The sequence below is a fragment of the Xiphias gladius genome, chromosome 14 (assembly GCF_016859285.1).
Source record: "Xiphias gladius isolate SHS-SW01 ecotype Sanya breed wild chromosome 14, ASM1685928v1, whole genome shotgun sequence".
NCBI lineage: Eukaryota > Metazoa > Chordata > Actinopteri > Istiophoriformes > Xiphiidae > Xiphias > Xiphias gladius.
The window spans coordinates 16,431,072-16,552,639 of NC_053413.1; the positions used below are offsets into that span (position 1 = coordinate 16,431,072).

The 121,568-nt window shown below is 39.9% G+C and overlaps 1 protein-coding gene across 1 annotated transcript; it reads right to left on the reverse strand.

Moving 5' to 3' along the window:
- Nucleotides 1–58,105: 58,105 nt before the first annotated feature.
- On the reverse strand, nucleotides 58,106–119,514 carry LOC120798961. The gene is made up of 5 exons (XM_040143759.1): nucleotides 119,429–119,514; nucleotides 118,175–118,337; nucleotides 111,104–111,341; nucleotides 58,418–58,541; nucleotides 58,106–58,241 (listed from the first exon to the last, which is right to left on the reverse strand). The coding sequence occupies exons 1-5, from the start codon at nucleotides 119,464–119,466 to the stop codon at nucleotides 58,106–58,108; spliced, it is 699 nt and encodes a 232-aa protein (XP_039999693.1). The 5' UTR covers nucleotides 119,467–119,514.
- Between the last annotated feature and the right edge of the window lie 2,054 nt (nucleotides 119,515–121,568).

Consider the following 121,568-nt stretch of genomic DNA (forward strand, 5'->3'; position numbering starts at 1 on the left):
TAAAGATGTAAAAATAATAATAATAATAATAATAATAATAATAATAATAATAATAATAATAATAATAATAAGTACAATTAAAAAAGAAAAACAAGTTTACAAAAAGAGGCTACAGAACACACTGTGCAGAAACCGGTTGAAAAGCAGATTATAACTGGTACTTTTGTCACTGGGAGTGAACTGATACTGTAATTAGCAACGAGCCCATAGTTTGCTACGTGGTGCCCGGGGGCCTTCATCCGTCCCGAGGGGTCCCACAGCAAAATAGGTACAAATTTAATTTCACTTCCATTTCCCCTGTTTAGAGGAAGGAGTGGGACGACTAAGGGGTTGCTATTTTTGCTTTTACAGTTGTGCCCCCACCTATAAGGTACCGACAGTTATGGCAGCTATTTCAACAACAACAACAAGCCTAATTAGATGTTCCATGCGGGCTAACTCTTCAAAACAGGGGCTTCTGTGTGGGGCCCCTTAACACGAAGACGTTTTGGGGACCCCTGTTTAAGCCTGTATAGAGGCTTTGCTCTACTTTTTTTTTTCCCCTGAAACGTTCCGCCACATTCCTGAAAATGCACAACTTCCCTCACTGCTTTGGGTCAAATAGCAAAGACAAAAGCGTCTGTGGTGGCCACGTCTTTAATATTCAACAAATCCAAACCACGTCTCCGATTTGGATTCGTTACCTCGTGGGTTTTAAAAGGGCACATAAAATTATTTTCAAGGAACTTAGTCTTCTTTTGAGGTTATTTTGTCGCCGGTCGCTTCGCCTGATACATGATTTAAGATGAAGCAAGTAAGACGTTATTATTGGGGGGGGGGGTCCAAACCATCTAAACCTGTTGTACAACAAATATTCTGAATTTGATCTGATACCCTCGAGTGCCAGGAGGCGAGCTGTACTGTGTTTTAGCCGGTGTGCTGGAAAAAAGAAATGCACATAAAAAGAAACCACTGCTCCCCAGCAGCTTATTATTATTTTAAGATGCATGGATACAATGTCGACTCAGTTACAAAATAATGTCACGAAATGTACAATAAATGGCGACTGACGAGCAGAGAACAGTTTTAAACTTCACCCTGCAACCCTCAGTTTTGACACTATAAATATTATTACCTTGATAGGCGTGACTATCCAAAGGGCAAATGAGTGTTAACAGGAATTACACTTAAATTATTGATAACTTCTGCTTTATTTATTTGATTGAAGTTAAATAAACTTGCGCCGTTGTATCTCAGCGCAGCGAGGACTAGACGGGATGGAGTTTTCCTTAAAGTACTTCTCTCTGGTGCTTTTACGGCCGCAGGGATACTTAGAGAGCACCGAGTCCATAGGGTACAATGCTTGCCACTTTCTGGTGATCTGGGAGCCGGTGATTATCCGGTCCTTGCTGGCCGTAAAGGGCGCCAGCCAGGCGTAAAATGCAAAGCAACTGGGCCAAAAGCTTTTTTTTTCCCCAGAAGCAATCTCCGGCGAGGCTGCCTGCAAACGGAGCTGTGACGCGCTCGCTGCAGCTCATCCTATGCTCGGTTCAGTTTCAAAGGGGGAGGGCAGCGAGAGAGGGAGTAGAAGCCCCGAGGTCTCGCTGAGCCCCCGCAGACTCGTGTGCACCTGTGTGGCTGAGTGACCGGCTCAGCTCAGCTATACGGAAAACGCTGAGTTCTGTAGCCCCTGCGTTGCGGCGCACCGGGCCCGGGCTCTAAAACGCCATCTGCTTCCAATTACGAGTCCGCGGACGAAAAAACTCTGTCTGCTCTGCGGCCAAACGAGCGAAAGGTTGGAGGGCCACCACTTGTCTCTCAGAAGGAAAAAACAACCGCCGCACGCAGCCTCTCACCCCACACGTCTCATTTTAAAGACAAATGATAATTGTCAAAGAAATGATTCACGCGGCTTCGTCAAAACAGGCGCGGCGACCGAGGCGCAAACAAGGGCTTCTGGATTAAACAATGACCTTGAAATCACGCTTGCATCCTCAGGGCAAAAAGGGGTGAACTCACGCAGACCCCGAGAGCGCTGGGGTGGTGGGATAATGGGGTACTGTGAATTCAGACCGGGGGAGGGGGGGGCGACCTGCGAATAACCCGACAGCCTTGGCGAGATACCTCCGAAACGAACAGAGTTGCCTTCAGGTTGCACAAAACCCGCTTTTCTGCAGTTCGGCCCTGCGGTTTCTAATTATAGCGCCTTTTTACGCACCGAGCACTTGAATGTCCCAATTATGCCGGCGTGACACACAGTAATTTACTGTGAAGTAGTTTAATTTTATGAATATATTTTTGAAGGTCTCATAGGCCTACCTGTAGACTTTACAACCTTCTTTTTAATCTGAACGGCCGGTTAGGAATAACGCGTCATTCTATCACAGGTGTGGGTCATAAAAGTCCATTCTTACATTTCTGTATTTGCTTATTCAATCCATTTTTGTTTTTAATTTTTCGAACATTCGAATATATAGAATCCCAACAATTATACACGTAAGGGAACGTGGTGTTTATTTTTAAAGTGTTAGGTATGTAGATATGTAAAATGGTTTCCCTACCCTTCAATGGATTTAATGCCCTCAGCATTATTTTATTTTTTTTTACGTTTGTAAAACACACGATGTCTTGAGCTCATAGTAAAAAAATGTGACGCAACATTAAAAACATAAGTAGATCAGAACAGAATAAAATAGTTCAATTGAAAGATATAATAGGCTAGTGCAGTGTTTTCCTTTTGTTTTGTTTTTTTTTTCTTTGCCCTATCGATTAAAAATTCTGGCCCTGCCTCATGATATAAGTACTTACTGCGTATTACAACTCACATGAAAATAGGTAGCAAGCACACGGGGCTAAACACAGCAGACCTACATATATGCATTCAAATACAGAACAGGTTCAGTTCTGGTGGGCCGCTGACAGCAAACTCCCAGTCTCAACAAACTTGAACTCTGTCACTTGTGCCATGAGAGGGCCGTTGTCAGAGCTGCCCAGCTACTGCTATTTGAGCCACAGTAGCAGTTGTCAGTGTCTTTCGTGGGTCTCATATCATTTTATGGTGCAAGGCCGCCACTGAGCTATGAAAACATCAACAGCAGACTTAGAATGCGAGACTGACACAAAAGCTGTCGCTTCTTTTAATGTGAAGAAATGTTTTACAGAAAATTAAAAAAAAAAAAAAATTGCAGCCAGGCCCCAACATCTTCTGGTTCGAAAATGTGAAGAAATATGTACAAACATTAGTTTCAATATTATAGAAAAATGAATATTTTAAATTAGAATAGGGTTATAAAATGCAAAGGCATTAGGTTTTTCCTTTATGCTGAAATTTTGTTCCTTGTAAAAAAAAAAAAAACGCTACTAAAAATAAGCAATACAAATTAAAAGTGAAAAATAAAAGCAACATAAATAAATAGAGACACTAACCTAATTGCTGACAATTATAACATAAATTCTCAGCAATTTTTTGAGGATTTTGAAGACCTCCCTTTTCATTAAATTCACTGCTACTATTACTCCTCAGCCATCAGAACCTGAGGCAAAATCAGAAAACTTTTGTTCAGGACAAGAAATTCATAAGAATATACAATTATTGAGACATAAATAAGGACATAATCTCACAATTAACACAAATTCATTTTCAAAGAATGAATTTGCCTCTGTTCGTTCTAAGTCCCACTACAAGGGCATCTATGCATATGCACATACATGCCGTCGTCATCAGTTTTTCCCCAGACTCTCCCCTGATCCTCACATCTTTTAAGCTCAGGGAGGCTGGTGGGTGTTATGTGCACCAAAAGAGGAGGAGACAGTGCTGGAAATGACCCATCTTAGCTTTGAGCCCTGAAGTCCCTCCGTGGAGGAGAAGAGAGAGTGTCATACCATCCAGAGGAAGAAACAGTGATGAATTGGGTTTCAGAGTAAATGTCATCTTCCCCTAAAATAGAAGGAAAAGTGGCTTCACACAGGAGGTGGATCACTGAGGAAAACAAGCTTGAAATTTGATTTTAATAGCAGGGTGATGGTGTTTCCCTATGTGTGTGTGTGTGTGTGTGTGTGTGTGTGTGTGTGTGTGTGCATGTGTAGAGATGAAGCCATCTAAAGTCTTAAAGAAACCCATTAATTCCTGGCAGACTCAGTGTAGTGCTCCACTGTGCCGTATTGAGAGATTATGAAATCATGTGTGTGTATTAGGGTTGTTTTTTTTTTAATGTGCGTGACCACCAAAACTGTCTGCAGCAGATTTCCTCTTGAATTATTTCCCACTAATTGCTTTGTCACATTTCCCCTCTCCTGCCCTCACTTTTATTTTGAAGTTCAGATGGCAGCAGTGATTGTGTAATCACAGCTCTGTGCTCTCCGGGACACTGAGACTGTACTAATCCAATGTAATGCACTTGATTTATTAAAAACAGATTCATATATATATATATATATATATATATATATTAGATCCATCAGAGATGAAGATATCTGATCACATATTAGCTCTGTCAATCACAAGAGGAGGTCTTCAGGTCATGAATTATCTGATGAAAAAGTTATGAAAATTCAGAGCTACTACAAAAAATCAAAATGTCAACAATGACACATCCAATTAGGAAAATGTTGTGTCATTCTTTCCTCTTCTTTCTCCTCAGTCTCTGCTTTTATAATATTGTTGACAGATTTTATAAGTGATGTTTAGGTGAATGTGGTTCAGAAAAATCATCTTATTTATTTCATTTGCTGAATGAACTGCCTGCACAGGCTATTTCAATCATACATTTCTATTATTTATGTAATGGCACTTATTGTGGTGATTAAACATTACTTCAAGCTTGAAACATGAGCAAAAATGAAAAATGTCTTGATCTTAATCAGCAGTTATACATCAGTTTCCTTGCAGGTCAGTTAGAGCATGACTGATTGGCGTTGCCATGGTCTCAGCTTTATTCACAACACCGTGCTTCTGAAAGACTGACAATGACAAGGTGTGTGTGTGTGTGTGTGTGTGTGCATGTGTAGAGATGAAGCCATCTAAAGTCTTAAAGAAACCCATTAATTCCTGGCAGACTCAGTGTAGTGCTCCACTGTGCCGTATTGAGAGATTATGAAATCATGTGTGTGTATTAGGGTTGTTTTTTTTTTAATGTGCGTGACCACCAAAACTGTCTGCAGCAGATTTCCTCTTGAATTATTTCCCACTAATTGCTTTGTCACATTTCCCCTCTCCTGCCCTCACTTTTATTTTGAAGTTCAGATGGCAGCAGTGATTGTGTAATCACAGCTCTGTGCTCTCCGGGACACTGAGACTGTACTAATCCAATGTAATGCACTTGATTTATTAAAACAGATTCATATATATATATATATATATATATATATTTTAGATCCATCAGAGATGAAGATATCTGATCACATATTAGCTCTGTCAATCACGAGAGGAGGTCTTCAGGTCATGAATTATCTGATGAAAAAGTTATGAAAATTCAGAGCTACTACAAAAAATCAAAATGTCAACAATGACACATCCAATTAGGAAAATGTTGTGTCATTCTTTCCTCTTCTTTCTCCTCAGTCTCTGCTTTTATAATATTGTTGACAGATTTTATAAGTGATGTTTAGGTGAATGTGGTTCAGAAAAATCATCTTATTTATTTCATTTGCTGAATGAACTGCCTGCACAGGCTATTTCAATCATACATTTCTATTATTTATGTAATGGCACTTATTGTGGTGATTAAACATTACTTCAAGCTTGAAACATGAGCAAAAATGAAAAATGTCTTGATCTTAATCAGCAGTTATACATCAGTTTCCTTGCAGGTCAGTTAGAGCATGACTGATTGACGTTGCCATGGTCTCAGCTTTATTCACAACACCGTGCTTCTGAAAGACTGACAATGACAAGGTGTGTGTATGTGTGTGTGTGTGTGTGTGTGTGTGTGTGTGAGAGAGAGAGAGAGGTAGAGAGGGTGCACCCAAAGGCGTAGCTGTGTTCGACTGACAGTCTTGCAATCATGCATGCGGCTGTGTTTCACTTAGATTGTGATCAGTCTCTGCAACCAAAGTAGCAGGAAGCAGGGATTTACCTGCAACCCCTCTCCACCTCAACTACTACCACACACGCACACACACACACACACACACACACACACACACACACACACACACACACACACACACACACACACACACAGACATAAATAACATGCTGTGATGGGGAATTACTGTACTATGCAAGATGGCGTGAGAGGTGAAACACAGGCCAGAAAAGGAAAAACAAAAAATTTAAAACATTAACATTAACCTAAGCCACAACTTTGACAAATTTTCACAGTTTCCGAGGAGACGTATAAATTAATTAAAAATAGAACTTGTGTGAAGATGGGGCATCCCATAATCACCACATGGATCCTAGTGGCAGCATTAAACTTGAATGGACATGTTTCCAGTGACCTGAAACAGCATCAACATGCAGTATAAGACCGTTGAAGTAACAACAAAAAACAAACAAAGCTAAAAAATTATGGCAAAAAGTAGAGAAAAAGATATTCTTCCAAAAATGTAATATAATATACTCATGTAGAGGAAATACAACAATCCTACTTATTAAAAAAAAAAAACATGGCTCTTTGTAGTGATCCAAAATGTAACTCAAATGTCATCTGTCAGACACAGCATCAGTGGACAAACTGCCCTCTGGCCTCTGAGAGGAAAACCCTTCCTCCCAACAGTCTTTTTCAGCGGCCCATTGTTTACTCTTCAGCCAGTTAACTCGTTTTCTTTGAGTCGTCCTTTCTCCATTTTCATGCTTGGTTGCACTGGAAAGAGCATTCAAAAATCAAACTCAGGGGTGAAGAAAATCAAGGATGAGAGTCTATGGAGCACACAAAAAAGGGAAAAAGAATGTAAGATTACAAACAAACTGAGTTAGTAGAATTTGATCTGTAGACACCAAAAGAGAGAATTAGTAAAAGAAAAGGTCAGAGAGGAGGGGGTGACAGTTCTTAGTGCGTTGGTTAATAGTTTAAAATATAAACCTGTGGCAATTATTGCCTTTTTAAACTTCTCTCCACTGTTTTCACCTTGACTTTGGAAGCAATTAACAAACCCAAAGAAAAAGGGGAAACGTTACACTCATGGCATTACCGACGGCTTGGAAAAAATTCATGTAATATCAGCGGTTCATTCGTGTATTTCTGCGAGGTGTGCAGGTGTGAGGTCCTCTCCGTCTGGTGAGAGGCATCCAGATGGTGTTTGTGTGTGATGGCGAACAGCAGCGATACAGCGGTGGTTCCTTTCACAGATCAGCACTCATATCTCTGTTTCATCTCCAGGCTCTCTGCTCACATAAACATCCCCAGTCCAGGGGCCTCTGATGTTTCTGCCATTGTGTTTACAGTGAGAAGTCAGGCAAATACGTGAACTTTAAGACAAAGAGAACGAGGATGAACAATGGACGGAGGGGCTAAGAGCTTGAATTAGTTGTGGTAACAAATCATACTTGTATTAAAATGCAAGGAGGAGATTTTTTGGATATAGCATTTAGAAATTTATCAAAACAAAGAATATGTTAGTAGGTAAAGTGGTGAAATGTTCTTTTTTTTTTAACCAAACATTTAAAGACATGAGAGTCAATCTTCTTCCACTGCACATTAGAATTATGTCCCTCTATATTATATCCTCAGATCTTCCAATTGGATTAAACAAAACTGTGGAGGTTTTCAGACACACACTGCACCCTTTGGTCTGTACACCATCCTCTACACACAGTAGGAAACAAGTTCAATTACACTGATTCAGCATGGACATGGGCGGACTCAGAAAAAAGAAAGCACGTTTCAGCGCTCAGCGCCTGTGGCAACCAAAATGAAGAGTTCAGGAAAAGTGGAATGTAACACACATCGGCACACACACACATATGCTCACTTACAGTTCTTACTTTTTCTGCCAAAGTCTTAAATTGTCTTTGCAATAAAGCAAATGAGATGTAGCATTCACTTTTGAAAATGGAGCTTTGTCTGAAAATAACTTCACAAAAAATAATCATGCACATTTCCAATCAAACCAAACCCCATGCAATGCTATGACTCCAACATCAAAGCGCCCTCAAAGCGACTGTCTCCCCCTGCTCCTTTTAAACTGCCTGTTTTTCAAATGTAGAAAGAAGAAAAATCCCCTGAACTTCAAAGAGGGAGACAGAGAAAGTAATTTAGCCTTATCTTAATTGAGCTGCAATTTTAATAATGATCTTACACATTGGGACCGAGGAGGAGAGAATTAGCTGCAGGCCGCAGGACAAGAGGCTGGCTTCCCTGCTCTGTGCTCCACTGCTCTACTCTGGTTGTCTACTCTCAGCTCCAGACACGTCATTGGCCAGTGATTTATGATGACCTAATGTTTTGTTTACTTCATGCTCATAACAGGAGGGGGGATTGCATAGGGCATGCTGTATGGGGAAACATGAAAGGGCTGGGACTGCTTGCAGGGCTGCAGTCCCCGGCAGTTCACTGAAATAAACAGCTTTGTGCTTCAACCACCTGGCACAGCACCTCCTTCAAATTGAGGGCCATGGCTGCCGGCCACTCCGAAGTTTACAAAAATTCCCAGGCTGTGTTTCATTGGCTGTCATAAGGCAACCATCAATCTTCAATGTGGAGGTTACACACTTGATTTAAACTCTGGAAAAACACATTGACCCCTCTGTTCATGCACTTTCTCAATAATTGACTTGCCTTTGCCATATGAGAGGACAAACATATGGGGTCTGACAACTGCTTGACAGATAGGTCAAGAGTCCAGTAAGTCAGTCCACTTTTATTTGTCTTGTATGCAGCTTCTGTTGGTGCTTTTCTGGTATTTAGTGAAGCAATTGAGAGGGACCCCAATAGTCCTGGTTGCATACAGGAAAACCTGTTACTGCTCAGGAAAATAAACACAAAAGTAGCTTGTGTGAGTGATTTCAATGATAAGATAATGCAAGGGTGTCATGGCAGTTTCCTTCATTGGTAAGGAGTGTATGACTATTACAAAATTTGCAAAGGTTTCATGTGTACAGATGCTTAGACCTTGTGTTTCTTCCACAAACCTCACCCTTTATATCTTATCTGGGCATAGTGACTCAAATGTCTTTTCTCTGAAACTAATGAGCAATATTTGTGGTGTGATGCATGTTAGTGGACAGAAAGGGCAGGGAGACTGAGGGAACCAGAGGCCACCTCAGCCAATATCTCCACCCGCTGTGGGAGTATACACAGGTTTCTCCTTTCTGATGCAGGCAATAAAAAGGTGATGGCACCACATGTCTTCTTCCAATTTCTTTACAGTTGACAGCTCACCATAAAATCTTTGAATAGCAGCCTCAAATTTACTTTTTCAAAGCAATAATGTAACAAATTAGTTTTGTGTGGTTTGAGTGTTTTAATCTCAAATGTGTCCAGTATCTTGGAAAAGAGTTTGTGATTTGAATCCCACTTCCCCAGTCCCCTTACAGATTTAGTCAATCTTACTCTGCCCACAAGCACTCAGTCATTTGTTTTTATGTTGACTAATATTTCTGCCATGCTGGAGCTGACCTAGAATGGGTCCGAAGTCAATGTTTTCATGACAAACAGTCCTTCTACGTGCATTACACTGCTAAATTTAAAAGTAGGTTACATTTCATTTGGATAGTCCTAGAGTGATATTAAAAAGTATGCAGATATTAACAGACTGGTTAATTTAAATTAAGGGTTGGGATTATGGTTATAATTTTGTAAAGGTTAGGGTCAGGTGTATGGATTATGGTCACATAATATGCCGCAAATATGGCAACATGGATGGTAAAAGGTTTAGGTCTAACTTATTTTATGTAGTCTAATATCAAAGAAAACTTTTAAAAAAAATAATCAAATTTGTTTTGACAACATCCACTGTTTTCAGCACACGTCAAGACTTACTATAATGCATTCTATAAATCAAATGAGTTAAAAAAAAATCCAGAGATAAGTGAGAGATATACTAATATGGCAATTACATCAACAAATTGCCTTTGGCCAAATCTCACCAATCTTGTAAACTTCAGCTGTTTAATTTGATGTGTTTCTGTTGTTTATAACACTGCCCAGAGGCCATGCCTACAACTCCCAGAGATGGAGATGTCAATAGTGTAAATATTTTTCTCCTTCCCTGTCTGGCCATTCAAAATCCAATTTGAAAACCCCATCAGATAGGCATTTCCTCCTTCTGCACCAGCAACCAGAGCAGGCGACTGCTACATTCTTATCTTATCAGTAGCAACAATCTTGCATCTCGTCGTGCCCAAACAGGGAGAAACAGAATCATAATAAAAGTGGTATTTTAGCTCCCACTTCTGCCACAAATAATGCACACATTGAAACTAATATGCAGCTTCTTCAGTCATCGACTCAGATTGGATATTGGTTTCTTGGCAAGCGAAAGAGCATAAAGGAAAAACCCTCTTCTTGCTCTTAATACTCCCCCAGCTTCCCTTTCTTTTTCTTCTCTCCTGGCATGGTGACATGCATGATAAGAGCAGTGAAGCAAACTCTGAGCTCTGTCTGGGTCTGTACAGGAAGCACAAGGGAATCAGTGGCGTTGTCCATCAACGACAGCTCTGCTGCCGTCAGAGCCTAGAACAATAGCCACAGACTCCTCTGGCATTGGGAAAACTTAGTCAGCCTGCAATCTCACTAAAACTGACAGAGGAGATAAAGTTAATAGGAAAATTAGAGAAAGTAATCCAAAAATTACACTTACTCACATGCACGTGGACACGCAGGCAGATTTAAAATCACCTCTAATGTTTCTGTATTTTAAAAATAATGAATATCTCAATCAAGATTACAAGCCTCTAAGATGGGAGTCATGAAAGTGGGTTGGAAAGTCCACTCACTGAGTCAAGCTACAATTAACCCTTTAATACCTGGGGGCCTTTGGATGAACACTGAGAAAACATCAATAAATTCTACAGCAATTTCCCAGAATTTAGAACTCACAAATATATCACCATACTTTGTATGAAAAAGACAGCAGATGTACGGCTTAAAATTTGTAGTCATTTTTCATAGCTGGTGACTAACAGCTAAAATAACAACTGTTGGCAATAGATTTTATTAGCTTTACTTAGCTAGCCAATTTAGCTAATTTTAGCTCCACAATTATATGCGCTGTCTGCCACTGAATTTTCTAGAATCTAGATTTAGACTAAAGCTAAAGCTGTATGATATGTCCCGGCCAAAAACTTGGCATCCTCAGCGGCTTATGATCTATAACGTTAAACAAAAACACCGTTGTTCTTGTATTGCAGTGTAGACCTAGTACTATAAAAAAAATATGTAAGACTGTTATTTCCTTCTAACTCCTGTGTGCTGTTAAGATGGCATACTTTTAATAAATTTGTATTGTTTGCTGTGGTGTAAACTTCCCCGTATCCAGTGGGCCAGACAGAGCCGCTAATGTCAGCCCAAATTTTGGTAGCATTTAGGACCAGCTTTAAACATAGAGTGGAAATACTACACAGTGGATGTGCTAGCCATTAATGTTTTGTTTTTTTTAATATAACAGCAAAATAATGTTATCGTTATGACATGTTAATTTAATGTAGTTAGTTAATGATGTGTTCCTTGGCCTTGGAAGTAACTTATTACCTACTACCATATATATTACGTTAGTTAGCCAGACATGCTAACATTTGTAGCTTAGGTTACAGCAGATAAACACACTGTTTTGCTTTTTATTTTTTTTGAAGATAACTTTTTTTTTCTTTAGATACCCAGTATTTCTCTTATTAGAGCTCCATGCACATTGTTCAGTATGTGGAGAAACCCAAACTTGGACAGGCCTGCTTGCGTCTATGGCTACAGTTGCTACGCAATGATGAATCCACGGACAATCACTGTTCAGGGGAAAGGTAAATTCCCACATTGAGAAGATATTGAGAAGATATAGAAAGAACGTTTTAAGTGTCAAATACACATCTTGGTTAGAAAGCAGTGACATTCCTACCGTGGCTTTCTTTACACAGCGGGAAACCTAACCCAATTGGTTGAAAAGTAAAGGCTAGATATACCATGAAAACAATCAATCACTGACAACATAAATACATTCCAGCCTCACGTTGCACATACTGCGGATGAAATATAATCAATAATGCAGTAACTACTGTAAATAATGGACCTCTGCGCAGCTGTAATGATGATAGATCTAATTGCTTCTGTGCAGAAACGTGATCGGGCTTCTGAAACTTGAAAAGGGGGAAACATTGGTTACTGATGACTAAAATCCCCCAAAATATTTTTTACAGTGATGGAAAGTATGGAAAATACAAAACCATCTATATACCCCTCTTACACACACACACAAGCCATCTGTCCTGGACAGGACACAGCGAGTGCATCCTTCAGCGCACACTTACTGGAGGGGAAGTCGGGCCTTGAGGCTGTTATATGACATCAGCACAGCAAAAGCGACACCATTTATCACCGACCACTGAACATGGAGACATTCATAACATCCTGACAGGAAAATCTTGTGGAAAATAATCACTTGGGCTTTGATAACAACTTGGCTCCTTCTGTTGCTCCTCCTTTGGACACTGTCCTGTTCTGGTTTTCTTATTTTTCATCTGCAACTTTTATTAATTTATCATGCATTAAATCAGCAATCGTATTAATCAATGGTTTAATGGTTTTAAATTTTTAAAAAAGTAAGATCTACACCTGAAATCAATGTTTTTCCTCTGATTTGGGGTACTTGCTATTTAATGATACTTTTAAGTTACTGAAAAAACCTATCTGTCAGATTGGGCTGGTCAGGACAAAAAGTCATTATGCACTTTATTTAAAGGTAATCATATACTATCATCCATGGAAAGACATTTATCAGTGTGATATCCATATTATGGCAAACTCACAAAAGAAGAAAGAGGAGATGACCAACATCTTTCCAGAACACACTCATTCAGGTCCAAAGGTTAGTCAGCCCTTTCCCGTTTAAGCAAAGCACTGAGTCTGTAGCAGTTCTTTGTAAACGACCTGCTCTCACTTTAGGTCTCGCTTTTGTGAGAGTGGAGCTTTTGTCATATGTCAGAGGAGCATGGACAGCAGCCAAGCCTGTCCGTGGGTCTTCCTATTTTGACACCCTCAAGCACCTGCCCTCACTGAAGCATGGCAGGGAACGTCACAGAGAGAACAATAGAGAAAGGGCCTCTTTCCAGCCACTCCTTGCCGGCTGATCCAGCACTGACTGTCTGTCAGTCAGATTCATTAAAGGTCACTGTAGCTTGCTACCCCCCCAACCCTCAGGAGGACACGCCCTAATGGACTCTGCCAGTTTTACATTCACTTTTTCCTTTCCACCATCTCTCCTTTCCCCCTCAGAGGTCACAAGAGGGGGATATCCCAGAAGGAAATGCCTTTGCTCTGAAGGAGGTGCCTTTGCTCTCTGTATCTTTTTTTCTCCCCCATTTCTTTTACCGTAGTCCTGGGTGTTATCGCACTTATGTAATGGAGTGCGGGGTGCTGATAACAAGATGTCAGAAGAAAATACATCCATCCTGAACTACATAACTCCTCTTTTGGTTTTTCTTTTCTTGGTAAAAACACATTTACTCAAATTAGGTTAGTGAAAGACAGATAGTAAAGAGTTTATTATGTTACAGTGAGACTTTTTGACATCTGAAAATGGAGAAACTCTGCTTGTGCATCCCACTGATACGTGTTATCAATGGAGTTGTTGTAAATATTTAAAAAACATTGTTGCTGTCAACTATTTGTGTTATTATTGAACTTTATCAGTCAAAATAGGCAGAAATATCAGCTGGACTGTTGTTGTGCAGTTAATTTGATAAAATCCATTATTATTGTTACCTATCCAGATGTGTTGCTTTATATAGTAGTACTTAGTCAAATTTCATACTTCTCTTTCCACTTGTTGTTTTACCATTGTTAGGGTATAATTTAGAAAAAACAAAAGTATTTATCCTCTTTATATATATATCCTCTTTGCGCTTGTTTGTTTTGAATCTGTTTACATGACATGTGTATCACTATGGGTGCGTCTCTACACTTAAATGCCTCACTTCAAACAGTAAACCTGTAATTCAAGTCAGATGATAATTCAGATTAAGTTACATTTAAGGTGATGATGGGTTCATTCAGGGTGGTAAATGACGGCTGGCAGTAACCCTTTGTCAAAGCAAAAATTCCCTCACTTCTTTACTTACTAATTAGTATCCAAAGGTGAACATTTGTGGAATGGCGTTCAGACTGTTTTTACTTTAAATCAAACTGCCATTCAAAAAAGGTGCCTGAAATAACCCCACACATTTACAACTATAAATGGATGGCCGCCTTACCTTAGTTACCTGGAATCATCTCTCATGTCCTTTAGACCACACTGAAGAGAGAACGTGAGCAGCAAAGAGAAATGCTGCACCTCAGCAGAGGCTTGCACACTAGCAAGCATGCACACTCAAGCACGGGTGTGTTCAGCCATATCAGCCCTAGCATTCCAACCCCTAGCTTTGGGTGCAAGAAATGATTTAGGTCTCTTCCTCTTGATAAATGGGTACCTTCACTGTAGTAAACTGAGGGAGTGCAGGGAGGGAAGTATGAGGCACCTGAAGCAGTGAAACTAAGGAGACAGGTCATTGTGGTGATACTTCATAGAGCACCTCGTTCATCTCTGGCATTGTGAAGACAGATAAATGCCTTTTTTTATGGCAACTCCATCATCAAGTGCAGGAGATAGGGTGCTGCTGCCATGGTGATGTCGACTCACCCCTATTGCTGCACCACACAGACCTGAAGTATATGGAGTTATGTTTGAATGCCTGCCCTCCGTATCCGTCAAGACCAGATATGAAAGGGCTTTGTGTGATAAAAAATATCACCTTTTTGGCTGTAATGGAATGTTACCCTGTGTGCGACAGATGAAACATGTAAATAAACACATTCAACAAAAAGCGCAAATGTGCATAAGTAATCAGGCATCAAATAACAATGAATTATTCAGAAAAAGAATTAAGATTGAATTACATTCCTCATTATAAAAAACTATATATATCACACAAGGGGAGAGCGAAAAAACTCCCAGTTGTGGAAAGTAAGAATATGACAACCTATAAAAAGCATGCTACACAATTTGTAGACTTGCAAAACCTTGAGAACAAAAAGTGCAGCCACATAGTAAATGTCCCTAGAGGATGTCTAGAGGATTACACATCCAATGAAGGTGGAATAAATGGCTAACCTCAGCAGCTATCTTATTTTCCCTGTTTAACAGCTGAATCACATCAATACCCCCCCACCCCCGACAAGGACAGTAGAGGATGTGAAGGGAAAAGTAACTCCTCCAATGATCTACTAATGGCCCCAGGCAAGCTTCAACCACAAGGCTGTCCATCATCAAGCTACAGTTCCTGCCTCTGGGTTAATAGTGAACGTGCAGATAATGTCCGTCAGTTTGTCTGCTGCTGTGACAGCTTTACTGGGCCTGTTTGGTTCTAGCTTTTGCTGGCACCTTCAGAAATTTGGGGATTTAGAATATGTCTTTGTCTAGCCCATGTTTTTAAGAGGTATAATGTTAAAAATAAAGTTAAGAGCAAAACAATAAAAAAATAAAATGGTATTTTTTTCTTGTAATTTCAGAAGATGCAAAATAGAAATGTGGGTAAAAAAGGGCTGTGTTATTTTATCATTAAATCTAACCGATACAAAAATTCCACTCAACACAGATGTTTGCATTTTTCAGTTTTTTCTTCTTCTTCCAGATCAGATTGCTTTTGAACTTGCTGGTGTACAAGAAGTTGAAGAAAAGGGAGCCCATAAGCTCGAATAAATATATGCTATGTGAAAATAATATGAAGAAGTTTGCTCAAGATGCCAAGATAATGTCAAGATAAACTACTTTAACAGGTAAAATCATAAATGTCCCAATAAATTAGCTCATAAATACGTACCATATCAAAACACATTCAATCAGCTCATCTGAGGATACTGAAGCCATTTTATTGCTGATACACAGGCTGAATATTTTATCTCTGAACAGATATAATCATTATGTCCTGATATTTTAGCTCTTCTTGTTTTTAGATGTAAACACAATCTCAAAACATTTTAAGAAGAACTTTGTGATAACAAAACAGCAGAAAACCTGGAACAAATAAATAAATTGCACAAATTTGAAAGTAGCTGAGCAAAACAGAGCTCATACGAAACCTTTGAGTAGAGTCGTAAACCATGTGAGCAAAGGAGATGATAGCAGGTCGCCTGCCTCATCAATGGCAGCTGTCTGCCTTGGCTCGTGGTTCCCTTCTCTGGGTCAGAGGTCATCCAGCTGTGCCCCCCCCCTCGTCCCCACCCCTCCCTCTTCTTCTCCCCTTGACGCAGCAGATGTGGTCGGACCACCATGGCGAGGGCCTGACCACATCTGGCTCTGATTACAGCCAGACAATCCAGCTTTATCAGCTCCATCCACTTTGCTGAGCTCTGCTACAGTCATTCTCCCAGAGGTGATGTGTGACACATTCTCAACTCACCAATACCGGCTTTACAGGGTGATTTATACAGTATTTAAGTAACCAAAACTGGGTTATGTGCTTTTGAAGTTCTATTTTAGTTTGAATATAACACATGCATATAATATATGACTTATAAAACTTATAAATGACTACAACTAACTACAGTTTTCTTATCTACCTGTGTAATAAACATTTATGTTCTCTTGCCCCTTATTGTCTCTAACCTTCCTCTTCAAGGAAAAGTGATAATTCTCTGCTTGTCAAACAAAACTAATTACAAATAACTTAATGATATACTTCTGCCTCTGAAGACTGCTGAACCTCCATCAGTTTTCTGACTGTTAGTGAGTCTGTGTTGAAGTATTTGCCTGCACTTGAACATGTCAGTTCAATCAACAAATCACGTGATAGTGCTTTCACAATGTGCAATGCATTTTGCTCCTCACTTGTCTGCATACATACCACCTTTATTCTGATCAGTCATGTGATCTGGATGAGAAATATGTCACACTTGCAGATAGCAATCCCAACATCCATAAACAAGGGAGTTTGAGAAAGGATTGTATTGCATACAGGGATCACTGCCTGCAGTTTATTTTCCCAGGGTGCCTTTCCCATCATTCCCCACCCTTTTGCCAATGAAATCTCCACAGCTCTTAGTTCCTGTGGTTACACTGGGATATCTCAAATCACTTCAAACAAACAGTTGACAGATGAGATGGAATTCCACAAATACGAAAATATGAACCTGAAATCGAGTCTACCAGGAAAATTCATGAATACTAAGTGGGGGGAGGCAGGGAGGTTAATGCTTGTTTTAACCATTATGTTACTGCTCCATTGCAGCAACAGTAGTGCTTGTCATCTCCTACATCCAAAGTGCTTCATAAAGTCTTAGCCTGCTTGCTTGATTTTTAACACGTGTATCTACACTTCATGCCATGTCACATTAATGCCATGTCCTCTGTGGCCTGCTGTCCTCATCATATCCAAGGTTACCAGGAGAAGTTGATGGGGTGGTTATCACAACCCTTTAAACCCTCTCCTATCCTCATATCCTTCCAACCATCATCACCCACTTTATCCCCACTCAACCCTAACAGCAGCCGAGAGCTGGGCCACTCTCTGCATGCTTCCACATGTCAGGGGTCCCTATGCAGTCCAGTCGCAGGGACACAGGCATGTGCGCTAAACCTGTCACCGCCTTCTACTACTGCCAGTGCTGGAGGTTATCTTCCACACAGAAGTCCCAACTGGCCGGCTGTGGCTGTTTGATCTTTAATACTATGAATGACTTTTGTTTCCCCCACTTCTAACTGTCTTTGAACTGAGATTTGCGAAGGGTCCGGCAGGTATCTTTATTCATGACCCAAAAGCATCCATCATTTTAAAGGTTAATGTTTGATGCACTTTGAAAAAATCCTGCACGTACAACCAACAAAAATTATTGGTTGCAGTGTAACTCTATTTCTTGTCATGCTAGTAGGCCAGACTGCTGTTGAGACTCTGGGTTTATGGATCCTATCAGCAACAGGAGGAAATGGGTGAAGTTTGTTGTTCTTGAATGGTGAGAACAAAATAAACAGAATGCTAATTAGAGAAGTTCAGTTGTAAATGGCCCCCCACTGATGTTGAAAACTATCAATCAATGAGGAAAGAGCTTCAACTCTTTATTACCGGTTAGGTGATAATAGCCCAAAAGGCACTTCAAATTTGGTGTAGTAACTTGCATACAAGTTTCCTTTTCAGATTTTTTTTTCAACTTCACAGAAAAGTAGGTGCATGACATCACCTACCAGCACCTCTAAAGCTCACTAATTAACACGTTATATTTTTTTTGCTTAATCTGTGCAAAACCAAAGTGTAAAAATGACAATTTGCATTTTTACTGCGGGTACTGCGTCAAACTAATTCTTGGCTGGGAGCAGTAACTTCCAGGAGGTTCTGCTAGTGTCCTGGCCACTGGTTCCGGCAAAGAAATAGCCTAAAACATTACCCCTCATAAAACCACAATGTGTTGTTTTCACACTTTGGTTTTTCTGTGCATTAAACAACTGAGATATAATGTAACTAGTGAGCTTTAGAGGTGCTGGTATGTGGATTTTGTTACCTTTTGGAAAGAGCCAGGCTAGCTGTGTCCCCCTGTTTACAGTGTTTATGTTAAACTAAGCTTAGCTAAGTTAACCTGCCGCTGGCTGTAGCTTTATATTTACCATACAGTTCTGATGGTTGTATTGATCTTCTCATTTAACTCTGCACCAGAAAGCAAATAGGTGCATTTTACAAAATGTTGACCTCTCCCTTAAAAAGATTAGATAAGACAATGGAAGCTTTTGCTGCATCTTCCACACATATTATTTGTCATTTTCACACATCACTCCAAGATCATTTGAAAGCGACAAACACCCAAGATGAGATAAACGTATGCAGATGAAAGTGCAGGTCTGCAAATCATTCACTCAAAGGGCACAGCTACAGTGTGAAAGCCAACTAGCACCAAATTGTTAATCTGGGTTTACTAACACTGAACTCTTTCTCTCTTTTAAAGTGGAAAATCATTCAAATCAGACATGCTGCCAACTGGGTGAGGAGGTTGCTACTTTTTAGGTGTCATCAAAGTGACCCACTTGGTTAAACCTCCAACATGTGTGAGAGTGTTTTCTTTTGGGGGAGGAGTGAAGGTCTAAGGGACTGCAGGGAGCTAATTAGAGGCTATTCTCTAACTCAGGGCCAAATGGAGCAATTATCTGGCCGAGTGAGTAGATAATTCCCTCCCATTCATCTCCCACTGTCAGGGTCCCACTACCCACCAACCTGCACTGAGCACTGGATGCCGGGGCCTGTTGACACCTAACCTCTTTCTCCTAGTTCCTGCATCCCTCCCTTGTAAGTAACTCAACGCTGTCTCTTGGCAATGGCCAACATGGTGGATCACCAAGCTGATAATTTCTCCCATGGTTGTCACATACCATTGCCAACCCCCGACAGGATTTATGACTACCATGTCTCAGGATCAGCTAATGAGTCTGTTGGACACTGGTGGGAGGGCTCGCTTAAAGGGATGATTAATGCAATCGCCTGATAGGCCCCATGCTTGAAAGTGAAAAAAAGGTGCAACATATGGACTTGCTGATTGAATTACAATTAAACATGGGGTTGGCAAAAGGACAAAAAGAAAACCCGATTACCTGGGAAAACAAAACTTTAGCTGAAGTGCTATATTCTGTGAGCGCACTTTTGCCCTATGCATGACTTACAACAGGTGATAACTTTGTTTTCATTCAAGTTCAGTATTTTGGAACGTTATGTGAGAATTGTAAGCTAATATTTTCTGCACATGGGGAGTTGCAGACCTCTGTCCAAAGTTTAACGTTTCACTGCACATCCAAGGTTGGCAAGAAAGTTCATGCTGCTGACAGGAGTTGCCATTTATTACCGCGAGTATCTCACTTATAACCAATACAAAGAAGGCATCCTTTCAACACGTTTCCTGTACTGAAAAGAAGTGTTGAGAAAGCAGGGCTAAAAGACTTCACTCATGCAGAACTTAAGTATGTGAGTCTTGAGCAACATGTGAAAATACAGTTGTTAGATTGGGTCCCAAAAATAAAAAAGGATGAGAGAAGGGGAATTAAGTAGCCATTAATTGCACATGTTAAAAATTAATGAATTTGCCATTTTCATGATCTTAGTCTTTCACAGACGCTTTCATTTGCAATGTAGGGACAGTAATTAGTTTGATTTTTATGCCCAAGTCTTATAATGTAAACCTGTCAAGTGTTCAAACAGAATGCTAAGTGGATTTTAGAGCTGTATTGATTGCAAAGTCAATGAAAAGGCCGAAGTGGTTAAAAACAGGTGAAGCTGCATCCACACAAGTTGAATTTAAGTTAAATATTTGCACTTATCCTGAGGCTACAGAGGCAATAGGAAAAATAGAGAAATTGGAAGAAAATAACATAAATAAATTGTGTTGCTGGTAAGTTTTTAGATCCATAAAAATCTGTGTTCTTACACAAAAATAGGCCTTCTCTGCACATACACTACCGATCACTACTCACATTGTTAGCTATACAACTGGCTAAAATCTGTACAACTGTGAACGTTACGCTGGCACTGATGAAACAAAATTCACATCAATCCAAGTATTTAGTTTGTGAGCAATGAAGAACTTTGGTAATATCTTTTCCTGATGTTATTATGAAAGTCTTTCTCTCTTGATGCTTTATGTTTATTGTTTGTGCAATATTCTGTGTGAATCACAAGATTTGTACAAGATAACTTTTATACCGTCTTATATTTGATACAATCATAGAACTGATATGGCTTGTTTTCTGTTTTCCTCTCACATCTGCAAAAGGATGACAGGTTTTGGTCAAGCCTCTGTGTCTCCAGCGGAATCAAATTAATAGAGGCCAGGTCTCTCGCCTTCGCCAACTGAGACGGGTCACTGAGGAGGGAGATTTAGAAATGTCTGGCACTGTTCTGAGCGCCACTAATGAATTATTTAATCACTGAAGATGGACAGAGCACAGAAAACAGCATCATGCCTTTCCTGTCCTCCCACCTCCAGAAATACATGCCCCATCATACCTCAGTAATTTGGGCTCTCAGATCTGTTGAGGGATGAGGGAACTTCTCACTTCACAGCCAAACGCCTTTGTGACAGAGCTACTTTTGAAAGCCTCATGTTCTCTCTCCTCCTCTACAGTCCCCCCCCCACACACACACACACTTCTTCTCCCTCCCCTTGCAGCTGAGGTAAGCAGACAGGGTGAGAGGAAAGGGGCCGAGGCATCCACATGACCTTGGAATTAGTAGAACTCCTGGGACAGAGCTTGCTGGGTGGGACTTCATTGGCAGCTGCTGGATTTTTTTCCTCCCTGGTGTACAAGATTAATGCATGCATTGGGTTCTTGGCGGTGCTGAGGCAGTGGGGGGCTTGTGTAGTTGGAGCAGGAGTGATTTGGGACAGGTCTGCATACTGTGAGGGACTCATAGGACAGGAACTATGATGTTAGTTTTGTAAGGTGTGTAATGGATCATAATGGAAAGACTGATGCAGTTCTGCCCATTTATATCTCCTGGTCTAGATACTATCTTTTTAAAAAAGGTCAGCAGTGGATATTAGGTACATTTTGGACTGTCTGACCCTTGCATCATACTACTACACAGGATCTGTGTACTGCTTCCTGTGAGGCCACACACACACACACACACACACACACACACACACACACACACACACACACACACACACACACCAAACACTCTGGAGACAGAGAAATTTCCCTTTTTCGCCTCTTGTGTATTATTTTCCTGGACGCAGAATAGTGATCCATTCACAACCCTTTCATGCTCTCAGAATCATAACAGTGATTTAGCATGTTCTACCCATTTACTACAAAAGCTACAAATCAAATCATGAATTTTTCTAAGTATTGTGCAAACTATGCTGTAATGTTTCTCACTGTTTCATGAACTTTTCCTCATTCATTGTCTTTGTTTTAGACTCATTTCCATATAAAAACCAATTAGCCGATGCTTGAAACCTTGCGTAATCGTGCAATTAAAATTAATAAAGACTTTACGTAATGGTTAGTCTAGCTTTAGAAAGTTTTACGAATCTCCTAATACCTTACAGAAATGACTGGAAACCAATGCCTGACCTGTACAGTAGGAAAAAAAATTTGAAACTCTACAGCATGCTTTTGTAAATTATCAGCAGTATTATAAAGTGATTTGTACTTAGAGAATTAAAACTTGCAAGAACTGTGAATCCAAACATTGTATGTTTGATCTAACAAAAGAAAATGTGGTACTTATGAATCGTGCTTCAAATATTGCACGCACCCAGGAGCTACGTAGGATGGCCATGTGTTGGCTGATGCCCCCAGTAACAAATCCTGAGCGGCCATTTTCCCAGAGCTCAGCACCCCAGGAGGCACCTTTACATTCAAGTCCACTACAGCAGCAATTTCAATGGAGCTTCCAGACCTCAGCGTAGCTCAGCTGCTCAGGCAATCAGTTCTCTTTTTTTATTTAGGGGGTGACTGTGGCTGTGCACCCACGTGTGTTTATTTGCGTAGCGTGTGGTGTGTGAACGTGATGTAGCGTGATTCATACAGTATATCATATTAGTGCGACATAAAACCTACGGCCTCACGTCCTAAGTGTCACATACATGGGCAAATAAATACTGGATATAAAGGTGCAGACTGACTGACGTGTCATCCGCTGTTTGACTTCTGTATGTGTACTCAGGCCACATACATTATACCTATTTATCCAACTGTATTTTGATTAGGTGAACAAATGTAGAAAGATAAATGCTGAAACGGTTAGGTCTGTCGCATAAGATGTATATTTATCCTGGCGCTGTGAAGTACTTTATAACACTAATCCTGGGGAGTTTTCATGTGTAAACAGTATCTGAGATTATGTAAAAACATTTTAGGATTATGTAAAGGAGCAATTAGTCAGCAAAGCAGCCGGCTCCACAGCATGTACAGACACAGCTCAGAGTGAGTGTACTCAACAAGCCCTTTCATCTGGTATTAATTGAGACATTTCATTTAAGTTTTTCTCTTCTCACATGGAAGTTTGTCTTTCTGACAGGTGTTGAAACAGGAAAGCTACTACACGTTCTAACAAAGCGATCATGTTTGCTGTAGTCCCTTCACTCCTTTTATTCCACGATTTCTATCTTTATTTGAATTCCCACTGACCTCATGACGTAGCGTGGAATCAGGGTATTAATCGGGACTTAGGCCCAGCCTGTTCCTGGCCTCTCATCTTGGGAGTGCCTACAAAGGTGCCCGAGCAGACCAAATCCTGGCTTCAGTTCTCCATATGAACTCATTTCCTCGTGGTGGTTCTTGAGTTCATGGTAATGTAACCTGAGGAGAGCATGGACTGAGGGCCTCCAGGGGATGAAAGCATCCAAAAGCCTGAGAATTAACCCCTTGGGTCAACTGCATTATCCACCTCTATTTATAGTTAAACTTTAATTTTTAGCGGGTGAAAAAAGGCAAAAAAACAGGATTACAGGGGTCACGGCAAGAGATTTGCAGTTAATTAAATCATTCGTAGCTATTGACAAAATCTGTAGCTTTTTCCCTTCAATATTCTATCCACTTAGTGACATCTTAATTAGATTACATGACTAAATTTCACTATCAAGTTTTGTGAGAGTGCCAAGGATAATTTTTTTTACTTTTTTCATTCCCAGATCTGCCTGAAAAAGCCCATGTTTAAAATACTTATACTATTAATCTTTTTCAATTAAAGAATAGTTAATAACACAACACACACTATAATTAGTAAATTAAATGTATATGAGGTACATTATTTTAGTTTATTATTCAGTTATTTTCCCATTCACTGTCTCTTAAAAGCCTCTAATCTGTAATCCAATGTTTTTCAGTTGCCCCTTCACATCCGCTCCCATATTTTCAGATCAGTTATAAGGTAAAAACAGTATCCTTGATTCTCACCAGGCCATCTACACAGGACAGAAGAGTCCTTTTGCACTGCAGTGGGGCTTTTTTCCAAGTTTTCTTCCTGTCCCAATAAATCTAGACACATTAAAAGCAGATGTTGTCTAGTTTATTGCTGGAGCCACAAATATGATCAGAAAAAAATGTTCCATGAATTGGCTATCAATGATCAAAAAACTACTGATGGAAGCCTTTCTGCAGAAGAGCATTAATATTTGAACTCTGACAGTGTAAACTATAAACAGCCACATCGGAGGAAATTCAGTGAAATAGCTTGACAGCTATTCCGGAATAATAAACACATTTTAAAATATTCAGCTTTAAACTGTTCCTCTAAATCTTTTTGAACTCCCACTCAGCTCCCATTGGGAGGAAGTGGAGCAGTCTGGCCAGTTATATTTACTCAAATCTCAGAATGGAGTCAGTTACAGTGATAGTAATATCCTAATTTAGTTACATTTGGGTGAAATGTTATCGTACATTTAAGGGCATGTGCAGGCGTTTGGATGGGTGCTTGCATGAGTGAAGTAAATAAAAGCACAAGCAAAGATAGAAATGCATGTTATAACTCAAGCAAATGTTGTTTGTGTGCATGAGAGAGAGAGAAAAACCGAGCAATGTACAAATATTGAGTCCCTACATGGAGCAGGATCTCGCTTGTTGTCATAACAGTCCTGAAGTATCTGTTGTGGGATCCGAACATTTAAAAAAAGCATCATCTTCACATTTTGAGGAATGTCAAAAGTGATTTCTATCTTCCATCGTACTTGATAAATGATTAAACAGTTTAGAACAGTCATATTCGGTACATTACATGATGAATGCACATGCTGTATTGTGTACTTACCAATATTTCCACAATAGATAACTAACAGGCAGTCTCTCAAAGATGACTTATTGACTAGTCATAGGAGGAAAAGCACAGGTGGAACTAACAACATTAATCATGGTCTTTTTCCATTAAAGTGTGCCAGTAAGCTATGCCAGGAGGTCAGCATTTGCTGTACCAGGGCCCTCCTAAGGCACAACTCCATGAAATGCAGCCATTATTAATGCTATAAGTTACACCTGTGTTTGAGAGGTCAAACTGTCAAAATCTGCACTGGTTTTAGGAGAGAAAGGACTGGCTCCCATTTGAGACAGAACACAATTAATGAATGGTTATTGAGTAGAAAATGAAGACCAGGTGACACCTTAAATGAGAAGACAGATGATCATCTGTTTTAGCATGATAATGAGTAAGTGGTAATTGCTCCAACAATGTGGTCTTCTCCTTGTACTGCTCCAATATTCCCTGCCCATCACCTTTACTGCAGTTTGCAGCTGCCCCTCAACCCCATAGTAATGCAAACCCCTGCTCAGAGCACAAAGGGAGCCTGTGTGAGGTGTTCACCTACCCCCACCACCCACCTCTCTGCTCCCACCCCAGCCAGGCTCTCTCCCCCAGTGTGGCTGATGTGCCCCATTTGCTGGATGATGGACTGAGCGGGACACGGCAAAAGTTCACACACCTTTCCTGTTCACATGGCAGGGAGGCCGGTTTGACCCCGTTGAGCTGCTCAGGGGCCACCTCCTATGTGCCACAGCTGGCTGCTGGCCCTCCTCCTTGCACTACAATTTGTCCCCTCATTTGAGGCCAGCCACGCCTCTGTTGTGCTAATGCCATAACTGCTCTCAACTGCGCTCAAGCTGCCGTTTCCTTGCCAGGGATGGAGAGAGGAGGGGATGTAGGGGGATGTAAAGAGAGAGGAGTTTCTTTGTATAAGGTCAATAGTGACTACTAAATGAGCACACAATGAACATACTATGGTTTAATTTAGTTTTTCGGTTTAATGTACCAATTTTGCTAAGACAAAAATACCAGGCTTTCCCTAAATTCATGAGCTTGTTCTTTTTCTTTCATACCTGTACCACAACATCCTGTTAAAATGTTGTGGATTGCAGTTTACAGGGGCCACAATATTCAGAAATAATTTTCTCCACAACGTTAACAGTGACACATGATTTAAAAAGTGCATGTCTGCACCTTTAATCGGTATGTATGTATTCAGCATGTCTGGTTGCGAGGCTGGGTAAGCAAAACAAATGGCAGAGCCACTGTGCTTCCTCTTTTCCCACAGTTCAGCTGTCTCAGTGAAAATGATCTGCCAGTGACTGAGCACAATTTGGCATCCCCACCCCCGCCTTCACCACCGCCACCTTCCCTCAGCAAACAGACACCCACCCTCTGACCCCCACACATGCGCGCGGCCCTCACTTACCCCCCCTCGTGAACACACTCCACTTCAGCCCAGAGGAATTCATTTTCTAATTTTCCTTGACTGAGAAAACAATACACATGCCTTAACATTGTTGACATCTCTAATGCCTTAAAACGCAGTAGTAATGGAGCTTTGATTGGTAGTAAGTGGATACCAGATTACAAACACACATAGGGAGCTCCCTCACTGTACTCCAATCTTTCTGACCTTCACTGAGTAAATATATTAGAGTTAAAATACAGTGAAATAAGTAAAGGTAGTCCGTTATGAATTTACAACAGATGTGTTAACCTTTAACAAAATTAACTGAATTAAAGAGAGATTACGTTAAAATATCATTTTTTAAAAATTAAAATACTGTGTATTACAATGATGATTTGAGATAACAATGTCCTTGTGAAAGTATAATGCAATCCAAAATTTCCAAAGTAGTTTAAGTTTACATCTTACACAAATGTCATGGTGCCTGAAGGACCATAGATTATTATAAATAATAATGTGCTATTGTCTGTATAGGATTTCTAGATTCATAGTCCAGTGCATTTTCTGTTTGTGGTTATACACTAACTATGCAGTGACACATTCAGACTTTATATGTGATTTATTTCTATTGCAATAAAGGTCAGACGGGCCTGAAACACATGACTGAGGCCACATCTCAGGACACACACGAACTAGGCTATGGAATCTGAGCTGGTTGACTTTTTATCATCATATGATGTGATGAGATTATTTGTCAACAAAGCAATGTTTAAGCATTAATCTGTGTGGTTAATAAACATCAAATGCCTCTCAGAGCACATTTTGTGTATTTCTGTTCTCTTTTAGCAGTGCTATGGTTCACAGATGGTGAGGTGGAAACCAAACCCAAAGACATCAGACTTAAACAGGCGATATGGCTTCATGAATGTTCTCAGAATCTGCTCGATCTTTCATTAATGATATGCATTTTCCTAAACAAAATGATTATCCAGATTTTGGTATTTTAATCTTCAGATTCTGTTTGACACATTTCCCATATTTGTGTTCCTTTTCAAAACTGACCAGCCTTATATGACTCTCATCTGTTAATACTTCATAGTTCATTGACAGGATCCTTTTCAGTTTTGTCATCTTTTTCACAGACGTCCTCTGCCACTGTTTCTTCGTGTTCAATATTGCCATCCTCAGCAGGGCCACAATCCAAGAAGAAATCAAGTGCCTCATTCACAGTTTGTCCCTTGCACGTTGTGGTGCTACCACAGAATGATGTGAGGAAAATAGAAAACCCTAATTTGTAGACCAAAGTTATGAAAACCTATCAGTGTAGCAACACATCCTGTGTCAGTTGGATACATTTGTTTGCAAAAATCTAGTTTGTGAACTTTCTCATTCAAATTTGATGTTATCTTTCAAATAAATTGAATGACACAGTTCGGATTTAGTGTACTGAAACACCTTCAGTGGGGTTAACCTTTTCTTCATGCAGACGACACCAGACTGATTTCCTTTGCGGTCCGCTGTTTAAAAATTGTAAAGAGGACAAAGCTGCTGCATGTGCATGTGATGAGAGAGATTGTGTCAAAACAAATGAGGCACGTGCATAATGCAAGATAGTTTGCAGATTAATGTAATTCGGTCTTCCTGGCCTATTCTTGGTGAAATTTAACACCCAGCATTTCTGGTATAGTAATTGTTTTCAGAACAACAGATGCTGAAATTATATTTGTTCAAAGACTTGCGACATTATAGTTACCTCATGGATGAACTGAAGCAGAAAAGTTCAAAATCATGGAGGTCCTATTCAGAAAATTTGCAATGTCTTTCTGCCATGATGGTGTTCACCTCTCTTAGGTTACATTCTACAGGCTTCCCGCGACAAGTCCTTGTCTGACAGCACTCATTAACCAGTTTGTCTCCCATGAACACCTCTGTCTGTTATAAAGGCTAATTGTTAGCCAAGTTAACGGCAGCAGCAATGTCTACTCCTCAGCCTTGCGATTTATAGCAGTTCAAATTTTTGCTTGAGACAATTCACACCAGGGCACCTGTCACTTTCCCCATAATACAGAAATAGCGGGGGTAATACTTTATGAGTACTTTGACACTTTTGTTGCTATGCCACTCAATGCAATACATCAACCGTGCAAATGAATATACAAATTTTTTTAATGCAAAGATTTATTTAGGTACGCTGGCTACAGTTTGATTTGACATTATTTTCTCATTAATATCTAAACTCTCCCTAATTCTTATGTTTACAGTGACTGGTTTAGGAGGAGACCAAGTCGTTTTAGAGCAAATTAGCGTGCAAATCTGTTTGTCTTCATGTAAATTTCACCTCCCATTCAGTTGTACTAAATTACTATAAATGACTGATAACCCAGACAAATCGCTGTGTAGGTAACCTACCTGAAGTGGATCTTTAGTATCATGTTCATTGTCCCATAAAGTTAGCATCATTGTGGCTACTGTGAAAGGTTTTGCATATCAGTGTTTAATATTATCTTATCAAAGAAATGGTACACCTATAATTTGAATATTATGGATACAATAACTTGTCCTCTCAGTGCAGATACAGAATCCTTTATTGTGCTACAAAAGCACAGTATGAAAACTGTGAATATTCAATCCAGGCTTAAAAGAATAATTACACATTTTGGGAAATATTTTTGTTCACTTTCTTGCTGAGAGCGAGATGAGAGGATTGATTTCACTGTCATATCTGTATTGTAAATATGAAGTGACAGCCAGCAGCCGGTTAACTTAGCTTAGCATAAAGACTATAAACAGGGGGAAACAGCTAGTCTGGCTAGGCGACGCTAAGCTAAGGTGTCTGTATCTTTACATGTAAAAGACAAATATGACAGTGGTATTGATCTTCTCAACCAACTCTCAGCAGGAAAGCAAATAAACATATATCCAAAAATGTCAAACTTTTAAGGGTCAAGCAAACCCCAAGTTTAAAGAACATGCCTGGAAAAATAGGCCAAAAGTCAAGCAGTCATTTAATAGTGTAGTAATTTTAATTTATTTGCATAGGCATGTCACAACCCACTCAAACACTTTCGCAGTTAGAGATATGAGACTTCTGTCTGACCCTCGAGAGATGACATCTCTCCCTTGTCCACGAATCTCTGACCTCATCATGTCCCCCTCCGTTTATGTGTTACCATAAAATCATCTGTTTCTGGCAAACTGGCCGCTGAGTGACTTATGCCTGGCTCAGCAGCCAAGAGGCGGCGAGGAAGGCAGCCCAGTCCTGGAGGCAGGCTAGTTCTAGTTCAGCGGCCCACACACACAAAAAAAAAAGACCCCTTCAATCATTCCCATGGTTCTTATTCTGGGCAGCAAGCGTGGTGTCTACAGTTTCCCAGGCCCCTCCTAAAAAATGACACATTCTCAGACCAGATGCTTGAGACAGCCAGTATAGAGCTGTGATTATTAGCAGGGCCCTCTTTTTTTGTCTGAGAGAGGGGGCAGGCTATTTTTAACCAACGATGAAAGTTTGAATGTCCTTCCACCCCTTGAGCCCGCCAACCACCGCTGCCAGATATTGCAGGGTTTCAGCCCAGACAAGGGGTGTCTGGAGGGCATGGCTCCCATGCAGACCAGCGAGACAGCACTGTGTCATTACTGGCAATGCTACATTTACTTCCTCTCACTCCACATAGCCCTCTTTTGCATTCAACTGCGGGTCATTGATGAGTGATTGAGAATACTAAAAGGTTGGTCTGGAGCTTTGTAAGGCTTGTGACTGCCTTCTTGTTCTTTTGTTAGCTGGCAGTGATTGCCAGTGGCATTCCAAGAAGCTATATTTCCCATACATTCCTACATGTTTGGAGGGGCTTTCTGCAGTGTGGGCTGTCAAGAGCGACATGCGGATGACAAGCTGGGATTGAGAGTAGAATGAGGGTTGTCAAAGCTCTGCTGTGTTAGATCTGAGGAAGAATGATCAACACTTACAAACAGGACAAAATAATGTCTGCTGCACAGAACAGGCAGGAATGATTGTTTTTGGTGCTTGCACTCACTTTGAACTGAGAAATAATTTGGAAACCAAAACAATGATATTATAGTTTGATTCTGCAGTGATCTACTTTTCTACAGTTTCTACAATTGCTTGTTGTCATGAAAACACAAGATCCTGCACACAGGTGGCATGGGGATTATGTTTCTGCAATAAACTATCATCATGTGTGGTTGCAGCTTCAGTTTTTACTACATATATCTGATTTCACAACACAAACACAGTGTAAACTGTTGGTTTCACAACGCTGATCAAACACACTGGTTGCACAGATTTGCAATCCTATGAGCCTTGTGTGCTTTCTGTACAGTAGGGGGAGTGATGGGGATTTAGTAGTGAGGTCAGACAAAGTGCCATTACAGTGCATCAATAAAATCGTTGTCAGACCTCAAAATGTGGCTGCTGCATAAGGGGCACATAGTTTACACAGCCTGTCTGGCCCTCATTCATACAAAGTTCTTTTCGGACTGAAGATGGCTTATGTAAAAAAAAAAAAAAGGCTCATGGTCATTCCCTGCCTAGAAAATTTCGTTCCCATCCTTGTAATAGATACATAATCTTAAAGAAAATAAAAACAAAACCATAAAACTGAGACAAGTTATTTTGTTACACATTTCAAAGCTGATCAAACAATTGGCATCCACCAAGTAGATCCCAGGGAAAGGCAGCCATAACTCCAGGGCCCAGCTCCAGTATCAGCTGAGTAAGTGTCCCAGACAAGGCGGATGAGTAATGTGATTATCAGTGTCCTGCACCTACGGTATTTGCAACAATCTTAACCGGCACCACATCTGCCAAATAGCGTTAGATCAGCTCTGATATATTTTCTTCAAACTGTGCCTCAAAAACAGATACAGGCACAGATTATGCAAATTGGTTTTGCATACACATGTAAGTGATAAACCTGACATGCTATATCGTTGTAACGATGAATCTCTGCCAAACAACTAGTAAGAATTCCTCTTGCTCCTCAGACTTCTGCAGGCGCCAGCCACCACTGCAGTGGAAATGTCTTCACCAAGGGGAGGAGAGAAGAGGAGAGAAAGACTATTTTAGGAGTTTGCCTAAAAATATTTCATAAATAATGACAGGAATGAGTGTACATAGGTCAATGTGAGTTTATGAGTCACTAATAATGCCTGAGATTCCAGAGGGGCTGGAAAATGTATTTGATGCAAAGAGAGGTGTGTGTTTTTGTGTGTTTGTGCATTTGTTGTTCTGTAAAGAGAGTAAATGGAAAGAACATGCAAAGTTCTCTCATTCTTTTTCTCTCTTAGGCTCTCTCTGTCTCCTCCTTCCATCACTCTTTCCCTCATCTCTCCATCTCTCTAGGGGAGGAAGGTCTCAGAGTTTCTCAGGAATGTTGACTTCTCTTTGCTTCGGTCCCTTGGGGGACGTGGTTGGGGTCTTGACCCTTCTACTCCTGTATCCCTGGAGCCTATCAGCTAACTAAGTTAGCATGAGATAACTCTCTGCTCCTGGCCCCACATTGCAGCCTCTTTTCCTTCCCTCCCTTTCTGTTTCCCTCACCCTGGGCTAATATGAGACAGGAGCTTCATTAGAAGCAGGAGAACATCCATCACGCTACCGTCTAATCTTGGCCTGTGGCAAAATTTGTCCTTCAACCCCTGTCCTCCTCACTCACACTCTGTGCCCAGACACTGATGAAATCTCCTTTGCTAATCCGTTATTGGGCAGTAGTGCCATCCAGACATCTGTTGGCATATGCCACAATGATGGCTCAAGTTTCTATTTCACTCTCTGACATTTTCCATTCCAAGTATCTGCAATAAGTTTTATTTATGAATGTGTTTAATAATTCGTTTAATTGTATTAATTGTATGTAACCACACACCCATACTCACTGAAAACACACAGATGTGTAATACCATAGAAAATGCATTACAGGTGATGTCCTTGCTGTCCAGCTGAACTCACATTTACTCCCATCTTGCCTGGAAGCGGCTGCTGCTCAGCGCTGCAGCGTAACCAGGTACCTTGGGGAGCACTGTACATGTCATCACAGTTGTACAGGTCAGTCACTTCCATTGTGTGTGTGGTATGTCTGTGAGTATCCACATGCCTATGGGAACTATAGGGAGTTGGAGACTCCGTCTCTTTGCCCTGACAGGATATTTACATATTTACATGTTAATTTAGCAGGACTAGTAGGACAACTCCAAAACATGTTATTCTTTGGACACTATATGGTTTAGCATGAACAGGTTTGTATGTTATAGGTAGAGGGTAATTTGTTGCAAGTTACTGTAATAATAGACCATTATTTTTATGATTTGCATCAAATCCCTGATACTTGTATGCATTATTTTTCTTTTACATTGTGCGTTGTGGTTATTATGATCATTTGCTATAATAATCCAATAATCAGGTGGCAGTTCCTTTGCCAGATTTTGCAACATGCACCCATTATTTTTGGAGGTGGAGCCATTTCAGCCTGGCCAGCTGGATGTAGAGAGTGAAAGGTGCTGTCTTTCAACCCTATTTTGGACACCATATTAGGTTGAGCTGTCCTTTCCAGCCAGAAGATCTCAGAAACTAATTTCTATGGTAGAAAGGTTTAAACGTACTTGAATTAAAATGTTTAACATTTCTTTTCTTTACACAGAAATAACTTTTCGAATGCTGACATGGACTCACAATTGCAATCAAAAAAAAAGAATAGCAATAGTAATAAAAGAAAAATGCCAACAAAAGCATAATAAGTATGTGAATATCACTGCCATCCTGTACTAGATTATTAAAATGGTCTTGTCATATTTTGTCAACTACAGAGTTACGAATACTAAATTAAATTCAGTTTTTTAAAATGTTGCAGAGCAGGTTTCAGAGCGAGCACCTCAGGACCCATATACCCGTATACCCCATATATCCTTTCAGTGATGTTCAACTTTAGTCCCTCATGGGCTGGGTGATACCAGAAAAGAAGTGGTTCATACGATGTGTTGTCAGAAATCAAAAGTGTTTATAGCTGATCCAATTGGCCACACTGGAGGACGGACGTAAAAGCCACCTGTCACAGAGAGGGGGATATCGCTTAAATATAGGAATAACAGCGCAAATTCAAGAGAATTGAGAGAGAAATATCTCTTTCACCAATGCACAGTGGGTGTGAATGCTGGATCGCTGGTTTTCATAAATTTACAGAAATGGTCGGACACAGACACCCCTTAGTCCGACATTGGAAAGGCCTGGGGGGGGGGTTCGAAGCTATCCTGACAGAGTATACTGGCCAGTTAATCCTGCAAAAATGATGATGGTTTTGTCAGTGTTTTTTAATTTCAGTCACTGAACTTGGATTACATAATATGTATTCCAGTGATGATGGCAATAATGATGATATGGCTGTCTGTAATTGTCTGTCCTTCTTTAGAGCTTACAACACTCTATTGTCACCTTTAAATGAGAAAACAGAGTGGTAATATAGCCAATGGCCTTCAGAGCTGACTGGTTGACCAATGCTGTGACCTTTCCATGTCATGCAGACAATATTTATCAGGACCATGAGTCGAAGATGACTGAGATCTGCCTCCTGTTTGTTGTGTATTTTCTCAAGCCTTTCTTATTTCCCTGTAAGGTCAGTAACCCTGCAATTTTCTCCCACACACTGGAGAGTAATGCCTGGCTCAAACATTGGTCCACCTCTTGTTCTCCTCACCCCTCACATTGCCTTGGGTGCTGCTTGAACTTAGGGACACACTTTGTCCCTCAGTGGGAGAACTTGGAACCAGGAGGAAATGGGCTTTTTCCCAAGGTTGGGACAGGCAGTGCTAGAGAAAACATGAGGATTGGCTTAAAGGAGGAAGCATGGGGGATTATGGGAGCTAAAAAAGAAATGGACAAATGCTGTTTAAAAAGTATGTCACTGCAGAGGAGATGTTAAAGAATGTGTTTAGTTGTGACTTTTAAATAGCTTGAGGGTAGAGTTGCCTGATTAGAAGGCCAAAGTTTGAATGGCGAGCTTCAAATAAGAGAGGCATCTATGAACTTCTAACTCGAAATCTGGATTTGGTTATTCTGTTGCAAGTTACTTTGTACCATCATTTCTCAGTACAACCTTGTTGTGCCATACTAAATATGAAACCACAAAATACTGGCTGTTATTTAATATTTACGATTTCCATCCTGGAACTGAAAAACAAAGAAATGGACGAGTCCATACTTTGTTTGAAACGCACAATTTTCCTCCCCCTAACTTGAGCCATTTATGGCTCGTCTCTTAAATGAACTAGCTGCCTGCAGACGGATATTACTCATAACTCCAGCAACTGCCAAGTCCTGGTCTGAGGGCCATTAAGGTGTTTAAAGTCAGCCATTCATATTTGTGCTGGATCGCCTCTCTCTATGTTAAATATTCCCCTGAAATTTGTTTATGAAATATAGCCATGGTGATTGTCTGCAAGCGCACTGCATTATGCCTTACCGTCCTGCATTACCAGACATCATTCAACACCTTACATATCATTCAGTCAAATTATACCTTTGTATTTTCCTGCATGTATAGCCTGCTGTATTTTAGTTTTAAACAAGCTGAACTGGAAATTTACACAAAGAAAAAGTTGGCCAACCTGTGGTATTAAATCTAGGCATTTATGCTCTAACAATCATAGAAGATAAGTCATTTTCTTTGTTTGCTCCATGTCATTGGCTGCTAATTGGCAGCTTTACAAGGGCTGGACTTCATGTGACAGTTTGCCAGCATGTGGTGTAGTGATTGCTATTCTTCATTGATATGCATATTTTATTTTGGGACATCAATTCTTTACTACCAGGTAAATGAATCTGATTTTTCAGTAGACAAACTGGGCGTGTGATTGGCCACTGTGTGTTTAAAAATGTCCATCTCACAGTTTTAGTGCATTTCTGGCTTGAATCATGCTGTCCTACCACAGCACTTTTGGGTTTAAATGTGGAATTTATAAAGTAAACATAGTGCTCAGTCTAATTGCGCATATACCTCCCAATCTCATGCATAAAGCAGTAGCATACATTTTAATTTCTTAAGCAACCGTGTGCAACTTAAAAGAGCAGGAGGCTGCAAGTTTTCAGTCTGAACCAGGTGATTTCACTCAGCCATCCCCCCTCTCTGATTGAGGGTGTTGCTAATCAGTGAAATCAGCTGTGTCTTTTGGCAGTATAAAAACCTGCATGTTCTTCAGGCTCGAGGTCACATTGTTGCCTATCCTTCAGCGCAGTTGGCATCTTTCCTTCTGAAACAGAAACACTATGTTAAGAATGATAAATTTAGGATGTCATAGCCTCTCTCAGCATTTAAAGACCTCTTTGCTGCATGGAATTACTAAACTGTGACACACTGCAGTGGAAGCTCAATAAAGAATTGAGTAAAACTGCCTTTTCTGTGTGCTCGTGCAGAAAGGCCCCTTGGGGGTGCTTTACCCTGGAAGACTCTGTATATGAGAGGCCGGGGTGCCGTCCACATGGCTTGTGTTACACCGGGCCCCTGTGACCTTGGAGTCATGGGGCTAAATGCAAAAGTGACAATGTGCATAATTGCCTGCTAAAGATAATGGGTTGAGATCAATGACTTTCCCAAACACAGAAGTGGCGTAAACTAGTACTGAATTAATTCAAGGCTAAAATGTCCAGAAGCACTGAACATTAGGTAGACTGAGATGCTCAGTTGACCCAAACTGTGTAGAGAGACAGCTTCCTAAACACCAGTGTCAATCACAGCATACTCACATTCACAGACTCACGCTTGAACGCTCACAAAGAGGGAGACAGGCATGCACACGCATGCACATTCACAAATACTACAGACAAGTGGTACATGTTGTAAACTTACTGCGTGTGCAGTTTTTTTTTTTTTTTTAATTAAAGTACAACCAGTGTGTCAGAGAAAAACCCAGAAGTGTTCCTGGAGAAAGATTATACTGTGGCTCTCTGTTGTTTTATCAAAATAAATGGAGCATATGCAGACACAGGAATATACACAGACAAGTACCCACACAAATATTTACATATACACCTATGCATAAATAGATTTTTTTGCTGAAAGATTTGGCTTTTTCAATGTTTTACTCCAGCCATTTGAACCATCTTTTGAAATTTAATGCCACTCCATTCATCTCTATTGTGAAACACTCAAATACAAGGCTGATATGCATCAGTAAAGGTTCCAAATTGCAGAGGCTGGTGGCTTAGGTAGAGAAACGGTGCTAATTTATCTGCTGTGTATACAAGAAAAACACAGCCAGTTGTTTAAAGTAAGTGAGTTTTGAGTGCCAATGCACAGTTCTGTTGACACACCTAAACATTAGCTTGAACATAGTTGATTGCAAATTGTAGTTAGCTTTGCTGTTAAAAGCATACTAAAACCCTAAACTTGGTAACTCTGTCTGAGTGCTGACATGCACTGCTCTTTTATTGATGGTAATGATTTCAGTTACACTAAAAGAGTTGTTTTCCATTAGTCGTACCGAGCCTTGGTGTGAAGAGCCACGAGCAGGCAAACCACGCTGGCATGACTCGATTGACTTGTAGTGATATGGTAGAAAGCGTTGCGTAACTTGCTAACCTTGGTCACGTGTAGGGGTTTCTAGCTGCGCCCAACTGTTGTAGTGGTCTTGTTCTTGTGTTTCTTGTACTCATGCTTTTTACTCCTGCTTTCATTTCTCGATCTTTTCCTTAAACTGTTTGGCTGCCTCTGCAGAGCCATCCAGGGTGCACTGGATTTTCTCCTTCAACCACACTGTGATAACCGTCTGCTCCTCGTTGTTCAACCAGTTGATGGTGGACTTTTTTCCAAACAACAAAAAATCCAAACACAAAAGATGCTTAGGGGTGATAACGCGACACTTTAAATGCCCCTCTCTCTCTTGCTTGTATGATACACATATTTGAGCCATTCTGGTGACTGTGATGACACGGCCCAGCTACCAAGCAGTACCACCGCAGTTTAGCTATCCCCTACTGTGAGGCTGTATTGAAAATGATGAAATGTTGTCACAGCTTGGCTTGGCTTGGCACGAACGGGCCCACGGAAAAATAACCTTTCTGGAGACTCAGATGTGCTTCCTCCATTATATACTGATTGGATATGCTGTTAAAAGTCAGTGGTGAACAGGTTTAAAGTTCTGCAGCAGTGACGAGTAAAACCAATGCAGCATGCCATGGCAAAGGAAGTGCATATACATGGTTAACTGCTCCTTCCATAGAATAACTATGCGCTGAAGTCTCCACAAAGCAATTCTGTTGGTGATCATGAATGGAAACCACATATTAACTGTCTATTCTGTGTCTCTACACACTACCTCTAAAGAGAGGCTGTGGTTTAGAAGGTACACATTTCTGTCACCCAGGGATTTTACTTTAATTACTAACCCAGGTTTCCTCCATAAGGCACAGAGTGTTCTCACATGGTTGTAGTGGTTCTCTTGAGGGGACCTCTGCCAAAGTGAAATCATATGAAAGAAGCAGGGCTCCCATATCACTTGAAATGAAAAATATTGTAACATGTAAGATAGAAAGAGTTTTGTTTGGATGTGTATGAAGATATTTGATAATGGTTTTACAATACCTTATTTGTATTTCCTACATCAACAGATAGCTACTGTAAGTGAGAGAGCTATAATGAAAAGCCATGTTACTAGAATGACTCGTAGGCAATTTACATGAACATAGTTCACATTTGCACAGGTTTTAAATTGCACTCTTTTGTTTGAAATAAACATGTACAAACAATGCACTACAGTTTAGGCTGGCACAGACTGTGTAGGAGGCTAACCCCAGCCTCTGGTTATGAGAGAACGTACAAAGTGACATAACTAACCCATCTATCCATATATCCTCATCACACACAGATAGCTGGCTTCAAACAAAGTACAAAAAGGAACTGACCTTGATTAGGACTAATGTGTGGCAGGAAAAGAACCAGTGACAGACTTAGTCAGAATTTAGCCTGGGTGGGATGCTGGATGGGGGCTTAAGTGAGAGAGGTGGAGCAGGGTGGGATATAGTGTTGCTATGGGGCTTTGATGTAAACAAGATGAATATCGAGCATGTTTATGCCTAAATTTAGTGCCTAATTGTGAGAGGATTGGTTACAAATTGAAAAATTAAGATCAGGTGCAGAGTCTGGGAGCAACACTCACCTCACTTAATGGAACCCACAGATGCCTACTGTACATTCAAACTCTTGCCCACAGGCACAGAAACTTCCCATTTTCTTATGTCCTGGCCTTCAGTAGGCCTCATCTCAGTCCATCAGAATATCCAGGATCCTCTGCTGGTCCACAAAGCTCAGCTGTCACTACGCCATCTCTGCCCAGCGGGTGGATGTTTGCAACTCCTTTTTATTTCTACCAGCCAAATGTGTGCCCATAAACTCTGTGTTAATGTATTTTTGTCACATATTTAATAAAGTCATGAGAGTATTTATAGAGCGAGGAGGGGAGAGGGAGCCCTAACTTGAGTTGCACTGCTGCTACCCTCTGTCCTAGGAGAACAAAAACATCTTGTTTTCATTACCGGAGGGTCAGCGGTGGGAGGAGGGCAGAGAAAGAGGGAGGAGGAGTGGAGGTAGCAGTTTAATGTATATATTTGTCTGAATGTTTCTGTGTACATGTACACAGTAAAGATGTGGTGTATGTAGTTGTCCACCGAACTACTACCATTAGCCCTGTGGGGAGATGGTTCAGAGTCTGTGTGGACAAAGATAAAATAAAGAGCTGATGACATCCAGATGAAAAACATCCCCCTTTGCGAAGAGCTATCTGTCGCCAGAGAACTGCGGTAAGCTGACATGACATAACTCAGCATCCAATTTTGTATCTACAGTGACAACTTCCTGTTAAAGGCATTTGCAGGTCAGCATGTTGTTGTTGTGATCACTGTGGTAATGTGGTCAACAAGTATTCGACCTCTCAACCACAACAGAATGCATATAGACAAAGCAACGGGGAGAAAACATTTCTATGCACAGAATGGTGCTTTGAATCACCCAGCTACCTTCCTGCTGTCAGTCATGAACTGCTGACCCTTCTCCAGGCCCCGTTTCTGCAGAGCTGGCTTTCTCAGCAATAACCAGTGTTTATGGAACTGAAATGCTAATACTCCACTTACTTTCAAGCAACTAGACTCTTGCTCCCAAAATTCTACTTTTTTCTCCTGGATTTTACTTGCTGGTTTGTGTGTTACTGCAACACACTTTCATGGGTGGGAAATCGGTGATTGACTCCTCTGGTGGGTCAGGAGACATGTACAGCTGAACAGAAAGGAACTGGCAGAAACCTCTGCAAACTATATGCTCCTTGGTAAAACTTGCTGTCAGTGGAAAAGAAGCAACGGGCGACTTTTGCGCATTTGCACTTTCTGCAGTAACCTGATTTCTTATTCATCACACATACGAGAAGTTTCTGCCATTACACTAGAAGATTAGAGAATCAAAATTTCTCCATCTATATTTCTCCTTGAGAAAGCCGATTTCTTTGCCATGTACTTGGGTAACTGGGTTTCTAATCTGCTTTTTACATGTACGTGAGTGGCTCACTAAAAGCTCAAATGTAGTCCAGAACCAGACAAGAACAGGGGGGGCACACACAGTTCTAATTATACTGCATTGGTTGTCAGTGCAGACGTCTTTACACATGTTTGTTGATGTATACAGTTCTCGCTAGACATGGATGGATGACAAAATATACAGTTCGCGGACCCTTGCAGACGCCGCAGCCACGCGCATACAGAAACTTTAAATGGAACTCAAGACTTCAGACAGGGAGTGATTCACTGACAGCAGTGCAGCAGGATGAATGTAAGTATCATCACAGTTCAATGTATCCATCATATTCAAAACAATTGAATTCAAGGTCAGACTAAAACAAAGTAGCCTCTGTAAGTCTACATAAGGTTTCAACTGCATTTACAATGACCAGGTTACTGCAATGCATATAAAACATGTTGTTTACTGCGTAACCAAATTTCTCAGAGTAACCTGGTTTCTTGTGTGCATGTAAATGTACTGAATATGTTCTGCTTTACAGACTCTCTAGGTCAACGGGGGGGATTAGCAGCAACAGGAATATTGTGGTATTCATACTGAGTAGAAAGTTGAGAACTAGATGATAAAACATAACAGATGTATAACGAAGTGACACCTTCTTGATTATTAACTTTTCATCTACAGGTTTAGTACAATATTTGTTACCAAGTCTTAACAAAATGTTCCCCTGTTTAAATCAGTCAGCTGCTGCTATTTTCCTCATCGAAAGATGATTTGAAGAAAACCGAGTAAAGCCATTAGATCAATTGATGAGTTGCAAAGGTGTTTATCTGTGCAGAAGGACTTGTAAAGTGTGAGATCCTCCAAAACACACACACACACACACACACACACACACAAACAATCACATCCTACCTGAAAAACCGTGCTGTTACCAACAACATGGGAGATAACGCTGTTTCCTCTCCTTCCTATGGGCTTGGCTTTATCACTCCACATGTGTTTATAAATGCTAGTATCTATTCATACAGCAGAAGCTGACAGACACAAAAACCCTGCTGTCTTCCTGAAAATGTTTTCCTCTGTCCTTATCACATTTGGCTCATTCCCTGTCACAACCCACAATACTGAATGTCTGTCTCTACCATCATTGTCATCATAATACTGTATTGTATACCATGTTCAAATGTCTGAGTTTCAAGAGTGGGTCCCTTTTTAATAAGCTGCCGGATATTTGTGCATTTAAAAAAATAATTGTTTTAAATGAAAGATAAAGACAGCTTTAAGAAGAACGAGCAAGGTCCTGTGGCAACACATGATAGCATTTATATGTGAATTATATACAATAATGTGATTTCCCATTTGTAAAATCTTCACTTTTCTTTTTATGTAAAAGTACTCGTCAAAAAATTCAGTTGCAAAAAAGTGGTGGTAACAGTAGCAAAATATCGCTGCTGCAGATATTAACACCAACTTCAAATCAAAGTTGACAGAATCTCTTGATTAAAAAATCTTACATGTACAGTAGTTCCAAAGGCAGCACAACTGGTGTCTCCATCCTCTGAATTCCCTTTGAACACAGCAGCAAACACGTGTAGTGGAAGTGTCGGAAACAGGTGCTTTGTGGCTCAGGCAGCTCTCCCTGTTTGATATCCTTTATAAGAAACAGACGGTTAGAGCCGGGCGTGTCCATAAACACAGCAAGCACAAGCCTGCGGAGACCAATGCATGTCAGTTCCCCCTGTGCTGTTAGCTAGTGAAGAATAGGGTATTTCAACACCTTTCTTGTGAGTATTAAGCAAAAACCATAGATAAAGAAAATGAAAGTTGGTGTGATCCACAGTTTGATGAACTAACTTAAATATATCCTATGAACATGTCAGTTGCATCCAATAGAATCGAAGAAAAAATGAATTAACAATCAATTGAATAAACATCAGCAACTTTGTGAATTACTGATAAAACATTCTTTGCGCAGAATTTAATTTTGTACCGTTTTTGTGAGATTCCCCATACAATACCCACTTGGTCTGTCTCCTTGGTCCTTTTATTCAAAATTCAATCTAGTGTTCCAGCATGGTAATGCATTAACTATCTGATCCATGACCAAATGTTCAAATTAAGGAGTATCCCTGCCATACACGCAAGTAAGGGGGGCAGTCCTAAAATGCACAGTTAGCCCGACACAGTTCATGCCATTTTGGCCTATCACAAAATTGGACTGTTATTGTTCTTTTCGCTAACACAAAATGGAGAAAACTAGTGAGCCATGCTGAGACCAAACCTTCATCAACCTAAGTGATAATAAGTAGCAATCACCTGGCTGTGATTGTGATTGCACCTGGTGCAAAGGTGAAACAGAAAACATGCCTGTGTCATTGTCCATAACTTTGCTTTGATACTATCATCTTTAACTTTTCCTTGCTTTCTGTTTTTGTTTTGTTTTTCATGATAGTAATATTAGGTAGCTTAGTCTGGCTGACAGTAATGTTACACATTCCAAACTGTCCTACAACCTAAGTACACACGTGAATGTTTAAACTTCTTCTTACATAACTTTTTTAAAAACACATCTTAAGCGCTCTCATCTGTTCCCAGGAGCGACAGTACAGTACTAATCTCCTGTCAGGAGATTCTTCATCCAGAGAGAGACATCAAGGCTGAACTTGTCACATCAATGCCCCCGTGGGAGAAGCAGAGGCCAGAACTACTGACATGCTCGACCTCCACCCAAATGATGCTGGCACAATAAAAATAAATCGCTTCTGATGATGTGTTAATCCACTCTGACAAAGCGTCTCGCCTCTGAATTAAGATGTCATTTTTTATCACCAAAGTGACACCTGTTTATAATAGGAGGCCTGGAATGACTTATGTGGCTGTTATTCTTGCCTGTGAGCAGCGAAAGTGAGGGGAACTGGGCTGATACGTGTGGCCTTGTATTTCACCATCCTTAAAGCATGGTTGAAATGAGCTCACAGGGGAGTGCCATGAAATTTTACCATAGAAATTTATTCACTTGAACAGCTAGATTGGGATCACATTGAATGCGCAGATAACTCAGTTCCCACACGTTCCCTGAGTTCCTTTCATGCCATCTGTCATTATAAATCCTTATATCAACTCTTAACTTAAAATTTAATGCATGTGAGAAATCCTTCCAGTGATTGTATTTAGCATGCTTCATTTATCAGGACTTGGCTTGGTTGGGTCTAATACAACAGTACATACACACACTAGCACACAAAGACTGCTGCCACCAACGTCACTGATCAGAATCAGCTTCCTGTGTAGCTGAATGCTTCAGCTCTGCTGCTGTCAGACTAAACTGTGGGGAGTAGAAGCATGCAGTCCAGATGTGAGCCTAGGTGTCCGCCCTCTAAGGCTAATCAGATTGATTAGGCGCAGTAATCTGGCGGGCTGGCACTGGACTCTGCACTTCATGAGGCTGAGCAGTGAGAACTCACAAGATGGCTGGATGTTACACAGTCCAGAGCAGCTTGCAGCCTGCTTGCTCCTCCTGCACACTGACATGTGAACGGTTAGGTAGAGTGGGGTTCTGACTATGGTATTGTGTGTCTGTTTTAAATCAAAACCACAGACCAAAAAAAGAATGCAGTCACATCGGGCATTCTCAGACCAGTCCTGAGCATAATTTTTATCCTGTTTTTTGATGTAATATTGAAATAATTCTTGCCTTTTCAACCCGACTTCCTTCCATCGGATGAAACTGCCCAAAACTTCAAATCAAATCAAAGCAGCAGCATATAAGAGCGGAGCTTATAAACAGGCGGAGCAACAGGGGGTCTTATTCAGCTCCGGCCTGAATTTCAGACTTTGAATCCAACCCATTGAAATGATTTGAGAGGGATGTGGGAACTGAGATAGCAGTGCTGACAAGCTCATTCAGTGATCAGAAAAGGAAATGCTGCTCTCAATGACCTTACTGTTACCCTTAACAACGCCACAGAAGTCTCCTCTTTCTGATACCGGTCTCGATCTGAAACATCCAATTCAGTCCCATCCCAGGAACTAGCCTTCCTCTCATTTCCTGTCTGCGCAACAGCCGTCGCCTGTTTAAATTACGCCCCAGTGCCTCCCTAGTTCCCCTGCACATAGCTACCCTCTCTCCTGCTGTCTTTCTCCTCTCTGTCCCTCTCTTTCTCCCTCTATTGCTCTCTCCATCCCCATTGGCTCCAGCTGCCTCCCAATCTATGTTTTTCTTACAAGACCACAAGACACTGAGAGAGTAGATTGAAGATTGATGTCCTGAAAGATCCAGGGAACAGCTGATGAAGAAGAAATGCATTGTTTCTTGCTTGAAATTGCCAGGATGTTTTTCATTAAATAGTTCAGCATTTTGGGAAATATGCTTACTTGCATTCTTGCTGAAAGTTAGATGAGAAGATCAGTGCCAGGCGACCAGTGGAGATTCCAGGAAGTTACTTCTCCCAGCCAAGAAAAAGCCCGGCACCTAAGCCCCCAGTATAACAGCAACTGTCGATTCTACATTCCAGTTGCTCTATGGCTGGTAGGCGAATTTTTTTTACCTTTTGGAAAGACTTAAAGCTAGCTGTTTCCCCCTGTTTCCATTTGTTATGCTAAGCTAAGCCAATAGGCTAACAGATATGGCACCAATCTTCTCATCTAACTCTGGGCAAGAAAGCAAATGAGAATATTTTCTAAGTCTCACTGTTTTTTCTTTTTCAGTTTTATAAAAGATGCATAGGATTGTAACTGTAACTTGATCAGTGGAAAGGTTTATGAATAATATGCATAATACATTTTTAATGTAAAAAATACATTTGGAAATTTTGAGGTTTTGGGAAAAAAAAGAGATACCTTCTTCCTTTCCCTCTCCCAGGCTGACTTACATCCTGCAGGCCCAAAAGAACGCTTGTTCCTGTGGTAAACTACTGAGTCCATAACATGCAACTGAAGCCAGAGTTAATTTATACATCCATAACAGAAATCCTCTCCAGTGTCTGACCTGGTCCAGCCAGCCTCCCCTGAGATGCATATTAAAATGTCATTACTGAAAGCTTTTTCGTGCAGCCATTGTCATCATCTTTCAGTGAGCGGACCGCCAGCTGAAGCAACACTACATAAACAAGGTGAACCATATGAAAAATAATCAACAATGTAGCCATAAAAAGGTCAGTTTTGGAAAGTGTGAAGAGATACTGATGAAAACCCAATGCACTCATTACCTCCACGTTTTTAACCACGACGTCTCTGAGCACAGATGTTATCACACAGTTTCACTACACACATGCTGCAGCCTCTATGAGATGGACACTGTTACTTTAACAAGGAATGATCTGGCTTTTAATGAAAATAAGAGAGTTCCTTAAGTCCAGACTATGTGGCTAATTCCCAGGAGGGCAGTTAAAAGTGAATTTATTGTACTCGTTTACATTTCAATACATGTTCCAGAGAAATCAGGGAATTATAAACCACAGGTCTATTTTTCTCCTCTCTGAGTATGCATAAATGTGAAGAAAAATGCTGCCAGTGTTTTACATCTCCCCCATCGCTCTGACTGCACTCTGCGGACACTGAGGGGAGGATTTTCTCCGTCGCTGCATTTCTCTACACGTCTAGCCTCTGCAGTAATCCCACGCACATACATATACGAGACATATTCTGCTGTATAACAATCCTTTTAGATTCAACCCAACAGAACCTCCTCTGCTGCCCAGCTAGCCAAGGTAAAATTGTTATACTCTGCAGAACAAATGACGTAAGTTATCTCTGAAAGTCATGCTATGTTATGTAACCGGTATATTCAAAGTGGATATATGCGTATAGGTGTGTACATAAATGCCACCACAAATTGTTGTATGTGTATACAGGCTCAAGCAAAACACGGGTAGGTATTTGATGATGTGTCTGCAATAAAGAACCAACACATTAGTCAGGCAGCAGCTAGGCGGTTCTCCCCACACAGCATTTGTCAGAGACCCACACTGGTCAAGCTAAGTTTGTTGGTCGCCTTGGTCAAACCACCCACTGGCTATGGCTCATTCACTGGTCAGGCATGGACAAGATGACTGGTTGCCAACAATATTAGCTTTGCATATTTGAAGCTTGGAATGGCAGCAAGGGGTAACACTGTGAACTTGAATTTGAACTTCAGGTCCCAGAAATGTTGTAACATGATGTCAGTAAACTGCCCGCAGGTTGCTCCTGTTTACAAACCTGATCAGTCTTTGTTCATTTTATACCTTTTGTTTGCGAGTTGTGCTTCCTCTCAACAGTTCACTCCTGTTTAGGAATTTAAAAGGGGTATAGTTTGGTATTAAATTTCAAAAGGTCCCTTCTGGTGGAAGGAGAAGTGTCCAAAACCAGATTTTTTGAGGGAAGCATGTAAGAACAAAAGCTCTCAGTAATGCTCAGGCCCTCTTTTCTACTGAAGTCTCATTTTATCATTTTAGCCTATAAGATAGATATGAATGTCTCTCCTCAAAATATGTTCACGTACTACTAATTTCCCTTGCTGAGGAGGTTTTGAAAGAAATGTAATTGCTGCATGGATTATCGTTACTGGCAATATTTTTTGCAGTCAAGGAAGTGATATTTCTGTATTGTAGAGAGGCTGTAGTGAGGAGTTTGGGATGAATGGATTGATGCACAAAACACAAAACTATTCTCACTGTAGAGACCAGGGTTTATGTCTTACTTCCTACACTTTGTTACAGTAGGTTTAGGCAACTAATATGGTTGAAGTTAGGGGAAACGTTTTGCATATGCCTTCAGTATTTTGTATTGGCAGTGAGCACTTTGCAGATAAATTTCATGTAAAAATCATGTCCCGAGAAATTACTTTTATATCATACTAATTTGCAACTGAAAAAAATACCCGGCAAGTCGCATAATGTTGATACTGAACAAAGCAGTAAAATGTTCACTGACAACAAATTTCATTTCTTTTCCTGCATTATCCGCTGGCAGCAACTTAAGCATGATTAAACTAGTTACTTTGTTAAGGTTAGGGACAAATTGTGGTCTTGGTTTAATGCAGAAAAAGACTTGACTTGAAGCATGAGACACAACATGTTTTACTGTGCTGACATTTAACCCAAACCACAATCCTTCCCTTAAGCTTAACCAAAGTGTTTTTATTCTCCACACCTCTTTCTCTCATGTCAAGGTCCTGCACTTTGTACACCCACCATCCACAAGGACCACCTCCCTAAGACATGGATACAGCGCAAAAAAAAAATTAAAGCAATTAAACTTCCTATCAAAACATCAAAGGGACAACAAATTAGTATTATTAAAGGTAATTTTGTGGAGATGCAGGTTGAATATAAAAGTTTCCTCTTTAAACTGATAAAAATGTAATCCATTCAGCATTATGATACCTACAAAACCTTTTTAATCATGTTTTTTTAATTTGAATGTGAAAACACAAAATCTTTTTTACAAATGAAAAGTTGAATTCATAAGCCATAAACCACACCCTTATTCATATTTTGCCACTACAACCTTACTTTTTCTGGTATGACCAGTAGCTGAAGGTGGCTAATGGTATCGAACTTTATATACGTAGCTTGTTAATTCTATGACTCTTCTTTACTTGAGCCACAAGTTACAAGCTACAAGTACATTTCAGCTTTTAGTATTATCCAGTAATTGTCACATGTGGCCGCAGTGGCTGCTGTTTAACAAAAGTTACATAATTTCTTTAAGATCAGTTTGCTGATGTGTTTTTTTTTAACAGTATATCCCTACACAATCTATATCTATACAAAATATTCTGTGCTGCACAACTAAAAAAGCAGAGGACTTTACTGTAAAAACTCAGCAACAATGAGCTTTATCATTACTGTCATTTTATCATCACTTAAAATTAACCAGGCTATAATATTCTATATCATTGTGATCAGATGAGTCATTTGGGAATCGCTTTTTTTATTGTTGTCTCTACAAATAGGACAAGAATTAATTTACCAAACCCTAATGTATACTGTTGTTCAGCAGTGTCTCTACAGCGTGCATGTACAAAGACTTACACTGCAGCAATGCAGGTCTTTTTACTACAGAGAGCAGACAGCCTGACATGGTGGCCAATAAAATCAAAAGTACAACAACCCCTGTTGGGTTTCATGGTCACATTTGACATCAATCACTGATGTCCAGGGGTCAGTGGTGCGATTTTGTCCACAGGACTCCTCTGATCACTCCCTCACACTCACACAGCAAAACAGGCCTCTACATCAATACTTCACTGGGAGGGCACTTACTGGACATGGGGTCGTCATTGCCAGAAGTAAAAAAAAAAAAAATCTTCAAGCACTAATGCAGCTGGCGGTCTCTTTAACAGCGCTCCTTAGTCTATGAACAGCAGAAGGGCAAAACCTGCAAGTGGGCTGTTTTTCCTGAAGAAATAGAAAATTGTGTTGACTTTGGAGTCTCCCTTGTTTCTCTTCATCACAGGAGTGAGGGGTCCAGTGATTTTTATAGGGCGATACGGCTGACATTTTGATTTCAGCAGTGTACTTTTGACTTTGATGTCGACCCCTGCAATTTTCCCCTGCAAAAAAGGTTGTGACTCGTCAGGGTGGTATGTGCAATATTTACTGTATTTCCCTCACTTTACCTTAGTCTTTGTCCTGAGAGACCACTTTGGTACGAGAGATTAGAATGGAAATGATCAGTCACTGAAGAACCTAAATCCACACACTTACCCACCGAGAGACACACACATCATATTATGTTCCTACCCCGTCTTGTCTTCCACTCCCTTCCTTGACCTTTTTAGTTATGTGGTCCATGAACAACTTTCTGAATCCTCTCAGTGGCTTAAGACACATTAGAGTTGTTTTGCCTGTAGTCAAGCTCTGGAGTCATGCCTGACAAAGTAAATGGGGAATTCCCAGCTTGCATTGTGAGAGTAGCTACAGCAACAAAATGGCTATCTCCATCACCAAAAGAAGAATGTAGCATGGATTCTGTTCCTGGAACTTGAAATCGTAAGTCAGACTGCAAAATGTACGCTGACATGCAATCAAAATCCTTCTTGTATGGTATCATAAAACAAGATACAGTTACTCATAAATGCAAGATTCATAATTCAGATTTGACATGACATGCTCTGGTGCCAGAATTCTGAGGCCAAACTGTGCCATGTGTTTTTGTTTTTCTTTTCTAGTGCATGTGAAAGACCATTTGGAAGCAATTTTTCTTTGTTAATATGAGTATTAATTTAATTGTAGTAATTATAGGTTAAACTGTTCGACCACTTGCAAGGTGCTCAGCAGCTTTTGACAAGAGGACAGCTTGACTCCTTTCTGTCCATTTCTCCTCTCGTTCACTGCTTCTTTTCCTATAAAAGATACACTCAAAATCATAATTATAAGATTATCCATATTATAAATGTGCGATTTTAAAAGCCAGTTCAACTTTTGCATTTCCAATGATCCTGTTAGAATTTTGTGATTTGTGTCTTCTCATTTACTTGAACAATTGTGATCATTCCCAAAATGACACTTGAATTACATTCATTTACCCACATTTTGGCTTGTTCTGTAGAGAAATAGCTCACCTTTTGATATGGCCTTCACCGTGACAAATCAGATTACAATGGGCAGCAAGAACTCTGAGGAGAACGTTTTTAGGAGTTCAACAGTTTGCTGGCTAACCTCTTTTGGTTTCCTCTTTCTGTGACTCCTAAATCACAACAGAGAGATAGGAGTCGAGCTTAGAGTCTGTTAAAATGTAACCTTCAGCAGACCTTTAGAAATGGGTGGTACAACATATTTCACTTACATGAAGCCTTGTTAAAACTCAGTTATGTAAAAGACTTGCATGGTTTAAGTGAAATTATGTGAAAAAAATGATCTTTCATGAAAAATAGTCCTTGCTACCAGAGTGCTGTAGAAAATGGGAGGCAAATTGTTTATCTGCTTGAACCAGCCCTGGAGGCTCATAAAGCCCTTTAAAGTAGGATTTTCAAGAGAATAGTTTGTGTAAACTGTATTAGGGTTTTTGTGAGAAAGTGAAAGTGGTAATTGTCCACATTCCAACAGTTTCAATACATAAACTATGGAACCGTCAGCCGTGAACAACCCAGCTGCTAGCAATTTGTGTAGCAGATAATAATCAGGCTACATGCAAAACAGCGTTCCTCTGTCAGGCATTAAGACTGTGGCCCATGCTGTAAGGGATGTGAGACATTTAGAGGAATGGTTAGTTTAGTTTAAATAACCTTGGACAGGAGGAAAAAATAGACCTCCTCTGGCCACATTAGCAGTCTCACTCCAAGAGCAATCCAGATCATTTATCAAGATGAACCAAATCATGGGTACATTCGTACTGTAGTCTACACAAAGAACACATGTGGCATTCAGGCAAGCTCTCATATCACATATATTACCCATCTACTACATAGTCAATTTGCAGTAGCAAGCAGTGAGTAGAAATCATTGGAAACCCATAAACAGACTCTCTATAGAATTGCTGCTTTATCAGGTCTAATTTAAAAGATATTGTGGTGGGTAACTTTTAAGACACCGAGGTGTTTATAAGGCGGCAAGCAGTTTATCTCAGGAGACACAAAACCCAAGTGTAAACAGAATAATAACACAAACACATCTAATGAGAATTTCTCAAAAGCAGCTATGGTAAATATCTAAATGTCTTCACCACGTGGAGACATGAGCAGCAACTGCAGCGTCCTGCTCTGTGATTTATGTCCCTGCCCACAGTCTCTCAGGGTTCTCCTCAGCACATGGTCACCTCATGAACAGGTGGGCAAGATATTTGATTGGTTGTCAGGCAAGACTCATAGACCATATTTTATGTCTTTTCATTGGTGCTCTATTCTTACATGAATGATCTAGTTTCATTTGGATCAGATGGCTCCCCCAGCAATGCTCTCACAGCAATCGGGCTGCTCTAATGTTTCCAGGAAAGTAATATTTCTTCCATAAGACAACTGTCCCAGAATAGGACTGATGGAGTGACAGCATGGGTAGTAAAGGTAGATAAGGTAAGATAACAAACTGCTAAAACCATAAAGCCAAATATGCTGATCAGTTGTTAACTTGCGCCTTAATATTTCACACATTAATTGCTCACAAAGTTTTATCGAAGTCTGGCGTTCATTCAGTGTGTGTCAATTGACGAGTGGTCATCAAGTAGCAGCCAGCACCATCTGATACAGAGGGACGTGTATCGGGTCAACCCAGAGTTGCCACTGATCTGGATATTTCCCTCCGCTCTGGTGCTGCCCCAACAGGTGCTGCTTCAGTTGGAGAGATTAGGTGATCAGTGTCCTCAGATTCCTTCCCACTTGGAATGTCCCACATGCAGAGAAGGACAGGCCTCTCCCGGCTTCCTGAAGGGAGCTTAAGGTAAGGTGGGCAGCTGGATGAAAGGGTGAGGGTGACGCGTTGAGGGCAGCCTTTCATGCCATACTGTCAGAGTAAGAGTTAGGAGCGATTAGTCAATTAATCAGTTGGTTGTTTCTCCAAAAAAAATATTACTTGATAATCGATGAATCTTTCCACTCAATTTTCAAGCCAAAATACCAAAAATTTCATTGTTATAAATTCTTAGTGTGAAAGTAAATTGATTATTTTCGGGTTTTGGACTGTTGATCTGACGGGTTTTAAAGATGACAGCTTGGCCTTTAGGAAATTGTGACAGGCATTTTTCATTATTTTCTGACATGTTAAACGATTGCAGATCAAGCAGATTAATCAATGACTGGCAAGGAAAAACAGGTAGAAACCTTGAACAGAAGGGAAAGAGAGAGCGAGAGTGTGTGTGTGTGTGGGGGGGGCAAATTATAATACTAATAAAACTAAAATATAATAATAATATTGATAATCATAATAATGGAAGCAGTGGGTGTTGAGCAGGATCAGGGGGCAGTAGGTGGTTTGCAGTCACAAATCCATTATCAAGCAGACATCACAAGATTACATCACATGACATGATTCATTGCTCCTTCCCTCCTAAGATGGCATTTATGTTGAATGAAATTTGTCTCGTCTGATCCACGTGTACCCTGAGGTGGTGTCACTACTATTGTAATTGGGTGGGCGCTGACAGGTAGCAAGGGCCCCCATCTGTAATCAAAGTGGGACATTGTTGTTACACCTTTGCACCATTTGATTATTTTTGTGTTCTCCAGTGGCACCCCTATGATTAGACAAGAACACTGATGTCAGACAATTGTTCAAAAGCCTGGATTACCTTCAGTGCTAATGTTTTTGTTTATTTGTTCGTTCTTTTAATTTCCACAAATGGCAACTACGGTACAGTTAAGGATTGTGGTGATGGTCTCCTGTATGAAGGTCTGATGCACTGCTTGCACACCACTTTCAACCTAAATAGATAAAGGGCTGAGCACTTCCTGCACTGGCCTGTGGAATCGTACAATAAGGACATAATTCCCAGAGACTGTCCTCCTGTAAAAAATAAGCCCATATTTTTGTTTGTGCAAACAGCCTATTACAACCAATAGTTACGTTTTATTGTTAGGCGCCCCCTAGTGGCCATAGTAATTAGGACGGAAGCAAATGAAAAAGTCAGGTGACATAGCACAAAATGCAACAAAGTTCTCATTAGGAGGAGGATGGATGGATGGGCTCCCAAAACACAGGATTTTCACATAGAAGACTGCAGTTCGTGAAACCATGAACCATGAAACGTTTCTTTTATCCATGATAGCTCGACATCCCGAACCACATATTTATTATTGTAACCATGACGATGATGGTCCTCTAACCTTAAGGAAGTAGTTATTTTAAGCCAAACCATCGTTTTTTCCTAAACCTAACCAAACCATGACAATTCCTAAGCTTAACCGCCTGTTTATTATTGTAACCAGTACGACAAAAGTTCGGTACGTCTGCTGCCAAAGGGGCGCTACATCAGGAGACTCTCCTATAGGACATATCAGAGGGTAGGGACAAATGACCTATATGGTCATTTAGGGTGGAGGACCTGTTGAATACCAAGATACACTGGGCTGCGGGTGGTTTGGATCTATGAAACACTATAACGTGAATACTTTGTCAACCTTGATATTGCAGTACTTGCTTTTACTTCTTCTTCTGTAGACAAAGACATTGTTTAGTGTGTCTTTTTCTTTTTAATGTGCTAACTTTTTCACTTCAGCCAAGCAAGAAAACTTTTTGTGATATTTCTGCATGTTAAAGCACAAAATGAAATTGAAGGTGAATGAAAATATACCTGAAGTGAATGAATTGGAGACATTTAATTTCATGGCAACTATGTAATAATGAACAAATTAGGATGGAAATTTAAATACAGAGAAATGGGATGTTCTGGTATTTAGTGTCACTTAATCAGTCAGTTAGTCTGGCCGTCAGAGGGATTGAGCATGGAGACAGTGATGATACAGTGAGGGTACTGGAGAGGTTGCAGGCTGGGTAAAGGGAGGTCACACATGCTTTGTGTCCCCCAGGGAGTCGTGCGGGACGAGACAAGAGCGGTGCCTGTGTTTGAGGTGCCTGGGCGCCACACAGATGAGCTCATGAAACGCTATGCTGTCCACCAAGCCAGGGGTGGGGCGTGGAGGGTGAGAGAAGAGGGCATCCCTGCCATCAATCACCAAGGGTGGAGCTGGGACCCACTGCTCCCGGATCAGCCCAACCGGCAGGAGGAACATGGGGCCAAGGCCACATTAAAGGCATTGAGTGTCCCCCCTCAGCATGATAGGGTGGGGATTGAGTCAAAGGAGAGAGGCTGAGGGGGATAACAACCGGGAGGTGTGGTGCCACGTAACTGGAGAGGTGTAGTTGAGCATGGAGACAAAGTGAGGAGTCGAGACAGGGGCAGGGGAGGGACAGGATCTGAGGGAGAGCGGGCTGTGAAACTTGAAGACTGAGGCAAAGATGGAAAGAGACAGACACTGTCAGAACCCCAGCTTATGACTCAAAGCTTAGTCCATGAACTCATCACCTTTGGTTACATGTTGTGAAGCTTGGAGAAGAATGCTTTCTATTTCTTAAATGTGTCCATGCTTGCTCAGAGCCAGGAGTCAGTCAGGAGTAATTTCAAGACCACGTTATGGCTCTAGTATTCTGAGCAGGAGTTCGATCCACCCCTGTGTGTTGGCAGCAGTTACAGAGTCTTGGTGGAACAGTTTGCCGGCACAAAGGCTCATACTCAGTGTATCTGGTGTTGACAGACAGGCAGCAGACACACTAGGTACCATTAACTATTGTAAAAAAAATTTCACAAAGAAACAGGATTTTATTTGATGTTTCTGAATACTATAAATGAAATCTTTGAGATTGCAGAAAAGTATCTGCTTTACAATATTTTTTTTTCATGAAATGTATGGAACTATGACAAATCTATCAAAATGACATCACCCATGAACATTGTAATTCGGATGAAACATTTTTATAGAGAGTATCTGTTGTTCCGAACTTTAATACAAAGTCATGCCGAACTGACTCATCCATGCAGTGTGGCTGGCTAAACGAAAGCTGAATTTAGTAATTACATAAATACAGTGAGTGAAACAGAAAGTAATATATATAGATGAATACATAAATTCATTTCTTGTTTGTTTATTGAATGGTTTTTGCCCTTACAAGTGTTCAGTTTTTGTGTAGTAGTGTAGTGTATTACACAATTATACATAAAATATTACACTGTATGTACTACACTTTAAGCTGAAAAACATTACCAAAAAAGGGGCGGCAGCAGGAATTTATTAAATAAATAGAATTTATAAATATATACACACATACTATTTTCACTTAGTTTTATAGGAATTAAATATTCCAGGTATATTTTGAAATTATGTCCGACTCAGAATTAAGATTTTCTAAATATCTTCACATTTACATTTAAGCTCTTCACAAGAAAATATGCATCTCTTTGTAAAATGAAATGCATATTTCTCACCAGCCTTGGTCCAAAGCCAGAATCTTTTTTCCAATTTCAGAGCACTAACTTTTTATTTACAAGCCAGCCTTTTAGAAATAAAAGTTAGTCACACTGCTCCCTTCTTACATGTAGATATGTTGTCTTGGCCCAGATTGTACGGTAACCATGCACGCTTTTTTAAAGGGTGCACCTGTGACACACAAATCTGTAACAAACTCCCAGACTAGTATGTTACGTTTCTAACAAGAGTCACCAAACAGGGAGGGGGGTAAGTGAAAAAGAATGGCTACTGTATGGGTTTGTAATAAGAGCCAGCTGTGGATGGCTATGTGGGCTCTGCGCCTGGAGCATGTGCTGGAAGATTTTGAGCCAGGGAGAAGCTGGCAGGCACATCATAAATCCAGCTTGTTGGGTACTCTTGCTTTTTTAAGGAGGCTCAAAACAAGCAATGTGCCTTTCAATTTGTGAGAAGTCCCTCCTGAGCATACAACCAATGATCAGACCGATGGATTTCTCTTTAAATACCAAAGCTCTGCATATAAGAAAGAAAAAGCTTGCCTAATTTCATATACTGCTTACCGTGTCAGGTATTACACAGGTTTAGATAAACTTTGCACACCTGACATTTACTTTTGACAGTCACAACAGCTTTTGACGCTGCACCTTTCCTTACATGTACTGGTACACTATTACTTAACAGAAATATATGGGCACTGAAAATATAACAATAAAAACCCCACAGAATTATACTGGATGAAGTGCAATTGAAGTCTGAGTACTGTCTCCTTGTTGTTCTGATTCAAAAAGTTGCTGGAGTTGCTCCAGAAAGCAACAGGCCACAATCGCAGTCCTTGCAATAATTCTAGGAGATGGAGCGGCATTTTAAAGTGCTAAACCTGCCCCAAAAGAATTTGTCTGTGTCCTCTGCTTAAATAATTTAACCAGCAAGGGTCTGAAATAAACCATGCAGGACTACATTTTCTTCTCTCTCAGCGCCACATGCAAACATGTGAAACTGTGTGTAGGTATGAAAAAGAGAAGTAAAAAAGAAACATTCCTGTCTGGGCAATCACTGTAAACACTACATCATGTTTATTAACAGTACTAAATCAGAGTCTGTACCGCAGAGGGGAGCTACAATACTCCTGAGGAGCCTCCAGCATGACGACGCCTTGGTGAGCACACCATTGCACATTTGAACTATGTAATAGGAGGGGTGGGAGTTTTAAAGGCAGAAATCTTGTCTGTGCACCCTCCTTTCACCTTTTATTCTTCCTCTCTCTCTAGCTTAGTAAAAAAAACTCACTTATTTTAGGAATTTCCTCTGAGCTTGGTGAAGGTGGAATGGTATAAATAGCCACAGCCTTTCTCTCACTTATTCTATCTTACTGTTTTTCACATTCCCGCAGGCTAAGACAGTTTTCTTTTTATTTTCTTATAAAAGAATGAAGCCAATAGAGGAAAAGATGATCGTAGGGCCCCACAATGAGAAAAACCCACTGGGCTAAAGCTCTATCTCCTCCAAAGCTTCTACCACCATACTGTCTTTCTCTCCCTTTCTCTTCTCTCTCACCCTGCACCATAGACCTCCAGAGCCCCCCGCTCACTGTGTGGGCCTGGGGCTGGGCCCAGGACCCAGGCAACTGGGGACAAAGTGGTAAATTCACACACATGCTCCCCTAGCCCCACACTTCCTGCACTCCTGCAACTCCGTTGGCCCCTGTGTTTGTAATTACTACTGTGAGCACATGCACTCTCCTTTAGCTACAAATTGCTGATAAGTTGCTTTTACTAAAACACAGTCCACTACTACAAGTCATTAGCAACATGATCTCATATGCCCACCCTGGTGCCTGTGAAAACACAAGCTCCAAGAGAGGGAGGCTTCATGATGGTTGGCTTACAGTAATGTTTGAAAAAAGTGGTGTGATAGTGATATCAACCATTTTATGCATATTTTTAAAAATATGATCTTTAAATCAATTGTGTTTAGTAATTTTTCCATAAAAGTTTATTAACATGTAGGCATCTGACCTGTTTCACCAATTACTCTTTCGAACTGAATTAAAAACAACACAATACCCTGAAATCCCAAAGACGATAAGCTGAAGCTGCCACTTGTGTCTTACAAACACAACACAAATTTGAGTAATCTACCCCAACAAACACTCTGAATTCAGCACAGGGCACCAACAACAGCAGCGCCAAACATCTGAAACCTTAAGAAGTGACTCCAGAAGGGTAACAAGGTAATACAAATTCACACCCTTGGCTTCTAGCGTAATGATACAAGTATTAGTATCTTTATTCTAGCAGCTGGTGTCATTGAGATCAAGTTCTCTTTTTCAAGAGAGACCAGAGAACAAATAAGATTCATTGTCAGACAGCCACAAAACCAGCAGAGCTACACTTCTAAGGCCAGACTACCAACAATCACATGAAAAGGGGAAAGCTTTAAAATCTCCCAGGGGAATGATAATTTTGGGTCAAATGTTGAATATGAAATGTAACTGACAGTCTGCTGTCAAGTCAAGTGTTTGTATGACGGGACATGGTATCTACATCGGTTTTGCTAAGTTTTGCATGATAGGCAGAGACACAGGTGGATGTAGAGAAAATCTTGTCTGCATTTAAATTAAGTCTATGACTAAGAAGTGATAACTGAAAAGCATTAAAGGTAGACTGAAGGTGAGCCTGGGCTGGAGTGAAACCAGGGGCAAATAAAATTGTATCATCTGCATAAGAATGGACTTTGAGATACTGATTAGTAAATACATGTAGCAATGGACCGAAAATAGACTCCTGTGTCACCAGTCATCATTGATGGCAAGAGGATTTGACTCAGCAGGACACATCAAGTATAAGATCTACCCAAACTTGTTATGCTGTTGAGGGAAAACACTTAGTGTATATGAGACCACCACAGCCCAAAACCTCTGAAGCTCTGCTGTTGCCTATGAACACACTGTAATTCATGGATGTCAGGCCTGAGTTGGTGGTAGGACCAATGTCTTTGGGTATAACAGCAAGTGGGAGAATATCCTACGATGGTGAAGATTTGTATTTGAAACACATAGATCCTTACAGTTATCTTCATGATATTCAGATGCACCTGTTCTTTTCCCTCTGGATGGAGATATTTTATTGACAGTAATGGTTTTTATTTGAGGTTTGGTGAACCATTTGGACAGTGTGCTCCTGGTGGAATTTGTTTTGAAAGGTTTTATACTGCTGCATGCTTCAAAGTGCTGTTTGAAGCGAAAGAAGCACTGACAGATTTTAGTTTCTGGGTGCCAAACTCCCCATTCTGAAGTCTGTGTACTGTGTCTGTGTCTGTGTAGTTTGTGTATACAAATTCATAATTATGTCTAATATCACATTGACAGGCCAACTGTTTATGGGCAAAAAACTTTTAGGAAAAACTCTCTAATCTAACAATGGCGCATTCAGCCACACGATCTCCTCTTATCTGAAGCATGCAATTGCGTTTACTCAGGATGGTTGGGGGGAAGGTGAAAGGTGCAAGGGAGATGGGGCGAGGCGAGGGCCTGCTTGTAAGGGCTCCAGGCCGAGTGATGCTGAGTACTCTTCACCCGGGCAAAGGTTCACTCCGATCATCTGGGCCAATCTGTTCCAGACGTGGTAAATGACACATTATTGGATCCAGACCTGACAAGGGCTTTGTGTATATTACATTACCAGACACCAGGCTCACTTAAGCTTCATTACCTATATCCCTCCTCCCCACGAAGAAAGAGAAGAAGGAGAGTGAGAGGGGAAGAAAAAGGGCAATGTAGATCTTACCCCAAGCCATGCACAGAGGGTGCTTTTTCCTCTCTGTCAGGCCGATACCCTGCAGTCAGCTCACCATCATACAGCTCACTTTCTCCCTCTCTTTTCCTCTTCTTTCTTCTCCCTGCTTTCTGCGCTGGGAACCCGTTAAATATAACAACACCAGAGTCCAGCCTGGAACACCCAAGACGATCCTGCCCGCAGGGATTTTTGGGGAGATATTAGAAACACACCAGAGAGGTCACCCCACCCTCCTCTCTTCCCACACTGAAGGAACGAATGGCGTGAGCTGGTTGGAGAATTACGAACTTGTGTAGAAGCAGTAGATGTTTTCATTTAGGCAAGTTAGTGATTGAACAACTATAAGTACTTACACGTTGAATGAGCGATGTTTATGACTAATTGTTAGACAAAACCCTTACATCTGACCTCAAATTAAAGATTAACTCCCTAAACCAAATTAAAGCCCTCAAGACTGCAAAGCTACTGTAGCAGGAAAACTCAGAATAACATCTTAACTATAGCATCTTATGGTGGGAGGTTTGCTGTGGCTTGGATACCTCACTGTGGGATCGGTGCCATAAGCAGTTGGTGGATTTGGCTAAACCTTCCTTTATTTGGATGACATACACACAAATACCCATACCACAAATTTCTGGCAGGGACCACTTGCTTAAGTTTCCATTTGTCACTTCTTAAACTACAGACAGGTGTGTGCCTGTAAAAGCGTGCATCTGCAGGAGTGTGTGAGTGTACCCGTAAGTGCTTGTATATGACACTTCTCAGGTATACATTCCACAGTGCAAGCTGCAGCCTCAGATTCCTTTTTTAACATGTGGGCATCAGGCTACAATCTAAACATGCAAACCCAGGGAGGGGTGATTGGTAATCAAATGATTTTGTGAAATTCTGAGGCCACACTCGTTGCCTTAGTATTTCTACCGATGTCAGACAGATGACCCATGTTGATTTACAGCCTATAAGGTGGCTCTCTGTAACAAAGAGACCTCAACTCACAGAGACTGTAATCACAGAACAAATGGATCTATTTTCCGAACAGCAAGAATTTAAATGACAATCACCTTCCACGGTATCTCAGTTGCATCACCTGTCAGGGTACAAGGACGGGGGACTCGGCAACAGAAGTCGGACCAAAGATATTTGCCTCCAGGAATGATAACTGAAAACGTGCACTCATAAGCGTCAGTTAAGATATATGTGCCACAAGGATTACTGTTACAGTAAGAGGCCCACAGCTGTAGCTTCCTCAGCAGCCAGAGAGAGGTTGAGAAACCACATTTTGTACGGTTTGCCATATGTAACATGAAAGCTGCACCATGTAGGACCTTAAAAGGGATGATGATGTTTTTTTTTCTGCTTACACCACTCTGGTTCACTTAGTTTTTTTAGGTGATAACTGGGTATTAAGGAGATTTTATAAAGTAAAGAATGGTGTCGTATATGGAGACCTTTAGTTTTTGCCCACACATATAGTGTATAATGGAGCCATACGTACATTTTTGCATGGCATGCCTTTCAGCACTGAAAAATACTTGGACTATTTTTATCAACATCAACTTTGTCATTCATCACTTTCTATGTGACATCACTTATTTCTGTTTTCCCCCTTCTCCCAGTCATCGCTCTGCTTTCTTGTTTGTTTAAACTCTGTCCATTACAACCTGCTGGTTGCAGGGGTCACTTTGATGCCAAGAACTGCGAATACACAATGGTAAGTTTGCATTTTTGTTAACATTATTGAAGAAAGAAATTTGGCAGACTAGGTTTTTCCTCTCACTAAAACTTCAAAAATCAGACAATACAGTGCTTTATTTTTTCTTTTTTTTTTTTACTGGAATGTTATTTAATGTAAGTGATCAATTTGCCTTGTAATTATGGGATCATGTTATCTAATTAAAAATAAATTCTTCAAAAAATAATATATTGATAATGTTTTATCTATGTACAGTAAAATATGTGTTTCTTTTATCAACGACCATGTTAAAATGTAATGGCAGACTAACAAGTAAAAAATATGTCTGTTATTCTGCCCTTCACACATCTGTCCATGTCTGACATTAAGTGTGTGTGTGTGTGTGTGTGTGTGTGTGTGTGTGTGTGTGTGTGTGTGTGTATGTGTATGTGTATGTGTGTGTGTGTGAGGTTAGATGGTCATGGAAGGCAGCTCAAGCTACACTGTTCCAGCTCATTAGTTGTGATTAATCGGCATGTGAGCTTTCCCATGGTCCCCTTTGCCTGGCTGGAGACAAAGCTCACCTTGGAGGGCACAGGGAGACCAGGCTGCTACACAACCACTGTTAACACTCTGCCACATGTAAGAATGACTTGTATACATTAAGCTTTACTCGTCTTAGATTGTATTTGCTTACATTTGTACTGCTTCTGTGGATGTGTAGGAATTTTCATACAATAGATATTTTGCTTTGAATTGATCGCTGTCACAGATTCATAGATTTATCCGTGTTTGACAGTATCACCAACATATATGAAAATGTATAAGTGTTCAAATCAAAAGATTTTTTTTGTATATGAAGTATATTGTGTTGTAAATTATAGTCTATTTAGGTAAAAATTAAATTACAGCTAAAGGGAATCTACAATTCAATGTATATCTTTAAGTTGGAACATATACTGTATACATGTATGTAAATACAAGCTGTGCAAATTTTAAATGTAATTTATAACTGATGTTCAAATAATGTTAAAGAAAATCATGTTCAAGAAGGATATGAGGGTAATTTAAGCAAGGCGAGGTAATTTGTATAGCGCCTTTCAACGACATGGCAATTTTTGCTTAAATAAAACAAAATAAAGGATGAATAAAAGCTAAAATTGAATAAAACAGATAAAGCAGGAAAGTAAAAGTTACAGTGCAGCTACAATGTGGTGTAAGATATGAAGTATACAGTGTATATATATATATATATATATATATATATATAGATATAGATATAGATATAGATATAGATAGATATAGATATATAGGAATCAATCTAGTGAGAAATCATGCATGATTGAGACGTATGCAGACACACACACGTATGTATATATATGTGTGTATGTGTGTGTATGTATATGTCTCAATCATGCATGATTTCTCACTAGATTGATTCCTCCAAATTAATTTATATGTGTTTGTGTGTGTGTGTGTGTGTGTGTGTGTGTGTGTGTGTGTGTGTGTGTGTGTGTGTGTATACGTCTCAATCATGCATGATTTCTCACTAGATTGATTCCTCCAAATTAATTTAAATTTATTATGAAAAGCTGGCAATATACAGCATGGTACAAACTGTATGTAAGACTCCTGCCATTACAACATTTTACATAAGGTTTAAATTGAATCTGCTGTATTTTGAGTATTGCGGTTTCCCTCAAGTCTTTTGAATGCAATTTCCAAGGGACACTATGAACAAAAACATTGTTTTAGATAAAAAGGTTAAAGGACACAACGAATATAATGTCATTTGGGGTGTGGAGGGAACATACCTGAGGAATTTTGTTTCTAAATATCTGACCGCATGTAAGCTTCTCTGAGAACAATCCCTGAATGAGATTATCAAACCAAAAAAATCCAGCAGGTTTGTTCACACAAAAATATACATTGATGTAGGTCTCCTCAATTAAGACATAATAAATTCAGTGAAGCCTTTGTTTTTTCACTTATTGAGGAAATATGCTCTCTAATCCACCGATATAAGAACCATCTGTGTAAATTCATGCCCACAGAGGATGGACACTCGCTGGCTGCAGTGTACTGTATCTGCTGTGCACAGCCGTGAGAAGACTGTGATGAACTCGCAGTGATTGGCTCAAGACTTGCAAGAGAGGATCTGTCTCATCTTCATTCTGCCCCTTACACTTCTCCCTAAAATAAATAAGTCTTGTTTCTGTTCAGTCCCTTGGCGCCCACACACACACTCACTGATGTAACAGGGTTATTCTCGCATGTATTAGTTTGGAAGTTGCATGTTTTATCCCACTTCTGTATATAAGAAGTGCTTGCACTGATATTTGTCACATACACTTCACCTGTTCATTTGCAGCTGCAGGGATTCAACAATATCAAGTGTTTCTAATACAACATAATGTAACACTCATTCATCATATTGAGATGCATCAATGTGTTTTAACTGGTTAAGGTGACACAGAAGAATACATTTAAATAAATAACAAAATTCATTTAAAAAATAAAAATTTTGGGAAGATGACGGGCAATAAAAAAATCCAACCTTTTTAAAATAATTTAGGTATGAACTTAAAAACCAGGGTCAGTCATCGCTGCCAAATAAGATCTACATTTAAGCTGACCACTGACCACACATGCACAGAATGAGCACATGCTGAACCTTGTTTCACTTTTGTTTAAATCCGCTGTTCCAAGATAATTCAGACACAAATATGCTTAAAGCTGCAGAGGTTTCTTAATTTCCTGTGTGGCCACACACAACTACACAGATCTTTTGGCTACAGACAGAACTCTGAAACTAAGACGCAGAATCCACTGTCATTATTTTTACTGTAAAAATAGGTTCCAGTGAGGGGCTTTGTCTCCCACTTATGAAAAGTTAACAAAATAATTAATGGATTAATTTAATACTTGTTCCTCTGTGCACAGCAATTTTCTGATGAATATATTTTTTCCCACAATCTCAGAGCAGGAGAATGCCAAAACCATATTTGTTTTTACATATACAAATAAAACATAAGAAATATCTGACAATATTAGAGTAAATGAATTTCAGCATCCAGTAAATAAGTAAATTTGAGCATTTTATTATCCATTGCACCTATGTTGACTCATCCATGAGTAACTGACAACCAATCATCTGGTCATTTTCCAAAATTTAACTAGAATTAAACCACAGAGACAGGGCCTCTCTCCTTCTCACTTACCTTTAATGCCCTTATTCCCATATGATTTATGTATGGATGAGTGAGTGAGTGACCAGCACAGTTCACTCTTTCTTGGCACCTGGCTGGTTCTATGACGCCAGCCACATCTTCTCATTTCAGCCAATTAGTCAGCAATTCATCAGTGCACGGTCCAGGTCAGCCTTCTGAAACCCCAGCTTACAGGACGGACCCGCTTGCCCCATAAATGCAAAAGAACGTGCTGAGAAAAGCAGAGCAGCAGGCCAAGAACCTGGAATTAAACAGGGCCACCTGATCCACACCAGCAGAATCGCAGCCAGCCAAACAGAGCTCTCATTGTCTGAGGCAGACACCCCTGAGCTCTGCTCTTTGTCGCCCCCCTCCCACCTCCACACATGCTGTCCTTTGCTATAGCTAGCTGCCAGCCCTGCATCTCCAAAGTGTCTACTTTAGAAGAGCTAAGTCATTTTAAAAATACTCTAAAAAGTTTTGTAGAAATTTTAAATGAGGAACATGTGATCATTCCACGGAATGTATGAAGTAAGAAACCCTGAACAGAGCTCAAATGCTTACCTCAACAGTGATAGTAAGTTCTCCTGTCTTAAAAAGTACAGACATTCAGTCCTCCTTTAATTCCTCCAAACAATCGTGGCTGTACACACACTGGATAAAGACACAATGCCACAATATTAGAAATACTAAGTAGCACATACACATGCACAACCTGACACAAAAGCTCACACACACATACACACATATAGAGGGGAACGGGAGTCAGCAGGCAGCAGCGACTGCTGAATAATTCAGAAGTGGAAAGGCATGATTGATGTGGGACGTTTCATTTCCACACCTTTTAAAAGGTCTCTTTTAGCTCCGGCACCAAACAGGCCAAGTGGTCTCTGCAGTTCAAAGCCTGGCATGGATCTGGCCTTCCTAGTCATGCTCTTTGGGACAAGAGTGGCTTTATTCTGTGGCAGGGGCACCAGTGGTGGTGGTTGGGATTCCACACCTGTGTTTGCTCCTTACCCAATAATTGAGAGCTGCATGCTATTTTGAGCTCGGAGCACAAAGTGCTTCACTCATGAGGAGCTTGGGGTGAAGAATCCTGGCTCCCAGTTTGATGTGGCTGGAAAACCTGAAGGCCTGCAGATTAGCCTGGCAGGATGCAGCTATACTCAAGAACATATGAGTTTGAAAGACAAACATATTTTAAATGGAAAATCTACATATAGCTTAATTGTGACTGATGCATTATTAGCATCTTTTATATCATTATGAAAATTGTGTCTTAATGTTAAGGTACATGGATTGCAGTAAATAAAATACAGTCAAAATGTAGGAAATGTCTATGTACACATTCATAAAGGTGACAATATTTACTTTCAATTAATTATTTCCTGTTAATAAATTTTGAAAACAGAAGCAGACACTTTTTGCACTGGTGGAAGAAGAATTAAAATCTTTTACCTACTGTAGCAGATAATACCTCAAAGTAAGAATCCTTTACGACAAGTCCTGGCTTCATAATTTTACTTAATCAAAAGTACAGAAGTATTAGCAGCAAAATGTAAGTTAATTATCAAAAGCAAAAATACTTATAATGCTGAATGTCTCCTTTGCTGAGTGCTATGTTATATTGCTGGATTATTATTGATGTATTTATACATAAACTAAATTTTAAAGGGGCGCTCTTAGTATTTAGTATTGCACTTCAAAAAGGTGGGGGACTTGCATGAGACAGATTTGAAAAATAGTGGTAAAAATGGAAGCATCAGAGATATCCAGACTAACAATCCACACTAGTCCCTGGTATTGACATTAGACTTGACAAAGCTCCTCCAGACATTTTTCAACTGTATTTGCAGGCTGGCTGTCACTATGCATCACTAGTAAACTGCTATAAAATCAGTGAAAGACCTCTCTAATGTTGTAACTGGAGCCGATTTTAACTACTTATAGAGGCTACTGTTGGACAGCTTAATCTGTAACAGTCACATTTTATAAACCGATCATCAGTTTTGTGCATAAAATATTTAAATAGCTGATAACAGCTGGTACAGCTGTTGAATAAATGTAGTGGAGTAAAAAGTGCAATAGTTGCCTCTGAGATGTGCTGGAGTATAAAGTAGCAGAAAATGCAAATACTCAAGTAAAGTACAAATACCTCAGATTTTCACAAAAGTATAGTACTTGAGTAAATGTACTTATGTTACTTTGCACTTTATCATCACAAGAAACCTACTTCAGTGTAGAACTATTGCATGTGTTTTGCCAATGCAATAAACTAGAGGAATATGAAAAGTCATAGACAGGCTTAGGAAGCTGACTAAGTAAGGATAGACAAAATGGAAATGAGCAAAAAGAACAGCGAGTATGAGCCAACGTTCTGTTACTGAGCTAAGTCAGTTTAGCAGAGGGTCAGTCCAAGTGCAAGGAGAACTCCAAGTCAAAACAAACACTCACTCTGGCTTCTGATCGGACAGTGCACTCACTTTTTCCCACAATTCCCCAGAACAGCTTAATTCACAGTCACACAAACTAGGTGGTCATGAAACTCATCACAACAAAATGTTGCAGATGTACTTTAATTTTTAATGAAAAGGTCCCGCCATATATGTGACGTGTGTTATATTTTTTCACAGATTGACAGTGATAGATTTAGAGTTGTGTTTCGTGTTTCATGACAGCCCCACATTGCCAGTTCATTATGACACTAATAGGAAGGGTCGAAAATGTCAAAATATTCCTCAGTTTTCAAGCAACCTTGCCCTATTTAAAAGTTAAGAAAAAGAGAGAGATGTTGTTACCAAGCCAGAGAATCCAATGGGACCCATTTTTATTTAACATGTTAACTGGCTGACCAAGCTGGCTGGGTAATTTATTACCAAGAGACAGGAATTTTGACAAATCATTCAGCTCAGAAAACTTGGCTGTGGCAAAGTTCAGCAATTAGGCTCCTATGAAAAGAAAGTCTACTCCTCTGCATCGGGTGTGCTGGATTTATGTGTGATCTCCAGCTAGTGGGCAGATTCAAAGCCCTGCGTGGGGGAGCTGGAGGTTGACACATGGGGAATTTCACAAATATGGTGGAACACACACATTTTGCAGTAAATCTGACCAGAGAATAGTGGTCTTTGGGGGGAAAGGAGGTGGTCAGTGAGGGGAGAGAGGTGAAGTGTTGAGTGAAGGCATAGCTAAATAATCAACCCAAGATGGGGGTCAGCTATTCTCAAGTCATCTGTGATATTAAAGAGGCTGAAGAAAGGATAAGAAAGCAGGACGACAGTGATTTTTCACAGCCTGATTGCTAAATAATAGAATTGCAAATAGCTTTTAAAGGTTTCAAAACTCCTTTAAGAATGCAAACTCCTAATGCACCTCACACATGTTAAATTTTGACTTCCAGTCAGCCAAGCCTAAACCCTCTGTCAATATTTAGCTTTCTTTTAATGGGGTGATTTCATGCTACTGTCTGACCATGATGGCCAATGAGTAGCTGCTTGCTCAGTGTCATAGTGAGTGTACCTGAGAATAGCTCTGGGTAAACCATTACAGTCTGCGAGTTCATAAAGCATAAGGTGGTAGAGATTCTGGACTTTATGGTTTTAGATTTTAATATACACACTCTCAAATGTTTCTACAAATTACTTGAAGGAAAGAATCCTTTGGTTTCCACATCAGCAAAGAATTTATGTCAGGATAAACTCAGATTCAAATGGTTCTATATTTTTGCTGCTATAAAACCTTTTAAAAATATGTACCATAGAGAGTTTTTAAATAAATGGCTTTCTTATTCATATATTTATTCTAATTTCTGGGCTTTAACTTTACATAAGGAATATATCTGTCATAATTAGTTGAAAGTCCAATTATAGTAATATCTTTGCAAACATAATAATTCAATGATAATTAAATATTTTAAGTTCCAATATAATGTCAAGGCTTAACTTTTCAATAAAATGTGATTTAAAGGTGCAATAAGTGAGCTGAGTTTTACTATCCCACTGCGCTAAATGACCACAGTATACAGTACCTGCAGATGTTTTATAGGGTCTTAAGATCAATACAGTGAGCCATTGAGTACTTTGCCAGGTGTTGATATTTTTGGCATTGAAAACTCACTTTCTGGCCTGAATAGAGGTACACTACCACCACCTGCTCAAATTTCAACTGAGGATATCCTGAAGAAGAATACAGATATCTGAATGTCTGCAGAATCTAAATCAAATATTTATTTTTCCAAATCCTCATTTTAAAAAAACTGCATAGTGCAGACATCAACTGTTGCTCTGAACGTAGAAACCTTTATGGCAGCTTTCCTACAATGTATTTTAATCAACTGTTTTTAAAACGGTAAACAAACTTGTACATTACATCAGGAATAGCCATCAAAAAATTCCAAAAAAGGAAAAATTTAGCAAAATTATACAGCCCCCCACAGAATGAAGGTCCATTACATTCACAATGTGTAAATGTTCCTTGTAAAAGGTTTCTTGTTCTCTGAACATAACCAGTGCAGACTTTGTTTCCGTGACCAGGTGAACTAGTTTTTATTCCACAAAGATCATATTTACAGAGCGCTATGGCAACTGGGATAGAGGGAACACACTGTGTTTACTTCAAGGGATCAAAACTGAGTCAGATCTAATTGAGCTAACGCTGATCATTGAAAATATGCCTTGATCAGCTCTGGTCCCAGTCCAGCAGATGAGCTTAACAGCTCAGATAGAGAAATTGCTCTGAGCAAGCATTTTATTCTCAAATGCAAATGATTAAATAGTATTTTGCAATTTTTGTCAGATCTGTTTTATCTTATGTACTTCAGACCTTGGTGCAAGACCAAGGAAAAGTCTGTGTTGCAACTCTGTGACAAAGATGAATAACAGTCGTGTTTAACCTATTATTCCTATAACCCACAATGAATAATTTAGATGTGAAGCACCTCAAGGGTTCAGGAAGTTGCTCATTCCCTAATTCATTCATTCACTCACACACTATGATAAGACTATCTGCACCCTAGTGGTTGTAACTAGCAGTGGCACAGTCTACAGATGAAAAACTGAACTTGGATCAGTTACCAGTTCTTTGCAACATCGTGAACTGTGAATAATACTGTGTCCTAAAGTGAGCAAATACATCAAACGTCTAATTCCACTTAAGGGTTTGAAGCTATCTGACATATTCCTGTCTAAACTAAAGTCTCAGAAATGTCCATCTGTGCTCTAATTTGACTGTACTTAGACTGTGAATGTGTTTACATATGCATTAGTATCCCGGATATGAGTCTTACTCTGGTTTTGATCTTATTCAGGATATGACGTTTACATGGAACATGAGAAATCTGGTTATTCATATCCCTGTATACATGATTAAACAGTGTCCATGTTTCTGATCATCTGATCATCAGGTGTGTCTTGATTTCTCACCATCTCAGCCACTACGAAATGGTTCAGAAACCTGAATAAAGTGTTTAAATGCCACAGTATCCTGGTTTCAATCAGAATCCTCCAGGTAGTGTATCCAGGTTTCTGAAATTGGGATATGCTGCTTACATGCACAAATCGTCACAAGGATAATAGTGTGCATGTAAATGCACCTAGTGAGTGAAATTAGAGCACAAACAGATGAGTGAACTGTACAGTTATGCAAGACTTTATGTTGTGGGCTGGAGTATTTTCAGAGAGTTACCTCTTGTTAGCCCTGCTCAACTAATAAAGACCAGATATTCACATAAGGGGTTGTGAATGAACATGCCACACACAAAACAAACTGATGCAAACTGATGTTGTACATTTTTAAGTATTTTTTCTCACATTTCTTTATAATTGGCACAATATTAGATATTCAAGCTGTGCAAAGTACAGTACAAGTATTTTAAAACTGCAGTTTTACATACTATGTCTTGTGTAGCCTCCCTCCTCTGAAAACATTCTCCCCTGATTTTTAGAACTACATCTGAACAGACAATTAAAGGACAGCTACAGCAACTTTCCAAAATAAAAAAGATAGCACATTGCTACTTTAAACTTACACTTGAACTTGAAACTGTTCTTAACCAAAATTTTTCATTTACAAAAAGTGGGTTTGTGGTATCATTTTTAAGGGTAAGTGGTATTATTAAAGAAATTAAACTTAATAAATACATTTGTGTTACATTTCTGAAAATGGATGTTTATTGCGATTTTTTTAAAGGCTAATGATAAACAAGTTTGCATGTACCAGAGTATTTGTATATGTTCAATTGTTTGCATAGCCTATAATAGAAAATAGCCATATGGAGGACTCCATTTAACAACTCTCATCACCGTTTCTTAGCAGATAGTTGTTGGAGGCAGTTGACAAACATTAAAGCCTTCACACATTGTTTATTCCGGCTAAGTACCCAGAGGGGTGCTGGGTAGCGGATGGTAATCATGTTCCTGCTGCTGTTGATGAATGGCATCTGTCGGCAGACTTTAAAGTTGAAGATGCTGCCAAAAGTCTTTGACAGAAGAAAGAAGGCAGGTGATAGAGTTGGGGGAGATGAAGAGGGAGGGGGAGCATAAATTAAGAGTCGAGAATTGAGGTAAAAAGAAAATAAAAAAAAAGGTTCCCACTAATTTGTTCTCAAAGAGTAGACTTGGAAATTTAAGACAATAGTTTACATCCCACTCTTAACGTGGATAAAAACTGCCTCCCAATGTAAAACTGCCATTGGAGAGATAGAAACTAGAGTAATTACAATCATACTTTAACTCCCTAATCTCAAATGTGAGTGAAATGTAAAAACACTGACCAGCTACTATTAACTATAAACACTCACTGTATCTGGCTGATTGACCGTATACTATTTGATTATTTGATTCACAGTTGATGTAGTAGCTTCTGGTTACACAGGGTGTGAAAAAACAATCATCTGTTTTCATCTTACTCTCAGCAGGGAGCCCTTTAAGCCTCCTAAGCTTGCAGCCTATGGTGTATGTGTGTGTGGGAAGCTCCTGTCAATACCCTATCACCTTTTACTCTCCGTCGCCGCTCCCTTCCCTCCTTACCCTTCCCCCTGTAGTCAACTTCAGAGAAATGCAGCAGCGCAGCATCATATCCTCTGAGCTCAGATCTCCTCAATGCTGTTCATGGAGCTCTCTTTGATACCTTATGGCTATCAGCTCTGTATCTGTTACAGGAACAGGGGCTTTGTGTTCACGCGATGCAATGGGGGCTCTTTGCCTATGAATGCACTGCAACCTCATCGTCAGCTAAAAGCAATTGCTTCAGGGCTGCATTGTTTTGACACTGATTTGCTAATAGGCTACTTGATTGTGCCTGTAATTGCACTATTCTTTTGGGGAACTTTGTGGGATTTTGACCCGCAACACATACTGGTACATACTGTAAGTGTTCTGAGTAGAGAGATAATCTAATTTCAGATAGGATGGCATCCAGATGGCATGGAAAAAAAAGTTCATGGGAACTTTGATGGAAAAAAAAAGGAGATATGCCTTGGCAAATTTCCTAATCATTTACATCTTGAAAAAAATGTGGACTCAGTCACACACACAAATCACAGCTTGGTCAGTGCTATACACTGTGGCTTCAAAATGATGTCACATGAGTTTGTCCTACTCCTTTATCCCCTGCAGGGCATGAACAGAGGGGTCAGGGCCGCAGGACACACACACTCTCATGTTTGCTATAACCTCTCAGCCAACGAATCTTACGAATCTTGGGAGTCAACGTCAGCCATCATTTAGTTGTCAGGGGTGGAAAAGAAATAGATGAGAAATGAAGTGCTGAGACTGGCCTGACCTTGTGGATGATTGCCGCCTAAATAGCTGGGACTGAAATTGGGCATTTTACACCTTGGCAGCTGCCCAAGACACAATTTGTCCCAGTTTAGAGGACAACATGGCCTGAGAAGCATGCCACATAAAATACCAATTTCCTGGGAACTCTCAAATCCTACTTCGTATAGAGCTGTAAGCAGAAGTATAAAGTATTAATCAGAAAATTACATCAGATCAGCAGTGAAAGGTTTCTGTGATTAATCACTGCGGCCTACACTCTCATGGTACAGTGCTTATATTGAAAATGTTGAGTAGAAAATCCAGTACTACCAGTTTATTCTTTATGAGTAAATAAAGACTTATCTGGCTTTCCTTCCAATAGGTTGCAAGTTTTATTTTTCAAGGAAAGGCACAGTTCCCACTGAGTAGGCTTCCTGGTGGCACAATAATAATAGCAGCTGCCCTAACTACATATAAAACAAATTTTTTTGATGGAGAGGTATCAAGCAAAGGTCAGTGAGTTAGATGCAGCTCTCCTTTCTGTTGCCACTGTAGGTAACTTGTCTATGTTCCACCTCATTTGTTACGTGTTGTATGATGTGGATACATGGTACATGACTGAGGTAACTGGAAGCAAGAGGCAACAAGGCACTGTTTTACTGGGGGGAAAAAAAGTACGCTTATTTGCTTTCTTGGTGAAAGTTAGGTAAGAAGATTTGTAGTTTTTGTTGAATTTTGTTACCTTTGTACAGAGCCAGTCTAGCTGTTCCCAGTTGTTTCCAGTCTTTATACTAAGCTAAGATAACCAGCTGCTGGTTGTAGATGAATTTTTATGATACAGACATGAAAATGGTGTCGACCTCAAACTCTGGGCAAGAAAGTGAATAAGTGTAATTTCCAAAATGTCGAACTATTGCTTTAAATAAAATCTTGTAAGAGAAAAAACCTTTTGTATTAAAATTAATTAGTATTCTCCTGTAGCATTGTTCGAACAATCTGCACCAGTTCGGTGATTGTATCAGCCACAGGTATTCGGGGATGCTACTGTAAAGTATACTCTGTGGCCCTTACCTCAGTTATTTTATTAGTTTAGGAGCTTAATCCGGAGATGCACCTCAGCAGCATCTGCCTGCGACTGGTGGGCTTAAGACTCGGAGCAGGGATCACTTATAATGGAATCCAATCCCTAGCTGTCTGTTTGAGAGGGCTGGAACTAATCGATCAGAGGAGAGCATCTGTGAAAGAGATGTTCAGAAAGGCAGCTTTGACTGCGCTGGAGCCAGAAGGGCTACTGTCTGATGCCCCGGTTCTGGCATTACAGTGCAGCATTACCACTTGATACGCCAGTTGAGCTGGCTTTGATGCAAAATATGGTGAGATGTGAAATGGTGAAGCTGGCACATTTCTATCCCGACTTCTAATTTTGTCATCTCTGCTGTCTTAAAGAGTTATGAATTCTTCCCTTCTATCTTTAATCCTCGGTCCATGTCCCTCTCCTTTTCGCTCTCTTGCATATTTTATATCAGTTTCTGCGTTAAGTCCTTCCCCTCTGAACTCAATCCCCAGTCTGGCCCTCTGCTTGAGCCCCTCAGCTGCTGGTCTGCTCTCACACTAACCCCCTTGTTTATATCGGGGACGCAATTAAGTCGAAGCCAAGTAGAGGAGTCCCAGAGAGAGATGCAAGAGTGCAAGCTTGTGAGTCAGATTTCAGCTTCTACACTCACACACTCCTCCCTCCTCTATTTCACTCATTTTCTCGTTCCCTCCTTCCCTCCTGCTCTGCCTCTTCTCTTTCTCTCTTTTACACTTTGAACATGCAAAAAAATGTTAATTGTTCTTCTTGAAAACAAAAGAAATTAAACAGAAGAAATTGTTTAAGTAATGCCTGAAAAACTTGGATTTATTTTGTAAAGATGAAAATTGTTCACTGGGAGAGAAATATGTGACTTGAGATAGCCTGATGTGCAGCTGAAAATGGCTAAGGCAAGACATTACCTCATCAGTGTGTGATGTAATTTTAAATGGAAAACATTTATTTATTCTAGCATTACTCCGTGCACCCAAATATCAATTTAATACTTTGAATAATGCATTTTTAATGCACATTTGTGTGTGAAAAACATTCACTTTAAATACTTGTTTCATTGTCTACTGTTGACTATAATTTCTCGTTTTTCCTTTTTTTTTTGTCATGGAGGAGCTGTATGAGTGCTGAGTTCACGTTCTCCACATGTGTGGTCCATCAGCCCAGGGGACCTATCCCAGAATCCCAGACACACGTGTGCAGGCAGAAGCAGTAGTGCAATGCAGAGTAGATAAACAGTGCTCTCACTGGCCACTGCGCACACTCCACATCTAAACAATGCCAAGTTAACTACTTTGCAGGAGTATATTGCAATAGCGAACACAAATAAAACTATGTTCAGGTCAAGAAAATCATTTTCGAAAAAACTTTTTTACTGCTCGCCCAGACACTTAGTCGGGACATGTATGTCTCTAAGGTAATGCTTGAGTCATAAATTTCATTAATGGAAATTGCAGTGTACATAGGTTTCATATGTGTTGGTATTACATATTTTTTAAAACATTATTCCCTCCTGGTTGAATTTAGTGTCAAACATCTTGATGGCCCTGCTTAAGCATTACAGCACAGCAGTGCAAGTTTGCCCCACTTTCACGGGGGAGAAGCAGGAGAAACTCCAGGGATGTGTGCACCGTTGACGGACAAGGGGATAAACAGAGGGATTGTCCCTGACCTCCCAACATCAGTCTGGAGGAAGACGAATAGCCCCCCAATGGGCCCTGAGCAGATAAAATACACCCTACTGTCTTCAACACCAGGTGTGACAGCCATCGGGGTGGCCTATCAGCAGGAGGTACAGAGAAGGGGAGGTAAGGGTGAGGGGGCACATTAGGAACATATCAGCAATTACTCTCTGGGTTTATTTTCCTTCCTGCTTTAACGCCTGGATACCAAGTTACATTCATCCAGGGTGTTGATTATATCTTAAGGTCTAAGTGAGAACACTTTGCAGAGTCATTTGTCGATTATCTGATAATACACTAAAACATGTTAATGTTATGTTATAGCAACCATTTAAAAGCCCTGCAGTTTGTTTATTTGTCAGGGTCTTGGTTTTTCTTCATTGAATTCTGTGGCCTTGGCTTTTCAAGCTTTAGAGCTTATCTGGGAAGTTTAGTTCCATTTTTGCTGTTGGAGCACTCAGAGTTGCAAATCAACTTCTTTATGTAATGGAATTCACAGGGTTGAGGACATGTTTACCTCTTTTTCCAGGCCCATTAGGCACCAAGCAGCTATATCATATCTGACACGAGAGAATGGCCTCAATCTGTTTAAGCCATGATCACTGACTGCATGGGCTCCGAATCCTCAGTCCGGCCTCTGCAACCAGAGATATGAAGAAGGATGATAGTCATTTATATGTCCTGAACATTAAACAATAAATGTGTTATGGGTGCAGGTATCCCACAGTCCAGAAAAAATAAATGGGCTCCGCTGTGTGTAGTTTTAGCTGTGGAGCAGGACAAAGGTTTTGCAGGCACTCACGTGACCACAAAGACTTGCTGGAAAACAACTCCACAGACATGCAACTTTAGTCCAGAAAATGACATATTTTTTCTCATGAAACAGCATATGCTAATTCTGTCAAAGTAGTCTTTTGTGCATTCTGAAGTGTCAAACTCATGTGCAAAAATAAAAGAAAGCGGCTGTGTGCAAGAGGATCTCGTGTGAAAAAGGGAAGCCCAGACCTCTAATTTCCTGTGTGAGCATTTGCCATAGAACGGGAAGGCCAGACCGCGCTGCGGCTATCAGGAATCAGCCCAATAGTCCCCTGAGCCACCCCTGCCCTCACGATACCCTCTCTCACCCCTCCCCTTTCGTCTCAGCCCAGGCCCCAGGGCCACTGCGGGTTAACCTCACTCAGCCATGACCAGAAAACAGAGTGATATCTTACTCATCTAATCCCCCTCTCAGTCATCATGCAATAAAGTATGCTTTGCAACCCTTGACCTCACAAGTCAGAACAAACTCCCCCTCCTCCAGCAACACAACCCTACCAACCTCCGCCAAGGGAACTATAAAGAACAGAAAATGTCAGATAGGTTGGAATCACAATTAACAGCCTCAGAAACACTGTCATTGCGAAGGTAGAGTGAGTTTGAACTCAAATGTCACAAGTTTAGGCATAAACTCTCCCTTTGATGTGATACCGCTTGTGCTGCATACTTTTTACAATAGAGATACAAAGTGTAGATTTACCACTGTTAAATCCCATGTATAAGTTTTCTTTAATAATCTATTATTTTTTTCAGCAACATATAAACACTGGACAATTTCATGGGATAGTATAGACTGTAAAAGTATAGATACTATGTTAAAACAATCAATTTTCTATTATTTTAACTTGATTTTTTTCTCCCCATTAGTTTGGTATGGCTCTAAATACAACATCAAAGGTGTTTGTATGTATGACTACAATTTCTACAGTGTGTATCCTGCCAGAATTATAACATTGGTGACTCGATGTTTCTCGCTGCAATGCTTCTTATGAGTCTTAGTTAACCTGTTTTTGCTCTTGTTTCTGTGTACACAAGCTTGTACCATGTCTTTTCGTCTTTTGTATTGATGTTTCAATCGAGAGAGTTTCATGCCCATTCTAACCTTTGAAGGGCTCCAACTGTCAGTCACCTAACATTATCTATGCAGAAATGTAACTGGACTTTCATTTCTGAACCCTAGATGTTCAAAGGAACTCCCACATTATTATTCTTAGATAATTAATAATTAATAATTGGATTAATTGTAGGGAGAAATAATAAATTAGACAGACAAGTCTACTCTGTTATTTCTCCCTACAATTACTTCATGCACACATGGATCTTTGACTTCTCCTTTTAAAGACATGTCATCCTGTACCCTTTTCCAGATGGTGTCCACATTCTGGTCTCCACATCCTCTTGACCATTCAGATGCTTTGGACAGATGCAGATTTAAGTAGACAAATACATACAGCAAATGCATCTGTTGTGGCCCCACCTCTATCCAGGCCTCTACTCATTTTATGGAGAATATCACAGAAGGAGAGAAACTTTCTGACAGCGGGGACATGAGATGTACAGAGGGCATGATGAGCGCCATATGACGATGTGACAAATACAAGAAAGACGTGGGCACATGTGGATGCTTTTTGAGGTGATGCATGCACACTCATTAGTTACCTTTTGAGTGCACATGTTGATATACAATACATGCATATATGCGCGCGCGTGTGTGTGTGTGTGTGTGTGTGTGTGTGTGTGTGTGTGCAGAAAGGGAGAGAGAGAGAGAGCCTAAAGCTGCTCAAAGGGGCTCAGGGCTCCCTTGCTCCAGCACATCTGGGCTTTATATCAGGCCTTTAATTAATCCTGAGTGAAGGCCAGGCAGTGACAGACTGACTGGGCAGGCTCCAGTCCAGGACAGGGCCTGATTTATTACAACTGAGCTCCAACTAGCATTGATTTATTTCAGACTGAGGAGAAGGGAGAGTAGAGGGGGAGTGTTTAAGGGCATTGGGGGTGGACAGAGAAACAGCACTGTTAGACTGGGAGGGGAGAGACACGGAGGTTGAGAGTGACAGAGAAAGGTGAGTAACAGAGTGATAGGCCAGGAGTGAAGACAGGGGAGGTGGTGGGTTTGTGATGCTTTATTTTAAAGGCAGGCTCTGCATATCACTGGAGCCTCCTTCAACTGTTAGTAGGCAGTCAAGCAGTTGAGAGAGAGAGAGGGTGAGAGAGGGATGATGAAGGAGGAGGGAGAAATTATGAAAGTTGAAAAACCTCTCTCCTTCAGGTGGGTTATGTTCCCTCCCAGGGATGTGCTGTCAGTCAGAGCGACTTCTCTCACCTTATCTCCCCACACAGGGAAGCTGTAAATCCTCCTCTGCTCATTTGACTCAATCATGACAGTCGTCTGAACTCAGCAGAACATAGGAAAGCATATCCCTTCCCCATTTCTCACCTCCCCAAGGCCTCTTTATTGGACGGCAGGAGGAGTATGTAGAAGGGATATTCTTTTTATTTTCTAACACATGCATCAAGTAGCCACAAGTGGTCCACAGTGTTGTGGAATTTGAGAGTTGTCTCTGTGTTTGTATGTGTGTGTGTGTGAGATCATATTGCTCGCTCAGTGACTTGTCTTATCCTCATGTGTTGTGGAAAATATTTGAAGTGTGACTGGGTTTTTATGAGCCTCCGTTGCTGTGTGTCCTCAACATGCTTCCTTCTGATAACGAGTTTATGACAGTCAACTTTAACACCAATAGACAACTGAGACATTGAAGATCTCATTTAAAATGTATATGGGGAAAACATTTCCAGAGTGAATTACTTTGTTTTCTCCTTATTGTACACAAAACACACATACAGTATGGTTATTTGATTCTGTATGCTCATGCAGCTTCAAAGAGAAGGTGAAGTTTTAAAACTCAGATTCTGTGTTATTGTACTTTCTGCTATTTCTCTGTTAAGTAAAAAAATCAGCATCTCTGTGAAGTCACTACTCTTGAAATCTAATTTATAATATTATAGGAAAGTAATCTTTTTATTTTTTTCATTTCACAAGTGGGGTATTAAATGATCATTGGAGTGCTGGCTTCTAAAAACCACGAGCCTTTCATTTTAAAACATTATATTCCTGAATCAATGAATCTTTTCGTTGCCATTTGTGCATCTGTGCCTTCTTCTGGTGAGTGCTCTGAATCCAGCAGTGAGCTGTGATTAATGGGCCTTTTTTAGCACTATCGTCTAGACGTCAATTCCCAAAATACCTTGGGGCGCGAGGACACATCATTGTTGTTACAGGGCTGCCCCCTCCCACCACCACTGCTCCCCTTGCTCATTTCAGCATTTGTGTTCTCTATTCCTAAGTCACAAAGAAGGTGAGAACCCAACAGACTCATACCCAATATTTGTTAATGACTGTCCTATCAATTTATTTATGAGAAAGTCGTGTCTTTTTAACTCATTGGATAAATTCATTGGAGCTGATTCTTGTCACAAGCCTGCCAAGAGGTGCTCTCACAAATACAGCACCTTCTGTAAATGTAACAGCAGTTTATTGATTAGAGGTCATGGGTGAATAGAAGCAAAATGCCAGAAAATCAGCTCAGGTAAGTTTACAGCCCAGGACATTGTAATATTTATGTAAGTTCCTTAAAAACCATACTTATGTGTGAATACCTTTAGAGCAATGTTATTAATCACTAAACCAGGGCTGGTGCCCAGTGGAGGATTTCTTAATATGTAGTCTGGGTCATAAAAGTCTTTATCAATACAGTGTGCTGATTTTTTTCCTGATTATTTCTAATTTAAATAATTAAACAGGTAATGCATATATTATGGTTTCTGTGCATTTAATTTTTAAGTCCATGCTCTTGAAATAGAATACAGAGGTGCGGCACATTTAATTGTGGTGCTAATGTTTTAATCATTATCCCCTTGTAAAGCACTTCATAACTTTGTTTTCAAAAGAGCTATAAAGGTGTTTAGGACATATGTAGACACATTTTTAACACAGAATCAAACTGAACAGACTATACTCAATTAACATTGTCACTGACTGACTCAGTAGCTTTTACTACTGTTACTGAATGTAACAGCTTGAACCAGCAACAGACTGAACGTACTAATGAAATGAAGACTATCTGAGTTAACAGATGTTATGAATAGTGATGCATTCACATACTGTACGTAATTAAGTCAACTAAATTGAACATCCTACATTGTCAGTGTCTACGAGTCTTTGCACTGAACAAAACAATTTGAATAAGCAAGGGATCCAGTTCTACAATGCTGTATAAATGAGGTTTATTATTATACTCAAATTCAGTGAATGGCAACCTTAAAACTGGTGTCGTCATGAGAATTTTGTGAGCCAAAAGTAACCAAAGCCTGAAAAACAAGCCTCAAAACATCTTAACAAAATATAAAAAACATAACAAAATATCCTAACAGTCCAATTTACAAGGTGATGGCGGTTTTGTATGAATAGCAACATGTTTTAAAAAAGGAAAAGTAGGTGCGCGTTCCAGCTGCAGTATCTGCTATCTTAGAAAAAGTATCCAGCTATTTTATGTTTGAGAGCCTCTAAAGGGGCTTTCACTCTCCAACCAGCCTCTTAATATCTGAGGCTGGTTGGAGATTGAACTAAGGATTCATGGGAATCAGGAAATACACTCACTGTAGAGACCAGACATGTTACCACCAACATCTTTGAGTTTTTGCAGCAGCACTACAATAAAGTGATTATGTCTAACTGATTAAGGATATAGCCTTCTGTGTCAGAAACTGAGGAGGTCACAAATGAAAGAAGAAACTACAACCCAATGGCCACAACTTGAATTGCTGCATTATAAATCTGGTCTAGAAGCCAGCAGGGTTCATGTTGTCCCAAATCTTCCCGCCAGCACTTCACGGTTGCCAGAGGAGAAACAGAGCAACAGAGTTTAAGCTCTTGCCAAGAGTGGAATGAGCCTGGGCTGTTTGTGAGGTCGAGGCTGGGGCTTTTGAGTACCGCAGACTCATATCTCCCTCCCTATCCCCTTCCCTCACATAGGCCAGAGACGGCCACTTTGAGTGCACCCATGGGAAATGGAGAATTCAGGCTACCACCCCCTAAAAACATATTTTCAAGCAAGACCTCTTTTCATAGTCATATAATCACTAATACTGCAAGGAATGTGCTTTTTATAAATAGAAAATGCCAAATAACAGAGTTTTTTTTTTTTTTTAAGTTTAATCTTGTGCTCAAATATCCTTGTTTAGATTATGGGGGTTTGTGACATTAAAGATAGGAGGACAATGAATGCCATTAGCAAACTTAGACTTAAGAGCTCCCTTAGGGGAAATTTTAGGGATCCATTTTAAAGACACCCAATAAAATGTACCATGACACCCTAGCAGTGTAGGAGCAAATATTGTGAGACTGCTTGGACTCACAAACCAAGATTCATTAATCCATTAATCATGAAACTGACCATTCACTAAGCCCTTCCTTTGAACAGCGATTGCCCAGTTGCTTCGCAAACGTAACTAAGCATGGCAGGCCTGTCAAGTATTGGATTACTCTGCACGTTGAAGTGGTGTGTATGGGGCTGTTGTGCATATTCCACATTAAAGAGTTCAGATGGTTGTGGCATTTTTTACCTTCTCTGAAACCAGAATATATGGATTAAACAGTGTTGTTTGCCTTCTCATAAGCAGTGTAATGTAAGCTGAAAATGTTAGCAAGTCCGGCTAAATAACTTACTACCTGGCTTTACAGTAGTAACCTAACCCAGCATTACTGCCGAGGCTTAGGAGCATTTTATACTACATTATTTTTGTGGGGTTACAGGTTCCATTGAACAAATCCACATTCATGACTAGCTGACATGCTGTGTAGTAAATTTCAGCCATGTGGAAGCCAGTTCTGGATGTTCTGGATATCAGAGTTTAAGCTAATGTTAGTGGCAACCCCAGCCATTGTTACCTGAGGTAGTGTTACGTTTGCCAAACACACTGGTTAGCCCTCATCCTTTTCTTTCAAAATGTGTAAAAGTGAAAATATACCGTTGAAAAAAATTTGTATTGAAGCGTAAACCAAACTTTGTCTTGTTTGACCATGTTTTTCTATAGGCTACCAAGCATCCAAATCATCCAAGGGTTAAGTAACAATAACTACATTTTATTTATAATAATACTTCTACCTTGCAACAATGCTGCACCTTTATTTCCATGTCTTCTAAATGGATCATAACCTGATGAGGAAGCTGACTTTTTGCCTGGGCAAAGCTTGTCTTTTTAGCATTATATTGTGTATGTAGCCAGCATGTGCATATTTAATACCCAATTACAGGACTCTAGTTTACAACAACTTGAAGGTCAGGTGGAGGTGGAGTTATTTACCAGCTCAAGGAATTTTGGTGTTCACATTAGCTTACACTAGCTAGTTCAGCTGATAAACTGGTAAATGGACTGGATTTATAAAGTCCTTTTCTAGTCTTATCGACCACTCAAAGCGCTTTACACTACTGCCACATTCACCCATTCATACAGCGCTCTTTTTTCTATACATACGGCACTTTCTACACACACACACACACACACACACACACACACACACACACACACACACACACACACACACACACACACACACACACACACACACACACACACACACACACACACACACAATGGCAATTTGGGTTTCAGTATCTTGCCCAGGGAAACTTCGACATGTGGACTGGAGGAGCTGGGGATCGAACCACCAACCTTCTGGTTAGTGGATGACCCGCTCTACCTCCCGAACCAAAGCTGCCCCGAAAAATTGCCCCAAAAAAATAAGCCAGCCACCAAAAACCAACAAAATCCACATTCATTGGCCCCAAACGAGAAGCCTTCTTTTAGTTTACTTCTGAGTGAAATCCAAAAACTACTGTTTTTAAAAATTGCTGTGAATTTCAAGTAGCAACTCTGCCATTGTGATTGTGAACTGCTTATAAGCTGTCAAATGTGGAAAATCTTTTTTTTTTTTAAATAGAGGGCAAAGAAATGTAAAATCTATTTTACACAGATCATCATCTTTATTGTGATTTCCATCTCCACTATCTTCATCATCACCTATATTGTCATTATCATTATCATCATTAACATCATCATCCCTACCACCATCATAATTATCCATACTGTCATTGCTATTGTCATTAGCTCACTCATAGTATCTGGTGTTCATTTGGTAACAGGCTACACAAATAGTTGGTCTGTTCCCCTCAAAATTACAGAGATCATATTTCTGTTTAGGTCATTTTTACATGTTTGAAGAATTGTGTAAATCACATTTAAAAGGCATATACACCTCATTATACAACTGAAACTCTAATTCAGCAAAGTGCACTGGAGAATATTCAGACCTCATTTGTGTTGTAAACATGTCTTTACTTATCCAGATTAACTCTGCAGATCAGATTACCCTTTTTTCCCTGACGTCCCTCAGCAGTGCCGTTAAGGAAATCAATTCCAGTATCCCAAAGCAACTGGTGGCCCTACAATATTTTCTCTTAATTAGACGTGTTTTAAGTCATTTCGATCTATTTCATTCCATGCTCATGTTACAGCAGTTTTGCATTTTCTTGTGTATGTTACAGTGCAGTGCGCTTGGCCTGCTTGCTGGATGTCTATTGAAGCCCAAGGCCACAAGCAGCGAGACCCGTCCATCACTTGCAGTTATTAGGGGAGACCACCGGTGAACCAGGGCCATTTGGTGGGCCTAATAACAACGTGAATGGGAGAGCTGAGGGACAGGAAGTGCAGCCAGACAGGCCGGTGCTGAGAAAAGCACTTTTCAGTGAGGGAGGCCTCCTTGGAAAAAAACAAGGCCTATTTCAGCCTGAAACACTCCCATTTCTTACTTCCAGAAGACAAGCCAATGCTATCACTTGATGCTTTTGCTCAGCGATTGAAACAGTCTGAACAATAAAAGCGGATAGGGCCTGGAAAATAATTGCATTTCCCATCAAATTTTACAGTGATTAACAGAAGCAATCATGAAAGCAATTGCAGCTACATCAGTGAGTAAAGAATTTTATCTGTCTTCCTCTACTGGAATCCAGGTGCTTGGTTGGAACCAAAGTCAGTTTGACAGTTAAGATTTTGGACCCCACGTGTTTTAACTGCCAATCAACATGGGAGGCTTTCGCTTTACAGCCCAGGGTTTATTGCGCAACAGCTTAAGCGTGGCTCAGGTTTCATGCAGGACTTTTTCACTGTTCTTTCTCTCCTCTGTGCTTACTGGAGTGCAAATTAGAAAAGAGGCATCTTGGCTCAGGGAACCAATATGAAGTGAATATAAAGACAAAATAACAAAGGGATTACACTGCGTTTGACCTGAAAACTACAATAAACTGTGATAAGCCTATTCATTTCATTTCATTTCAATAGTCGCAAAGTCACAGGGGTGGAAGAACTTGGAGAATCTGATAAAAAATAACTGACTATTTGTCAGTTTTTATCTCTTAAAATCCAGACCTATTGTATGATACCACTGTGAGTACAAAATACAACATAAAACACCCTTTCTAGGGGTCATCTTGAGTGAAGTCTAAATAATATGAAGGGATACAGTCCAGGAAAAAGTCATTTTCATATTGGAAGATATATGAATTGAACGGTTTTGCACCTTGCTAAAAAAATGGAGGGTCACGTGTCCAAGCTATACAAATCTAATATTTTCAGTCTATACAACCTATAAATATCAGTACTTTGCAGGCTCATTTAACAGTTTATTTCCTGTGATATGTCTATGTAAAAACACTGAAAGCCAGCAAAGTCATTAGTGGTTCTGACATCAGAGTTGTGTGAGGCATGGAATAACTCCTTATCTGGTTAAATGGACCAAAGACCGAGACAGATTTACTGTTCAGCATAAAGGCAGCCCTGAAACAGGAGACATTACACTAGTGTTTTTCAATAACTTTGAGTACTGTAATTGCACAGAAGGGAACAAGCAGCAAAACGATACTCTAAACTACTGAGGGAGTCACAGTTTAGGAATTCCCAAGCTGTCATTCTGAACAAAGGTGCATTCATCTCGTGTATATGTGACACGGTAGCATACTGTGCATTTATTCATTGTAAATATAAAATATTGGTGTGGAATTTCCATTACAGATGATAATAAAATTCTGCATTGTCAATAATCAGACTGTTTTCATTTTCTTTGTTGCTAAGAAACAGTTCTGGTTTGTAGGTAGTGCTTCCACTATTTGTTATATCTGGGGAGCTCATTGGGTTGATTTCAGTACTGCTACAAGAGACTGAGGAAAGATGAAATTAAATGATGCTTGGCCAAACAAAGATCCAAACCAGCAGCCGTAACGCTGACCACTATGACCATTCACCGTAAAAACAGACACAGGTTTTTATTTACCATGAAACCTATGAGACACAGATGCTAAAACTAACAAAAACAAACTGGGAGTTTGCAGGCATTTTCAGCTGATCCATTTTTATATACTACAAAACTATATCGCAACTTAAAATGTTTGATTTCATCATTTTGAGCCACTGAGAAAGTGCAGGCACTATGTCTTGTGATGATGACTGTAATCCCTGAGCAATCAGAGCCAGTATTAGATGGCTTTACACTGTCTTACAAAGCTTCCTGACCATTTCTCATGATTAATGGTTGATTGTGGCTAATCCGCCACACAGAGATAATTTCATATAAGTGCTCCTTCAAAGATGAGGCTGATGGTATTCTATATTTTTGGCATTGTAAACAAATCCCATCGGAAAACAAAAAAACAACAGTGTTTTAGTCTTTCTCTCGATACTTTCGGACTTCTCTGCCTTGTCTGTTTCTAAGATATAAATCTATAAAAGTCACAAATACATAGTTTAACTTTGCAAGAATTTCCTAAAACAGTTGGATACCATAGTTTTTAGTACATTTTACTCAAACTGTAGTAAATAGTGTATCTATTGAGGACTATTTTCATCTGTGGATTTGTACAACAACAGAGCTGCATGACACAGAGCAATAAACAGTGTCAGGCTTTACAGGCAATTGTTTTAATGGGATTAAAAAAAAACATGCATATAGTACCTACATACATACATGTATGCATGTATGTATGTATATAATTGTATATGCTCAACATACCCGTTAAGACTAAGAACAAAAAGAGAAAGGTGGAGACAAATAGAAGCCATATGAAAATATGATGTTCCACATTAATGATGTAGCAAACCGTAATTCAACAAAACTCTAAGAACAATGAAAACAAGAACCGTTGACCTCCTACAGATAATGGCTTTTGGTCTCTGCCACACTCCATGACGTAAACTGTCTATTTGTCAGACCATTTTTTGTTTCCTGTGCAACATTACTATCTGGAACAAAAGTGGGTGTTTTTGGCCCTGCTGAATTCTGGGAATTTTGGAGTTGTTGTCTGAGGGTCTCAGCAGTTCTGTACTCCCCTTTGGCAGAACTTCATAAGAGGACTCATGCAGCTCAAATATTTCGGCTTCAAATGATCTAGAAAAACACATTCCCGCTGGGTGGTTAAAAGTGGGCGTGTACTCTATGTGCACTTGTGAAGGATGGGGTTTTGTGTGGGTTTTTGTGTGCGCGCGTTTGTCAGTGTGTGTGTTTATGAGCTGTTCTCTGTAAGACTTTATTTGTCTATAACTTCACTGCCGATTTCAGATGCTCTTCCAAAAGATTTATCAGTTATACTGATTATTTTCTTGATTAAATGAACCCAAACAAGCTCTTTCGCTGCATATGAAAATTAAAGTATTTCAAAAGGAATGAAATCATGGACAAACACATTAAAAGGCTGTCCCAACCACATCAACTGGAACCAGTCGTGAGAGAAAGTCCAGAAGCCTCATTATGAAAAGTCAAAGCTACGCATTCTCACTTCCATTATCCTCACACATTTGTATAAGGTCAGTATCAGCCTTTGGGTGCCTGTCCAAAGAAAATCAAATGGAATTTAAGTTTATCAACGGAAAATGTACAAAGTTACACAAATGGTGTTGGGTGGTGAGTAAATCAGGCTATATTGGTGTAGGCCTATAAGACCACCCTGGCTTTCAAAATCCTAAAGCCTACCCACAGGCCAGAAAACAACCAAGCTGCCCGACCACTGAACTCCCCTATTCCTTACTAGAACAAAAATCAAAAAGGCAAAATCCATGGGCAGCCCCAAACCAGAAAAACAAGCAGCCTGATCTGCACACTCGGGTCGCTAAAACCAACAGAAGCTCCTTTCTACCAGCAAATTTGGAGGAAGGCAACCCATCCTGTGACAAGGTGACTTTGCCTGATTTTAATGCATGAACACCAGCAGATCTAAGGTATTACTGTTTATATTCTTGTTATTTTCTTTATTTTGTCAGCTTGGTACAGATACAAAATAATGGTACAGATAGGGTCAGTTGTCATTCATTGTAACAAAGACAAGAGATGAGTATTGTAATTTAAAATACATCATTTAAATGGAATTTAGCCTGTGGACCAGAAAACAGTAAGTAACAGACAGCTGTAAATTACTGTCTTTATTGTTGATTACTGGAGTTGGGGTAATAAAATCATTCTTTGTCCTTTTGATTATGATTTTTTTGTAACAAAACAAAAAAAAACAAATTTCAGTTTGAATATCACTGATCACTATTAAACATTATATCAGCTGTATTAATTCAGCGTTAATTATTTACAGTATTATTAGTATTGTAATTGTTGTATTTAGATTTCTTGTCATTTAAAACTGATATAGTAAATTGACACATAATCCTTTAATTCTAATACATATATTATCATAGAATTATATAGCCTTAGGATGTTTAATGAGCAACTATTGTTTTATTTACTGTTATGATAGCCCTTATTAAAAAAGACAAATATGCACTATAAGATCAGCACAGACACATTTGAGATATCATATTCCTGTGTAACTCTGTGGATTCCACATCAATTCAGGACTGTGACGTTTGTTGACAACTGCAGCGGTTAATTTTGCATCTATATGCTGAAAAGGTAATTTAATAGAAATCAAAAAGTAAAAAATATGTTCATTCTAAAAATATGACTAAACATTTAATAGGTACATAAAGTATCTGTAAAGACTTATCCAGATGCAACATAAGAGATGACTATTGGGTGAATATTTACGTATGTATATAGTGATGTAGTCTAAGGTGGTATAAATATGTGTTTTATATTTAGCAATCTGATACATTTCCAGATAGGGACAACGGCTCTGCGTTTTTTTGCTTGCTTTTTTTGCTGATCAGTATTTATCCACATATAGCAGAGGATATTTGATATCCTTCTGTTGAATCAGAGTCAATTATTTGAGGTGTGCACTTGTCAAAAGGGAAACCAAAAAAAGATCATGCCTCAACTGGAGGACCTTTCTATTACATATACAACATACAGTATGTGTGTGTGTGTGTGTGTGTGTGTGTGTGTGTGTGTATGCACATCTGTCTATGTTAGTGTTTGTCTGTGCCCTTTATCAGTTTTGGAGCTATTAAATGTATTTGAGTGCATATAAAGGCACTCGACAGTATATATGAGTCCTTTAGGAATAAAGAGAAATACTGAAAATGTTACCATCTCTAGATATCACGGGACATTAGAAAGAAGACACGGCTCATTTGCTGTTTCTACTCTGCCAAAGCCAACACTACTGAACTTCAGGTAGTCAGGACCTTTGATATATTTTGATATCAATCTCAGTTAAACGTATTTTAATCTTCCACAATTCCAATATAAATGTATATACCGGAAACAAGATAAGAATATAAGAAATTAAAAAAGCCTGAATGTGACAGGTTAAGCATAAAAACGTCATATTGTAGAAGCATTTCTATGCAAAATGAAACAAAAGCAAATAAACTGAACCTTCATGGTTTGAATAACCAATGTATGTCTACTATACAATTAACATAAACCTTTTTCACCAATCTTCTTAAGATCCTATTTGTAAATTAGTTACTCAAACCTTTTGCGCTTTCTCTGCTGACTTGTGGTGCTAATTTTTCTTTTATAGGCCTCAGCTGGTTGACATATTCATGACCCTATGAGCAAGGCTATAGATAGATATAATAAAAATAGAAATGTTGTTTTTTTTCTGGGTGCTGTACTGTATTCTAAAGGGTCAGAGCAGTAGTGACACAAGTAAAAATAAAGAAAAACAGCATTTCTCCGTTGTACAGCACAATCACAGTTCCTATAGGAACCAGGTGCTGTAACAAAAATACAGGTGTGGACCTGGGAGAGCTCACAAAATTCCTCAGAGGTTATCCTTAACCTATGTTGAATGTCTTGAGCTGCAGTTGAGTGTGCCAGCCCCACACTGACCACCTCCCATGGGTAGAACTGGTAAACAGGCCCTGTGCACAAACCAAGAGGATGAAGTAATTTCCTACTCGCTGGGCTATGAAGTCTGGCAACTGTGTGGCACTGTACCTCCCCCGCATTTCTGGAGACAATGATGTCATGCCTGTTACCTCAGCTCTACAGGCTAAGTGCTATAAAGTACCACTGAGGCCACAGGCAGGTGACTTTTAGCATCATAGTAGCCCCAGCTGGGCTGTAATAATAACCTGAGTTTTCATAAATACTTTCCCTCAAGACTTGTATTTCTCAGGATTGCGACAATTATGTGCTTAAAGTTAAAGTCGTGCTGTATTGAGTCTCCTAATTTTCATGCTGTGACACATTCTCTTTCTGAGCACTAATTGCTGCTCATAATACTGTAAATATTACTGAATCTATGAGGTGTGAATTAGTTTGTCCATATTAAAGGTTTCTATATGTAAGTTTTTGCTAACATTATATAGCCAACGTTACCATCAACAGCTGTTTACTTTCCAAGAGCTTCAGCCATTGTTGCTTTTACAAGACAAGAGGTTAGAATACGTCTTCTGGGCAGCGCTACTTCTTCATCCTCTCATGTTGGACTGAGGGTAGACTGGATGCTACAGTGACTCACTATCGCAAAGTGATATTTTGAGATGGGACAGGACGGGGCTGGCTGGTTAGCATGCTAACTTCAGTAGAAGAAAAGAAGTGATAGAAATAGAAGCAAAACAAGAGTTAACAATGGCGTCGCTTTCCACTCTTGGTGGATAAAGAAATGAAGTTTGATGGTGAACTTACAACATTTTTTCTAGACTGCTAAGTAAACAGCACTTGATGCTTATGTTCACTATGTAGTGATAGAAAGAATTTACATATAGCACCTTTTTATATGAATATATTTGAAATCAACATCAACATTTTAAAAAATGTTTCCAACCACATTAGCATTTATAAAAAAAGATGCATGGCCACACTGAAACATTTAAACTATAAAAATAAAAATGTACCCCCATTAGTGACAGGGATGTGCTCCACTATGTTGCCTCTTTTTTTTTTTGGAAAGAATTGTCAAAAATCTGCATTTTCAGCTGTCAAAAACACCAGCTCATTGTGTGTCAGTAGTAGCCATATGTAATGGGCTCTAAAACTGAGAGATTGGCATCATAAAAGGCCTCACAAGAGGATTTCCTTGTTCCTCTGAGCAACACAACACAGTGTTAGTAGACCTGAAATAGAAAAAATGCTTTGAGGAAAATTCATTTTTTGTTTTGTTTTTTCAAGTTTGGACATGTTTTTGTGGTTGTGACCATGATTTTGACTGGTAATAACATTGTACTCACCAAGTTAATTTGTGAGATCACCACACCAAAGTGCAATGAGGCAAGGAACACAAGCGTGAAACAATCATACCAAATGTATTCGAAAGAGAAAACAGAGGCGAACGGTAAAATTATTACTCAAACACACACAGTTTACATACCGATTTCCTGGTTCAACTTTACTTACAGTACTCACCATAGTTTGTGGGTGTTTAGTTTTTCCTTGCAATAAGGAACCTATTATCCCTTTTTGCTTTAACCTCCAACTATATGGGTTCATGTAATCTACCTAATCTGTTTTTCTTGCCCCTTCAGTTTTGTTGTAGCAATGTTGCAACAAGTCCTCCAACCTGGTTTGGAGGACTTGTTTGTCCCTACCCTACCACTTTTTTAAAAGGAGCAGTGTTGCCAGAAATGTCATACACTGCTCATCTGAGAGTTTCACTACTTTGACAGAACCCCATTTTTAAGCATTGAGGGTTAGAAGTTGTCTACTCTGCAACGCATGCACAGGCGTGACTCCACTGAAAAATCCCACACTGAGTTGAATTATCAGGCTAGCCATTATTTACAGTGGCTCCACTCTGCTTGAAGGGTGCAAAGTGCTTCTAATAAACGGTTTAGGGTTTCCTCATCTGCTTGCTGTTTGCCAGCCGCTTTACAAAAGACTATCAGACTACTGACAGTAAATGGGGGAACTGGACCCTTCCCCGAAGCCATAGCTGTGCGTTGTGTGGTGGTGGTGGTGGTGGTGGGCGGTGGGGAGGCGAGTGGGTAACTGCCCTATGAAACAGATGCATATACGTAAAGGGAGACAGACAGACAGTCATAGAGTATAAATAACAGGCAAGCCATGGCATCCGTGAGTGAAACAAGAGAACTATTAGACCTTGTCGAAAGAGCTCTTATGTGGAGACAAGCCAGGCGATAATATTTCACAGGTAAAGAGATGTCCACATGATGATAACACCCACTAGCACATAGGATGAGTGGGGGATGAGTGAGAGGTCCCAGGCCCTCGGTGGACCCCCCCCCCCCGCTCACTCATGGCTGAGAGGAGATACCACAGGAGCAGGGAGGCTGTTATTCACATGGCTGCCTGGTTCATCAGCAGATTCTTATCATGCCTACAGCCTCAATCTTAATTCCAGTTCAATGATACACACCCCCAAAATTCCTAAATAATGCTTAAACTCTGACCAGTAGTGTCACTCCGGGTCACGTTTAATTAGTGCGGTCGTCAGGGATGAAGTGAGGGAAGGTGGCGTATAATCCTGACTGCCTGAAAAGTAGAAATTTTATCTCCCACAGGCTCTTGACTATACTGTACTCTGACACGTCTCGTATCACCGTCATGCACTGCCGTTAGTGGAGCATTTAGCCAACAAAGAATATGAAACCTAATCGTCTCCTCGGTTTTATCTCCTCCAAGTATCAGTTGGCTATGGAATTAGAGGTTTAATATTTGATAGCACTGGCGTCACCTCCATTCATGGGAACTCTGAACTCTTACCCTTTTTGTATTTTCACAGACCATTTCCAGAATTTCCACAAAATCCCTGGCTGACCTCCACTCGCATTTGTGGTTAAAGTCTTTGAAAAGATTAAAACTTATTTAAAGCAACATGCTCATCTGCAAAGGAATAGTTTGACATACTGGGAAATACATATAGCTGTTTTCTTGCCAAGAGTTAGATGAGGAAAAGTCGCTATTGTCATGTCTGTACAGTAAATATGAAGTTATCATGAGTAAAAAGTTACCTTAGCACAAACACTAGAAACGAGGGGAGACAGCTAGCCACTACATATCATGTTTACATTTTACATTTCGATATAATGTGTTGATTAGTGAGTTTAAGAGGTGCTGGTAGGTGGATTTTGACAAATTTGGACAGAGCCAGGCTAGCTGTTTCCCCGTTTCCAGCCTCTGCATTCAAAAAATGAGAGTGGTATCAATCTTCTCATCCAACACTCATCAAGAAAGTGAACGAGTCAGAGGATTTCCCAAAATATCAAACTACTAGGTCTAGCCTTGTAGGTTTAGGTCTTGTCTAACTGTATGGCTAGAAAAAGAACAGTTAGGAAATTGTTTCCCACTGGGGCATTTATGCTTTCATAAAATCTGATTTCAAGTTTCAGGTTTCAGGTCTGCATCAGGAGGCATGTAACTCAACAGAAAAACATAAATGGTTTATTTTCTGTAAATGCATGTAAGATTAATTACTCTTTACAGTTGTAGTTTGGTGATTTAATGCTATCCTAAGTACCGCAGTGAAATTGTCCCAGAGATGGGGAGGTAACGTGTGGGGTGTAGGGTTTTGGTTTGAATGAGTGAGATGTCCAGTCGTCCTCCCTGCTTGTCTCAGAGAAATGGAGAGGGACCGAGCCGCCCATCTGGCTCTGAATTAATCAGACTCATCTCACTGGTCAGTGAACTGTAGTTCATTAGCTTAAACTGCTGGGAGAAGAAATGGCGAGGAGACAAGGAGAAGGAGAGTTGAGTAGGGAATGTGAAATGATCAGGGAGCTAATTTTATTCAAACATGCACAGTGTAACATCATTGTTGTGTTATTCTTGCAATACTAATACATTATCATAGTTTGATTAGTTGATACTAAATGAAAAGTAGGTTTTCTATATGTATTGTTTAAGAAACAATCTGATAAAAAAGATGTGATCCTAATTTGTTTGGAGTGTTTTTAATTATTCAGCAGATAGTTGTATATACTGTACATAATGAGAGGGTTAAGATGGGAAAATAAAAGTCTTAATAAAAATCATATCGAGACCTTACCTGATCAAGATGTCAGGGAACTTCAGATCATATGGGAGCCACTTAAACACTTCCGCAAAGAATTCCAACTGTACAAAAGCTATGTTAGAAAAAGTCCTCTAGCACAACTCTGAGAAATAACCACAACAGAAGCAATTCCATATGGGCTATCAGCTGGTCTATGTAGGTTACTGCCCCAGGCATGTTAGCCCTCTACAATTCAACAAAGAGGTAAAGAAAATATTATAGTTCCTGAGCAACAAACCTATATGGAGAAAGCTGATAATCACTGAAAAGCACAAAAGGTAACTTAATCATATAATATACTATAATTTGTAAATAATAGCTTTTTTGCCATTACCGGCAAAATGTTCACACCAGAGTAGCTGCAATGCAGTTTGTTTTGCACTGGCTGTGTCTGAAAACCCTCCCTTGTTCACTCAGTCATTACTCCCTATATTACAGACACTCGAGACTCTACATATATTGAAAGCAGTAAATAGCGATTTTAGAAACTTATGTGTCATCTGTATTTATTCTGTGTCCTCACTAACAAGTGTAGAGCTGCACATGTGTAATTTTTCGCATCTACAATAGGCAATACATTGTGGGATTGTTAGAAGAAAGTAGTGTATATGCCATGGACACTATTCCACACTCACAATTTGGGAACTCAAATAAGATGGAGGCAGGACAATGAAATGGACTAATAAAAAGGCAGTGATTTCGGACACGGCCACTGTCACAACAATCAGTAAAACTATTAAATGCATAAGACCCACAAATAACCATGCAACTCAATAAAGGTCACAGCTTACATCTTTCACTTCTTATATCTACTGGTTGTTGAATGCAGAAGAAGAGAAATGTCACATCAAACTGTTATTTGTCACATATAGTCACCACACGTGTGTAAAGCCTCTGTCCCGCCATTCAGCACTTGATGTTACTGAACAGTTAGACAAAAACATCTGTATTCCAACATGTAGTCAAGTAAAGTCAGTCAGTATATCGTTTTTTTAAAACGACATCTTAACCAAAGTGCTGTGAGATATTACAATTACTATACAATCAGATAAAAACACAAAAATGATTATGAAATCAACCAATAAATACAAGCATGAGAATAGTGAAAGTGAGAACAATGATTGGTGATAAAAATGTAAAAACGCAGTATGTTAGCAACAGCATTACTCGTGTGATGTTTAAGTTTCAATATTTTCACATATGAAATGGGTGAGATGAAAGGAGAAGGAACAGATTATTTAAAGTAGTGCTCAAACTTGTATGATTGTCGGAGAAATGTTATCTTAATATAACTTTTATATAAAAAATATTTTTGATTTACTATTTCAATGATTAACTAAGTTCTTGTTAACGCTTCCCTGAATTGAAATAACATGCAGTTTTCTTGTGATTATGTTTCATGTAAGTTATTTTTTTCTGAATATGAGCACTAACTTTTTGTGTAATACAGAAAACCAAGATATACTTCCTAAGTATCAAAAATAACTCACTCTCTCTATCATTATAATAAAATTTAAATGACCATATATACCGGCTGAGGAATCTGATGGATGCCTATAGAGCATTATGCAAGAAAGGTACTAAAATACCACAAAAGAGGAAAAAATAAGACAACAAACACATCCTTGAATCAATCCTAAAAGCTTTGTTTTAAGGTAAAGTATTAAAATTATAAGGAAAAGACAGAATGAAATACACCAATTCCCTCTCCTAATGTTGGCACCCCGCGCTCTTATCAACTTTTTCACCGTGTTCAACCCTCCATCCTGCACCCCTCTGTCCCAAAAGAAGGAATGTGTAGATATGACTGATAAAGGAGGCGGCGAGTTAAGCGAAGAGCGGAGGGAGAGCTTAAGCTGCTCCTTATAATAAGCAGAGCTGTAAAACTGTGTCAGAAAAATGTTGCCCCCTCGTTCTTCTTCTCTCCCCTCCTTTTATTCTTTATGGGTCTGTAACTGCATTTGTTACTCGTTTGATGGGCTGGGGGAGCCGTCCAAGCCCTGGAGTACAAGATATTATTCTTCGCTCGCCCCCTCGCCCCTCGGCCCTCCCAAAATAACAGCCTCCAGCCTACTGTTTAAAGTCCCTCACCAGAGGGAGTGAGGGGGAGGAGGGCAGAAGGGGTGAGCGGAGGGGAACAAGGAGAGGAGCAGAAAGATGTCTCCATGGCTCTCCTCTGAGGAGATCAAAGTGGACTATTCCTTCAACCCTGTGGCACCATAATGGTTTGGCGGAGTCAGAGTGAGAGCCCTCGCTGCTCAAGATGTTGTAACATGGATGATTAGTGACAGTGTAATACTTTGAACATTCTCCATACAAAGGGAGAACCCAGCTGAGGGAGAGGCTTTAAACTTTTTTTGGGGTAGGAGGGTGGAAATATGGGGGTTCCTCGGCCACCGGAGAGCACTGAGGACTGCGATGTAAAAAGATATCACATTCATTTTTCCCCTTTTTATACGCGTCGAGGGAATAAAAGACAACAAATAGAGTGTGGGAGGCAGCATGCATGCCTGTCATACTTTGCCTTATTAGAAAAGGGACGTCTGGGACATGTTTTTCAATGTCTCAATGACACATTTTTACAGGGAAGTGTAGTTATTTGAGCCACACACTTATATTCACTTTGCATTATATTCAAGAAGACATTTTGAGTTTTAGTCTTTAATTAAAATGATTTACCTATCACGAGCCTTCGTCAATAGTGACCCGCGAAAGAGTTTCTGCATTGTCTGAGACGTAAATATGCAATATTTCTACACATTTTAAAATGTGTATTATCTGCAGAGGTGCGTAGCCAAATACTGTAGCCAAGTATAAGTACTGTTACTTCATAATAACAAGCATTCAAGTACATAACAACAGCATACATAATTATAAAGAGTAAACATTTATAACTCACATAATCATGACATAAAGTTTAAGATATAGCAGAGCTCTTAAAACATGTCTTATGCAAACAAGTATATGAGGTCCCAGAATACACCTGATATTTTAAGGAAAATGTAACATTCAGGCTAACTAGGATATAATAATATGAAGTTTCATGATAAATAGTTTATTAATACAAGGTTTTGTAACATGATAAGTATGTATGTCGTAATAAGGAAAAACAAGACATATACATTTTCTGTCGTATAGGAGAAGTGGGTTAGACAAAGTAGTTTTTTGATGTAACAGGATAAAGTGATATGTTGTTATTGCAGGAAATATTTTCATTAAAACAGAATAATTTGGTATGTAGTAATAATGAGAAAATGAAAAATAGCTTGTTATAGAGTGAAAAGGACCTTGTTTGTTATCTTGTTGGTATAGTATCCTAATGTAAGGGAGAAAAAGTATGAATTTTTCTCCAGAAATGTACTCAAAAATGAAAAATGTATGCTGCAGTTGAAACTAGTTCAGTATAATTTACTCAAAAAAAGTTACTTAAGTACATGTAACAGAGTAAATACCCATCGAACAGATATTTTAAAGATTTCTAAAGACTGAATAAATTGGACATACAAGAACTGAGAAAAAATCAACAGACGGAGGAAGTAATAAGGACAGCCTTGATTCCAACTCTGACTGCTCAGTCCACCCACATGTCAGTCCAACTGGTGCCTGCCCTGTGACTTTGTGCAGAGTCTTGTCAAAATCTCTAAATTCCCAGGTTGTGACTAAAGGAACATGCTTTTTCAGTGATTACTCGCTGAGAGCCTTATATAGCAAAAAGAACATACACTGCTCTTACAGCGGTGTATATTGAGCAGGCAGTGCTAGAAAACATCTAAATATACTGTGTGTTAGTTTGATTACAGAGACAAACTACTTGAGTTTGGCTTGAGAGGTTGAATTGTTTCGTTTCGTTGGGTGAAGAAAGTTGGTCAGTTGCTGGAATGTGAAAACCACTTGAATGTAATATCTGTGTAAACTGAGCTCCATTTGCTCTGTCAGTTCTGATGAGGAAGTGATTGTTTGCCTTTATTCCCTCTGTACTTTCTGTAAGTTTCACTCAGCAAACTCCTTCCTTTCCTCATTTTATCACTTACAGAGAGGCATCAGGGGATCGCAGCTTACTGACAGGATAAATCGAACAGTGCTTAGAAAAACTGAAGCACAAAATTGCACAATTTTTTACATTCCAAACAATTATGTAGCTATTCTTGTGGTGGTGAAAGTGATTATTCTGGACTGAGAGTTTGAAGAGGTCACTCGTGCTTTCCCAAAACAAACTTAACTAGTTTCTCTGTTTTCCCATCTTGCTCTGAAAACTCACTAAAGTTGTGCTGTTTTCATGCATGCATGTGTTAGTCTGTTCATTAAAGCGGCTATATCAATATTTTTATATTAACATTGGATCAACACACACCTGATTCTGCAGTTTGCCTCGGCTCTATTGTGCGTTTTAGCATCTTTCAGGTTATAGTTTTGTTTTTTTTTTCTTTGTCCTGCAACTTTACTGTTTTGGTTCAGCCTCGTTTCATCAGTTTTTCAGCCACAGCAGGCATCTGCTTTCAGCCAAAACGCCTTGAAAACTCCACTGTAGAATACCTACCAATAACCAAATAACGGACAAAGTAAGCCACTAAGCTGGTGAACATAGCAGAATATTTATCAGCTAAAGAGCCAGATATTTTTCTCAGGAGTTGGTGTGGACCAAACCAGGAAGGACAGTGAATATTTGTCTCACATTTTTCGGGTGGACAGAAACATGACTCCAAAAACACTAAAGTTGTTGCTCTCTGTCTGTTGGATTTTTAATTTATAAGGTGAAACGTTATGAGGGGCAGTTTCTTGAGCTGCCCCCAAGCGGCCAAAAAAAACAATTAATGCAGATTTAAGTCTGACACCAAACCTTTAAGAAAAAAAACCATAGGCAGACACATGGCAGAAGAGCCATATTATTCAATTATTAGTTAGGTGTCTAGCTGAAAACAATTTGGGAAAACTGTGCTTTCTTCTCTCCTCCTCTGGAGAATTATTATTACATCATTATGTACAGTAAGTAATCAAACTGGTGAATAAAACCAAAGAATAAAGAAATAGTCACCCACCAGACTGAATTTAATTTTTAGTTGCACTGTCTAATATTTCCTTTTTACACTGTAAAAACACTGTTGGACCTTATTCAATCATCTCCACTGCCTTACGATTTTATTACAAAAACATGCCCAGTGTGTCTGTGCAGCAGACTGATACGGTCACTGCAAGGCTTAAAATACACGCTATGTAATCCACTTATCTTAAGTGGGCTTTGCCTGCCTCACCTGCCCAGCTTTTAAGAAGAACAGGAAAGAGGGAGGGTAGGAAACGTTCACCTGGCCCCAGGCAGCCATGACAGAAGGAGCCACTGCACTCTGCTCCACAGCACATGAAGGGCACTCAGAGCTATTATCACATGTTGGATCACATCACAGGTGGAGGTGTTTTGGTGGTCGCTTTATGGTTGCAAAGTACAAAGCCGGATGTTGTGATACCGTCTTTTGCGTGACGTGCAGACGGTTGTAATGTGTGATGCCGTGTGTGTGCGTGAGTGTCTAAAACATCTGCGCCTGCTCGAGTGAATTCGACCTTTTCCAGCGCCTAGCACTTTTCATTTAGTCTAAAAATATTCAGATTATTCCTCTCAGAAATAAACAAGTTTAAAATAAGACAAGAAATGAGCCTTTTATGGCTCAGAATAGACTTGTGTCTTTCCGTGTGGCTTTCATGTTAGAGGAAGCGCAAAACAATCATATTGTTACATTGTTACATTTCCTTCTCTTGCTGTGAAAGCCTCACATTGATCTTTATGAGGTCACAGACAGTGCTTTGGGCTCCCTGTAGATTTCATATTATAAATAAGTATAGCTTGAGTTGTCAGTGTCTTTTTATATTTTTACTTATGTATAAAGTTACATATATAGCACAGCGCAGCTAGTCTGCTTTTCAAAATCAAGTTTAAAGACCAAGGGAGAATGAGTTGTTGCCACAGTACAAATGCCTGGAATTACATAACGCAAGTATAAGAAAATAAGATGAAATAATAGGATAAAAAACTTTGGATACTTGTCAGTATACTTAATTGGACCAATCAAGATGTGTTCGTCCATTTGTAATAGGCCTTTAATGAAGACTTTTCTTCGTTTCATTATAACTCACAGTTCCCTGACTGCAGCCTGGATTTTTGAGGCCAATACTGATACTGATATTTGGGAGAGTATAAAAGTGTTAACATTATATCATGCTTTCAACATAAACACACGTCCCTATAAAGAGGACATATGCTAAATGTCTTTTAGTATTTGAAGTATGATATTTCTCTTGTGAAATGTCCAAAAAGCACATGTACCTTTAATTTGAATTCATTACATGTATGAAATGTTGTTTCACAGGTTATACTATAAAATCAAATGCATTTTTTTTTCTATGAGATAACATGACAAAGAGGTCCCTTAAATTTTGTCATCTAAGATTTGTAACCAGGATATGTGCTGAGCAGGATGTTTTTACAGTTAAAAAATAAACTTGTTAGTGTTATACGGTGGGCAAACTATGTACGTGCGACGATATTCAAAAATGATTTTTGTAGTAAAATTTCTTGTATCCTACCAGCAAAGATACTATTCTTATACTTCTTTCTGTAAGCTGCTATTTGCTGATCATATTGGCCTACCGACGACAGATGACTTGTCAGAGACTAGCAAACATGACAAATTCTCTTATTTTTCTGGTGAGAACAGTCTCTCTCAGAAATGTATTGTAGTCACTCAGTCAGATGAGTAAAGACACACATGAGAAACCAAATAGAACATGTTCTCCTTTTTATTGTCTTGTAAAACTCGCTGGCCTTTAAAAGGCTCTGCAACAGGCCTTTGTAAAAAAAAATATTTAAAAAAGCAGAGGGAGTAAAACTGACAAGAGCAAGACAGACAGAGACAAAAGACGAGCGTGAGACAGGGAGAGAGACGCATAATTCAACAGAGATGTCACAATGTTGAGTCATGTTCTTAAACTTGGCAGAGAGAGGTGAGTGATGTGCTGAGCTCAGATGAGGACAGGATAGAGAAAAAAAAAACCTTGATTATCTCTTAACAGTCACTGGCTCACTCTCACTGTCAGGACCAATCATCCAGGGGGAGAAAAACAGCATTCTTGTACCGCAGCTGGGATTAATGAACTGCCAAACTCTGTTAGAGGCACATGAAGGGGCATCTGCGAGTGGCAACCACAGATAACGGCTCAAGAGAAATACGGAGGGGTTAAATAGTCTGCGATTTCCATCAGCACAATTAGCAATTGACCTTTTTGTCTTGAACACATAATATATCATAGAGATACTGGAGAAACACACAAAATTCCTCTGGTCACTCTCAACAACTGAAATATGAGGCTGGAGCTCAAGTATTGTGGTAAGTCCCCACACGTAATTGCTCTTTTTGTCCCTTAACCCTCACCATGGTGTCTTCCATTACTCACCCTCTACCTCCTACCCCCACGCTGTTGTAGGGTCCAGCTGTTGCTGCTGCTTTTGCTGGCCCATTTGGTGGTAATCAGGTACAGGCCAGAAGGCCCACATCCTCTCCCTGATTAACACTTCTCAAATTCTAACACAGCTCTCGACTCCTCCTCTTCTTGAATATTTGACCACAGACCCCGGATCTGCTCACCCTCTGAGAGATGAATAATCCTGTTGTTGACATGGAGAACAGCGCCATCTTTGCTGCCCCCTCGTAGACTCTCTCACTCTCTCTCCCTTTTTTTACCTTTGAAGAGAGAAAATAATGTGCCCTCCAGGTCTACCCCCCAACTCTATTACAACTGATGTGTTTCCATGCCATATTTGTTTATTTTACCAAGCCAGCAGTGGAAGTGTTCCTCTTTTCTGTAATCAGCTGAGTTTCTGAAAGGCTCCTGGCCTCGGGTTCTCTACCTGGAATCTGGACCATTCATATGCTCCATTACCCGGGCTGTCAAGGCACAACACTCAGATTAATCCCTGACTGCCTGTTACAGGACATTTGGTGTAGAGTTTTTTTGTCTAGCCACAAACATCTGAACAGAGAGGGGGGTGGGGGGTGGGAGGGGCGGCGGTGTACTCCTTTGAAGCCACCTTGTCCAATTAAGTTTTCCCCTCTGATCTCATGGTAAATGAGCCAGAATCTTTAAAGGTTCACGCTGAACATCAAGAGCTAAATTTAAAGGCACCCTGTGGAGCCACTAGTGATGCTATATGAAGCGATGTTTAGATAAGCGTGTCCTCACTTTGTTGGTATTGTCATCCACCAGCACAAAGACGCACATGTACACAAAAAGATTTTTCTTGCTCATGGTATTCCACTGATTGACAGCAGACGGTAGTAACATGTCCACAAGTGTCCACAATGCCACATATTACAGCCTGCAAACTTATTTTGAACTTACCTTGAAAAAGGGATAAACAACAGGCTGCTTTATTTTACAGCAGTAGTTATAGTTCTAACTATTTTAGAACTTTAGCTACAGAGGTACAACTTTCTTTCCATGGGAAGCCTAATGTTTTGTTCCCCAGCAACAGCAATAATCTGCACTCTATTAATCACACTAAGTATCCTGTATTTAAAAAATGTTTTACATAGTAATTTCCCAAGGTTTTTTTTCAAAATAAATGTCACAAATACAGTAGCCAACCTTCTTGAGATATCAGCACTGTTACTCCATTTTTCTTGCCTTGTTATCCAGTAATAATGTTATTGTTTGTTCGTGAGTATTGTAACCATGATGATGAAGGTCCTCTAACTTTAAAGAAGAACTTATTTTAGACCAAACCATGATCTTTTCTTAAACCTGACCAAGTAGTTTCTGTGCCTATACAGTGACCGTCCCACAGCCTTAACCTTGTGTTCATCATCACCTACCATAACGACAAAGGTCCGGTACGCCTGCGGCTGGTACGCTCCTAGGGGTCGTTCAGATTGTTGCTTATTCTCTAAACTCTTTTCTTTTTCCTCAATACTTACATATACTTAGGTGTAAGTATATACATAGATTCTTGTATATTGAAAATTTCCATACTTTCTGTAATTTAATTTTCAGAATTTTGTTCAAAACATAGTTTTTGAGTCAGGTTGTAACTTGGTCATAGAGCGTGCCGTTCTCTCTGTGTTTCTCTCTGTATGAGTGTGTGTTTGTGTGATCTTATTATTAGGATGCTGCCTGTTACAGAAAGTGGAGTAAGCTTTGTGATTAAATAATCAGAGACTGCAGGGGTTACTTCCCTCCTCAGCTCAGGCTGTTAAGTTTACAACCTTTCCATCCTCCTTTAATTTATCAGTTATTTTCTTTTGATACATTGAACATGCCTGACCACATTTCCCTCCGGTGACATGCTTCTTTTCATTCAATCCCAAACATTGTCTTTTGTGGCAAGGCACCCCATGGCCAAATCTACTTAGAAGTTTCTTTGAAGTTATTTCCCCTCTGTCTTTGCTTTATTAAGCCTGGAACCAGGGTGACAACATTTTTAACCTCACAGTCTCACAAAATCACAATGCTAGTGACTTTCAAATCGTCTTCATAGGTAACGACCAAAGACAATGAAGACCTCTGTTTCCTATAGTAAATGTTTGTCCTAACATTGTGGCACACTTGTATGTGACAGACAAAAAACAAATAGCCTTTTATGAAATCCCACCAGCAGTATTTGATTACAAGGGGACTGTTTGGCCACAGTTCTATTTCTAGTTTGGCATGGCATGAAAAGGAAGTGACCTAAATTAGTCTTGGGCTGATTGGCAGATGCATCTGCTTCAACACCATTCATCATGGACAGAGTGAAGGCTGGAGGTCACCTACTGTATCTAACCCTTCGAACTGTATGCCTCTTAAGAGCAGAAGGAGGCTAATTTATTGTAAAAAGCTGATTTTCTTAGACAATAAATGCATGAATCTGTGTTTGGAAAAGGAGGTATGCATAGATTAGAATGCAGTATAAGTGTGAAGAAATGGTTAATTTGTAGGCATAAAATAAAATGATTACTAGGCCAAAAATACTGACATGGTTTGTTACTGAGTTCTGGATGTTACCTGGGCAACTGCTGTCGCTTTTTCTCAAAGACAGCACCAGTGTGATGAAACCACATCGTAACTTAACATACAGGTGATAGCATGTGGTAGAGGTTAGTTACCATCTCCAACAGTGTGACCACCTGGCACAAATGAGCTCCCCTGAGAAGATTTACAAACCCCTCAACTGAAACCTCAGCCACCTAAACCAAACTCGCCAGTTTTAGACCCTTAAATCTCCACCCTGCTGCAACAAAATACACACATGGCCACCTCTTCATATACATAAATGCACACCGACTCCCACAGCTGCCTTCTGGAGTGTAAAAGTGACAAACTGGGTGTGTAAGATGAGCTCTGCCATTATTTGTCTTATGGGCAAGAGGATGAAATGCGCCAAGATCTTGCAAATCTGCTCAAGTTTCCTGTTCCTTTTTCATCATCTTCATCATATTTGTTCTCAACATTCTTGCCAAAGCCTGGGATTATGAAGAAAATCAACATTGTTTCCCAGCAGTTGGCAGAAGAGATGTGGTTCCGGGGAATTCGCTTTATATTGCATTTAAAAATCTGATCAAGCATTATCACCAGTGTAAAGTGTTAATTGTATTTCATCGTGTTAGAGAAGTCAAGAAAGATTGATATCTGTCAGTCATGATGTAGTTTTTTTCATTAACAAAAAAACAGAATAACAAACAGAATAATTAAAAAATCAATATGAATGATTGGTTGTTTTCAAAGAACAAACTGGCCTGCAAACAATGTAATGTGTATGTGAATTATATAATATGTTGTTTTCTTTGTTGATTCCAAAACTACTCGGCTTAACTTGCCCCTTGAGGGATAAATGTAAGTAATTAGAAGTGAACTGAAAACAAGGAGTCTTTCTTTGTATGAAGTGAGCCACAGAGAGGCAGAGAACGAGAGAAGGAGAGACTGATTTTTTACACTTTCTGCACAATTTCCTCTCTATTTCCTCCCTGAAGACCCTTGTCTGCAGAATGTGCAGAGTATGCTTTCCATGGACAGGAGGCTATAGAACCTGCCAGAACAAAAAAAAAAAAAAGAAAGAAAAAAAGGAGAGAGAGCAAGAGACAGAAATGCTCCTCCTCCCTCCTGCACTGCAATACAGAAAGATGGAGTTATTACCCAGAAAACCTCACCGCCTTGTTTTTTCACTTTTTATCCCAGAGTTCCCGGAACACTGAGCTACTATTACGACCAGAATACTTGGACCGCACACCGGTTACCCGCTCTGACGTTGAGAGAGAAGAAAAAACAAATGCTCCTCGCAGCAAAGTGCATCAGCCTTTATTTCTGTCCCGCATCACGCCTAATTGGTGTTCATGTGAGACAGCCAATGGTAGACTGGGGCTGAGGTTCAACTGTGGGTAAAAATATTAGAACAGTGGGATAAAGTTTCCCTGCCTGCCCCATCATAAACTGCTCAAACATGTGTCTTGGTTCCAGCTAATCATGGTGAGGAGGCTGTTATTGAATGAACAATTTGACCGTACACTGCAAAAATATCCACGTTAATGTAAGCTCATTTCTATTCTGAAACCCAATCGGTAACCCTTTTCACCAGATAACTATGAGTTATATTCACCTACGTGTTTAAGAGCTAGAGTCGTGGATGAAAAATAAACATTTTATGCATTTCTCCAATGATTGTCATTCAACACATAAGCCTGTTTTACATTACAGCTTGTAAAAACATTTTATAGTAAGGCAGCTATTTTGTTTACATACGGATAGTCAGTTGTGCTAATTGTCTTCCTCATTAACATTTTACAAAAAAGTGTTCAAACAAGGCATTTTCTTTCTCCCAGTGAACTGATATTTCCTGGTGTTTTGAGATGCTGGTACTTCTTTCTGGAAAATTCTGGAAATTGGACGCAGTAAGACCGACTATAAGACAAATTCAAATACATTTCCTTACTGAATACTCTCTACTTCTTGGCCTCATTTGGTGATAAAACCCCATGGCTGCTAATTAAATATGAGACATCAGTCCCACAAACAATGTTCTTGTTATTACATGATTTCTAATTCCTGGCAAAACACGATTGCCCTCGTAACAATCAATGAAATAATATTTGCATTCACCAAAATAGCAACATCTAACAGCCTTGCCCCTCTATCAGTAAGCCATCATTTATTTTTGGTTCATTTGGATGAAAAAGGAGGGTAAACATCAACAAACCATCCCAAGGATACAAGTTTTCAGTAACTGATGCCTACATTTGTCTTTTAAAGCCATGGTCAATGACAGCTCTCAGCCCGATTCCTCACAGTGCCGCCTCTCAAGACAGGTGGCGAGAACGGCTGCAGTTAGAAGCCATTTGTCCTTAACACATTAAAGCTGAAGTCCAAGGGCCACACGAAGCACCTTCTAATATACACTGAGAGAACCTGTGAAGCAGTGCTTTGCACATTGGGTGTTAGAGCAGAGGAAGTTGGAGTCGAAGAAGGAAGGATGCCCTCTTAAAAACTAGGAAATGAGACTCCAGGATGCCAACTGCTCACCATCAAGGATCAGGTCAGACTGCAAGATACTCACTCACTCTGCAGCGTCTATTTAACCTTCTGTTGAGACAACACACCTCATTTCAGCACACGTCAAACACAGTAACAAACCACAGGAGTGCCAAATTCAGTCATCAAGGAAAAAAGCACTAAAGCTAATTAATTTTCTTAAACTAGACCACAGTGTTAAATGTGACCGTTCCCATCATGGTGGGCTTCAAGTTATGGCAGGTGTGTTTTTATTTGTATCATATTTGTTTCACAGACAAGACATGAGCCTATGTTTTCCCCCTCGTTTGTCGTGAGTCATCAACCGCTGCTGACACTGGCTGTCAATAAAATTTAACTTTATAGGCTTTTAAGTCACACTTCACTGCAAATTGTAGGGCGGCTCAGTAATAACCCACTCCCATCTATTACAACATACCCACACACACACACACACACACACACACACACACACACACACACACACACACACACGTACAGGCAGAAATCAGCTCTGGATATTTGAACAGTGGGAGGATGCAGGAGCAAGGCCAAGTGCTGGGAAAAGGGAGAGGAAGGAGAGGGGAGATGGGTAGATAGACAGAGTCATTAAGATAGCTTGGGTGTCAGTGTAATTCATCAAGCCTGATAAGGCTGTGGCCCTCTGCCAAGGATCAAGGTGTGGCACTTTCTATCACCAATCACCGTCAATGGTAGCGTCCCTCACAGCCAGTTTGTTGTTCTTACTCTTGCTATTAATATCAGTGTTGATGAAATGGAAATGAGAAGGAACAGCTGGCACATCGGGATCATTTGCCATCTGACATTATGTTTGTATTTAATTCATTACAAGTAGTTCTCCTCACACTTGAATGTCCCTTAAATTAAAACTAATTTCCAGAGAGAATTGTATGTCTTTACCACAGAGTACTGCATTAATCCTCTGAGTCCAGGTTGATTGTTGTCAATTTTTTTATACCTTCCTTTTTGTCACAGTTTCCTGTTTATTTTTTTTTTTTTTAGCTGGTCTGACTAACCATTTTGTCGGTTGAGTATAAAGCTGCCAGGAACCCAAAAATAGAAGAAAAATGACAGAGGTACTCATAAAAATTTACAGCACTTGATTGATAATCACTCAAAATACTATAACACTGTTCAAGGTTCACAATTTATATACACAATTACAGCTGAACAATTTAACAAATAAAAGTATAATTCAGTCTATTTACATGTAAAATTATAATGATTTTGTGTCTCTTTAGTGAAAGTGTATGTAATATGACTGTATATCACTGAAAATATTGATATTTCACAGTTTTAAAAAAATCTTTCAAAAAATTTCTTATGGTCTAAGGACATAAATGAGATATTGTATGAAACTCCCGCATCAGCGCTTGTTTTCTCGGCTTTCTACAAGATATATGAATAAAGTTATGATACAGCAAATAATGCTCAGTGTTTTCACCGATGAATAGACGGACTCCAGAGGGCTGTCAATAAAACTCAAACATGCACTAATAAAACCATAAAGGGAATGTACGATGTATCATCAGCATTGTGACAGACATTTTGCATTTGCTTTTCCACTCTTGGGTAATGATACTCAGCCAACGCAAGGAAAGAACTGTGCCTCTGCACGTTAACTCTCCACCCTTGACTGGGATTTTTGGAAACCAACGAGGCTTCATTGCACCTGGAGCAAAATTTTCTGTTGCACAATCTGTCAAGTGCGCACACACATACACACACACCCACACACACACACAAACACACACACACATATAAAGTTAAACCCATCAAAAAATGAAACAGTCTAACTTTTAAGAACTGCACTGAAAAGAACGTGGCTGAACTGAGGGAAGGGCCCAGTGTGTTTTTCCTCTTCAAATTAACCGGAAAATGATGCGTGATCCATCGCTGTGAGTACTGTCTCCTTGGGCAATGATGGATGGATCTATCAGCCATGTCGTGTCCCGATTAAATGATTGTATCTAAACTCCAATATGCCAGTTTGACTCAGTAGCAAACTACAACTGATTGATCTCTTGTACAGCACTTTCTCTCTCACTTCAGTCATCCTTTTCCCCGTCAAGTACCACATGAGCAAGATACACGGCTTCTCAAGTGACTTGGCTCGCTACAAACTCTGTACAGTGAAAAGCCATACAAATGGTCATTCATATCAGTAACTGAACACCATCAAACAGGCCTTCTGTTTCCCATGGCATTGAGGCAAACACACACAGTCCTGTTCTGAAATGAAACGTTGCCTGTGACTGAAATTCAAGGTGCTAAAACAGTCCTCCAAAGTGTTGAAACTCAAATGCGAGATTCTCTCTGAAGGTTTTTATCAATGTGGCGGAATAGAAACTCAGGAATGTTTCCATTTTCAACACCTCCTTGATAAAGTTTGCAGAATATTTCATATGGTTTGTGAAGGTTGATGAAAGAAAGCATTATGTTGATCTTCAGGGTGGTGCTGAGGAGAGGGCGAACAGAGGGTCCAGAAATTAAGTGGAGGAGAAAGCTGAGGCCTCCTGCTGCATTTAGGAGGTGTGAAGGGCTGTCCAGGTTCCAGTGTTCAGCATCTGTCCCTCTGAGCAACAAGGGAGGCTGTGTGGGGACCAGCTTACCTCGCTGCACAGAGGATTTCCTGTGTTTTTCATGCACACACACACACACACACACACACACACACACACACACAGTGAAACGCATGACCCCTGAAGCTTTTCTCTTTGTCACAAGGCACACGTTTCTGAGCCCAAGCTTACAAATACTTGTTTGCTGACAGCCTGCTGGTTTTCTGAGCTGCAGAGCAAAAGTGAAGAGCTTTAACCCTCATCTCTTTCCCTCAGGCTGATAAAGTGCTCTGATAAGCTCTAAGGTGCTGGTGAAAAGTGGCTGGCCCTCAGCCCCCAGGGCTACAATATGAAAGAGTGGCTTGTCTGGGGCAAAGCAGAACCATACTGAAAAAAAGTATGGAAAATAGCACAAAAAAAAAAAGTCCAGAAGAAAGGACTTGGATTAATGATGAAGTGGTCTGGGTGCAGTGTATGTGTCTGTATATGCATTCGTGCAGGTATGCGTGCATATGTTTGTGAGAGCCTACCAGCTGTGGGCAGTGAGGGGGGGGGTGTGTAAAAACGGGGGAGCCCTCCCATGTGTTTATGTTGACTAATGAGCTAATTACCCAACCCCTAATCTACCTCAACCTGTGTCATTTCACAGGAATGCTGCAGCAGTCAAACGCTTGCAGATTATGGGTCATTTCCTGACAGTTAAAGGCAAACTACTACAGCAGTAATTCCTCTACACACCAGGCATTAAACCACAAGTGCTGAAGCCTCTCCATTTGACTCTTTATGAATGTCTTGTCCTAAAATGTGACTACAAGATTAGAATTTTCTCATAGAAATGAACAAAGTGGCTTCAACATTTTACCATTAATTAGTCAGGTGAATTGGGTATTGATGTGTTTGTTTATTCACATATCCTTCTTTGCCATCCCTGCTTGGAATGTGATTGTCAGATTTCCATCATTTGTGCAGTTTAAGTGTATCATTAAATTAGTTGGATTATTTTATCAACACTGGTCTGTGCAAGGTAGATTTACTTTGGTATTTCAGATGCAAGCATCATCATCATACCCGATTATAACCGCTTACATGTATTTTTTGAATTCAGAGTGTTTAGAAAGTCTATTTATTGACTCACAGTATATTTAAATGCATATTGTAACTGTAAAGTGAAAACCACGTATCTCCAAACTTGGTGATTTTGAATTTTTGGGTAAAACTGTAGGATTAAGTGTTTCTTTATGGATTGAGAAAAAATACCCCACTTCTTAAGCTACATAAGCCATTTTAAAGCTGACTTGAGTATCTAAAAATGCATAATCACAAAACTGAAAACAGGGCTTTTTTCACTGGGCAGACACAATACCAGAACAGCTTAACCAAAAAAGGATATTGTCAAAGCTATAAGCCAGTATGTAACCATAGTCACTGAGAGCTCAGGATGTTTCAAGTTTTTGAGTAATATGAGGTAGCTTGACATGTAGTATTACAACGTAACTGGAAAGGCTACGTGTTCCACAGAGTAGCTTTAAAATGGGTAAGGTGAGTGTTGAGTAATCCACTCAGCACTACATCTCTTGAAGTAATGCTTGCTTTCATCTATAGCTACTGACACACACACTGCAACAGTCAGAAGTGAAGTTTAAGGAATTTTTACTTATTTCAAACCTGTGGGTGAAAGTAAAAGATTTGTGGAAAAACAGGCAAAAGTTTAAATTACTTCTGAGGACAAAGTCAATCAAATTTGTATGTCAGACAGTATGGGAGGTTTCCATCCCCTCCACCCATAGCGAGGGGTGTGAGTGGGGATTTAGTGAACTCTCCCACCCCCACCCACCCACTTGTTCATCATCCCCCTCCCCTGGGGTGTCTGCTGCTCCGCTCCCCCTCAACACACTCCCATCCATCACTCCTACGATTTCACTTTAATAGGTGGTCCTCTTCCTCCTTTCACACACCCTTTTGGGAAAATTCGGCTTAAGAGAACAACACAGCAAAAGGTGAAAAGTAGGACTGGGTATTGTTTAAAAAGTGTTTGATACCCATAATTTTTCACGCTAATACACAACCTGAGTTTTGGTACTGATACCAAAACAACGGCTGCTAATGGCATCATGTCTGCTTCTATTTTCATGTATTCTTGTTTTATTGCTGCATGTTTTTTTTTTTTTTAATGTACATATTTGTTCATTATACAAATATGTTTTATTGTTTTTAATGAAAACAATATACATTCCTTAAATGTGTGACATCACCTATCATTTGTTGCGCTTTATTCAACCAGCACTACTTAACAGTACTTGTTTTCTATTTTTATTGCACTGCAATTCAGTTCCCCTGTACATTGAGTACTGTTTAAGAAGAGAATTACAGAAAATACTACCTTGAACTATAGTTTTTGGATGCCTTATATCAAGGAATATAAAGATGTCTTTCTACAAAACCCTTTTTTTTCTATTCTAGCAGCCATACAAGGACTTTGCCATGATAAAACAGTCTAAAATTGAAATTGAAATCGGGAAATACTGATTCAAAAAGGAAAATTCAAAAACAAAAACACAAATCTGACAAAGCATTTGATGACAGCTTTTGGTACTTGACAGTTTCAACATTTGCATGTGGTTTTCTGTTTCTGGCATAATCAACCACATACAGTATGTTTGTTCTCACAGTTTACCCCAGTTTGGTCCCCATCCGTGGTTCAGGGGGTTGAGCACGTAACTCCAGCATGCTGGACGAGCCTGGGCCAAGCTGTGCAGTAGCCCCTTCCATTCAAACAGAAGGCAGGTTGGTTGATATTTAAATGGCCTCTGTTTGTTTTTCTTCTGGGTCCCGTGTGTGCATGTGAGCCCAGTATAAAGGATCGTGTCCTTTTGAAGGGGATAGCACCGGGAAAGTGAGGGGGAAGGAAACTTTGCTTTGGTGTTTTATATATCAACGGAATGACTTCCCTCAAATAAAGACGTGTTCCATTCTGCCGGTCGGTCTGGAACAAGCTGCTCGTTTCCTGTCCTGAAAACTCGCAGCATGTTCAAACAATGCGCCCGGCAGGAATAGAGGAGATGTCACGTCTTGAAGATGTGGTGCGGTGCTTTACTTTGACCGCAGCCTCAGGCTGAATCATATGTTTACAGTATTTGTGACATTTGAATGAACTAACACAATTGTGGCATTTGAATTAATATAAATGCTGAAACAATAGGTAACAGCTTTTGAACTGTCATCTGGGACAAAAGGCATAGATGAAAGTAATTTCCTTTGAGGCTGTAAAGTCTCTTTAAACCCACTTTTCAGCCATAAACGATAGCTACACAATAAATCTGACGACGAGGATATAGACACCTCTGCTAATTAATGATGCCCAGTTGATATAATCTTCCTCCAAACGTTCACTTTTCTGCCAACTGCCCTGTCCACACTACAGACAAAGGCTTCCCTTTGCCTCTCCCCACTGGGAGCTCGCCATGCAGAGTTTCTCACTCACACTGCCCCCTCATCAAATTACAGCCCTGCTCCCTCCTGTCATGTTGGCAAACAAAGGTCTTAAAGCACACTCCCAGAGTAATTGCCTCTAATCTCAGACATAATGTGTTCTTTCATGTCAACTGGTCAGAGAGAAAAGGGAGCTGTTGTTTTCTCTATCATTTTTCACCCCTTGTGTTATCCCACTTTCACTTTGAGAAGCGCAGTTTAAAAATGTTGCCTTGCTTTGTTTTCCATTTTCTGGGGGAAGGAGGCTTTTATTGTGACACAGTGTAAACATTTTAACAGGGTAAAAATTTGCTCTAAACGACCTCTACCTCTATGAACAGATGCTTGGTACTGTGACTTCAATAAACATGAAAAGGAGTAAAAACCCAGAGAAATGTCTCTGGCAATGCTGTAGTTCTTGGTGAGCTCCTCCACCTTTGGCCTGAATTCTCTCCGTGGTGAGCATCAGGCAGTCTGCAGCTGGAAGTGTTTCTGTGGTTTGGCCAGGTGTCTCTCTGCCCTGCCTGGGACAAGGCCTCTGCTGGGCCTGGGACTGGAGTCTAGGAGCAGGCTGGAGGCGCTGAGTGAGCTGGCTGCCCCTCCGTGATCTAAAATGTCCCGCAGACCCACCTGACTGGTGGTCAGCTGTAACTGATACAACACGATAGCAGTGCTGGAGGGGGGAAAAGAGAAAATTAAGACGTGTGTGAGCATGTGGGGAAGAGACAGGGAAACATAGAGCTATGGAGAAAAAGGGAGAAGAGGAAAGAGAAGGAGAGAGGGGATAATGGAAATTTTGGACAAATTCTTCAACTAAAGAGGCCCTTCGGTTAAAAATATGGAATGCAGACTTTAATATGGTTTCCAGGGGCTTTGGCAAGCAAAGATGAACATATCAGGCAAAAAACACAGTATCTGATATCTGTGCTGTGCTCGATGGAGAGCAAGTAGGGAGAGAGTGCACGGTAAGAGGAGATGCAGTGTTTCTAAAACCATTCAGCTGGACTTTTTTAAGGGACCCAGCTGTGAGCCCTGGAGGTCCTGAGCTCTAACTGGGGCAAAATCAGCACAGTGAAGCCAGGCTGCAGCCTCAGAGCCTGGTTACCCATGACCTGATGTTCCAGGAGCCTCTGTGAATTGATGGGCCCCAGGAGAGTCGTCACAAGGCCCTCGAACAATCACCCATTCATCCCTCCAGCCGCAGAAGCAGGGAAACACTCTGCAGTCCCACCAGTGTTGAAAATAACAGTTTTAAAAATGTAATCTAGTGAAATATGAAAAGTTCTTGCACCTACGTGATTTTTCTAAGAAGCTGGTGGGTGAAAAACTGAGCCTACTGTGTATAATTTCTCCTCCACCACCTACTTTGAAATTCTCAAGCAAGCATCATTTGTGAATTTTAAGAAGAACACCAAATAAGTGTATATTCCCCTGTGAATATGGCCAGTATATTTTTGGATAATGTGGCTGCACTGGCTCGAGCCCATCACGCCTCATCTGCCAGGACTACACGCTGCTGTTACATAAGACAGCTGAGCCAGTCCAGACATCTAGACTAGTCCTTATGTGGACAAAAAAGGGTGTGTTCACTGTGTCCCCTAGCCCAAATCCATTTACCGTGACTGTATCAACCAACTTTCCTCCAGCGTTTTCAAAGCCCCTTTCACCCTCAGAGACGAGAGGCGATGGAGGTCAGCTGCACATCAGTTACATTTTTCTCTGAGTTACCGGCCAGTTATTTATAGAGCAAGAACAAATATACAATGGAAGGAGGGTAGTGGTTTGGGTAGGAGGCAGGTTAAACCCAGGAACATCTGTCCTTTCAAAGGCATCTCTTCCTTGGTATGATCAGAATCCACTCCAGGGGTGTCGGCGCTTCACTGGTAGTCAGAGAGCTGGCATGCTAGTCAAAACAGAGCTGGAGAGCGGGGGGGGGAGTGAGGAACCTCATCCGAGCCCAATCTCCCATATCACTAAGCCCCCAAAGTCACCTGACTCCTGACAATACTAAGGTTGGTCTTACGGAACAGGGCAGGGATGAAACGGAGCAAAAAGAGCAACATTTCTGAAGCGTGAGAAGAAACATGACAGTTGAAACCAGCGAGGAAACCTGAATTGTTACATTGTTATGATTGTTCATAGAAATCCTCTGTGCCTCAAGTTGGTGAGGAGATCCTCAAAGCCTCTGCAGTTATGCAGCTTTGTCATCTCATAAATAATAAAGCCATAGGTTTATTGGCTACAGGTCCTAAGTAGTAGTTATTGTTATTACTGATATACAATACAATTCTATTAGTGCTCTAATCCAAAGTATTGGCTGTAGCTGGCAACACATTTGATATTTTTCATATATGTTTACACTCCATTTACCTAATTGTAATTCTGTTTAATGTAGTTCTACTTCATACACATGACATCTTTTGGAGTTTTGTCCATCTTGGAAGAGGGATGCCTCTTCTGTTGAGGTTTCTTCCATTTTTTTTTTGCCAATTAAAGGTCTTTTTTGAGGAATTGTTCCTTATCCGAACCTGTTGCAAATCATTTGTAAGCCTGGTTCAAATCAAATGAGAACATGTATAAAAGTATGCAGCCAATACCCAAACGTAAGTATAAGTGGGCAACAGGTACAACTATAGTTTACCACTGGATTTACCTTTTTATCAGTCAGTTTGCCTTTGTATTCTTTTTCCTTTGGACAGTCACATGACATCTTCTAAAGGCCCGGAACAGGAGAAAACCTGAAGAGGTGCGTGCGTGTGTGTGTGCGCGTGAGTGAACGCAGTGTCTGTTTAGTCTGATCTGCGTCAGAGATGCTTCATTACACACTCATAAATTCAACAGTGCCGACACTCCCACTCCGACCTCTCACTCTACATCTCTAATTCTTTCTGACATGCATGGAATCGTGCACAAACACACAAATGCACAAACAAGCACATGGAAGGACAATGTCAGCATCTTTATTTACATCCTATTTTCCACTGAAAAAGAGACATTTTTGGAAATAAGATATTTGCACATCACATATAGATAATATTTCTTTTATCAGAAGACATTGTCAGAACATTATATATATATATAGGGCAGTTTAAACACATTGAAACATATCATGCTCCAGCATAAGATGAATCATCAACTCATTTTTTATATATAGCATAAATAGCATAAACATTTATAAATTTAATTTCAGTTTTACTAGGTCATTATTGTCTAACTTAACTCTTACTCAGTTTTTAAAAATTTCTCATCGTGTTCTATAACGTTTGTTATGTGTATATCATGTAATTCACCACTGAATAAAAAGTGTGTGTGATTAGCTGTGTAAAATATTCATAGTGCTTCTTTATTTTGTGAGGTGCCATGTGAATCAAGTGACACTAAGCAAAACTGTGCAAAAGAATTAATTGAGTTTTTTTTTTTTTTTTTCTTTTCCTCTGGCCCTGGTGTGTTTTACTTTCTCGGCCATGCATTGCAGAACAAGTAAGGAAAACTTTGAGGATGAACTGCAGACTAAATAAACTCGCTGAAAGCAGCAGTGTCACATACTTGCACTGGCTGAGAGATGTAGTATTTCTGAAACTTTTAACTGTTTTGAAACTTTAGGGTTTCTTGGTAGAAAATGTTTTCTCTCATCTTGTTTATCAGCCTCTTAATACTGTATAGATACCAGATGTTTATTTTTTATCTTTTATATAACAAACCGATTGCTAATACACATTCCAGAAATAAAACAAACAATTTATTAGCTTCTTCAGTCACATTGTCCCTGCCATTATAAAGTTATCATTTTAAGGCAGGACACGTACTGTTCAAACCTTCAACATTTTATTGAGAAATCAACCATTTAAGAAAAAATGAAATAAATGAATTAGTTTCGGTTTTATGGAAATCTGATTGAATTGATGCACAGACATCTAGAATATTTCGATGTGATGTGATGGCGCAGCAATTCAAATATCTTTCTAGATAAATATTTCAATCGGTGCATCAAACAGCTTCAAAAAGCAGATTTTCTCATTTTACAAGGAAAGCCAAATCGTGAAAATTTATTATCCAGCAAAGTATTACCTCACCTCGGTTTATCTGTGTGACAGATTGCGGATTAATGGGTGGCACAGCGGAATTTCACATTGGCAAAATGTTATTTATTTCCGTTTAAAAATTACCTACTGACGTGTGCAATTAATGTCTAAAACCTCTCAGTGATTTCCTTGGTTGTGATTAATTTATACTGATTGGTGAAATAACAGCTGGTTAACTTTTTGCTGAGTTTATACAGCTGTTTTTATGGTTAACAGTTTACTTTATGATCTAAATCGCCTGAACCTCGATTTACCGCATTACATTTTTATGCACGGTGCAATCTGCTGTGACATTTTTTTCCCACCCATACAGTAACAAGCCGAAGATAACTTAAATTGAGAGTTTTTTTGTTTGTTTGTTTGTTTGTTTGTTTGTTTGTTTGTTTGTTTTTTCAAATCGACCCTTGCTCCAGAGGCCAGGTGGAACACGCTCACCTTGATGCTTTGGGCTGGACATAAGTGACGAGAGAGGCGGGAAGGATCGACTGGAGATCGAATAAAATCCCGACAGGATGGACGTGAAGAGGTGGACAATATCCACATCCACATTCTTCAGCATTCAGGTCTGAGCTTTGTGGGGAGAGATCCCCGCTAAACACGTCCAATCCAAAACAGTAAAATGGGCACTTCAACTTGAAAATCAAATCAAATCAGTTCTTGAAACTACACCTTTGCCGGATCTGGCGTATCGGAGGTTACGATAAAATACCTCAGTCAGTGAAATGGATAAAGAAAAAATCAAAACTCGTGACATTTCGATGAAATCTGTGTTTGTTTATAGTGGAACTGAGTTTTTGGCTGAAGTCGCATCAGACAGAGGGAAATTCGTTTTAATTGTTCTTGCTCAGTAAACCAACTTCCATTTACGTCAAGGTTATTATCATTTTCGTTATTTCCCTTCACAGACTTCAGCCTAAAAATTATAAAAGGTTTCCGTGGGGGGGGGGGTCATAGTTGCAGTGCATGCTGGGAGTGCAAACGAGACAACATTGTTCGTAATTCCGTTGTTTTCAGTTTGTTGCCTTTAACCATCAATTAGTAATTTTAATTTTACAAAACATAATCACATGATCATAACTTGCAGTGTTTCAATTTATTGCACAGTAGCACTGAAATAATGTTATACTATTTATGAACAGTATATATTTGTGATTTCTTAGGTTCTATATTATAAGAAAATACAGCTGATAATGTAACCGGAAACAACGTTAAATATGAGGTTTAATTCAGTAGATATTTACGGTGCATCACGAAAGAGCACATAATGAAAAGAGAAAAGTTCAACGGAGTTGTCAAATGCCGGTGCGGGGGAGGAGGAATCCCCCGTTTAATGACATTTTAGGGGCAGAGGAAGCTGCAGGTCCGAGCCCCGTCATCTAGTCGGCGTTAAAGAAACACGAGCCCCGTCGGCGTCGGATATTCCCTCGCACAGTCGCACAGCAAAACGGTGACTTTCATGGCCGTGAACACAACAATCCGGGGTCATGATCAGGGTACGCGGAGAGCAGCCATGCTATTGACTGATAGATTAAAAGCGGGTTCATCAATTAGATGCACTGTACTGCCACTGTGGTGCATCATCAGTCCAAAAAAAAAAAAATGTGAACTGAGTCTTAGAGTGAGACACTGTCAATAAAAGATGCCAATTATTCAGCACGGGGAAAGATCAGGAGGCGACATGTTGTTGCTTGTCCAGTGGCAGCATAACACAAGCTAATATCAGTAGACTGTGGATGATGGCACTGTAACTTTCTCATAACAAATGCAGTTACACAAGGAGACCTTTGGATTAAAAAAAACAAAAACTCTTACTGATGAAAAAACAATGGTATATTAACGAGGACCAGTAATGTGTAGATCACAGCGAGGTTTGCAGGATTTCCACAGAACTGAAATGTGATATCTAACACATGTCACGGAATTTCTATTCTTCATCTGCCCCAGCTCGCCTTTGATGCCATGCCAAAGCCGTCACTGTAACAAAACTTCTAAGGACCAATGAAGATATGCGTTACTGAGGGGTTACCCTGATTCAGTGACAAGCAATTCTGAATTTGAGATCAACAGCAAACATTTGTCCAGCAGTTAAATGACAATACCAGACTGTGATTCCTGTCCTGATATCAGTCTAAATGATGCATTCATTATCAAGCACTGAGTAAGTTGTATGTTGTTGTGATGCCATATTGTTTGACCGTTGTTAACAATCATTATTTACTATTTAATCCGTTTGGCTGTTTGATTTCCAATGATTAAATTAAGGTTGAGGGCTGAAATCATGTCATCAACAATTTCTACAGGGTATTAGTACGATGAGTGGCGATCGAACTAAAAATTCAAAATCCAAATTTATGACAGTTCTTTCAGAGCATGGAAAATATTTATCTTTAATGTATATTACTTTCTCATATCTTAAATTTAGATTTACAGCTCGGTCACGCAGTGAGGTCCCTGATGGGCTCTGTCCCTCTCCAGTGGTAGCGCAGTGATTTAGACTGACCTTTACAACCTTCAGGTCATCATCAACATTGTTTCGAGGTGTCATAGCGCGGGTGAGCAGTGCAAATACAATAAAGCTTTCTAAAACACCGGATCTTGCTCATTATGGGAAATGGGAAAAATTATGACCTTAACAAAACATTACTGTCCAACTTTTCTTATTTTCTTATTATAAATTGTCGTCTTGTCTACAAAGTGCCACTGAACAAATCCTCTGCAAGCTGTGGATAAAGATAAATCACAGCTGAGTTTTTAAAAATAAGTAATATTTGCTATATAGATTCTGTCAGACTCCTGATAATCTTACTGGAAGTGACATTAACAAGAAGTACATTTAGACTTGTTTTCAGTTTTCCACCCACTAATGTGCCTCCAGAGATCCCACGCTTATGGTCTCAACTGTGCAACGCACCAAATATTTAGAGTAATAGCTGGTTACTGTGCTATCTCTACCACTAGAAGCTGTCAATCTCTGCCCTGGAGCTAATTAAAAAGGCCCCTTTGCTTTATTTGTTTGCACACACTCTGAGGGCAGACTGGAACAGTCAGGCGTGGGGGCATGACATGCACGCCATGCCCCTTTAAATCAGTTCCCTGTGCCAAAATGCTGACACCACACCAAGAATCCTGACAAAACATCCCCGAGTGTTGGAGAGATACAGAGTGCGAAAAAAAAAATCGTGATGGGGATGGTTTATAGGTACTTTGTTCAACAAGCAAGTCTACAGAAATGTATGGAAAATCTGTATTTTTTTATCATTCTTCCCTTTGCCCTTCAGCTCCAATATTGCGTAGTTTTTTGTCTTTTAGTTTTTTCATGTATAATGTCACACAGATTCATGCCTCACTTGTATTCCTTTTACACAATAAGTATAGGAGAATTTTGCACGGTACAAGTGATATAAAACATAGTCTAAATACTCACCGTGTTGTCCCAGGCCTGCATCCCGTCACCCTCAAACCTGCTGTCCTCATCCTTTCTTGCCTGCACTTCTTTTTCATTGCGTGTCACGACGGCTGTCGTTGGTGTCGGTTGCTTTGCTACCTTCTGAAATCTGGACGTCCTGAGAAGTGACACTAAGATGGAGCTGGCATGGAATAAAAGACACCTACATTTTAATTGTGTTGCAGTGGACCCCGGGGCCATCAGCTGCTGTGGCCTCATGGCTCTCTGCTGCCACCTGTCTGTCTGTGGAGGAGCATGTAAGGAGCTGCAGTCTCTGAAGGTGGACCTGAAGAATGTGCTGAGTAATGCTCAGGATCATGTTGAAATATATCTAACTATCTGTCTTGATTTTGTTGGGGGGGTTTTCTTGTTTTTTTTTTTTTTTTTTTTCTGGTTTCCAGTAAATTAAATGTTGAAGCCAATTTTTTTTCATTGACATGACAGAGAGATATTAAGAAACTTTTATTAAACAGTCATAGGTTTTGAGGTTTAACTGTTGTATCATGCTTTCTTACATAGAAAGTTCAGCATGTTTCCACCCTGTAAGAACTTTGAGCTTAATCATCTCATAATAAAGAGTAGAACTGAATATAATATAAAATATTAATCTCTCCTGGAAAATCGCAACATGAAAATGATGATGTTGAGTAACTAGACTAACTTGAGATAAATAATTTGACTGACTCTCTAGAGGGCAGCAGTAAAATTGTCTTGTTTCTGATGAAATCTCTGAGTGTTTGGAGAGTGAACCCCTGCTTTGCAGGGATTTGATAGCCCAACAGGAAGTCGTTGAAACTCTAACATAAATAGCAATCAAGCCATGAGTAAACCAATCAGCAGCTTTGTTGCAAAATATGCGCCAATCAATTAGCAAATGGATTTCCTTCCAAATTAACAGACCGAAAACACATCAGAAAACACATTCCGGACAATCTACAGTTTGTTTTGCTTAATTTAGTAGTTTAATTTGTAGTATCAACTTTCTAGATTTTTATCACTAAAAATGTGTTTGCTTTGCGGAAGTTTAAATCATTTGATCGTCCATCTATTCTCTTTAATGAGAATTTTCATAATGCAAGCTTCACACCTTTTTAAAGTCATCACCCATTGAGATGATTTTGATTTGACATCTTATCTCATGCTTCTATCGTCTTGTACATTGTTCAGATTGTAAACAATGGGAGATTATCTCTTGTTCCTTACTACTCTTGAATAACTGATCACTTCCCTTACTGGTTTTTTCCGCTTTGAAGACAGCTTGTTGGCTTCATATGTACTCCACTCCTGCTCACACAGCTGTCTTCCAGGCTACAAGCAGAGCTCCATCACCTGCATCCAACTGCAAACCACAAACAGATTAAAGTATTCCCCTGGAGGGGGATTTTGTGCAGTCAGGCCATCATCGGTACAGAAGATGAAGAGGCACAATATTAAGTGAAACCGGCCTCACTGCCCATCAATAAAGGACAGTTTGCAAAACTTTAGGCTTTTGTGCCAGTGAGGGCTGATACAGTAGTAGCTAGGAATGTTGTCAGAGCTTGTGACAACATTTCCCAGACCACTAAACATTGAAAACAGACCAATGAGGCACCATATTGTATTGATTTAGTCATTTGACAAACAGCTTTGGAATGAGTATTGATGTCCAGTCAGTTGTAAGCGGTTGCCATATAAGTAGTGGATAAAAAGAAATATGGTGTCTTATTTTAAGAACAGGAAATGAGACAATGAAAGGAGACAGACGTATCACATATTGAGATGAGTGTGGTAACCGTGGCGAGAAATGCTCGGTGGGTGGTGTCTTCAGTGTCTCTCCATGCTGAAATGCTGTTATGGTTATCCCATTCACAAGATTTTCATTGCAACTGGTATACTGCTGCAGCTCATGTCCACATGTTTACAGAACAGGATCTTAAATCCCTAGTTCATTCAGGGAATTCTACCTGATATCAATGATTTATCACTTGCAGTATTTTCCCCTTTTTTTTTACTGTGATGTTCTGCAGCATTTTCCTGTATGTGAGACCGTGGTTTTGCTGAGTCTTTGTTTCCTTTATACCACAGTTATTTTGGATATAGTATGTTAGCAGAGTGGTTAGAGTCCTTTAACTGAAAGACCAAGGGTCAGTCTTCAGTGATAGCAAGCGTCTGAACTCTTGAAGCATCCTTGAGCTCTGAATCCTTTTACCATTTCTTGGGACTCTGGTGTGTAGCTAAGCCTGTACACTGACCTTTGAGGCAGGCAATGGAGCAAGAATTTCCATTGTGTTCTTCTTTTTTTTATTTCCCCAAACATGCAGTTACTACTGGTCTGATTTGAATTAAAATTTCACATACGGTCTGAATTTATTTTGAAATTGGTCAGCTGGGCAGAATTGCATATTATATCTTACACACTTGCCCTGAAGTATGTGTGAAGAAAGTTCACAAGATTACATTCTGCATCCGGGGCAATACGCACCAAACAACCATCGGGGCTCATAGAGTTTGGCTTATCAAAACAGAGTGAGTGCCCTCCATTTGATTTTCCTAACCCCTGTAAACTCCAATGTGGAACTTCAGTCAGCGAGAACAGGGTAGTTGAGAAAACAGGATTACTCGCTATGGTAACACCTGGAAGCAGCACGTGCAAGCAGGAGAGAGAAATGATCCTGGTTAACTGCCGCAGATAATGACATTGCTATATTTATATTTGTCTTTTGGCAAAGGACAACTGAGCCATTCCACTACTAACCACAGCAAGCTTTTCTTTGTCTAAACAGTAACAGTGTGACTCTTACCTCAGAGTTAGAGTGAAGTTTCCAGATACTAACAGGGTCAATGGTGTCAAGTGGCTCGGCGTGACTTGGAGTTCTCAGAGTTTCTAATTATTTGGACGAGCTGAGTTGAGTTGTACAGCATGTCAGTGAGCCAGTGCAATAATGTGGTTGACAAAGAAAGACGTGGGAGGTGAAGACAATAGAAAGTGTTTCATTATGTAAGTGACATGCTGGTTAGTCCATGTGGGGGAAACATTAAAAACACATTCCTTGATTGCAGTGTAGCACCTTCAGAACCTCATGTTTCAGCCCAAGCTCACTATTTATGTTTTAAAACACGCATACATTAATAATAATTAAAAAAAACTGACATTAACTTGAAATTTTATTTGTCTGTAACATTGACATTTTCCTGGGTAAAGGCCAGGTGGAAGAATAGCTGAGAGTCCAGGAGGTACTTAGTAAGTGTGTTGTTGCAGAGAGGGAACATGCATGCAGGAAGAGCAAAACGGGCATACAGCACAAATGCAGGAGAGGTGTGCCCTCCTATTTCCACCAAACCAAAATAATAATGTGTGAGACACAATATGAAGAGTGCATCTTGAAACCAAGCA

Bases quoted from the DNA above. Each gene is read 5' to 3' on its own strand.
- LOC120798961 (XM_040143759.1), bottom strand. From the start codon at position 119,466: ATGAAGCCAACAAGCTGTCTTCAAAGCGGAAAAAACCA. The intron at 118,338-119,428 runs GTAAGGGAAGTG...ATTCCATGCCAG, and splicing joins CTTCAAAGCGGAAAAAACCA to CTCCATCTTAGTGTCACTTC. The intron at 111,342-118,174 runs GTGAGTATTTAG...TCCCCCCTCCAG, and splicing joins TGCAGGCCTGGGACAACACG to CACTGCTATCGTGTTGTATC.